Raw genomic sequence first — 142,719 nt, 5'->3', positions numbered from 1 at the left:
GCTGGAATAGCCTTGCCCTGTTTTACTTACAAAGCGCTACAGCGACTACAGCACTCTACAGGGTAAGGGAGAAACAGCTCATGGCCAGAAGAGCTCTGTTCCTCAGAGCAACTACCCCATCGGACAGCCCACAGAACTGAACAAGCACCTCCAGGACCACAGGCCAGTCTGTAGGCTGGTGGTTTGCTCAGCCTCTGCAGAAAGAGAACCCCCTTAAACAGAGGAGGGACTCGAACCCCAGCCTTCCCCAACTCAGGTTTGCAGGTTCACCACTCAGACACCAAATAAGAAGTGAACTACTGCCACTCCTGCTCCGCGAGGGTGTCTTCTCCAGCATTTTGTGCGGCATCCAATCTCTTGCTAAGCTGGATCTGACCGCTTTCTTGGTGAAGCTTCAAAATGACTAGGATGGGTGGGGGTTGGTCTATTCTCCCACGTGCCTGGTGACAGGACGAGGGGGAATGGGCTAAAGTTGCGCCAGGGGAGGTTTAGGTTGGATATTAGGAAGAACTTCTTTACTGAAAGGGTTGTGAGGCATTGGAATGGGCTGCCCAGGGAAGTGGTTGAGTCACCATCCCTGGAGGTCTTTAAAAGACGTTTAGATGTAGCCCTTAGTGATATGGTTTAGCGGAGGACTTGTTAGTGTTAGGTCAGAGCTTGGACTTGGTGATCTTGGAGGTCTCTTCCAACCTAGATGATTCTGTGATTCTGTGATAGAATTCACAGCCTTGAGCTGATACGCCGCAATGGCCTGTAACACAGTTTAATGTTCTGCTAGCCCTCCTGCAGTAGCTCAATGCCTTGAAAATCCTGACTAAAACAGTGAAACAAACAAAAAAGCCTAATTCCTGAGCTGTGGTTTAAGTTAGGCTGCTGGCAAAACGGCTGTTGGGACCGGCAGGTTTCAGAGCACGCCCCAGAGCAAACCTTGGGGCACGCTGGGACCACCGTCACGCGAGCCTGGGCCTCTTCAGGAGCCCCGGCGCGCTCTGGTCCCGCCGGGCGTGAGCCCGTGTTCCCCGGGCCGTGCCGGGACACCCTCCCTCACCGCCCCGCTTCCACCCGCAGCCCCTCACGGGGCGCCCGCCCCTTCTCGTCGCCTCAGCGCGGCCGCGGGCGGCCCCGCGCCAACCGCCGCCCAACCGCCGCCCTAGCGGCCGTCGCCCGCGGGCCGTGCCCGGCGGCGGGCTGAGCGGGGCCGGGCCGAGCGGGGCCGGGCTGAGGGGGCGGCGGAGCCCCCCGCGGGGCGCAGCTCCCCTCGGGGCGGGCTGGGGCGCCGGCGAGCGAGGGGCTGCGCCCTCTGACGAGCCCAGGCGATGGGAGGCAGCGCGGCGGGGCGGGGTGACGGCCGCCGCCGCTCTAATAAGGCCGGGGCTGGCGGCGGCCGCCGGCCGTTCGCAGCGGTGCCCCGCGCCCCCCTCCCCGAGCATGCACTGCCTGCCCGGGCTGGTGCCGGCGCTCAGCTCGCTGCTGGGCGCCCTGGCGCTGCTGCAGCTCTCGCTGTACCTGCGGGTGCCGTCCCGCTACGGGAAGCACGAGGAGCGGCTGTGCCGGCCGCGGGGCCGGCTGCCGGCTCGCTGCGCCTGGTTCGTGCAGGAGCTGCCCTCCTTCCTGGTGCCCGCGCTGCTGCTGGCGCTGCGCAGCCCGCCCCGCCTCGAGCCGCTCGGCTGCCGCCTCCTCTGCTGCCTCTTCTGCTGGCACTACTTCTACAGGTACCCCCCGGGGAGCGGGGCGGCCGGGGGACGGCCGCGGGGACGGCCACGGGGCGGCCGGGGGAAGGAGCAGGTGGAAGGAAGGGCTCGCTGCCGCGCCGCGCCGGGGCAGAGCTGCGGGGGCCCGCCCGTCCCAGCCCCGAGGGCCGCCCGTCCCAGCCCCGAGGGCCGCCCGTCCCAGCCCCGCCGCGCTCGCTGCGATGAATTCGGTGTTTTCTCACCGGGAGCAAAAAGCGAGGGCAGAGCTCGCATCCTCTGCGGGCGAGCGCTTCTCGAGGCGGTTGAAGCGGCGCAGCCCTGCAGCCGTCACCCGGCTCTGCAGTCGGTGGGACGTGGTGCTGGAGGGCATCGCAGGAGTTTATCTCCTTGGATGCCGAGCCGAGTGTGTTTTGCCTGCTGCTGCCCTTCCATTTCCTGCGGGGTCTCATGAGGAGTTTGAACGCTGATTTTCTGCTCATGAAAGAGCTGACTTTTCGCAAATGGAGAGGGCAGGCGAAAACATTATGTCATTCTCTAGTAAAGAGAGATGTGACTTCTGAAGCAACAGCTTTCTGCTTCTTTTATCCCAAATCCTATTTCTGTTTCTTGCGTTTTCCTTCCCAGATATATAAAACATGCATGTGACAATTGAGCAAAATTGATTATTTGCAACTCAGCCACAATCAATATGTTGAAAATCCAGCAACAGTCTCTCAACAGACAGTTTAGGGATGCAGACCCTAAGATGTTGAAAATAAAACGGAAACCGGTTTTAAGGGCTAAAACACTTATTTTACAGATGTATTCATTATCACTAAGGTGGTCTTTGCTATACTAGCTGCTATATCAGCTGGAGGATGCTACCGGTGACACGTTAAGCTCCCGGAAAGCTAGATGTATTAATTGTGTGTAGTCATACTAAATTTAATTTAATGCATTCTGCTCTTCTCATGGATTTCTGATCGTTTCGGAAAAGGAAATCAATGAGCACCACTAGACAACTGAACGAGACATTACCCTACCGGAGTGCGTGTATCTGAGCCAGTGCCTTCTTTCCCAACATTTCTGCTAGACTTAGGCAGAAGCCCTGTGTTTTCATACTTCTTTTTCCTCAAACAGTTTGGAGATTCTTCTCATCTGTGGCCAGATTGTACTTTTTCCCTTGTAAAAATACAAGCTCTCATTTAGCCAAGTCTACATAACCACCTATTTTGTTTCTAGCATTGCACGTTACTCCAGTATTATTCTTACAGCGTGCAGCCTCTTCTCATGCAAGCCACTCGGAGATTCTTTTAAACCAATTAATATTCAAAATATCGCATTACATGCTAGTGCTCTGTTGTTACATAGAAGAGCAACAAAAAAAGAAAACGAAGAGTTTTTCTGGTTACAGATGTTTCACTGGTTTATGGTATTTGAGAAGAGGTTCAGCACTTTGATATAATATCCAGAGTTTATCTAATTTTTTTAAAATTATCTTCACTAGAATTGAACTAACAACAGTTTTAAATAATTTAATGTTTAAACTCGACTGCAAATATAATAAGTTAAATATAAAATTGATCATTAATAAAATTACATTTACTTAGTGGATGTAGCCTACTGCAGTTTTTCTGACTTTAAAATTTTGATGTGAATAAAGATGTTCTGGTTTTAGTTCTAAAATTATCTTACTAACTAATTTGTTCCTACTTTTGCTACTGATCATCTGATATCTGTATTTGAGCATTACTTTATGTTTGTATGAAAATATCCTCTAAAGAGAAAGTAAAGAGAAGTTTCTTCATATATTGTTGCATATTTTAGTGACAACTTTGTCTCCACAGGAAAGCTTTTATTGTTCCTAGTTTTGTCAGATCTCTTACACCAAACATGCATGTGGAAGAGAAGTTTTAAACAGGGGTATGCCTAGAAGGACAATGTGGATTATTAGAGAAACAGATTTTTAAAGACCACTATAATAGCTGTTCTGCCTTCCTCTATGCTGTGACCAACCGTGCTGCCCCAGCAGGTTATGTTTGACTGAAGCACCTAGTTCAGAATGTCTTCAAGTTTTGATCCGAAGACCATGGAAGATGGAGAATCCATCATTTTCTATGGAGAATCTGCTGTTTTCTTTGGTAGTTTAGTCTTGTGAATTCTTTCACTACCACTTAACGTGTTTAAAATGTTGTGCTTGAATAGGACTACTCTTGATTTCTTCCCAGTGTTGCTTGTTGCTTCTTGCTCTATGCTAATTTAAAGCACTCTGTAGTATCCTTTAGTATTTTCTGACCATGGTATCACTTATACGGTAATCAGATCATCTTTCAACCTGCTTGTTACAGAGCTGTCAGGTCCTCTGTCTGCACTGGTGTGATCCAGATAGTACAGGAGCACATGATCGTATTTCTGATGAATTGGCTAATGCACATGATACGGTGCTTATAAAAGATTTATGTTTTTATGGTGGCTTTCTGCCAGCTACAGGGGAATGGACATTACCCGATCTGACACAGAGCGGTGCAGACACATGGTACCTCATCCAGCATGAAGTTTGTCAGGATAAAGTTACCTTTTCATAAATTTAGGAACAGGTTTAAATGAGCATAATGATTTTGTCCTGCTTTTGCATGTGGTGTCACATAGCTGCAACATTTTTGATTTGATCTGAGATATCATCCCCAAACCAGATTTATCACAGCACTGAACCACGGCTGAAGGCCATCAATGCAAGGCAGTTTTTCCCTCCCTGGAAACTTTTTTTTCCTCTCCTCCTTTCCTACATCCATTTTAAAATGAAGACCTCAGTGTTGGCTGTAGCACGTAATATCCAAGTTGTAGTACCGTATCTAGAGACACCAGCACCTTCCCGTTCCCATGCTTACAGATCAGAGAACGCCTTCTGCTTCGGAGTGACACCGGGAAGCCCTGTGTTTCCAGGCTCCTTTGAGCACCCCGGAGCTGGTGCTCGCTAAGGTTACAGTCCCCGTTGGGGACGGTTAGTGTGTGCGCTCTTCGCTTTGGAAGTAATTTTCTGAATGGGCTCAGCGCTCGGTGCAGCTGGCCGACCCGCACTGATGCTCACCACTCGCCTAGAATTTGTGCCATCTGCCAGCTTTTTCGGCGCTGCTTTTGTATCTGCTGCCAGGTCGTTGAGGAATAGGGTGGAGCGTGGCAGGGACCCCATAACCCTTTCCTAGAAAGTCCCGGGGTTGATGCCGCTGGCTCCTGGGGCGGGCTTCGCCGGAGCGCCCTGCCCGCCTGGCGGAGGTGCTCCCGCACCCAGCCCGCCGCCGGGAGGGGACGAGGCGGGGTCCGAGGAGCCTGTCCGCGGCCCCACACCGAGCCCCGCTGCCGGAGGAGGATGCCAGGAGACCTCCCCCGCCTTCCCTCCTCGCCCGGCAGCCGCCGTGGGGAAGCAGGGCGCTCTCCAGCCTTCTCGGCCACCGCTAGGCAGCAGCCTCTCTCTTCGTGGCAAGCACAAGACGGTGCGTTCCCTGTGGCCGCCGGGGAGAGCTAAAAGGCACTCTGTGCCTGCTGCTTTGGGGGTGGGGGGAGCAAACGGGGGAATCCCAAATGTTCCCCCCCACCTTTGCTATCTGTAGCTGGCCAACTCTTCGACTCTCCGTGTGCGCTGTATTACCGCAGCATGGTGTAAATTTAATCAAATCCAGAGGCCCTACGGTGCTAAAGAAAACATCCCATAAAAATTTGAACTTATCACATCTGTTTTAGGTAAGCTCACAGCTTCTTCACTTTCATATGGAAGGGTCTGTGATAGCAGGGCCTCCAAAACTGATGGGCTGGGAAGGCAGAGAAGAGAAGGAAGAAAGTGAGAGAAGCACTGAACGCCAAGTCTGCCATCTGTATCTGCAGTCTCTAGGAAAAGCTGTCTGTAAGCAGAAAATGATGAGTGGAATGAGATTTATGTACAGGAATAGTTCTTGTCATAAATTACTTATAAAGGATTGTGGTTTGAAATGTAGTTTGTAATACAGCCTTTCCTGTGAGAGGGGCTGTGTTGGTTCAGGAATGCAGTGAGGATGCCAGCTGAAGTCCTCAGGTGGAGTGGGGGGGGGGGGAGCCTGTTCACTGCATTTCCATTTTGCATCCCATTCAAGAACCAAAGGGAAACAGGATATAAGAGGATGAGAGGGAGCGATCACAATCAAATTCCATATAAACCTTAAAGCTGCATTTCTCTTAGAACTCAGACCAGGCAAGAAAAGAGAAAGACAGAGTGGTGGGGGAGCAGAGGAGATGCCAACTTCAACAGTCACGGAGAAAGTCTTGTCTTACTGAGCTACAAACACAACCTTTTACTCTGTTAGTATAAAATAAATAAATAAATAATAAATTTACTGTTTTCATTTTGAAGTGTGCTCTAGCAGTCTGACAGGCATTAGGCAGGCTGGTCTTTCAGAGACAACTGAATCCTCAGCCCCCTTTGGTTACAGGTGACCCATTTGGTGCGCCTGTACTTAGTTTTCTACAAGTAGAGATCATTCTAAAAAAATCAGGGAAAACCAACTTTCATGGCTAAAGAATGGGAAACCAGGAACATTTGAACCCTGCACAAGTCTTTTATGCATCTCTTGGCCTGTACTCCTCCCTCCAAAAACAAATTGGGGTTAGAAAGAAAAAGCTGCTCCCTCTCCCCATGCTCTGCAGAACGGGCTCATCCAGTCTTCTTAAGCCTGCCTGTACCGCCCAGTTGGTCAGGCATGTGCAGCATTCACCTGGACACACTTTTCTTTTTGTCTTGTAGGTGTGCCTACTCATGAACAGTGAGAGAATTAGCTCATAATTTTTAGTGGTATTTTGTACTGGTTTATAATGGGGTTTTATTATGTTTTTTTTTTTTTTTTTTTTTTTGAAACACCGAGTAGACAAGCAGAGATTAGATTAAGTTTAAACTGTATGTTTCTAAGTAGGAGTCTCCTGGCTAATAGTAGATATAATCAGACCATATAATAGCCACAAGCTTCAATCCAGAAATTATTTTTCCCCAAAGAAATACCTATTTTATCTTTTGTTCTTAGAAAGTCATCATCATTAATTGTCAAGAACTAAAGATATTTCAACAGTGGCCTCTTGAAACCTCTACCATTCATCTCCCAGCACACAACATGCAGGTATTTGACAAGTAACAAATACAATTCTCTGTTTTGCTTCACCTCGATTCTTTGCATTAGACCCTAACCACATACCTTTTGGCTTTTACCAGCCACCCAGTAACACATTTGCATTCCCTCTTCTGTTTGGACTTAACTCTAGATCTGGTAATGATATCCCTAGAGGAGGCTGGCCATTCACTCTGCCTCCTTCATGCATTCTTTGCTGTTCAGTCAATGATTTTAACTTTTTGCAATTCATCCCAGCGAGTTTCAGTAATGACAACCGTATCCAGTTTCATCTCATCAGTGAAAATATTATATTCATTGCTGTTTCTACCCAGGTTCCTCAAATTAGTGTGTAAATAGTCAACCAAAACATCTCAGCATGCTTTGCCACGGAAGTGTAAAATGTTCACATACCCAGTGCTGGTATTGAGTTTGCTTCCTTGCAGTCTCCTCTAGTGTTATTAAATACCCTCATAATTATTCCCTTATAATTCAATAGTAGCTGATTACCTTCATCACTGTTAGTACAAATAGTCTCATCTATATGTTCCTTTTCCATTGGAAAAAGGCCTAACATTACAGACACCTGCAGTTGTTGCCCAGCCTAAAGTGTACCCACATAATTTTTCCTTTTGTCCCTTGACTGGAAAAATTTCTTCAGAGGTATTGTAGAATCATAGAATATCTTGAGTTGGAAAGGACCCACAAGGATCATCGAGTCCAACTCCTGGGTTCCCAAAGGACTACCCAAAAATCAGACCTTATGTCTGAGAGCGTTGTCCAAACACGTCTTGAACTCTGGCAGCTCTGTGCTGTGACCACTGCCTGGGGAAGCCAGTGCCCGACCCCCCTCTGGGTGCAGAACCTTTCCCTAACACCCAGCCTGACCCTCCCCTGTCCCAGCTCCATGCCGTTTCCTCGGGTCCTGTCACTGTCCCCAGAGAGCAGAGCTCAGCGCCTGCCCCTCCGCTCCCCTCGTGAGGGAGCTGCAGGCCGCCATGAGGCCTCCCCTCAGCCTGCTCTGCTCTGGGCTGAACAAACCAAGGGACCTCAGCTGCTTCCCATACCTTTTGCCCTGTAGACCCTTCACCATCTTTGTAGCCCTCCTTTGGACACTCTTTAATAGTTTTATGTCTTTTTAATACTGTGGTGCCCCAAACCGCTCACAGTACTTGAGGTGAGGCTGTACCAGCGCAGAGCAGAGAAGGACAATCCCTTCCCTCAACCAGCTTGCAATGCCATGCCTGATGCACCCCAGAGTACGGTTGGACCTCCTGGCCCCCAAGGCACACTGCTGACTCACGTTCAGCTTGCTGTCAACCAAAACCCCCAGATCCCTTAGGTGACTTACACTCTTATCTTTCTTCACATCTTTTCAAGACAGAGTGCCTGTTATCAGTATATTTCTACATGATGCCAATTAATCTGTGATATTTTGTATTACCAGGCAGCTTTAGAAAACCTTTCTTTTTTTTTTAGTTTATAACTGAGGTTTTCTTCCCAGATAGGCATTACTGTGTGCCGTTCTCTTGTTCTCCATTCCCCATCATGCCCACTCCTCCTGCTGTGCCACCTAAGGCAGTAATTCCCAAATTTGGTTGTTCAAGAAGGTTTTTTTTTTTTTCTTTTTTTTTTTTGTATGTGTGTGTGTGTGCTGCCCATCATTACAATTTAGCACTCCAGACTATACCTGTTGTCTCGCAGTCAGTCAACTGGCTTCATATACCAAGTGTCTATTCTGTCCTCTGGAAGGAAAGGAAGGTATGGTACATGCAGAGCAGATCACAGAAGTTTTTTCTCCTTGTTCCATCTCTGCTACCTGGAGCAGGGCCATAGCTAAAGCAGTGTTTGTGCTTCCTCTGAAGCACCTCAGTCAGTCACTCCCGTTTGCCTGTCACTGATAAATAAAGGCTCGGTGGGTGCTCAGTCCCAGCCACTCTGGAGAGAGCCGTTCAAATTGCAGAGACCTGAAGTCCCAGCCATGAGGCAGTCACCAAGGCACAAGTAGGTCCCTCTGATCTCACTCAGGTGGGCTTCCTCACCTCAGTGAGGAAGTTACAATGCTCTGTACCCTGGGAGTTTAAAGCCTTGTGGAAAGATACATGCTGAGCACTGAACTCCGCTGAGCTTCAGTTAGACTGATGAGAATGTAAAGATTTGTATCTGCATTACCAGATTCCTGCTGATGATATTTGAAAAGCAGAATTGTAAAGGAGTAAACTAAGAGAAAAAAGACTACATTATATGCAGGAGTCTTAGTAAATGTTTTTACTTTAAAATAATATTCCTTCTACCAAACAAGGAAATTACTTATTTTGATCATGGGAAGTCTACAGTATTCCTTTATTAGGGCTGCTCTTTTAAGTATAAAATAAAAAGCGTGGGAGAAGAGCTAAGGTTTATTCCATACACGTGGCAGAAATTTTCACAAGCCCCTTTGTGTATTGAAAAGTTTATACACTTAGGTCATTTCCTAGTTCTGGGGATCTCAGGTAAGAATAAAAACCTGTGAAACAATCTTGTACTATTCCGATTATAAATATGTACACATTCCAGACACTGCATCTGTTGGACTACCTGTGGTGATATTCTTGCTATCTCCTTCAAAATTAAAGTCATCTTGGTCAAGTAGAATTATACTAAAGAACTATTTTCAAACTGTTAATCAAATAACCATTCTTACGTTACACACCTTGAAGTGCCGTTCTCTTCTTCTAGATGTTGATTTAAATGTGGCAGGTGAATTGATCAGTAGTCACTCACAGTTGACATTTGTCATATATATGACCATTTTGCTTACAACTGTGCTAAATTTCACCAACCTAATCCAACACTTCTCATGCTAGGAGGCTGCCACCTGGAAAAGTCTTTGGAAAACGTCCCTGTATAAAGGTTGTCTGCAAAGAGATATGTTGTCTACCAGAGGAAGTGAGTGGGTTTGCCTATCTGTGACGTTAAGGAGCACATCACTTCCCTGGCAGGACTACACTGGAACAGATGCCAGGGCCGAGCGAGGACTTACGTCACTTTGACATACTGGTGAAGATGGCTTGGATTGCCTTGCTAAAAAGCCAAATCCCTTTAAACTAGGCCTTCATGCCACCATCTGAGTAAGCTGGCTGGGCTACTCAAAGCAGTCTAATCACATAAGTGTGTTCTCCTGGTAGAGATGCACATTAAAGCAGTGTGGCCAGCAGAACTAGGGCAGTGACCGTCCCTCTGTACTCAGCACTGGTGAGGCCGCACCTTGAGTGCTGTGTCCAGTGTCGGGCCCCTCACTACCAGGTGGACATTGAGGTGCTGGAGCATGGGCAGAGCAGAATGACCACGCTGGTGAAGGGACTGGCAAACCAGGCTTGTGAAGGGCAGCGGAGGGAACCAGGGCTGTTCAGTCTGGAGAGGAGGAGACTGAGGGGGGGCCTTGTTGTGCTCTACAGCTGCCTGAAAGGAGCTTGCAGCGAGAAGGGGGTTGGTCCCTTTTATCTCAAGTGACAAGGAAGGGGTCTCAAGTTGTGCCGGGGAGGTTTAGGTTGGATATCAGGAAGAATTTCTTCACCAAAAAGGTGGTCAAGCATTGGAAGAAGCTGCCCAGGGAGGTGGTGGAGTGGCCATCCCTAGAGGTGTTTAAGAGACGAGTGGATGCGGTGCTTAGGGACGTGGTTTGGCGACGGAACTTGGTAGTGTTGGGTGGGGGCTGGTCTTGATGATCTTGGAGGTCTTCCCCAGCCTGAATGATTCTGTGATTTTAAGTGCCCTACTAAGTGATGCAGAATACCTCTGGAGAGTGTTGTCCTAAGCAGACCTTTCAGTGACTCCTGTCACACACCTGGGGCAGGAAAATGCATGTGCATCTATAAAACTTTTGCTGCTCCTGAGAACAATGAAGGGGAGAAACAAAAGTTGTGTTTACGTTATGCTATTGAGTTCTTTGTCTGTGTTTTCTTCTCCTTATAACCTTAAAAAAAGAAAAGAATCATCAAAGCGTTTGTGTTTTCAAACTTGGCCTGGGTTAAGGTTACTAATGTGTAGAGATGTATCTCTGGCTGTTCCCAGCAAAAGCAATTTAAACTTGGCGGAGTTGTTTCTGGGAAATGCATTTGTATTTGTTCAGGGACATAAAGTTTGTCAACTAACATCTTTAGAGTCTACTTGTGCTGAGCAGTTCTGGTTCATCTGAGGCAATAAGCAGGACCAAAGTGTGTGAGCCTACAATCTAGCCAAGTATTGTCCAGGCCAGCACTGCAAGGGCAGAGCAGCACTTCTCATGCATTTCAGGCTGGTAGGGTACTCAACAGGGGGGAAAGGGTCCCCTGTCTGGAGTCCTGTCAGCGAGCAATAGGAAAATACAACTTGTCTTGAATGCAGTTAAATGAAAAATACTGTGAGGCTTATGGTCAGGGATAAATGGCAAGAGATAAAAAGGTCAGGTGAAAGAGCAGAACAGGAAAGGGCTAGTAGGAGAAATGTTAGAAACAGCAAGGACTGAGAAGAAATGGAAGGGAAAAATTGCTAGAGGACAGTATTGGGGTAAATCTGGGGAACAAAAGACACTAATACTGATGTTTTCTATGAATTGAGTGTTTCACTTAGCAATTTTATGAGTTAGGAAATCTTTTGATGTAGTATGTAGTTTGGAAGGGAGCAAAGCTGGCTGTGACTCAGTGTCAGCCGATGATAGCTCTTCTCATCACCAAAAAAAGAAAAAAAGAAAAAAAAAAAAAGATTGTATTAAGATTCTGACCATTTTAGTGTGAACACAAACTCAGGACCTCATCTGGACATCTCAGATTCTGTTCCTCTCTGTGTCTGTACTGCCATGGATGCCATGAGGTCATACAGGTTCAGAAGTAATTTGGATTACTACCTGTTCAAATGAAAGACATTCAACCAATGTTCTTCAAAATGTGAACCTAAGGATTTAGAAATGATAATTTCCAACTTTAACATTTTTTACTGTTTTAGAAGTAGAACAACTTTTTAGCTATCGGCTGTAGACATTGATCAGATTAACTGCTGATAGAAGGCTATGTCTGAGATTCTGACTTATAATGGCAGGATGCTACCAATTACAGGAGCGGAGGTGTGGGAGGTATTGAAAACTAATCAAATTGAACATACTCAGTACTCCTCAAGACCTAGGACACATGTCTATGCAAATGTGAGTCTCCAGGACATTTTAGCATGGACCTGACTTCCTCTAATTTTTAGACATGCAAGCTGGAGTTCCATATTTTTTGTTTGTGCTTTCCATTTCTAGTTTCTATAGTCTACTGGTTAAAATGATTATACTAATCAACAGCCCTTCAAATGCAGCATGGGCTCCAAGAGTTTAAGTGTTGCAATAAGCAGTTTTTCTGCTTTGTCATCATAATGGTATATTTTGGCCTTTGAATTTCTGTCTTCCTTCAAAAATCAAGCTCATCCTTATTGCTTTTGAATTAGTTTGAAATATAGACTCAGCTGAGGACAGAGCTTGGTCTGACACATGGAATTTAATGACGCACCATGTTTTTAATCAGACTAATGCAAGACATTTGTTTTAACTAAGCTGACTGCGCAAAGCTGTCAGAGATGAAAAATAATTTGAAATCTTGTAATTGTTCAGTTAAATGTGTTTTTGAATGTGTGCAGGGAACAAGTCTGTTAAAAGGCCTGAAGTTTTCTTATGAAAGAATTAGGCTCCAAACTTGGAAAAAAATGTATGTAGTGTTTCTGGTCGTTACGGTTATGAAGAAGACTTTCCGAACATGAGACAAGCCCAAACTGCTGCAGAAGTTTATTGCTGAGTCTTTCAGTTTCTTAGAGCATGTCATCGCATATTAAGAAACAAGGAAGAAGATGACCCAGTGATGCACTTCTGAACCCTGTGGGCTGTGGTGAAACAGTCAGAAATCTTTCTACCATTAGCCTGCTGCATGGTGAAAGGCAGAAGCACTCTCAGCAGAGGTAGGGCCTTAAACTGCTTTAATTTATGACCTCAGTTTTCTCACAGGTCTTTTATTTATTTATATTTTTTTTTTCCAGCAACACACAGCTCACAATCTCAAACTGCTTAATGTAGCTGAATAAACAACACAGATGTGTCAAGTCTGCAGACTTGGGGTGAGACTGCCAGGTAGCTGCTGGCTGTCACCACATGCACTCGTGACCTTAGGTCTGTTTCTCAGTCTTCCGTAGTCCCCAAATGTCCCTCCTGCTCTGTGAGCCCCTGTCACAGACACAGCTGCTCAGGCTGATCAGCAAGGCAGCTGGGAGCCTGCTTGCCTTGTGTGGGAGCAGTGAGCACGCTGCCTCTGAACACATGCTCACAGGTCCCCAAGTGTGGACGTGCTCCCCAGCTAGAGACTGGCACTGGAAAGCCTCCTCCACCAGGTTCCTGGCCCGTTCCTCCTTCACACAAGCCAATTGCATGGGCACTTAAGACAGCGGGAGAAGAAACCCAGGAGGACCTGGTCCTCACCTCCACAAGTGCCCAACATTGCTACTGGAACTAACAGCCAGTCTCTGCTGCTCTCTACCATAGCAGCTGTGTAGATCAATGCTGTTATATGTCCAAATTATGCAAGAGTTTATAGTTTATCAAAAACTGACCCTGTGGAGGCAGTGCAAAGCCGAATGGAATTCAGAATTAAATAATTTAGGAAGCACGACACATTTTCATGGACAAGTCAATGTAAACTGTACTAATACTGTGTCATGGTTGAGTCATTTCCAGCTACAGGATCCGGAAAATCTGTTGTAGAGGGAACAAAGAGCTGTTTGGGAGCCCAAGAGAAGCAATCCTGTTGCTAAAGGTATTCAGCTATAATTGCAAAGGGAGAGGGACAAAGGTGAAAGAACTACAAGAAAGAGAGGCAGAGTGCAGTTGTTGGGTAGCAAGAGAGACAAATCTTGACTAGAGAAAAAAAAAACAAACAAAAAAAAAGCAAACATGAGGAACCATAAAGGAGGCAAGAATCTGAAGAAGGAAGGACAAGAAAAGACAAAGTCAGGAAGGCTGGAAGAGCAAAATGGAGAAAGAGCAGAAGTTTAGGCTTAAAAGAGGACAAAAAGGTCCTTACTGGACAGGAAAAAGCCAGTTAAGAATGTTTTAAATACTACTAGCATGTGTCTTGCAACTCTCCAAGGGCTTTCTGAACAGATATAAAGGTTGGTGTATGTTGGTAGGATACAGTCTGACCAAGATGTAACTTTGCAGAGGGTTAGCTTACCAACTGTCTGGTTTTCTTTGGTCATTTCTCAGCCCCATGTGAGCCACTTGTGGGAAATAATTACACTTTCTCTGATAAGTGCAGTTGTAAGAGCACAGATTTGTGCATCCTTGGATTGTGTACCATTTTTCATGTAGATGTGTCCTTTTGTTCTGCTCACACTCTGAGCCTCTGTGAACTCTTTCAGCTCTCCGCTCCAGTGGAGCAGCGAGTTTTTTGAAGTGCATAGCACAGTGTCTGGTTAAGTTACTCTGGCACATGTTTCATGCCTTTGGCAGGCACCCATAGTTTAGCAATAGGAACAAAGTGATCTGTCTTCATAAATATCAAGTGGTTATTTCTGGAGAAGAAAAGAGTGAGATACCTTGCTGAAATATATGCTTTATCTGGCTGAGCCTTTGACACACCATTGCTTAGATAAAACAAACTCTCTCTTAATCGTTATGTACCGCTGTCCTTTAGATACCAGCAATTAGTAGAGGCAAGCATGAAGCACTGTGGTTGGTATCTGCACGTTTGTCTTCACCGCAGTCCATCTTTTCATATTGACCCTAGTCCTGTCCTCTACCACTCATACAATTTTAAATCTGGACCAAGTTTAGTTAGGGTTTCAACTGAGATAGCTGGCCTGGCGTTGGGTTCAGTCTGCAGCCTGAGTAAGAGGTTTTGCTCTTGCTAGTTTGTTGTTGTTGTTGTTGTTGTTCAGCTAATTCCAGATCTCATCCCTCCTCCCCAGCTTCCTCTCACCAAGATAGCTCCAAGTTCCCACTCTCGGACAGTTCTTCCTGGCCACATATAGTCCTGGAATTTTCTTCTCAGTGCTTTGGCCTGTAAGGACAAAATTAGCACAGGAGAGGCCTCCACGAGCTCCAGTGTCCTGTAATGACCAAGCCTGCAACAGCCCAGAATTGTAATTGCAGGGTAAATTACAGAGAATAAGGAACGACGATCGGTCTAAACATCATTCCTGATGGGCATTTCTCTGACTTGACCTTAAAAACCACCAGTGATGGACGTTCTTCCAACCCTTCAGCTAATACTTCTTTTTTGCAGCAACTTTTTTTGGAGTTGTAAGTTGTTACAATGTCGTCCACAGGTTTTCTGTCAGGTGAAACAACCCAGAGTGCTTCAGTCTTTCCACATAGCTCACATTTCCTAAACCACAGCTGTTTTTCTCTGGACTGCTTCTGCTTTGTCCCTGCATGTTATAAGGTGCAGAGTTCAGCTGGACACAGTATACTCTAAGTTCCTACTAACACCATGCAAAGGGGAAAGATTGCTCTGAGCGTCTCCATCAGCACTCCTGTTTCCACATTGTATTTTAACATTTGGCTTCTGTAACACAGCCCGACATTCTCAGCTCATGCTGTTTGTGACCTACCAGCACTCCCTCTACTATCCAGACAGTTTTCCAGCTTGTCTTTTACATTTGGTTAGACTTACCCAAGTGTTTTATTTTATCATTGTCTTTACTGAATCAAACTTACTGTTTTAAAAATATGAAACCAATATTTCAAGATTGTTGTTAACTCTATTCCTCACTCTTGGTGTGCTCAGCATCTCCCAGAGTTGTGCTAGCCATAAACATATTAAGAATATTCACTTTTTCCCAGAGGCATATCATTCATTAAAACAACTGAATAATACCAGAAAAGTCTTTTACAGAACCTCTCTCAAAATACCCTTTTACTTTGATAGTGAACGACTGTTAATGATCCCTTGACACAATTTAACAATCAATTTCACTGCCACTTAAAATAACATCTTCTATATCAGGAAACTCCAAGAAACTTCTAAGATTGACATGTAAGATAGTATAAAAAGTCTTGCTAAGATCAAGACATGGAACAACTGCTGCTGCTACCCTCCCTTTCCCATAATACATGCAATTTATGTTAATTCCTTCACTAAATAAACCTATTTTAAGAAAATAAGATTACCTAAATTAAATATAGAAATAAATCCTGCCTCCTGCTGTTGTAGGTATATAGCACTCCTGGAGGTGGAGGCTGTTGCAAATACTAGAGTTTGGCTTTTTAGGCAAAAGGTCCATCATGCTGTACATTGTGGACTCCAGTACTTTGCTGTGCGGTCTTTGTGGGCAAACTGTGGGTCTGTGTGGGATGGTCTTGATTCCAGCAGGGATCTGTACACAGGAAATCATTCCTTTGCTTATTAGCTTCACTTTACCTTCTTTGGCTATTAAAGAGCAAAATATTTTGAAAACAAATGCCAGTCTTTCCAGTGAATTTGTCCAGTTTGGCAGAAGAGATAGATAGAGACAGCTGGTTCTAGGATCTTGCTCCAGTTACTTTTGGTTATGGACATTCAATCCATTTTTCCCAATTTTTAGTCCAGCTTTCTTTCAGATCTCCTTTCTGCAAAAAGGAAGACATCATAAAAATTTGCTTAGCTAAGAGCAAATATAAATAAAATAATATTTCGTAATTAAGGGTATTTAAAACCAATTTGGAATTTCTACTCCAAAATGGAAACCTGTGAGAAACAAATATATCAATATAAATGTATACTGATTGTAGCTTGCTGATGGACTGTGACTTGCTGGCACAGCTTGCTAATGCACCAAGCCCAAGAATTTTGTTCTTGGTTTCCCTCTAGAAAATGCATAATAATTGAAGTGTGGCACTTGTTACCTGCTAAAGCCAGTAGAAAAGATCACAATGATTCAATGCTTTTCACGATTCAATGCCTTTTCTAAACAGTGAAAAGGAAGAATTCTCCTTTGTTGGTTCTGACTGGGTGCTGGTAATCACTGGGAGATACCAGATTTTTCCAGTGACAGCTTCAGAAATAATGGCAGAATAACAAGAGGAGCGAGGAAGTAATTCATACACAGACTTGCAAAATGCTTTTGAAACCTGGCTGCTGTTGTAATGAATTTAGAAAAGCAGAAATGTGTTCCTTGGAGTCAAGCCTACACAGTCCTTCCTTACTGATTAAAAACAAATACCCATTATTAGGTCCTGTTCTTTTCCTTCTTCTTTTTCTTTTCTTTTTTTTTTTTTTCCAGCCACATGTACTTTATTAAGTGTTGCACATCTAATCATTCCTGCATGCAATAATGTGAAGAGGACTCAGTTTCATCCCTACACTGTATATGTCCTTCTTACTTTTCTAACCATATAGCATGCCTAAAATTTGTAACAATTAATCAGGTGCTCCCAACTAGTACTAGATTGTCATGACTGACTAACTTTAGGTGTTTACAGTGTTGAAATTGAACATTACATAGCTCACATTCCTCAGATTTATCTGAGGAAAAAATCTCAATGCATCATTTTTTTAGCAATGATTGATAGTAGTGTAGAAGCAGCATTTTATTCTTAGCCATTCACATCGGATATACGTGCTTCTGCAAATTATCGTAGATCTTTTCCTAAAATCCCACTTTATTCAAATGCAGTTGTAAGCAGCTGAGCTTTTCTGATTCAGCACCAAGAATTCAACCTGAAGTCTGTATTAAACTGTAGGCAAGAAGTCAAGCACAGTTGCTGATTCCCTTTGACTGTCAACCTTTTACGGAGTTGGCTTCTGCAAGTGCTGCCATCCATGGTGTCAGCCTTCTTGGGATAGTGAGTATCACTCCGGAGCTTTGCTCGTAAATGCCAGTGTAAAGCTATTGCTTTTCTATTCTAGGGAGTTAACTCTATTGTTTTTAACTCCCTCAGTTAGTGTGTGATTTTCTCAGATGAGATGTGAGACACTATGAAACCCTCAAGTTACCACACTGGCTTAGAGCAGAGGTCTGTCCCACTCAGTGCCCTGTCTTGGTAAAAGTCTTTCAGAAGAAAGTGCATTAAATGGTGGTGTGGTCGGTCACCCAGGGAAGATGCTACCCTCTGTCTCTCTGAATTGGAATATGATTTATCCACTGACATAGAAAAATGAATATGCATTCCAAAGCCTTAGGCTTTTTCTCCTCTTTATTAAAGGACCTGCCTGTGTCTGTAACCTGTGGTTATCCCCCTTCTTCTTCCAGTCCTACTGAGCTCTTTACTTCATTTTTTTTTTGTGTGTACAATGTTAGTATGTATATATTGATTGCATTTGAACTTGCTTGCTTTCAGTATCATGAGAACTTCTGCACACACATATTCAGCTCCACCAAATAGATTATTTTCTATTATTTCTGATATTTTTTATCTCCAATATATCTTCTTGTTTTAATCTTCAGTCCAAATTCAGCAGATCCAATGGTCCGGTATAGGAATCTCTTCCAGGCCTCTTCTTATTTTGCCACTCTGAATCCTTCTTCATTTCTGCTGTCTTTCACTCAGTCAGTCTTGCCCAGACTTTCCATGTTCCATTGCCCTTTTTCTCAAGAACTCCTGAAACCTAAGCATGGTGCCATCTCTGTCTCAGGGTTTCCTCAGTCCTTCTCCCATCCCTCGATCAGATGTGTGCCTGTGCCTTTTCCCCAGGAAAGATGAGTGCCCCTGCCAGATGCCTTCATACAGTCCTGAACCTGCTCCTAAGAGACTGCAAAGAAAGAGTGTCCCTACGAACAGGCTTCAGGTTGGATGAATTTTCTAAGTGGGCCACAAATAACCCAACAACTGTAGATTGAGCAAATTTTTTTTAGACAGAATACTCAGCAACAAACCCAAGATGACAGGTCTACTATTGTTTTTTTTTGCAGCTGGACTGTAAGCTTGTCAGTATTGCATATATCTTTCTTATTCCTTAAGTTATAGCGACCAAAACTTTGTCCAAAGATCTTTGGAGGAACATGGAAGTAGGATGTTTTGCATGTGGTTTTGAAAGGAGAGCTAATTCTAGCTTTGTGCTAGTCATAGCTATCTGTTAATCTGCATGACTGAAGTAAAAAGGGAGCTCTAGCTCCCATCACAATCGCTGGACAATAATTTGTCCAGCCTGGAGAAAAGAAGACTGAGAGGGGATCTCATCAATGTGTATAAATACCTGAGGTGTGGGAGACAGAGGGATTTGGCCAACCTCTTTTCAGTGGTTTGTTGGGACAGGACAAGGGGCAATGGCCACAAGATAGAGCACAGGAAGTTCCGCACCAACATGCGAAAGAACTTCTTCACAGTGAGGGTGACGGAGCACTGGAACAGGCTGCCCAGGGAGGTTGTGGAGTCTCCTTCTCTGGAGATATTCAAGGCCCGTCTGGACGCCTACCTGGGCAGCCTGCTCTAGGGAACCTGCTTTGGCAGGGGGGTTGGACCCTATGATCTTTCAAGGTCCCTTCCAACCCCTTCAATTCTGTGATTCTGTGTGATTTAAGATGAGTCTGCAGAACTGGGCCTTGGACCAGCAAGTGATTACAGCTCTCTGATGGTCCCAAACACTTGCAGCAATGCAGGAAGGGTCAAGGAAGAAGAGGTGCCCTGCAGCTGGCGGTCACCCAGGGCCACGCACAGCCTCCGCAGGCAGCTGCAGCTAGAACTCAGCTCCTGATTTTACAGCCTTCCGAACATCAGGAGATGATGTGCAACTGCAGTACTGCAGTCAGGAGATCTGACGTCTGTCCTGGACCTACAGCAGGTATTGTCAGAGGCTCAGCAGCCCAGCAGGCATTCCTGCGTGCCAGCACTGTTGGTGTGCATGTCACCTGGGTCACAGCCAGAATTGATTCTCGAGGCTGCGCCAGAGCATGTCTCACTGCACACACCTCCTTGACAAAAGGGACGTGGTCCACCCTGTGCCGTACAACTGGCTCCTAATAACCTGCATGCTTTCATTGCTTAAATATTCCTGTCTTATTGACCTTTTGGGGCTATTGCAAAGTCCATGGGAATGAGGAGGAAGTGCAAAGCAGCTTAGAGTGGGATGTATGAGGAGAGAAACAGAGAGGTGAGGAAGCTCTACTGTTGTTTGTGATGCCAAGGTATCTGTAGACAGCACAATGAGGGAGGGTTAAAATCCTTCTGTTTCACTTTTGAAAGTATTTGTCCTTTTGAACTGATAGCAAGATTGCCTACTGCTTGAAACTGACATTTTAACTGTTACATTTGTTTAAATCCTATTTGGAATAACTGAAAAAAATAGAATTGGCACATGAAAATGAGCTACCAGATTGTGTCCTGGTGTTGACCGTACATGCAGAATAGACTCAGCAGTCTTCTGCAAGTATTCAGTGAGAATCAGTATAATACAACTCAAAAATAGTAAAAGTTAAAAATTGACTCAGAGAGCAATCCACAAATAATTTATGGGATTGGTCTCAAAAAGAGAAAGTATGTGCATATTTTTAGCACAGACCCTTCAGCAGCAGATGTTTTTGCAACGTGTCCTTTGACATCCAGGAGTCTCCAGAATAATTAGAGGCTTTGTGCAGGGCATCACAGATAGCCCAGGTAGAAGACATCCATCTTCGTGGATGTCTTCAGCCTTCACCCAAGTGGTCAGATATGCCAAGGGCATCAGCAGCTCCCCACCAACATGGTCAAGTGACAACCTATAGCAAAAACTCCTATGTTGTTAGTTGTCCATGCAAATAAAATAGCGTTGAGGTCACAGAATCACAGGGGTTGGAAGGAACCTCTGGAGATCATTGTGTCCACCCCCCCTGCTAAAAGCAGGTTTCCTACAGTAGGTTGAGCAGGAAAGCGTCCAGACAGGTATTGAATATCTCCAGAGAAAGAGACTCCACAACCTCTCTGGGCAGCCTGTTCCAGTGCCCCGTCACCCTCAGTGTAAAGAAGTTCTTACACGTGTTTGTGTGGAACTTCTTGTGTTCCTGCTTTTGGCCATTGCCTCTTGTCCTATCAGTGCACACCCCTGAAAAGAGCCTGGCCCCGTCCATTTGCATCCTGCACTTTACGAATGTATAAACATTGGTCAGATCACCTCTCAGTCTTCTCTTCTCCAGGCTGAACAGTGTATCTTGGGGCTTAACGCAGTTGCCCCAGGTATAAAATAGCTCATGCGCACTGGAAACACCTCTGGTTTCTAGACTGAAAAGCACGAGCTGCTGCTGCCTGAACTACTGCACCTGGGCCCTGGAGAAGAAAAGACAGCAGCAGCATAAATGCCTCCAGTTAACACGCTGTTGGAGGAGGTCTGAGAACTCACTCTTACTGGATTATGGTAATATTGGTGAAAAGATTTCCACCTTCCAAGGAAAGAAGAAGAAACCTCTGGTTTCCCCCAGTTTGAGTGGGAACCTCCATAGTTTTCAAGGGAGCTGGACTAATACCTGTGAGATGAAATTTGATGCAATGTCAAGTCATTTTCTCTTTGAAACCTGTTCTTCTGGAAAATAAATGATGGAAAAGGAGATGAATAATTTATTATTCATTCATTTAAAAGGAAGCTGTTGGCAATGGTTTAGTCAGATGCAGTGCCTTCGGCCAGTAAAGATAATAAAGGACTAAAGGATTAGTCATGAATATTGCACTGAAAGATAAAGGTCAAATTTGTCATTGGTCTAAATCCAAAAGGCCATTTTTTGATCTGTTGTTCTAAAATGGTGGCTTCTGATCCTCTTTTGATTTGCACACTGCAAAATAATTTCAGCAGAGATGCAGACTCTTCCATGTACTATTTAATCCTATTAACTATCCTCATTTTATCTCAGTTGCCTTTTCAAAACCCATCAGGAATAGTTTGTGCACCCTCAGGTAGCTGTGTGGCACAAGCTGACAAGCCCTGTGTTAAAACAAAGGCTTCTGGCATTGTTCAGATACAGGGAACTGAGTCTGGCCTCTGGATTAACTGAAGCAGATTTCCTCAGAGAAGTTGCTCCACAACACAGATTATTGGATGAAATCCTGAGTTGAATTTTCAGAAATCACTATGAGTCAGGATTTCACCGATGCCAGGATTTTATCCCCTCAACAACAACAACAAAAACTGGCACCTCCTGGCTCCCCTGAGGTTGTGCTTACACTGTGCACGGAGCTTCCTTCTGTCCTGCATCCACGGCACCCATGGTAGGTAGCTCCACGTCTGATTTTTGCCCTCCCGTTAGTGCTGGATGAACCATCTTGTGAGCACCTGTAGCCTTCGTACTGCCACAGCACGTTCAGGCAGTGCCATGGCAAGCATCAGCTTCACCAGGAGCTGAGACGAGGAACAGGAGCTAGGGTGGGAACTTCTGTCCGTATCAGCTAGAGAAATTAGGAGAGTCTCGAGCATACCTGTTTTTGACAAAGGGTCTCACTCCAATCTGCTGTGTAAATTCCCCTCCTAAACTCATGTTTCTGTACAATTTGCTTTCTCCAAGTCTCCACTTATGAGTGTCCCACTTCTCATAGCTGCTCGGGTCCAGTTTGCCAGTATTATTTCAACAGGCAGGTCTGATTGCTAAAGCTGGCCTCGCCTACTCCAGCACCTCATTCCTGAAGGACGAAAGCAATAGCTGGTAGCAGTACTCCAAAGAGCATTCCTTTCCATGCTTTAGTAAGTGTGACTTGTGATACCACTGCCTGAAAAATATTTTCTGTACCTCTTAGCTTTCACTGTATTTAGAAATATTTAGTACTTCGGCATCATAGCTGTCTTAATTGCCAGCAATTTGGCTTATCTTGCTCTGGAAAGCAGTGAATACATTAACATGTTGTTGCTTGTACTCAGCTTACTCACTTTTAGACATGCTTAATAAGATTCAAGCTAGATTTATAGTGTTATGACATTTTATGCCTCAGCTTGCTGAAGTTGATACTGGCAACCCGGGCTGTGGATTGCCTACCACTAGAGCTTATATACTGCGATGATAAGCACCATCCAAAGCCTGAGAGGCCAAAAGAAAGACGTAAAGAGTGTAGATTTTATCATGTACAGAACTTAATTGGACAGGTAAGAAAATACTTAACAGTCCTGAATATAACATCTCCACTTCACTCTCCCAAAAATGATATGGATTGCGTACAGGTCAAGAGGGGTATGCCCTCCTCAAGTGGAGAATGTGTGACAACTAAAACCACACAATCACAAATTATTTGCTCCTGCAAATGTTTATGCTAGCGTTAGCACAGCTTTTGTCTAAGGAAGCTTTGGTTGCTGGAACTGCATGAAAATCTTGGCATTTAGCGTATTAAACTGAAGTTTTTAGCTCTTCTTATTTTAGAGAAGAGTATGAAAGCATGGAGGAGAGGCAGAGACCGGGGCAAAGTGGCTCTCCCATGCAGCCAACAACATCACTCCGCCTCTAGGTCGAAGTGTCCGAGCAGAGCAGGACAGAGCTGCAGTGTGTCAGAGATGAGCGGAGATCTGAGAGTGGAGCAAGAGAAGCTGGGAAAGGCGATTACACCTCAGGTTACATACCACAGGGGGTGGGAGAACCAGAGGGGTCTTGACGTTGCCTTCAACTCCACAGCCCCCCCATGAGCTAAATCCCTCAGGGATCATTCCTGGTGGTGGGATCAGGAATGTCTTCTCCACAAGGAAGCTCCTCCAGAGTGCTTGTGGCTCATCTGGGAGACTTTGAACATCAGTGTGCCCGTGTGCTTCCACCACTTCCTTTGCTCAGCCCTCTGCAGTATGGCAGCAAAGGGCAGCCAAGGTGTTAGTATGAAAGTGCTGTTCGTGGTTTGAGTTCCTCGTGTTACCAACAAGGGAGAATGAAGGCAGAGGGATATTCTTGAAGCCACAGTGACTCTGGATGAGATTTCTAGCTTCCCACCCTGTGCTCAGTCCCGAGGGACCAGAAAAATATGGGTATCGGCAGTATTTCTTGTTCCCATTTGTTGTTGGTCTTATTTTGTCACAGTTGTTTCCCAACATTTAATCTTTACTGACTTTTTTATATTTTGTGTTTTGTTAAGGTTTTTCTTCCTACAGCAAAGAAATTGCAAATACAATGTTATCGTGTAATGTGCTGACTTTGTTTTCTTATCTACCTTAGGACATTTATTTACCCCTTCTTCACTAGAGGCAGACCTTTCCCACTGCAATTGCTTTTCTTTGGCACGTTATTCTGTATCTATAATGGCTTCCTCCAGGGGTACTACCTGATTTACTGCGCTGAATATCCAAACGATTGGTGCACTGACATCAGATTTACATCAGGTAATTACAGCTGCAGGATTCCCAAGATGTAATCTCCAAGCAATTTGTCAGCATTTTGAATTACGTCCTAATCTTCACAGAACATGTGAGTCAAATCAGTTGTGATGGAAATCAGCATAAAACCTGCCTGCTGGCCCAGACAAAACAACTTGATGTGCAATGACATTTTTTTGCTAGGCAGCCACCTCTGAAGGCATGATGAAGATGGAGGGTCTTAGAGCACAGCCTCAAATCTCCAGCCTTGTTTTACTGACGCCACCCAAGAGCCTCCTGCTGCTGCGGGCTGCGGATATGCTGCCTCAGACCTCAGCTGAGCAGGGATGTGCCCCTGTTTGGCCAGAAATGTCCACCAGGCAGTGGCGAGAGTGTGCAAAGGCAAGCTGTGGCTTTCTCTCCCTGCCAGGGTGGTTTGCACTTGATGCAACCATTCTGACTGACAGAGGGCAAAGCCCCAGCATAAACGAGGCTTTAGAGACAAAGGGCTCTTTTTTCTCCTGTAGGGCACATGGGAAGATTAGAGATCATGCACAGTCTGTTTGTATGTTAATAAGGTTCCTTTCTGTTCGGTAACTTAAGAGCCTAGCTGAATTTCGCCCTGTTAAAACCCTGAGAGAATAACTGAGCAAGAGCAGCTAGGTGGCATTACACATTTGGTGCTGCACTGAAGATGATTTTCAAATGCACACTTTGAAATGAAAATCTACATGGAGATCAGAGGAAATGTTTTGGATATGACAAGTACAAAGTAACCAAGGTACTTTCCGTACACTGTTTCAGGCAGTGGATGAAAGTTCAGTCTTGTGTCACAGCATCACATGCTAAAAATCATGGATGTTGTTTAGCAACAGCTTCCATATCTATCAAAGTAAATGCCACACTGCCTAATTTGCATAATAAATTAAAAATATATTTAATGAGGGGAAAAAAAGTGAAAACATTATTAGCAGTACTTAAAATCTCAAATGAAAACCAATGTATTCTTCCTGTGCAGATTCTTCCCAACTTTCTGCTGCTCCTGGAAGTGTTGAGGTTTTACCAGTACTTACTCTTTTTGCTATGCTTCTTAGCACCCACCACCTCCATTTCATTCCTGTCAGACACGGTTTTCTCAGTGTCTAATGTGGCATGAAATGTAGGGCATGTCACCTGCAGAGTTCCTCAATCAGATGCCTCTAGTTTTTCAGCTAAATGGAGTCTGATCGATGAATCACGCCGTCCAGAAGCTGTCAGCAGCCTTCAGTGAGTGAGCGACTGCTCCGTGTACATGCCCACAGCTCTGTCCAAATGGCCTCGCTGCCGGTGGACTGAGCTGCCCTGGGATGTAGGTTCCCGTCCCTGCTCCGGTGGCACGCTGGATAAATTTGTGTTCCCTGGGATCCTCTTTCCCCAGCTGTAAAATGAGAATAATGAAACTTGCCTGCAGCTCTGCAGTAACGTGCACAGCTGTGGCAGGCTGCCATCAGCGTGGATGTGGTATAGAGCCTGCTAGCAGGCTATCTGCTCTTCTTTTTCACTTTTCACTGCTAAAAGAGTTGCCTCAGAAAGAAAAAGAGCAAGCAGCAGCTGACAAGTCAGGAGAAAGTACAAGAGGGGTCTTTTAGACTGGCAGGCAGAGGACCCTTTTTTGCCTCACGCTAACCTTTCTGGCTACCTCAGCCACCTGTCCCTCAGCAACCCAAAATAAGCCTGTTCCTCAGGTCCTTTGCCTACTTCCTTAACTTTCTGTTCAGTTGCTGCCAGTATCCTGTCAGTTATCACGGTTTCTCTCCAGCACTTGCTTCTCTCTGATCCTTTCTATCCCTGGCCTCCTCCTTCTCCCAGCCCCCCCAGTCCATCCCAGTACTTGGCCACTTGATGTCCCTGGGGACTGTCAATACGTAGGTGCTGCTCAGCCAGGGGGAGACTGAGCTTCCAGATCATTAATGTCTGTACTTGTGGGACCCGATAAGGTCAACCGTACAGCAGCTGAAAATTGGCAGCAGGCTATCCTCACATCTGCTGCTCCAGCTGGTAGCACGTGGTAGCACCAAGCTCTGCTCTCTGCCTGAGGATGGGACATATAGATACACCACAGCACGACTGCAAAAAGCCTGAGGAGCAATCGCAGTGCCCACAAACCCGTGCGCAGGGATGATTCTTGACTTTTTAGCCTTTCTTCTTCTAATAGCTTCTTGAAAGCTGTCTTCTTCATGTCCTTCTTGAAAATGGAGCCTTGACCTGCCCTCTGGTTTTGGAACATGCACACATCTCCGATGCACACACCATTTGCCCTTCCCCTCAATGTTCACTGACTATGCTGCTCAGTGACTGTGTCCACCTGGGAAGTTCAGCTTTTTCTCACAGCACCTGAAAGTGCCCTGGTCGGACTGACAGAACAGTCTGCTCAGGATGGTCATTTTTCTGTGCATAATTGCTCTCCACACTGAAGTTATCCAGTGTAGGGGATCCCACAGCTGACACGGAGATACACGGTTATTTTGTCATCCATCATTCATACTTCCCCAGTTCAGTAGCTTTCTCAGTAGCAGCACATTTTTGACTTGAAAAAGAATCCACCCACGTCATGTTAGGGCTCACGTCTGTGTGCTCCAAAGATAAACCTCACAAATGTGCTTGAATTCCTTGGGTAGGGATAATGGGACAGACCAGAAGCTGCCTTTCTAACCCATTTCTCATTTCTCTTTCTTAGGCCTTCTCTTATTTCTGCTGGGGATGGGAATCAACATTCACAGTGATCTCCTGCTGCGCCAGCTGAGGAAACCTGGGGAAGTTACTTACAAGATTCCTCAAGGTATGTTTTTGTCATTAGGGAAAGTAGTGCAGCAGGACAGATGATGTTTTCAGGTTGAATCTGTGGCAAAACCAAATAAAAGCATAAATGCCAGTATCGCTCAGGTACTTGCTGCAGATGCTTCCTCAGCAGCAGGGACGAGCATGAGCTGGCTGCAGACAGTCGGCAGGAAGCAACAAAAGTGTCTGCAAACACGGCCTGTGAGGAGAGGTTGTAGGAAATAGGCTGGATAATTTAAAGAAGATTGAAGTGGGACATAATAAGAGTTTTTAGCCTTGTAAAAGGCAGCTGCAAAGAAGGAAATCTTCTGGTCCAGGAAGAAGAAGCAGTGGACTTCTTACATTGCAAAAGGAAGATTAAAAATGTAAACTTCAGGGAAAAAAAGTCAGAGCTATGAACCAGGAAATGCCTGGCTCTGTAGAGAAACATGGACAGCGATCCAGGAGGTCCTGCTTTTGGAGTTGACTCCTGCTGGCTTGCTGTGGATGCTGGTATCTCTCCCCCCTGCTCCATTTCTTGCCTCCAATACTGACCTGCCCCTTGTAAATATTTTGATTAGCAAGACTGAGATCCAGATTTTGCATTCCCTAAAGGTAGTGGAGTTGCAAAATATTTTTAGGGCCAGAAAAGAATTCAATAAACATTAATAATTATAATTTAGATAATTCTAATAATGGGCTTTCTTAAGCCCTTCTCCAAATGGAAATAAATGATTGTGAAATGCTGGAAACCTCTGGTTTAGAATTGCCTCTGACTCTTGTACTTGTACAAGACCTTCCTTGTACTTTGACATGGCTCCACTGGCTTCAGGGAAGTCATTTTAGGTTTCTGTTATGGGTTCTGAATAAGGAAGGTAGAGTATTGGTTGCTGACTTCATGGGAAGGAACTTCCCAGGAGGGTAAAAATCACATATTTTGTCTTTTGATGCAGGGGGCCTGTTTACCTATGTTTCTGGAGCCAACTACTTTGGAGAAATTGTGGAGTGGTTTGGTTTTGCCATCGCAACCTGGTCCCTACCAGCCTTCGCCTTTGCCTTTTTTACTCTTTGCTGCATTGGGCCACGTGCTTATCACCATCACAGGTATCAAACCCCATACTGCTTCCTGCAGTGTGCTGCACCTTGCTCTTGGAATGCACTTTGCAAAATGCCAGGGAGGGGCAAAGGAGCAGGGCCAGAATTCAAGATAAAATCCAAATTTAATGCGATGTAGAAGAAGCGTATTGGCCTGTTCACGGCCAGGTGAAAGTACAGCAGTGTGCTAGAAAACCTGTGGAGTCAAATGGGCCTGACAGTCATTTAATGTAGCACGAACTGCATCACTGCTTCCCCTGCATTAAGGCATCTTGTCACCAGGCCTGGTAACATCAACCTTTCCTGAAGGTTCCTTGCACTCTCTGCAATATTTTGGAGTAGACATGCTCCTGTGCTCTGAATTCTTAAGGTTTCTACTTTAGGTCTGCTACAACCTTAGCATTATTATCAGCTTTCACTTAAATAACCAAATATAAATATGGGAATATTCTTTTGCAGAGTAACACAGAGAGATTGCAAAGCAGTTTGGAGGTGTTATAAGGTTCCTCAGCTGAGCTGTATTGAAACTGTCCACTTTTCTTGCATGTATGCAGTTTCACTCTCTTGCTTGTTTTCTTTCAGGTACTATCTCAAGACATTTACGGACTATCCAAAATCAAGGAAAGCCTTGATTCCTTTTGTTTTTTAATAATTGAAATATGGACACTGTGTTCTGTTTTTATAGGGCTTTTTTTTTTTTTTCCTAGTATTAAAGTTAGGTCTGATTATAAATAATTGTACAAATGGTAACCTGCGGTTGTAAGAAGCAAGCAGGTCATTTGGAACTGAAGTTCTTGTTTTAATTATGGGAGAAACTGCAGGTAGCTGTGGGCATAGGGACTTCCCAAGCAACGCACTTGCTTTTCTGTGGAGTTCTACTTGTGGAAAACGGGTATGACTCCACTGAAATCAGAGAGAAAGCACTGGCCAAAAGCTGATGAAGAAAAGTAGAAACTAAGCCCATGACTTCAGGTGAAAGTCCTCAGCAGCCACCCCAATCTGCAGCCCTTCCAGAGCTGCTTCTTCCTGCCCCCATGCCATAGCGCATGCACCCTCGTGCTGCCAGCACTGCCCTCGGTGTTCCCACAATTTACACTGCAGCAGGGGTCTCCTTTGTCAAGAAAATAACTCAGCCCATTACTTTGCATCTAAAAGTGAGGTTAGCTCCCAGAGCCACAACGCAAAAAGAGGACACGTGTGCCAGCACAAGGCTGGAGCAGGGTGCCGTGGCACAGAGGCACCGTGAAATATGTGGAGGTGCAAGCACCTTAAGCTGGCACTCACAAGCATGTCTGTGTTACTTCCTTAAGCAATGCCCTCCTCACCGCCAGATGATTAATCTTTAGCCACTGGGAGTTTTTTTTTTTAAATGTACTTTGTTAAAGCTGTTGCAGCTACATTAGGACTTTTGTTTCCCCTTTGGCAAATCCAGAGGCCTTTTCAGAATAAAAACTTTGTCCACTCAAAACCACTCAATTTTTAGTCATAAAAATAACTTGAGATGGTGATGTGTGACAAAAAAATACAACAAATAAAAAGCTCTGGGTTGAAGAAAATGTTCTCTGACACTGGCAGTACATTTTGTCTAAGAGGAACATTTTCAGATACTCCTATTAGGAAATGATACAGAGATATTGAATTTCCACAAAGACACAGTATGTCTTTTCATAATTTCAGAATATAGTTAGGAATTTTCCAAAAAATGTCAATAGGAACAGATGTCCCAGAGGATGCTGATAGTTTAGTTACTCTTTAAAGCATAAAATCCTGCTGAGAATTATGCTGAGTAGCTGGAAAGAAAAAGACCAGACCACACATACTAAACGTATTACATACTGCTGGAGTAACCTGATTGACTGTATGCAATTTTCTCCAAAACACAATAAAATTTATGTAAAACACAGAGCTGTGCTAGTCTGTGATTTATTGTTTACAGAAACAAGTCTCTGACATTGCTTATACAGTCTGCTCACGTTGGGTTCCTTCTTCTGGGCAAACCCTCCCTGCTTTGCTAATATTGTCCTCATTGCCCCATCCCTGGAGGTGTTCAAGGCCAGGCTGGATGGGGCTTTGGGCAACCTGGTCTGGTGGGAGGTGTCCCTGCCCATGGCAGGGGGGTGGAACCAGGTGATCTTTACGGTCCCTTCCAACCCAAACCGTTCTGTGGTTCTGTGATTACTGTGGATCAGTGGCCAGCAGAGGCTGGGCCCCACTGCACTGATCCCTGTACAGCACACAGCATAGACAGATCCTCTGCCAAGGAGCTGTGCAGGCAAAGGTGGGGGCAGGATGAAATAACACACAAGCAGATCTGTTGTGGCTATGAATTTCACATCAGCACCACAAACATATTTTCCTTTTGTTTCCTTGTTTAAACCTGCTGTGTGGAAACGCATGGGGAAGGGGACTGTAGCCCTGAGGCTCTTGTGCCAGCTTTGGTATCTGGTTGACTCCTCCTTGCACTTTTTCTTTCCCCTAAACCTCAAAGTGGTGAGAAAGCAAAAGGGCTGTGGGTGCCAGTTCCCTAACTGCTGTCTCCTTCATCTATTTTTGAGTTTGGAGATTGAGTAGTGATCAAGCTTTGCCTCACTTTTGGAACCAGAACAGTGTTTCATGCGGACTCCTTCATCCCTCTTACCTACCCCTCCTCTTAGAACACGATTATTCCCTGAATTTATTTGCTCTCGCTGTGCTCCATCACTCTAAAATGTCTTCACCCACACCCTGCTGGGTTCCTGTCACCCTGGTCCAACATTCAGCCTACGTTTAACTTCACCCTGCTACTCTACCTACACGAGCTTGTCCCATCCATACCTAAGGAAGGCCGATAAAAGGGCCATTTTCTCAACAGGATTTAAATATTTCCACCAGTTGGATCGTTACTACTGGCACTGCTGGCCCCAGGCCCAGACACCCACTGGGGTGGGAGGGCTGGCAATGGTTCACAATGGGAGCTGGCCCACCAGTGGCCATCTGCAGGCTGGGGGCCCCATGAGCCTGGCACCCCGTGGCATTTTTGGAGAGTGGGAGTGATGCGTGTGTGCTTTAAACCACTCACAAGCAATGGTTGATGTTAGTAGTGATAGAGAGGAGGGACGGGCTGCCCCCACATGGAGCTCCCCAGTGGGGCTGGTGGGGGGCACAGTGCTCCCCATACATTTCTTTCATTCCATATTTTTTATAAGGAAAAATACATTCGGCTCGTCTCCAGGAGAAAAACACCATGGACATTTTCATATTCCCCTGCTCAAGCCTCTGGAGGTTATGTGCACATATTACGATTACAGAATTGACTGTAAAGTGTTTTGAAAACCAGCACTTTTCTGACTTTCTTTGCAATGCCCTTTTGTTCTGCCAAAAGCTAACACAAGTGTCCTCCGCTGGTAAGCATTTACAATAATAGCTCATTCCTTTCCTCCCCCTTTTGCAATAATATTTTTCTGTTTGGTTTCCTCCCATCATTCATATGTAGGTTTTCATTTCTCTTTGAGGAACAACTCTGTTTCAGTGCAGCTCCCCTGGAGAGGGCCTTCCCGAGGACAGCTCTCGAGTGTTGCAGAGCAGACCTGTCGTATGCGGAGCCGATCGCCCAGCCTTTGTCCGTGCTGGCAGACTGCTGGGAAAACTAATCCTTTGTCCCTAGGACTCTTGTTAATTTAATTATTTTAGTATTGTTCAAATGCTGTCTTCAGAATCTGACTTTCTGTAAACATGCACGATACCGCTCTGGTAATACACAAGTGGCTTCCCCACATATCTGACAGTTTCTTCTGTGAAACACATTTCATGCACCCAAGTGATCAGACAGACCACTTATTGATACCGTAATTTAGATATCTAATCTCTTCTGACAACTGAAAACAGAGTGAAACGTTGTTCACAGGGAGGCAAAGAGGAGAACAATGGCACTTGCCATTTCTTATTCCCATCTCCCTGTGCCACACACACTCCAGCCTTTGCCTGGCTTCCGTCCACGCTTCAGATGAGAGGTCACCAAAGACAATAGAAAACTGGCTCCAGGCAACACAGAGCTTTTGTTGCTATTGTTTTAAAGTGCATATTTTACATAACACATTTACTCAAAAGGCAAAGCTCCCAGTTTTGGCCCTTGAACGATTGTGCTTTAAGAAAAGCACTTATCTGGGAGCTGCAGTTCTGCTCCCATTACTCTCCTGGAACACGAAGCCTCTTAGGCTTGGCCAGAAGTTCTGCATGTTTCTGCAGAAATATCAAGCCGTGGTGTGTCCTGGAATCACAAATACCAAGGGATCCGCACAGATAGGTAGAGTGCTCTAATGGCTTGGACTCAAGATATCTGTTTGTACTTGACGGTGTCACTGATCCACTGAGGAACTTCAGCAAGTTATTCACCACTTTTTGGTTTGTTTTATTGCTTGTCCCTGGAAATGGTCTTGAGGGCCAGGATTAATTCCTATTTTATGCGTTTTATAGTACTTGGCAAAATAGGCCCAAACTCAGTTGAGGCCATTAGATACCAATGTAGCACAAATAAGATACAGCCTGCTGCATATTCTTGGGACACAGAGTTAGTACAGTATTGCAAAATATTCTGAAGATATATAAGATGTCCAACTGGTGCACTGAGATCTATCTTGAGATATTCTAACAAGGAAAAAGGCTAACACGTCACCCATTGAACCTCAGGATCATCTGCTGACAGCAGAGAGATTGCCTGCTTGCATTTGAATCAGTTGTCTAATTAAAAAAATATTTTTTAATGCAAATCACCATAGGGTCTCATTTAAATCTGAGCGTAGTCCTGGAAGCCTCGTATCCTCTCATCTGCCACCTCTGGGGTCCTCCTGAATAGGCCTCATGTCTCAGAGCTGGCTTTCTAGGGACTTCTCCTCTCAAACCCAAATGCTGCTGTCCCTGCAGGAGTAATGTGATCTAGGTAACACAAACATCTGATATTAATTCAGTGCCAGAGCCTGCCAGATATGTTCCTCATGAGCTGTACCATACTCTGTGAATAAAGGCATTGATGGCCACTGAGCTGCTCATGTGGTTATTTTCTACAGAGGTGGCAGGTTTGGGCTCTGTGGTACCAAAGTCAGGCAGCAAGAAATGCCTAACGGTAACACCTGAAAGAGTAAAGGAAGACAGGCCTGGTTCTGGTTTATGCTACCACAAGTTACAAGTGCCTGTTCAATGCCGGAGTGCTGTGAAGGCCTGAAGTATAGATACAACCCTGTCTTTCAGAGCTGTACGTTTGAAAAGTAAAAGAAAAGGACACAGATTTCAAAGGCACATTAGATGAGTTCCTTTGCATATTCAGAAGAGAACAGACTCAGAGCTTAACTGATGCAGTGTTTGGAACAATTCCACCACCAGGCCTTTCCGCTGGGTGCCAGCGGCCTCCCGCAGAGGCAGTGCAGACTTCAGCTCCTTCAGACTGTGAGTCACAGCGCCCTAGCGGGAAGCCTGCAATCCCACTAAGGAGGTAGGGATGCTAGAAGTACCCACAGTGAGCCTGCATCCATTCATTAATGACATGTTCCTCGTTTATGGCCAAATGGGAGACAGCTGCGTTTTGGCAGCGTGACCTGCAGTGTCATTCCCAGAACCAGGGTTATCCCATCTGAACACTTCTCACATCCCCTCCAGTACCACAGGCACCTGCCAGGCTGCTTTCCAGTTTACTTGCCTAATTTTCCCAAATTTTCCATGTGAGGTCACACACACACGAAGCGAATGGAGAGACAGGTATTGCGTTGTACCTTCCATAATTCATATGCAGCATAGAAAAAACAATGCTGTGATGATTTACTAAGGTTTCAATATCTTACTGTTTTCAAGCACTTGCTACACTCTGGTTGCCTGGGGCTGGGAGACGACCAGCGGTAGGCACAACATGGCACGTAGCATTCCAGAGTATGAGACTGCACCTGCCTTAGATGTGGATAAATGAGGTATGTGTGATGGAGACCATACTGAACTTGTGACCTATTTCTCCCACAGAGCTCATTTCATCAGCTTCCACCACCAAGACAGCCAAACTCTCTGCCTTGCAGGTAACTCTCCTTTCCCAACTATGTTTATAATACTGTCACAGCCACATTTCCTTGCCATACCAAACATACCATGTCTGTTTGGGCTGAATTTTTCTTTTTGTTCTGCAGTGTTGCAGCCATGAGGAAAGGCCCATCATGATATGGGGACACGTTACATGGTGCATGGTAAAAGATGGACATCTTGCAGAGGGGTTAATTTTAGCGGGTTCACAGCAACCTCAATCAGGACTGAGCCTAATCTGGGAGGAGGGGCCTTGCCCTACCTCAGGTGTTGAGAGAAGGAACAGCTCCACGAGCCCCCTGCATCCCCATGCCAAGCCCACCAGCCTTCGGGAGCGAGACTCCCCCTGCCCAGGGAGCGCTTGGTTTCTCACCTGTGAAGGGGAATTCACCTCTCTGGTGTCCCCTGTGGAGTCTTCATCCTCAACCTCCCTAGTCACATCCCAGCCACAGCTCTGGATGCTACACCAGAGAAAAGCCCCCTCTTCTTCCTCTCACCTAGCGTGGCTGGGTACCTGTGAGCAGCCCCAAGAACATTTGTTTCCTCTGATGGAAATTCCAGAAACAAGGCCAGTCCCCTCAGCGAGAGAGCAGCTTGCAGATAATTTGGGAACCTGCCTGGGCCAAAACAGCATCACTGCTATTTGACCAGAAAAAACGTGTTTCAGACCTCTGCAGGAACAGAAAGCCTGTCCTTTCAGCAGTCACAGACTTGGAAAGTGTTTATGTAGATGAAACGAAGAAAGCGTTCACAGTAGATTTCTAGAGATGTGGGAAGCTGGCTCTGTCAGCCCTATGGAACAGACAATTTTAAAATACCAGCAACCACCACTCATGATAAAAAGCTGCTTTAAAACGCATTTGCATCAATGGAGCCTCCTAATCTAAACCCTCTGCTTCCTCGGCTGGGAATTCAGAGCTAGCCCTTTGGTAGGAGGTAGGAAGCGCGCATTTCAGCACTGAACGTACTAATCCTGCCTTCTGTGCAGCGGGGTGAAACTTTATCGTCACGCGTCCTGGCAGCCTCACACAGTAAGAAATGTTTCTGAGGGTGTTAACTGAGCTATGTCAGTCAGACAGCCCTCTTACGTGTGATACAACTTTGGCTTCACAGCCAGCAAGCTACAAGCCAGAGCCCCAGTGGTTATTAGCATATCACAGACAAAGCCATAAACAGCAAAATGTGGTGACTATCCCACAACTGAAATAGATGCCCTGGAGCTGTGGTAATGGCATTGGACTGAAGTCAGGCTTGGCAACTGGTGCTTCACAATACATCAAATGGCAAAATCCTCCCTGATTTCAGCAAGGCTTTGGTTTCAGCCGCATTTTCTCTCTTCAAATATATTAGTGGCCTGTATCCAGTGATTTTCAACACTGTTCCTATCCAGCATCCAGCCATGTGTTAGCCACAGCAACTCAGGAAAGCTTTCTTTTCATAAAGTAGTATTTCTGTTTTCCATTGCTTCTGACTGAGATGCCATTTCACAGGTATTTTCAGAATTTCTTCTCTCCCTGTGTCTTAGTATCTCCACATATCTCTCCACCAGCAGGTCATGGAGGAGGCGAACACAAGGACGGGACAACTTCCTTGAACCCCTTGTTGTGGGGCAAAAGGGTCATCTCCCTGAAAGATTGTTCTTGCAATCTAAGCATATTCTGGTTATACATATCTAATCAGTCATTAATTTGTAACTGATATCAAGTGAATCCAATCCACACCTTCTGGCCAAGCCCTGGCTTCACAGTGCAGCTGGTACTGTAGCACCATGTTTTCTTGGATCTTCTTGCTCTGAGCCCATCTTATCTGAGGTCTACTGACACTGCGTCACTGCTGTTGCTCAGAGAACATGATGAGCCTTCTCTAGCCATTCCCACTCCCCTGGGCAAAGCAGGGATTGGGAACTAAGTAAATGGGAATTTGAGTAAAACAAAAGAACGGTTTTGATTATGCCAGATGCCCTGGGTAATTAGTGTGTTATATAGGGAGACGGATGTTAAGAGCAGCAGCGGGTCTGCCAGGGCTGACTAACACAGGATGGCAGTTTTTACATGGATGTTTCTGACAAGGGCAGCACACTTCCCTACCCAACACACTTTTGTTTGGGGTTTTCTGCCATGCTGAAACTCTGAGAGGAAAAACAGCCAAGGAGGGATGACTCACGGCCGTGCTGGAGGCCTGGCGACAACTCAGAGGTGGAGCTGGCTCACAGGCCCCGCATGGCCGACTCAGGCAGCGCTGGAGCTGAAGAGTTTCCCAGGAAGCCCTCCTCACTCGCAACTGCAAAAAAAGATTTAGTGACTTCTTCTTGGCATCTTTCAGCACTTTCCCTGCCAAACAAGCCCTAAATGTTCACCTTTTTCAATCAGACTTAATCATCCCTTAGTGTGAGTGTTCAGGCTTCTTCACAGGATCGCAGAAGAGGGCTTGACCTCTGCCTTTATGCGATGGCACCAGAGCCTGCTGAAAATGCCCAGCCTGACATATCCTACAACTATTTATATCTTGTTTCATGTCTATATTGCACTGGGGACTCATCATAGTGCTGTGATTGATTAATGCGCCCACGTTTTTCCTGAAAAAATCAAATTTCAGCCCCAGCTGTGGAGATCTGGTGGTGCAGGGGTGAGCGGGATGGTGAGTTAGAGGCCAGGAGAAGGGGTGTGAACTGGTAGGCACAGCTAGCGATGCACAGCCCCCAGCTACACGCCAGGGGAGATATATAATGAGCAAGGACGCAGCAGTGGCCACCCATGACACCTGCTCAAGGTGGGACTGAGGAGTTGTGGAGGTTTCACACAGCCTGGAGAACTGCTCAGCTTTAGCAATTTATCCTCACAAGAAGTAGGTCTCAATACCATCCTCCAGCCAGAGCTGTTGTAGGGCAGCTGTTGTGAGAAGCAGGTGCACCCTTCCTCTCCTGAGGCAAGCAAAATGTCCTCCTCGCCCTTCTGGAGATAGTCCTTCTGTATGAAAACATGCCACCCAGCTGCTACCAGAGGAAATGCAGAAAGTCCTCAGAAACATATCCAGAAGAGCTCAAAGACTTCTTCCTGCACCCAGTATATGCACCTGAGATAGGACACAGATGTTTTCGCCATCTTCCTTGAGTTGAGGGTGGTAACAGAAAACATGATACTATATCCTGAGTGGAAAAGGGAAAAGGAAAGTTGTTTGGGGCCTGTTCCTCTCTGAGGAGCAGACTAAGGCAGCCAGCCTGAGGAACATCTCATCAAGAGCACGTTTTCTGAATGGGACAGCCAAGCTGGGTAAAGGGATACACGTTACCAGTTCTTGATGCCGGGTTTGAATCCCTTCGGTATTTTCTTCTATTTTCCTTCACTGGGAGGATTTCTCAATCACAGCAAAGTGTGTTTGGTGATGTTTTTGTCCCTCAGCCTGAGGAGATGTTGACAGTCTCATTTCCTTACAACTGCAATTCTGAAATTGCTTAACATAAAGTGTTGTCATGAGTTTCTCATATTGAGCATTACAAGCTTCTAACCTCTCACTCAAATGATCTGTTGAAAATATCATGATTGTTTTATTGCTATAACCACAAACATTAAATGCTGTACATGTTTTAGGCCAAAAAAAAAAAAAAACCACCAACATTTTCTTCCTTGAAGTTACCATGAATAAATTGTGTCTTTCAATTTGAGAATGTGTTCACACATGTAGGGAATTAACTATTTCCAGATAAATTTACTTATTTTCAGTAAATGACTGTTGTTTTGACTTGCACCAACAGTTGCTAATAAGGCAAGATGAGGGAGAGAGAGAGAGAGAGACAGAGAGAGAGAGAGGAACACGTGTCTCTACCAGCTGTTGTTTCACTCTTTCCAAAAAGCATGAAGAAGTTGTTGGCAGTCATTACAAAAAGATTTTCTTTCCTCCTTTTCAAGCACAAGTATAACAGCTGTTGCCTCTGGCAAGTGTAATTTTTGCCTTATTAATGCTCATTCCATACAGAATTTTTATAAAAGACCAAACAAGAAAATAAAAAATGGTGAAAACTGCAATGAATCAAACTTAGTTCACAAGCTTGGAATACCCAAATAAGAAAAAGAGCAATCTAGCCACTTGAAGACATCTCACAAATTTAGAAGGAAGGGCAAAAACAAACGAAATGAACCCTGCAGGATGCTGCTTCAGATTTCCTACAAGATTGTTTCCGTTGCTGTATCAACAACTGCACTTCTTTTCCCCTTTGGCTGCAAGTCACTTTCTTGATAGAAACTTTACTTATTTGTTCTACATTTAGATTTGAGAAAATGCCCATCCTGTGGCAGCTAAACAGCATGGTAGGGTTGTCCTGCATGTGGCTGGTGGTGGCAGACACTTGCAACCTCAGCCTGTTTCAGAATTACAGCATCTCCTCAACTGAGCTGAAGAAGTAGATGAAAACACATGATTTTGGTAGTTAGCACAGCTTTTTCTTATAATTGTTCAATGTCATGGCCACAAGCGCAGTCTTCTCACTGGAAGCTCTGTCAAGGCAGCCTGGATAGGACAGCACCCAGCAGCACCTACAGTGCTAGCCCCACAGGGCAGCCAAACCTTTGCTGAGCAAACTCCCCATCCCTGTCACTATCTATCACAGGAAAAAGTTACCTTCTCAGTAGAGGGAACCCCCCGGCTCCAATTTTTCTTCATTTTTTGCAGCCAAGCTGCTCAGTTGCCTTCTTCAGCACTATCTCCAACCTCCCTCAGTTGACCATGAGATTTTAACAATGTATGTAAACCCCGCTGTTTGGTTCCTTCCTTCCTTCTCTCCTTTTCCTTCTGAGGATCTCACCTTTGTCCCTGGGTTTGTCTCACTGGTACTTTGCATTGTATCTTGGCCCTGCCCTAAAATGCTGCAGGCTGTGGTGAAACAATTTGGATCAGCTCATTGCAAAATAGTCTTAAAAGAGATTGACTATGATAAAAGGCTTTGAATTCCCTTATTAATAATGCAGAAGGTTAACCACAACAGAAATCCTAAGCAGATACTCCTAAGTACATTCAGAGGGATCAGGTTTATCAATCTCCAGGGTTATGTTTCTTGATTACAGTAGTATTTTTTTCTGGCAGACAAAACAGACAAGACAGTCAAAAGCAAATTCTAGACCTAATCCTCCTTCATGGGGATCTGATTTCATTTCATAAAGGGGAAGCTGCAAAGCAGCTAGGATCTATCACATACACAAAGAAATAAAACTCTTTGTGCTACTTTGGGACAGATCACATTCACTCAGAAAGGCAGGGGGGCTTGGGAGGAGGACTCCCACTCCTATGATTTAATTCCAGCTGAAGTGAGAGGAGCTCTACTAGCATGCATACTGTAGCAGTGTAATCTGTCATTCCACCAAAAGTCATGATCTTGATGTGGATATGACTAGGTAAAATCCAGAGTTTTGTTCTCATGCAGGAAGGGGGATTAGAATACTGAATTTGTCTCTTAGAGTTTGAAAATCTATGCAACTTTATTTTTCAAAGCCAAGACCAAGTCACAGTGCTTATTTTTAGGTATAATTCTCCACTGCAATCAATGGCAAATTTGGACTGGAAGTCAATGGTGCCATCTGGCCCTTAGATAGATCCTTGTACATTGTTAGCTTTGCAAAATTAAAGGAAGGTGATGTTGATCATCCAGAAAGAGCAGCTGCTGTTGGAGCTGTTCCTTGGATAGAGTGCTACTCAGCTGCAGGCTAGCAATTCCTCCAACATATATTTAATCTAGCAGACTATTTTTCTGAGCACATTTCTTAAGAAGCAGCAGCCACTGCAATGAACAAACACACAGACCCACCTGCCACCTACTTTTGCACAAGTCTACTCGAACCAGTGATGGCAGGGACTGGGGTACCTGGCCAATTCTTCTGGCTCAGCGCTTGATCTGCTGGGTGAATTTTAGCACCATGTTTCTTATTACAGCTGTTTCCCTTCCAGTTTGTCAAGTTGCAAGCACTCTGTGAGACAGGCTAAGTATAATCCTATCATTGTGTGAAGCCTCACAAAACAGAACTCTGTTCTCAGCCAGCACATCTAGGCCAAACTTGTTGACCCTGAATTTTTTTTATGTGGGTACATCCAAAAGGAAGAGGAGCTTAGCAGTCTGTCCCGCAGAGGCAGGGGCATGCTGAAGGGACAGGGAGACTGCACAGAAACCTGGGGGCAGGTTTTTTTTTCACGGACCAGGTGCTACACACAAGTCCTCTCCTCAGGCAGCCCCCGGGACCCCTAGACAAAGAAGCAACACCCAGCACAGCGCTGCCGCCCCTGCCAGCGCGGGGAGCTGCCCCGGCCATGCCAGGGGCGTGGTCACAGCACAAAGCACCCCGCACATGTGAGCAGGAGGGCAAAACATGGGGGCTGGCCTCCACAGCCTCCCTTGGAGCCCGGCTGGGCATTGCCCCATGTCTGAGGGCTACCTGGGGAGACTCCCGACCTGGTGGCACCCAGATAATTTCCATGACGCCACTTCCAGAAACACACTTTCTATCTTTGAAATGGTGGAGCGAGAGAAGCTGAAAGGACTATTTATTCACAGTGAATCTTTGTTCCAGCAGCTAATGAGCAGATTCAGCACACTGAGTGATGTCTCCTCCTCCAAATTGCTCACACCAGAGGTCACAGTGGCTCTCTCAAGGGCACTGGCTTTGTGTTCACTGTCTGTGTTTGCAAGAGGATGGATAACCTTAATTTTTCATGTTATATCCAACAAGGTGCCGATCACTTTCTGCAAGGCGCCAAGCACCCATTGACAAATGAGGTGTCTGAGCACCTCTTGGGAGGTGATCAGCATCTGGCAGAATAAAAGGCTGCAGGGCTGAGCTGCCCAGACAGCCCACACAGCAATAAATTAGACACTGTAGTTGCTGTGCTGGCAAATGTATTCATCACTCACACTCAGCAGTGCTGCTCACACAGCTGAGCACATTGACATTAAAGCTCACCTGTACAGGGAAATCACTTGTACTCTCAGACATTTTCAGGAAGCAGTCTGTTGCAGATGGTTTGAGGAAACACGGATATCCTGTGCTCCCCTGCGTGCTGCTATGAGGAACTTCTATTATTTGCTTTGTCTGCTGAGGGAGGAACTGCTGGATATTGCATGGTTTTCAAAAAAATCTCTACTTGAGAGTCATTTCAACATATGTCCGTGTTCCCTATGAAAAGCAGCCAGTATGATTTATTTTCCTTTTTCAGCTTGTATTTTCCAGCATTCATATTTTTGCTACAAAAGTTTGGATTTGATTGCTTGCAAGTTTTCTAATTTACACCTTTTGGTATTTTGGCCTAAAGCTGCACATGTAGATGGTAACCACCAAAGAAAATGCCTAATATCAACCATCTCAAATTGATTTCTTCCCAGCTCAAGTTGTGGTAAATCAGGGCATTCCAAATTTGAACACTGTATAAACAACCTTACACATACCGTATTTGCACTGTGATAATGAACTGTAGACAGCAGAGTGACTTTGGTGCCAACGAGAGAACAAAACCCCCTCTTAATTACTGCAGTGTTTTTATTTTAGATCTCTGAAAACATCTGCAGGCTAGTTTGCAGCACCTCAGCACAGAAGCCCCCTTCTCAGTTTCAGTGCACTGCCTGTTGCTATTGTGCTGCATAAACTGAATTAAAAAATCCCTCTGCACCAGAAATCACAGGGAAACTGTATTTCACAATTAGATTTTCAGGATTTTTTTTCTTTTTCCGCACAAGCCCATTCTTGCTTTGTTTCAATGTGAACGATGATGAGGGTTTGACAGAGCTGCAAGACAGACCAGAAATGTAATCTCAAACCTGAACAAATTCTCTTGTCGGGAAGAACTTGATTTAGGAACTAATGACCATTGGGATTTCCCAGCAAAACCATGGGCATAAAACCCGTTACACTTGAACAGTACGATTAATTCAGCCACACTGCACATGTGCTATGCAGGATCTTCTATTCCTTTCCTGTGCATAAGAGCATCTATTGTTTACATCGCAAAGTACAAACCCTACTTTTTTCAAGCTGTCAAGCTGTGCAATGCAGATGAAGTGCTGCTGCCGGAATGTGAATACTTTGCAGAGAGGTGGGTCCTTCCATCGTGTGACTTTCGCGCCACATAAAAAGGGACATCATTTAGCAAAAGGGGTGGGCAAGTGAAAGGCTGGTGGAGAACTTGGGAACTTCTTGTGCAGTCAACCGACTGCAAGCTGCAAAGAAAGAAACACGTGCTGGGAATTATCTGGGGTAAGGTGCAGCCACGTTGGCACATCTTACCCATAGCTTGTTTTGATCTGTTGGTCATTTTAGACACAGTTTAAGCAACCGCCTGCCTCCCAGCCTCTGGTGGCTGTCTACAAGCGAAGCCCCTTCCCTGCACTTTGCCTAGGTTCCCTCTAATGCCGAAGGAGAGACCCAGGCACCCCAGAGAGCCATTCCTGCTGACCCACACGGGTGCTGTGGGATCCACGAAGCCTCCCAAAGTATGTGCTCCAGCCTTCGGCTACTGGAAGCTCAGGTGACTTCTGGCATTTCTTGGAGCTGGCGTGGCATAAGGCCCAGGACTGTAAGGAAGGGGAATCTGCCTTATGGATCAGTCAGCACAGCTGGAGAAAAACAAGCTTTTGGGCACGCTTAAGCTAGTTCCTCATCCTTCACACGGCTAAAGGTGGATGAGATAAATCCTGTCATAATGACCAGGTTGCTTCTAGGGGTAATCATCTCCCTCACAGGTAGATTTGCATTCCTTCTTGGCCTTACTATTGACAGAGCTATATGCATTTTGGCTTAACATGAAGGTTATTTATTGCCCTGTGCAGAAATACATGTACTTGAGGTGAAAAAACTGTTTGTGTGGGCAATGTAAAATATCTGAAATCCCTCATTCTTACTTCCAAGTGACTCCTTTTCGTAAGTTTTAAATAAGTGACATGGTGCCCAGATGTTATGCAAAGAAAACTAGTCAAGCTACTGGCATTGCTCAGAGGCTGGAGCCAGAGCTCATAGCACTGGTCCCTCGCTGCTGCTCAGCCATGGCATGTGAGGCACACCAAGCTGCAGAGTGAAGATGGGTCTGCTCAGCACCACCGCTCGCATATGACTGGCTCACCGCGGTCCTTTCCCCATGACCACACACACAGAGAGAGACAGGATCAGGCCCAGACAGCACCTTGCTCTCCTGGCTGGACTTAAGGGCAGAAAACCCATATTTAAAGCAGCAAGAGGAAGACATCTGTGCTTCAAACAATTGTATCACTTGAATTCTACTTGAACTCAAATGCAGACACTTCTCTCACTCTCTCTTTTTTACTGGCTACACAGTGCTTTACAACTGCAGTTCCAGCCCTGTTTAATTTTCCCTTTCCCTTGGAAATTCTGGAGTGCCTCTCATTATATTAAATTACTGCCGCTCCAGTGGAGAACAGAAGAGATGCTGTTATACTATTTTTGGTTCATTAAGTTTCTAATCACTTTGGGTTTGATATTCAAAAGCACTAATTAATGCTTTTAATGTGTAATGGTAGCAATGCACTACAATTGAATTAATACCGTTTTCAAGGAAAAATATAAAATATTTATTCCCAATGAAACATACAGTAGAATTAAAGGTTGAGAAGCTCTATAAATTATATAAGAGTAAAAATTGTACAGAACTAATTGCTATTATCTCACAACCAGTCAATCTGAATCCAGGAAGTTAAATGCAGATTAGTCTTTTAAAAACCCTAAAGCAGACTAAATCAAGACAGTCTCAGTTGAAACAATGAAATTCTCAGTTCACAATGAAACTCCTCAAAAAAAAAAAAAAAAAAAATCCTGCCTGCTGTGTCAACACAGTATCACTGAGGTATTTTAATATTTGGCCTTAAAGACAGGATATGTTTTACAAATAGTATCCTCCTATGTAATTACTGAAGGGCAGATTTAAACTGTATTTAATTCTTGTTTTTAAACTAGTATCCTTGTAATTACATGCTTGGATAAGTATAACCACCTCTCTGAGCATCCTGTGTTTACAAATAATCCTGGGTTTGGAAATAATTGCTACATCTCCAGAGCATTTTCTTTTTTGTTTCACCTTTAAGTCCCTGATGTATGCTTACAGTCCAAAGAGGGTTTTAACACAGAGAACGAGGGGCATGAGGCAGCAGAGCGTGGGCGCCTGCCTCACCCGCGGTCGGTGTGGAGGGAAGGCCATGCGGCCCCCATTGCTTTTGGGGAGCCCGAGCCCCATGGCTGGCTCTTGCCATTTGCCTGCCTGCTCCTCCCCAGCTCTGCTGGCCTCAGTGCACTGTGGGGCCCCATTCCATGTGTTGGGGCCCCATCCTGGGTGTTGGGGCCCCATCCTGGGTGTTGGGGCCCCATTCCATGTGTTGGGGCCCTGTTCAGGAGCTGCTGTGCTGATGTTGGAGTGGCCTGCTTGTTCCCTACACAACCCTGGCAATTATATTTGGCCTGGCTAAATTGACCTAGCTAAATAAGATTACATTTGAAATATAGCTTGTCCAATAGGCTTTAAACAATTTTAACTGCATGCAACCTGATGACACCTTGCTGGCCATGAAGCCTGCGTTTTCCAGCTTGGCCGAACAATGTCAGTCTGCATACAGTTCCAACTGCTGCTTCTCCCCCTCTTCCCTACATCCTCCTTCTTCATTTGCACAGGATCCTGCTGCTTTCTTCCAGTGTTTTGATTTTGGACCCCCGCCCCCCCGCCACCATCTCACATCCACTCCCATTTTTCCCCTGCAATTCTTTGCTCCTGCCACAGATGCTGAGCTCTCTTGGCTGTTTTTGTCCTTACCTCCCCTGCTTGCTCCTGGTTCCACCCTCTCTCACCTCCTGAATTGCCTCCCTCTCATTTTCTTTCTTTAATCTCTCACCCCTCTCCGGCTCCTCAGCGTTTCAATGAATGTATGTGTTAATCCTCTTTATTGCTTACAAACGCCTCCCCCCCAACCCCGACCACAAATCTTCACACATCTTCTTTCAACCACCATGCATCTCTCTTCTCCTCACGCTGCAGGCTGACAGAAAGCCTGTTTGCCAGAGGATCCCGGAGTCCTCATGAGGCTTGCTCCCTCTTACCTGGCCTCTGCCCCACACTCAGTTAATGTTGCTGGTGCTGGACCTTGAGTGACCTCTCCACCAGCTCCAGCTCTGCCCTGAGCCTCCCTTCTCTTGCCAGGTGCTCCCCACATGGTGACCATGCTTCCCTCCCCGATACGTAATTCTGTCAGTCTGTCTGTCGTGGCTCTGCCCTCCCTTCCCCTTCGGTCTCCTCTCCATCAGCACATCCCATCAGCTAGGCCATAGCGTGGGTTGTATACAGCTCTGGACTTGTCATCTTCTTCTACGCTTTATCTCCAGGTAACCTCAACCACAAACATAAATTGACTGCTGAACAACTTAAAGATCCAGAGCTCTGTTCAGGCCAGTCTCTCAAGGTGAGATTAATCTCACCAAAAACAAAAGGGCAGAGTGCTGGTGTCTGCAAAAGCAATGCAGACTCCTTTCACAGCTAAGTGATCACCACCTTACCCTGTCAGAGGCACGTAAAGCAGGTCAGATGCATGGCACACAGGAAAATCCTGTTTCCTCCCCTACCTAAAAAGGCAGTAGCTCTGATGCTGATGGGCAAGAAGACTCCCAGGCCTTCTTTAACACAGCCTCTCTGGTGCCGGTCCAGGTGAGCCCTGCCATCAGCTGAAACCCAAGCTCGGCTACAACAGACCACTTCATCACGGTGCTCCTCAGCCATGCAGGCCAACAGCTTTACGTGCCTATAGCTGGGGGCATCTTTGGTCCAGACCTCTCCCTGTGACCTTATTCAGGCCCATATCTAGGCCTTGCAAGGTTGTTCTCTGCAAAGACTTCTGACAGGAAGCCTTTCTGTCTCCATCCATAGAGCTAAGAATCTCATCCAAGCTGTTACCACTTCGAACTGTGCTTAGTGCAAAAGTGCTTTTCCTTCCCTGAACAAATACAGTTTTGTCCTGCACATCATCATGCTTCTACAAAGAACACTTGTCTGGCTGGTCTTCTGGGTGCTGCCAGACCTTTCTTTGCGTTTCTCCCTAATGAAGTGAGAGCTGCTGCTTCTCACTTCCAAGGCCTTTCATAGTCCATCCCAGCTCTGCCCGTCTCACGCATAGCCTCTCATGCACAACAAAGAGCAAGTCCCGACATCACCCATCAGCCTGTGATACAACCACCTTGGTATGCTCTCATACACTGCTGTACAGCCTTCACGATGTCCAGCATGTTTGGGACAAGCTATCTGCATGCATCTGCAAAAACACCACATCTACAAATTCTCCTTCTCCTCACTGCCCACAAAAACACTTGTCAAGGGTCACGCTTTGGTGCTGGCACACACCATCCTGCAGGTTCCTCATATTGTCCATCACACAAGCTCCTGTGCTGCATCAGGAGCTGGACTCTCCCATGCTACTTCAGTGACTGGCACAGGGAGGTCCTTGTCCATGATCCATGCTCTTACGTGTCACAAATTAATATACCTAAAATGGCATCAGCAGCCACTGAGTCATGATTATCATTTGCATGACAATATAAAAAACTGAGTCTCAACCTTAAGAGGCATGGCTGTAATTTAGGGATAATGGATGCTGTTAATAGTGTGGGAAGCTGGGAGAACCTGAGTGTATTTGACACTCCTTTGGTGATCCTGCCATTTCTTGGTAGCACTGCAGATTTGGTTATTAATACCTGAAAATATCTGTTTTAAAAGAAAAGTGTTTTGACCATGATAGAATACCTACACTCCAAAGGATAGCATTAGACTTGCTCTTTTTCCTTCTTACTTGCTTTCCATCCTTTCAGTGAATAAGTGTAACCTTAATTTTATGTTGACCATCTTGTTTTTTAGCATATGTTTTCATTTTAAAAATAAGAGGAAAAGTGCAGCTAAATAGCCTACTTCTTTAAAGCCCAGACGGACTGAGGGCGAGGAGGCTGTAAACAGACCAATTTAGGAAACTGGCAGGTGCTTCCTCTCCTGGAAGAGAGGAGGTGAAGAAAGAGGTGGGTGTCTGCAAGTCTTCTTTGAATCACACGCCTGGGGTGGTTGCAAAGACATCTTTGAGAGTGTTTGGTGGAAGCATTTTATAGGGAGGGTTTTTTCTGCTGAATTTGGTGTTGTCCTTAAAGAAACTCTAGCGGGGAGTCCTTGCTGTGATGGGAAACAGATTAGTCCTTACAGGAAGCTATTCTTCTGAAAAAAGACATTGCAATCTCAGGTAGGATTATTCAGTGTTAGTTACCTGGTTGTTTTTTGTCAGTTAACCTTTCTGAGTGTGTATTGTTCTGTTTAAACATTGATCTCAAAGTTCTGCTGCTTTGCTTCAAAATCCGTTGTGGATGTGCTAAAGAGGTCTGGAATGCAAGAACTTACTCGTATCCTGATTTTTCACTCTAATTGTTTTTAGGGTATTTTAGGACGTGCACGTAGGAGTATGAGAGAAAAGGTGGGTATTAAACTGCCAGAGTGACACTTAATAGCTCTGGTATTTTCTGGACAATTTGTAGAATGTAATGGAAATGATCTTGAATGCAATGTGCAATGAATCTCTTTGTGAAGGTTACTATGTGGGCTGGAGCAAAAATAGCTTGAAAGTGAAAAATCCGTTAAAATGCCAAAGATCAAAATTCCATCTTTCTGTTTTTATAGTTGAAAACAGAAGACTTAGTCCAGTAGTTTAAACTGAGTGATGAAATTATGCTACAGGCACTCCTGTGAGTTCAGTAAGCTTCACTTAAATTCTCAGAACAGCAAAACACTTGAATAAAAGAAATTAGCTGGTTGTTATTTAAGTGTGTTAGTGACTGCATTAGGCTCTGTTGAAGCTGGGAGGGCTAATGGATTTCTTTTATTTAGCATGAATATAGGATAAATTGACCTCTTTTAGTAGCTGAAATAAAAGTAGTACCATATATTTGTTGAACGGGCATGCACAGATTGATTAAAAACCGTCTTCTACATGTTGACAGAGATTTGAATACACATGGAAAAGAGAACAAAACATATTGTGCTAGGCTACTTTGAAAAAAAAAGGGGGGAGTGTGGAGCAATTACTAGGTGGGAAGGGGGTTGAAAATATCTTCAGTCATCTAATTCTTACTCAGTACAAGAAAGTGGGAGCTTGCTCATTCTTTGTACAGGAAGTGTTGCACAAGAGATACCTCAATTTATTATCACCTTCTCATCCTAAGTGAAACAACATCCAGAACATCAGGAGCTATGAACTAGGATTCACTGAACAGTAATTTATAAGTACAGATACTTTTCTCTTCTCATGTTGCTGATGTTCTACCTCCAAAAGGCAAAACCTGAAAGAGTAAGTGCCAAGGTGATGGTGACATATAGCTTGCGTTGTGAAGTAGATGGGAAAAAGGTCATAAATCAGTTTGACAAGTCAACGCAAAGAACTATCATTGTCGTGGTTGTAAAGAATAGTTTTATGTAAGTACCTCCAGTTGCCCTCACTCCAGTGGTGAATGTGTGGGACAGTCATGTTCTATCTGTAGAGAAATGTTAATTTGTATTGCCACTTGGGTATTTTTTTAGACTAAAATTTTAATGTAATGTCTAGAACGAATACATGTTAAAATACTTTTAATCACCAGTATTATTTCATTAAAGTCTAGCTATGCTTCTGCTTCCTTGCTGTGTAGACCTCCGCAGTCAAGTAGAAACAATTTATGTAATAAACTAGAAACCAAGAATCAAGTATGCCTGGAAAGCTCTTTATTTATAAAATATACAAAGTCATCTCCTCATTAACACTTAGTGTATATTAGAGACAACTGCTCCCGGCGAAATCCCATTCAGATTGCTAGCTTGGATTTTAACATAAAGCGAGCAGCGTTACAGACACCTCGCACACTGCTACCAAGCTGGTACAGCTGTATGGCAGAAGCCCACACTGAGGTGCCAAAACCAACCCCACAAACTCGTAGTGAGGAGTCTGGTTTTGGGGCTAAGCTTGCCGCGAGCGTGGGCTGGCGGCTGCGGAGGGCCCAGCTCCCCTGCAGCCCGCTTCAGGCAGGAGGACAGGAGGCCGTGGGCGGCCATTTGGGCACGCACGGGGCGGGCAGGCCCCAGCTGCCCGGCTCCATCTTGCCGCCATGGCGCGTTGGGTGGGTGGTGGGACAGGTCTTGCCCCTCAGGGTGAGCTGCTGCCGGCCCATAGCGGGCTCAGCGGGGCGTGCGGTGCTGCGGGGCTCAGCGGGGCGGGTGGTGCCGCCGGGGTGGGCGCTGGCATCGCCCCTCCTGCCGACCCCGGGCCGTAGGGGTGGCCGCCAGGCCCCGAGGCAAGATGGTGCCTCTCCCCGCGCCATTCGAGGCCGGGCGCCGCTCCTCCAGAAACTACGCCTCCCAGCGTGCCCCGCGGCGGAAGGGCAGAGAGGCGCGGAGCGGAAGCGGCGTGCCGCGCGGCACGCTGGGACACGTAGTCCGCCCGAGGCGCAATCCCGCGAATTTGAAAATTCCCGCGGCGGCAGCGGCGGCAGCAGCGGCTAGCGGCGGCAGCGGCAACTCTCGCGAGACCTTCGCCCCCCGCCCCCGGCGCGGCGGGTGAGCGAGCGAGGTGGGTGCCGCGCGCGGGAGGGGGGGGGGGGGGGGGCGGCGGGGACGGGAGGGGCGGAGCCGGGGCGCGCGCGGCTGCGCAGGCCCCGATCGCGGCGCGGCGCGGCGCGGCCGGGCCCGGTGCGGGCGGGCGGGCGGGCGGAGGCGGCTGTAACCGCTGCGGGAGATGCCGCCGGCCTCACCGGCACGTACCGGGGCGGGGGAGGGAAGCAGAGGGGAGGGAGCGGGGAGCGGGGGGGGTGGGCGGCGGCCGGCCGCGCACCGGGCGCTCCCCCGGCGCCTGCAGGCCGGCGGCGGGCCCGGCCCCTCGACCCTTACGTAAGGGCCCGCGGGCGGCGGCGCCGCGTCCCGGCCCGGCCCGTTCCGAGCCGCCGCACGTGGCCCGGGGTGAGGCCTGGGCAGCGCCACCGGGGGCGGACACGGGCCGGGGGAGGGGGGCGGCTGCTGCCGGGGGGCGGCTTCCCCGCAGCCCCCGAGCCCGCCCCGCCGCTCCCTGCCCCCACCTTGCGTTCCTTCCTTCTCTTTTTTTCCCTTTTTTCCCTTTTTTTTCCTCTTTTTTTTTTTTTTTTTCCTTTTTTTCCATCCCCGCTGATCCCTCGCGGCGCGGTTCTCCGGGGTGTTGGCCGTCCGACGGGGTCGGGCCGCGTTCTGCCCCGCCGGGGGTGCGGGGACCGCCGGGGACCCCCTGGGGTTGCAGGGACCTGCCGGGGGTACGGGGATCTGCCGGGGTGCCGGGACCTGCCCGCCTTCCTTCTCTCCACCCCAGCGCCACTTTCCCCGGCGTGCTGCCGAGCGTGTTCCTGCTGCTCTTAATTTCAGCGCGAAGCGTGCATCACCCGTGCAAGTTGCTGACTTAACCGTAAATACTTGCTTTCTTCAATAAGCCCGGTCCGGAGGTGCTGCCGGTAGGGAGAAGCGTGGCGGCTGGCTTTTGGCTTTCAACTTCCTCACGGTGGCTTGTAAAATATTTTGAAATCTAGGGGCTTGGTGAGGAATCCCGAGCCCTGTCTATAGTGCAACGTGGTCGTTCAGGTGCCCTATTCACCCCGTCGCTGTGGGTGTTTGTGGCGGTCCCGGCGGGCGGCTGTCACGTGTTGGGGCACACGGCGCTGTGTCCTGCTCTGCTGAGGACAGCTCCTCGTGCGCCTACTGCATCGACTCGTTTTGCTGCATTCATTTGCTCGGGGATTGCTTTTTTAACGCAGTGCAATGAACTTAATCAGGCTCCTATTAATTTTGTGCCTTCTACCTAGTAAGCTGTCAGATGCAGTTTTAGAAAAATAATGGTGACAAGCAGTTGCTGGTGTGGTGCTGTTCTGCTTGTGCAGAGAACAGAATGCTCAAACGGGGTGGACAGTCACCGAAAGCCTGGGTCTGTCCGTCTGTGTTTTACGTGTTTTTGCCGTTCAGCTTGTCATGTTGCTCCCTGTGAAGGTGCTGGGAAGGACACGTTTTGTGGTGGCATGCCAGGATGCTGGAAATGCCTAGTTAACTACCGGCCGTCTGTTAGGAGGCTTGTGTGTGTTCTGTGCTGTGGCTGCTAACACCTGCCTGTGCCCGCCCAAATCCAAAATCCAAAAACGTGCCATCATTCAGGGTTCATGTCTTTGGGAATAATTCACGATATGTGAAGTTTTAAGCACCTAGGGTGAAAGAGGAATTGGCAGTGTGTACACGGACTGCTTTGGTGTAGGATGCAGCTGAAAGGTCAGATGCTGATTTTACTCCTGAACATGGAGTAAGCCTGTGGCATTTTACACTAATCTGGTTTCCAGCAGACAGGAGGAATACAAAGGTGATCGCAGTCATTGTCTTCAGAGAGAGCTGAAATACAGTCAGTTTTGGATGTATTTCTGAACAGGAGAGGCTTCGTGCCTTTAGCCTATCTCTATCTGACCTAGTCACAGGATTCTTGTGAGCAAATATTTTTCCACTGCTCTGATTCCCAGCAGTCCTTGGTTTAACTTAGCAGAATGATGCAAGTAAACCATGCTAATAACCCGATCACTATACGTATTGTTCATAATTTATCATGGAGTTTATCTTCCCAGTTCCATATTGCCTGCCCAGATGTCTAGGAAAGAAACAAAAGTCATAAATTCTTGTTGGCTTGCTAGAGGAAACATGGGCATGCCTGGTGCTGTAGCGTTTTTTCATGCTTCTATATGCATTTAAAGTAGCTGCAGCATGATTAAATGTAAGGTTACAAGAATGATGCAGGTGTTGGAGTGTTGCCTGTTTGGTGTTTCTGAGGGATAGCACTGGACAGATGGACGTGAGGGGACTGCAGGCAGGACGGTGCTGTGTCAAGCCGGGAGCTTCCCACCGGAGAAGAGGAGTCCATTTGGCTTTGGTTCAGGGTGGCGGCTGTGGGGCTTGTTTGTTCTTTGAAATCAAATCTCCCCACTGGATTATCTTAAAATATGATTTCCAGTTTGGCCGCACAAAGCTCAGGCCTTTCCGCTGTGCTGTTGGCCTCTCCAGGTGGGCAGTGGCAAAGGCAGGAGGACTGAGGGCGTGCGGTTGGGAACGCCACCTATCCTATTGGGATGTGTGTTGGGTCTTTTCCACAGAACTATCGCGCGACTATTGTGAAATACCATCTTAGTAATCATGAAGCGCTTGTCACACAAACTCGTTTTTCTGAAGCGTTAGTGCTTATTTATAGAAAAGATTATGGTTTTATTCACTACGATCGTGTTCTTTTCTGAATTGCATGCTGTTTTCTACACTTCCTTCATACGTGCTGTCAAAATCAGTGTTCTCCCTTAGAGGAGCATCAACTGGGTGAACGTTTTAAAGTAGGCTACTTCAGGGTTTTTGAAGTAGTATTTAAAAAAAAATGCAGTGCTTTTATTAATGATCTGGATGACGAGTGTACCTTCAGCAAACAACTCTTTCCTCAAGCCAGCAGCTTACTTTTAACAAAACAGTAAATTAGACTGTGAAGCAATTGCCATGTGCAAAATACCAAAGAAGTTATTTCTGGTGGTGGTGGGTCTTTTTTGGCCTAGTCAGAATGCAGAATCTTGCCTGATTCCTAGTAGAACAGCATCTCTGATAGAAGTCGCTGGGACCCTGGACAGAGACTACATGTTTCAGATCCTTTTTCTTCCCTCTATCTCCTTGTCTTACGTGTCTTCTGAAACGGATAACAATTGCTGACAGGAAAAAGAACCCAAGTAATAAGAACACATTATATCCTATTATATGAGAAGCATTTTGGGTGGGTTTTCTTATTTTTTTTAAAGTTAATGACGTAGTCTACTTTTGGTATCTGTTTTATCTCCTGCTTCCATCTGTTCTGTTTATCTCCTTCTGCATGTGCTCTGCTGAGTAGTCTTTCTTTGTTCATTACACAGTATATCCCCATTACTTTATCCTGTATTTGTCTTGAATATGATTTTTCTGCTTGGTTGCCTTCTTTTTCTGCTCTTTCAGATGTATCAGCTGGCTGTCCTGTTGTTCCTCTCTTGAAATTTCTTCTCCTGATTATATTCTCTGGTCATTCCTCCTTGTTCAGCATCACAGAGTTGCAAAGGAACCTATGAAAGCAGTTGGACATTGATGGAAAGTAAAAAGATGCTATTCACAAGCCCAGAATATCTCTATTAGTATTTGGCATTATGGGTTACTCATACAACATGTTCAATCACTCATCATGAGTAAACTAAGGCAGACTGCTGGTTGACATACAGAGCATTGTACTGTCTGGAGCGCCTGTATGCAGTGCAAAAGTTCATCCTGTTGGCATTGCTAAATGATGATAATTATGTAAAGGGGGCCCACAGGAAAGATGGGGAGAGACTTCTTATCAGTGGTTGCAGTGACAGGAGAAGGGGTTTTAAACTAAAAGAGGGTAGGTTTAGATTAGATACAAGGAAGAAATTCTTTACTCTGGTGGTGGTGAGGCCCTGGTACAGGCTGCCCAGAGAAGCTGTGGATGCCCCATCCCTGGAGGTGTTCAAGGCCAGGCTGGATGGGGCTTTGGGCAACCTGGTCTGGTGGGAGGTGTCCCTGCCCATGGCAGGGGGGTGGAACCAGGTGATCTTTAAGGTCCCTTCCAACCCAAACCATCTGTGATTATGTAATTACTAAAAAGCAAATCCAGCTAACCTACTGTGAATAAGTTGTCCCACTTCGAATTTATCTGTGCTAGATGTGAATGCTGGCAGAGTGGTTAAGCTGGCTGGCTGCAGCAGTGTCCTGCAATACTGGCTTTGCCAGAAACTGTTTTTTTCAAGATGTTACTTTATTCTTCATGTGGAGGCTCTGAATACCGACAGAAGATACAGCAACACATTCTCAAATGCATGAGGCTCGTGACTTTAGGTAGAGTCTATTCCAATGCCCAGGTCTTGGAGGATAATCCTCCACAGAAGGACAATTCATACAAATTATGTTTGTTTATATAGTCATTTCCCTTTTAATAAGTGTGTGTTATTCCCAGAGCCTAGTCTTCAAAACTAGCTGTGACTTATGCTGTAAGAGAAACAAGTTATTTTTCTAAAATCCTATCTTACTATCCAGTATGTGAGTAGACTTGAGCTGAGTGTATTGTTTTGCTGCTATTTATCTGTCAATACCTGTGCATTGCTTTTCTATTGAAATGTCTCATAGGCATTAGAAAAGCAAATGATTGTCACTTTGCTCTGTTGTAAGGTCAAAAATTCAATGCTTTTTTTTCTGAATGCCTTTTTTTCCCCCCTCCTTACTTACGAGAAGAGCCACACGTGATGTAAAAGAGATTATTTGCTGTATATTGATGAAAATTCTGTGAATCCCAGAAATTTATGTCTGACACGAGTCTATTTTTGCATTTATTTCTTTCTTTACAGTGAAGAATGCAAGACCTAACGGCTCAGGTAACAAGCAGTCTGCTGCAGTTTCCTGAGGTGACTATTCAAGCACTTGGGGAAGATGAGATAACCCTAGATTCTGTGCTGCGTGGGAAGTTTTCTGGAGGTGAGCCTTATCCTTTAAAATGTTATTGTTGTATAAAGTCATTATTTTCTGGAGGTTACCTGAAACATAGGGTCATAGGATCAACTGCTTTAGATTGGTTCTATTGAGATGCATCAGGCTTAGAGAAGATAAAAGGAATATCATGATTATTTAAAATGCTAATATTAGAATGAACTTTGAAATCGTAACAATCTGCATTGAAGGTTGAAATAATCTTGTGCTATTAAAGTCATTTACTTAAACATGCTGAATCAGTGAGCTTTCCTCAATTTTTAATTAACTAAAGAACAGTTTTTCAAGTAATAGTGTTGTCTTGGGCTATATTTATTTGCACCAGCACAAGCTATATGACCATCGTGATACCACGTGGAAATAGTTTTACAATGTTAGAGACAAAAAAAGGAGAAAAAAAATATTTTCCAAACTGAGTAAAACAGAAAGAAGAGGCTAAGAATGTTAGGCACTGCAGCCATTATTTCCAAACTCTTGAATAGGATGCAGATGAATATCCAGTGAGAGTTTCTGAAGTGGCTAAGCAGATTAGATAGTTTTTCTTTCTGTGTGATCAGAAAGTAGAGCTGGGTGCCTATCTGGATTTCTAGGCTTCTGTTAAGACCAGGTGGAATCCACCTACCTGACCGTAAATGCAGTAATTGAGTTAATACTTCTTTGAGTTTGAGGTAGTTCTGTGACACAAAAACTCTAAATCCTTTGGTAATCAGCACAGGTAAAATTTGTAATTTACTAATGCGTTTACGGTCACTTTATGATAATTTCTTCTCAAATTCCAAATCCATACCCAAAGCAGGGTTATGTCAAGTAAAATTAATAAACTAGAATGAATGTTACAGTTGAAATGTGCTTGAAGACTTGAATATCCTTATGTATTCAGATGACTTTTAGCAAAACCAAGCCAAATATGGCGTAAGGACTGGATCAGTATATTGTAATCCTTACCCCCAACAATTAAAATCATTCGGTGCAGGGATGACAAGTGTAAATGCCAAGTAATAAGGTTGTAAATTTTAAGGTGTGCTGCTTGAGGATTTCAATGGGTGATTTTAAAGAGTTGACCAAAATTACATAAGTTAGTCTTCCTCTGTTAGCTACTTTTATTGAGGGAAGGGGACGATGACTTTTAAGTTGTTTTTAGTCCTCTGCTGGAAATTTTTTTGAGTCAGCTTTCTCTTCTCTTACAGGGAGAAATGGCCAGGCATGGTTGGCATGTGGTCCTCAACTTGAGGTAGTGAACTCTGTGACAGGAGAGAGGCTTTCTGCATATCGTTTCAGTGGAGTGAATGAACAGCCTCCCACTGTTCGTGTGGTAAAGGAGTTCTCCTGGCAGAAGAGAGCTGGGCTATTGGTGGGATTGGAAGAAGCAGAGGGAAGTGTTCTCTGTCTGTACGACCTTGGAATATCAAGAGTGGTTAAAGCAGTTGTTCTTCCAGGAAGGGTATGTACTTGTTAATCAGAGAAGCAAAGCTTTTATCTTACTATGTGCTGTTTTGGGAAAAGCTTTGGAGCATCTCTTTGTAGGAGGTATTTTTTTCTATGCTGTATTAACATACTGTAACTTCAGAGCATCCAGGCAAGAGAGTCTTGATGTAAAAGGAGGGGCCTAACAATACCATTGTCTTTAGAGTTACACTGATAGTAAAACAGGTTTTCTCAGTTTATCTAATTCTCCAAGTTCAAAAAAGGTATTGATTTTTTTTTTTTCTGGTCAGATCGAAAAAGAAAAAAGTGCTTTGAAGTGTCTGTAGTACGTGTTTCCTAAGTGGTTAATTTCTGTCAGAAGTACTGTCTTTAAAGTATCTCAAACTTCCATAGCTGTTGTGCAGTGAATGACTTAGGCACAGTCGCATGCATTTCAAGTTGAAGTTTTATATCTTAAATCTAAATAGAATGAGCTGGGAATAGGAAAATGAAAGTGGGTTAAGAAGGATCGTTGTCACATATTTAATCTGTGTGTATGGAAGTCATTTGAATATAGTTACAGCTATCAGTTGTATGAGGGAGTTTTGCTGTGGCGCAGCAAACTGTTCAGGAGAAAATGTGAGGAATCTTGCAGGGGGAAGTTGGCTGTTTTGTGATAAGGGTTATGAATTTTGAGATAAAGCCAAAGCTTATCTGAATTTTTGCTGTTCTGCCCTAAATGTTTTTGATTACAAGCATGCTTGGTCTGTTGCTTTCGTTTTGGTTCCTATCTTTTTGCTATTAGATTAATTACATCAACATAGACAGGGCACAGGTATTACTAATTGGACCATAAAATTCTTAAGTTGTGTGTAGGAGCAAAGGTAAGCAAAAACAAGTAGATAAAACTTGCACTTGACTACTGTCCGTTTGTTTTGAATTTCATTATTCTGTAATTCATACCAGCACATATATAATGTATAACCTGATTTAATCTGCCTAAATGTTTCTGATTCTTCCACACTGATTATTTTTAAAAGTAAAATGCAAGTCTATTCTTAGTATCACTTTCTGCAGTTTGAGTTGTTGCTTTTTTAAGGTTTTAATGAGCACCTTAATTTATGGACTGTTTTTACTGTGGGTATATCTTCTGTAGCCAGGTGTAGAGGTTAACTAGCTTATAGTAACTCTGGTCCGAGATGTTGAACCATTAATGTATCCATACAGTGTAGTTATAGTGACTGTATAACTGACTTTTAGCGCAAGAGTAGATTGGTCATTCAGAAAGGAAAGGATTCAAAAAACTTGCAAACTTAGAAAAAAAATGGCTTTTTGTTTTGTGGGAGCATCTCTAATTGCCTCTGGACATCTATGCAAAATGCAGCAGAAAATTAAAAATGTTACTGCAATCCTATTTGAATTAGGTTCCAGTAAAAGCAAATTTGAACTAAAACATTAATTAAATTTTACAGTGCTTGTATGTTTCAGAACTATTGAACAGTATTTTCACAAATTTTCCCGGTTTGTGTGAGGCAGAAGGGTAGCATTCAGATTCAGTGAGCTGAGAAGAGTTGTCTTTGTTCATTCCCAGAATGAGCTGGCAGTGGTCTAGGAGGATATGAAAAGCCAGTGCAGAGAACAGTGGAAAAATGTGCTGTTTCAGGAGCTTTTACATAGAAAATTGAAGTGTTAGAACCCAGAAACATTTTTGCAAAAACTTAAAAGATTCATTTGGAGCCAGTAGTACAATGAAAAAAATGGTAAAAGAAAAATCAGAAGTAACACTTGAATGATGGGTAGTGCTGCAGTGAGGTGTGTACTGTACTTGTGCTCTCCTCGTAACGGTCATCAAGATGTGCAGCAAAAAATTTGAATACTCAAAATGCTTTTCGTACTGCTTTGAGTAGCAGAGAAGATTGGAGATTTAATTTGATTCATAGGAAAAATGAAACAAAATGCAGGTATCTAAATAACTGCAGATACTTCCATGGTTAGAAGTGTTGTGACAGCTGAAAGGTAAATTCTGTAGTGGATTGTTGGGCAGTGTAGTCATAACAAAGAGGGAGACTTTGGGGGCTTCAGGGTTTAGTTATTTTTTCCAACACTGGAAAAAAAATATATAGGAAGAGACTACCTTGTGATGGACACTTACTTCTTTCAGTTCGATGTAAAGTTGTTGTTGACGTAAAGCTTCCTGTTTTCATTCTGTTGTATTTTGCAAGAAGACTAAATGACAGCCTGTGTTCTTTCCTCATACAGCTTTGCTGCAGGAGTGTTCAGGTGTTTGTATTTCTGGCATAGCAGTGAGTGTTGTCCCAGAAGGTGTTGCAGGTGCTAAAGGGTCTTCAGTTTAAAATAAAGCAGCGTGCAGACTGCTTTACAGCAGCCAGATGGCTTTTGAAGATCTCCAAGGAAGGAGACTACGACCTCTCTGGGCAGCCTGTGCCAGCGCTCTGTCACCTGAGCAGCGAAAAAAATTCCTGATGTTCAGGCAGAGCCTCCTATGTTCCAGTTGCCTCTTGTCCTGTCCCTGGGCACCACAGAAAAGAGCCCGGCTCCGACCTCTTTGCACCCTCCCTTCAGGGATGTGTGTTAACTGATGAGATCCCTCCCGAGCCTCCTCTTCTCCAGGCTGAAGAGGCCCGGCTTTCTGGTTTCCCCCAAAGGAGGGATGCTCCAGTCCCCTCACCATGTTTGTGGCCTTTCACTGGCCTCCCTCCAGCACATCCGTGTCCCTCTTGTACTGGGCAGCCCAGACGCGGACACAGTAGCCCCGGTGTGGCCCCACCAGTGCAGACTAGAGAGGAAGGGTCCCCTCCCTCAGCCTGCTGGCAGCTCTCCTCCTCATGTAGCCCAGGACACCATCGCTCTTCTCTGTGACAAGGGCCTGTTGCTGGCTTATGGCCAACCTGCTGTCCATCGAGGACCCCCAAGGCCTTTTCTGCAAGGCTGCTTTCCAGCTGGCTGGTCCCCGGCATGTTCTGGTGCCTGGGGTTGTTCCTGATCAGGTGCAGGACTTTTTTGCAGGTCAACAATGAGAAGTGCAAGAAGTTCCTGTCAGCCCATTTCTTTGACGTGCTGAGGTCCCTCTGGATGGCAGCACAACCCTCTAGTGTATCAGCCTCTCCTCCCAGTTTTTAGCGTGTCCAAACTTGCAGAGGGTACACTCTGCCCTATCATTCAGATCACTGAAGATGTTTAACAGGGCTGGGCCCACTATTGACCTCTGAGGTACACCACTTGGTACTGGCCTCCAACTTGATGTTGTGCCACTGATCACCACCCTCTGGGCTCTGCCCTTCAGCTGGTTTTTGATCTGCATCACTGTCTGCTCACCCAGCCCATATATCAACAGTTTGTCTGTGAGGATCTGACAGCAAACAGTGTCAAAGACCTTACTGAAGTCCTGGCGGACAATATCCACTGCTCTCCCCTTGTTAACCAGTCTAGTCATTTCATCGCAGAACTTTATCATGTTGATTCTCTTTGGCCAGTCCATGTTGACTTCTGATGGTTTTCTTGTCATTAATGTGCCTGGAAAATGATTTCCAGGATTAGCTACTTCATAAAGAAGGCATAGACTATGTCACAGTGCTGATAGGCTGGGAGCACTGGGAGAACTAGATTTTATTTTGTCTTACGTAAGGCTGTTAAATGCAGTAAAGTTTCTCTTGTAATTAATTTTAAAATTTTTCTTAGTTATTTCTAAGTACGAAAGGGAAGTTGGTAAGCTGTAGTAACAGAGTGTACCGTTTAAATTGGAGTTAATTCAATTAAATAGCTGTAGGAAATACAGTGAATGGGAGGCAGTAGCAGATTTTTGTGCAGGACTGTTTTTTTATTGAAATAATTGAAAACAATGCTTTGCTTTCAAGTATTATGATTGTGCATGTACATCATAGTGCATGTTTCTTATGCGTTAATTTTGGCTTCCCTGTTGAATGATTTCTATTTAGCTCGTCAAACAGGTTAAACATTAACTTACAGTTTTCCTGTAGGTAACTGCTATAGAACCCATAATTAATCATGGAGGAGCCAGTGTGAGCACTCAGCACCTACACCAGAGTCTGCGATGGCTCTTCGGAGTAGCAGCAGTGGTTACAGATGTCGGACATATACTTCTGGTTGACCTTTGTTTGGATGATTTATCTTGTAGTCAGAATGAAATAGAAGCATCCGGTAAGCTTGCATTTTTTTCAACTTGAAACACTCATTTTAAACGTAAGAAGGCTTATGTCTTTTAAGTAAACAATATAGATCCAATTTTGAATATACTAGCATACAGACTACTGATTGCAGATGGCGGTTTGGTATCTTGAAGTCCTGAACTGGTTAAAGATGGGAGTGGCTTAATGCTCTTTCTAAAGTTGAAAATGCCCACCGTCTTCCACCAAGATCACTATGTCACCAATTCTTGCCAGTGAGGTATAGGAATTTTACTATCTGAGCCACTGCAGCTGTCTGATGGGAAGTTGTCAGAGGTGCTCTTTTTATTGGGAATAGTATTTTCGTTCTATTAACTAAATCCAACTTATCAAAAGTCATGCATTTGGATGAATGAAATACCTGATTTACCTATTCAGTTTTCATATGCTGTTCTGCTATTACAACAGTAGCTTCAGGAGTTGATACCACTTCAAATAGCTTCATCATGAGACCACGCTCCTGATGTACAGAGTTCAAGAAAAAATTCTTTCTGTTTACACTTCTACCTGGTTTTGAAATACAAGTGAGAATTTCAGTCGAGTCAGAGAGTTCTTTGAATACATATGAAATGACAATAGCAAATTACTGTTACATACATGGATATTTGGCCTGGGATAGTAAAATTAGATTATCAGTGTTGTCATGTCAGTGTTTAACATGCATACTAAGTGGAATAACGCATTCTTTTATCATGTGATTTTTTTTTTTTGTGTGTGTGTGTAGACCTAGAAGTTGTCACTGGAATTCCTGCTGAAGTTCCACAAAGAAGAGAAGCTGTGACCAGAGAGGGGCGACATCTCTGTTTTCAAGTACAAAATCCGTCAGGAACAGCAATATCAACCCTGTGCTACATAAGCAGAAGCAATCTGCTTGCTGTGGGTTTTTCAGATGGCTACCTGTCACTATGGAATATGAAAACTTTGAAGAGGGAGTAAGTAGGCTTGTATGCTTGCAGGGAGGTGCAGAGAACTCAATTCTTAACTTAAGGAAATATGTTAAATTAAAGAAAATTTTTTCAGGGACTGAAATTCTTTAGAATAATCCTGGAATGCTTAGAAAATCTCTTCGGAACTAACTATGAATTCATACATGGATTAAGTTGACCACCTTCTCCCCAGTGGCCTATGTTTGTTTTCCTTATTGTGCCTCTGGATTGAAGAATTGTGGAAAGCATTCGTGTTTGGGTTATGTTAGGCAATTAAGATGTGACAGAGCTGATTTTTGTAAGACAGTGCATTTTTCAGAACTAGTTACTGCGAGTAGGGCATAAATTGCAAGGCTGAAATATGTTAATAATACATTTTTTTGTTACAATATTCTCTAAAGTCTCCAGGGTGAAACTATTGAGACATGAAAAATCGGTAGCTGACCTGTGCCTGAAATTTTTTTTTTCCTATGTTTCAGCCTTCTCTGATACAGGAGATAGGTCTGTACCAAGGAAAGGATGCATGCGAATGAAAGTTTGCTTAGAATGCTTGGAGACTAGAAAAAGGGACCCATAAATTTACGGGTGATAGAAAAGTTAAGGGATAATTTCAAAGAAGAATCTCTCTTGAAACACTTGACCAGATTTAGAAAGGGATTCACTTAAGCAAATCTGCAGTGACTAAACAGAAATTATTGGATACATAAATAGACAGTGGTGAAATAACTAGTTGGCAAGAATAGATTGTGAAGCTACAAATAAAATTCAGAAGTCTGGAAGAAGAATGTTTTTCTGCATAGCCCAAGTAAAGAAACAAGAAGCTACTTCTGTTTGGCACTGTTTTAAATTTGTTAAGAAGAACTTTAAGTTCTATATTTAAGTAAGATACAAAAGTAGGAATTGTCTCTTGCCCAGCAATTGAAGTAATTGTTTAGGAGAAGCTAGTTTGAATTATCTTATGCAAAGGTAGTAAACACAGGTTATTGCATTTGATAGACAATAATCTTTTCACCTCTTGACTAGTCCTTGAAAAGCGGTCGCTTCCTTGAATCACGTGTTCAAGATGCAAGTATGAGAGTAAGCATGTAGGTACTCTTCTGAGAAGATGCTTATACTCTTCTGCAAACTTGGCTGATAGACTTACCTCTGTTATTTTTCTTATTTAAACCTGTAGGTACCACTCTCAACTTGAAGGAGGAAGGATTCCTGTATATGCTGTTACTTTCCAAGAACCTGAAAATGATCCTCGCAATTGTTGCTACTTGTGGGCTGTTCAATCTACGCAAGAAAGGTAAATTAAAGTATATGTTCTATATTTCATTGAATTAAGTTAAAATATGTATGTTTACTTTGTTTAAATATCCAGGGTGTTTTCTCAAGTACAGAAGGTTTTAAGCTTACAACGCCATTTTTACAGTTTTTAACAAATGTGAAGAAGGAACTACTAGTTAAAATAACGATGACCTCGGAAATCCATTTATTATAGAATAAATTTCTTCTTTCATTTGTAGTTTGAAACTTCCAAGAAGTCAGTCCATGAGAATGAATAAACATTGACTATCATGTTGTAGTCTTTTTCTCGAGTTTGGGATTTAACTAGGTGTGTAATGCCACTATATTTGAGCACTAGTAAATCTGTCATTTTCTTTACATACTTTCTCTTAGTTTTGACTGTTGATGTTTCCTGCATTTATTGAAATTGCTGTTGTAGAACTGTGTGTCTGTATTTTTAGAGAGTTCTCTGGAAGCCTTGGGTTCATGCAGTTCCTACTTTGCTCAGAGTTTCAGAAAGAAGGTGAAACAGTAGTGGCTATATTTTTGTGCTTGCATGCATAATTATTTCCTTTGTTCCTTGATGACTGCTTCATGATATGTTTGATACTCACAGTGTGGTATTAAAAGCAGTTTAGGCTGCAAATCTAGAACACTAAATGTGCCGATACAACAGCCTGCTGTCCTAAAGGAGGAGAGTCACAGTATTGCTGATGACCGTCTGCCAGTTTTAGCAGTCTTTGGAACCTCCATGAGTTTAGTTCAGCTCATCTGGCAGAATGCCATCCCTGTTCAGCAGAAAAGTAAATGGTTTCCTGCTGGGCTAATGAAGCAAACCACTATGTGGAAGGGTGCAGTATATGCAAGAGAGGGACTGAAATTTTGTGATAGGGGAAAGGAGAGATATCAGTCTTTCACCATTAGCAAGCTATTTTGTCAACTCAGCTGTTCACAGAGTTGCAATCTTTTAAAGTTTAAATTGAAAGCAGTTTGGATTGAGAACTCTTCACTGTGAAGAACTATTTCCAACATTTTTTAGTATATACAGCATATTGAAGCTTTCAGATTATATGGTTAGCATTTGCTGCTGTGGAGCTATTAGTGCCAAAATTTCCTCCTTTATGTTTTAGCAGCTAAATGTGACCTATTGTCATGTTTAGGGAAGTGATGTTTTTCTTTTCTGCCAGAGCACCCTATTAAGAAAACTTTGGTCTAGGTCTGATAAAAATGATAACGAGGACTATAAAGCAGCTTTCTAATCAAATTTCATAATTTGTACCTTTTTCAGTGAAGGTGATGTTTTGAGTTTACATCTGCTGCAGTTAGCATTTGGTGACAGAAAACGCTTGGCATCAGGACAAGTCATGTATGAGGTAAGATATGTGTGTATGTGAAAATATGACAACAGGAATTTTCTCTAAGGGAGTATCAATTAAGTTGGCAGGGTAATGCTATCAAAATTCAGAGCTGACTAAAACAACCATCTTTAGCTGATTCCTCTTGGTCATGACCTTTGTCCAGGCATTTTGAAAACAATTCATATGATTTTAAACTCAGATGTCGTGTGTTCAAACTAGATTCATTTGCTAAGAGCTCCTATAAACTCAATTTCCAAAGAGGAAACAGGTTTTACAAATAAAATTATCCTTAACCAAAACATTAAATGAATGGCGTGTAGTGAGAGAAGAAGGGCTTTGAGTAGCTTTGTTTGTTTAGCCAAACTGCAGACTTGAATAAGCTTCTCTGTCTGTAACCCTTTTTAAAAACACGCAATTGTATCTTTTTTTCTTTCCTGATCTTTTGTTTTGTATTGTTGTTTTTCTTTTGTGTTTCATCAGCCGGACTGTAAAGGGAATGTACCTATAGTGTCTTAAGTGTTGATCCTGAAGCATAGTAGCTATAAAGATCCTTCTTTATACATCTTGATTGGATTTCCTGTTAAATCTAATCTTAAAGCCAGCAGAATATGTGAATACAGTAAGCAGTAGTATGATTTGGTCAAAAGAGTCTATATAAATTGTTAAAACTGGCTCCAAAAATAATGTGTTTAAAATATAGGTGAGGTATTGGATACCGATGCTGGTTAAATCTAACAGATATAAATAAGATTAATCTGTTTAATGACTGTCTCTAGCAAAACATAATTCTGTATGCTTGAATCTCTTCCAAAATCCCTTTAAGTCAAGTCATCTTACTTGGAGCAATTCTTTCCTCCTATTTCGATAGTTAGTTTTTTTTTAATTGACTATCCTCAATAGTTATAATTCTTGTGTCATGGTACTCTGTTTTTATAGGGGCTGTGCCCTTTGATTGTTTAGAACAAAGGCAAAAATTGAGTATAAATTCTGACCTTTTCCCTTATATACAGCAAAGCTCCTTCCTCATTTGTAAATTTTGCTTTTGAATAGGTTAAGTATAGGTGATTGGGAAGGGTGGTGTTTCTTTAAAAAGCATTACCTATCACGCTGGTAAGATATAAATATCTCCAAGTGATTCAATAGGTTCTAAATACGGATGCCATCTCTTATTTTTTTGTGTGATTTTTGTTGTTATGATATTAATATACCTTGCTTTAGAGGAACAGAGCACACCCTTACTGGGTTTTTAGTTTTTAAAAGGGCTTTCGCTACAGTTCACTTCTGTATTTCTTGCAGTGCTCTAAGCAGTGTGGCAGGTTGATAGGAGAAAACTTCTTTAATCTTTCTCTGTTTCCATTTTTTGTACTTCTTTGTTTTTTATGCTCTTTTAAATGTTATTTTTAGCTTCAGTCTTGGCAGTGGCAGAGGCGGTACCATGTTATGTGTGCTTCTTTGGAAAAAATTTGTCTACGTCCATTCCTCTTGTGGCTACTTTGTTCTACCTCAACGCTTTAATGTTAGAATATGGGTCCTTTAACTATTCAGCCGTTTTTTGTCTTGGTCACCTTAGTTGTCTGAACAAGACATGACAAGTGTCAGTTTTTAGCTCAGAGGATCAAAGTGGTTCAGCAGATTTTAAAAATGGTTTCAGTAGCAATTCCAGTTGACGCTCTTTAAAAAAAATAAAAATAAGCAGAGCGATAAAATAACGTGCTTGTGACCGGAGAGAACTGTGGTGTAGTTAATTTAAGACACTTAACCTTCTACAGACCCTGCAACAAGTAATTCATTCATATTCTTTTAAGAGGTATCAGGTACCATTCTCTGGATTTGCGATATTCTACCCCTATGCTGTTTCTGCTTCCCAGTAAGTGTTGTGGAAATGTGAAACTGGGACAAATCTTACAAGGTGGTTGAAGAGAGAATTAATAAACAGCTGGGCGTGCTGGGGAGAAAAGATAGCTGACTTCTTCAGCTAGCTTCCATGTGAACCACGTAAACATACAGCTTCATACCAAGATGTGATAACACCTACTGTCAACAAATCAAAAAAGACTGAGACATGTCAGGACACATGTCAGAGGTGTGCTCTGCAGTTGTCACGAGGGACCCATGTAGTGTCACTTTAGCCAGTACTACAGCTCTCAGTGAGTTTCTGAAGGTCTTAATACTTAGATATGCCTACACAGCTGTCCGAGTCAAGTTTCCTGTTCGTCTTCAGGGGCAGAAGGTATGAAAATTGTTCCCATTTGCCAGGTGAAGTTTGAGTAAACAGAAAAATACTATTGGTCTTTGTCATTGAGTTGAGTTTATAGGAGCATGAAAGATTTCTTTCCTGTATCAGTTTCCTATATTCCTTAACATAGATTTGCTTTCCTCAATGGAAAAATTAGCATGGGCTGTTATGCTGCAGAAGTTTTCTTGGGCAGGAATTGTTTGACTTCCAACCCCCCCCCCAAGTTTGTGAGGAACTAGCCTTTAACTAGCCTTTATGAAGTTACTCAAAATGTCAAGTAGTAGAGGTATCCACATATTCAGCGATATTTCTCTGTGCTGAGTTAAAATAATTATCATTTCATAAACTAAAAGATCCCTTGACCTTTCAATCCTTTTTCTTACGCTTCAAGATCTGGAATCTCAAGTCAAAGGGAATAGTACCCTTTAACCTGGCTGCATAGATGTTTGATTCTGAAATAATGTAGAAAAGTTATATTCGAGAAGTCCCAATGATTTTGATTAGCAGTTTCCTTTAAAACATCCAGATGCATGCACAGAAAGGTACGAAAAGGACTTGGGCCTAAGCGCAATGATAATTGCTGTTATGAGCATATTTTAGATTTTCTGAAAATCAGTTGGATTCATTTAGCAGCTCTTTCTGGTAACTACTCACAGTTCTGTCCTCCAGTCACCTCCAGATGGCCCTGCTTGATCAGGGATTGGGACCAGATGACCTCCAGAGGGCCCTTCCAACCTCAGCCATGCTGTGATTCTGTGATCTAACAGCAGAATTGTCCAGCAGTTAAAATTCATCTCTAGCAGGCTTATGTAGTTTTAGTAGTTTATTTGATAAAACAAACTTCAGGAATGGTGGACTTTTTTTTCAGGGAAACGTTTTATTAAAAATGGTTTGGATAGTTTCCCTCCATAATAGAAGTGAGATTTAATTAGGCTTTGTGCTAGTTTTTCAGGGAGACCTTTTATATTTTTCTCATTTGTCTGTGTGTCTATTATTTCTGAAGTTACTTGATAGAATGGACTGTGCATACTTCAAGGTAAATTTTAGCATTTTTCTTTTTAGTAATTAAAGACTTTTTTTTTAAAGACAGTTTTGATATTTATTTGTAGTATTTCTTCAAAGAGAAAGTTGGCCTCTTCTGAGGCGAGATGAATTAGATGTGCCATGTGAGACTGTATTGTTTTGTTCCAGCTCATTTCAGAGTTCTAAAAGCTTAGGAAACTTGGGTAGAATCTGGTAGAATTGATTTTGGGATTGGTTTGTTTGTTTGGGTTTTAGGGTTGTTTCTGTGTTTTGGCATTCCTTATTTATGGTGTTTTCTTGTTTGTTTTGAAGTTGTGGAGCTGTTGCTTGTCCACAATACACACATTGATGTGTTTCACGGCAGACAGTTTGAACCAATGCTGCATTTGGAAAGACAGTATTTCAGTTAATGCTTACTTTAGAAAATGGTGCTATCAGAAACTGCAGCAGGACTGTGTTGAACCTCTGAATACGTCTAAGTAGTTTGCCCATTCTGAAGTAATTTGTGATCCTAGATGTGTTGTTCATTTGTACCCCATTTCGTCTGTTTTCCTTTGCTGCTGTTGGCTGTGCTTGGTGAAGGAACCAAGGGATATTTCATCCATTAGTCTGACAAGATTAGAGGAGGGGCTAGTAGGAGCTTATATGGCTTGATAAAAGATTGTTAATCAGTACGAAATTTCTCATAGCTACTCCAGGGGGATGTGTGTTCACTCTAGTGGTGTGCTTATAATTAATATCTCTATTATCTCTGTATCTCTGGTGTGCTTATAGTTAATAATAAATAAAGAACTTTAGCTGCTGTGATGCCGTAACTTCTCTAATTTCATGGGTTCTGTAATCAAGGCATGGAGCAAAGAACTTTGTTTGCATCTGTATTGCATTATTTCAGGTATCTATTTGTAGATATGTATTTAGATCTGTAACAAACCCTTGAGTTTGGAAGAAATTCTGCAAAACATTTTTAGAACTGAATAATGTTAGAGAAATGCTGTGCTTTGAAAATGGGGAAAGTCTTTATAACCAATTTTACCCACTATGATTTTACTTTTTTTAAAATTTGCTTGCAGATCAGATGTAATTTCTATTTACTATTGGAAATAATCTAGTGGGAAATACACAACATCACATCTGTATTATATTTAGATATGTACAGTTGATTTAGGTGTAATGTATATTTTCATTTCAAAATGACCTTATTTCTCTCTTCTCTTATTTTTCCCCAGGGCTTTGAATATTGTGATGAAAGGTACAGTTTAGATCTCACAGGTGGAGCCTTTCCCTTGAGAGGACAGAGCAGCAATACTAAATTACTCAGCTGTCAGACTGTAGAGAAATTTCGCAACCACGTTGACAGAGAGGATAGTGTTAACGAAGGTTTGTTGTGATGTCCATGTTTGGTTATTCCAAAAGGAATGGTTTTGGAGTCTGAACAATGAATGTTCTGTACCCACGGTCTGAAAGTTAAATATCTGTATAGAATAACCTGTTCGGCTTATCTAAAAAGAAAAATGGGGTGCTTAAGTTACATTTAAAGATGGAAATGGACAGTGCATCAATCTGGTATTGAGTGAATTTCGTAAAGTCAGAAATTGTGCATTTCTTTTTTTAAAAAAATATTTGACACTTAGCCATTTTTAAAACTTGCAGGTAAAAAGTACTTTGGACATTGTTTATTAAAGCACAGTGCTGGTCTTTAATAAGTTTGACCTGCTGACAGTGTTCAAGGAAGACTCAAATGTGTAAGATAAATTTTAAATTCAGTGGAAGGAAAAGATTACTTGTTCTTAAAAGTAGTAGATGTCATAGCTGTTAGCAAAATAAAAACAAAAAAAAAGTTCAATAATCCCTTTCTTTCTGCATTTCTTCAGCCAGTTTTCAATTTAAATTGTTACAGTACTGTTCAGCTGTCAAATTCATGATTCATCTTTGTTATCTAAGTATCAATACCTGAAAGTAGCCAAGCTGCTTGTTGTATTAAATCGGAAAGGAATAATGCTTTTAAGGGGAGCTTCAGTGTGCCATGAGAATTAATGCCATTGATTTGTTTAAATAAAAAGCAGAATTGTTCACGAAAAAAAATACTTATTGTTCTAACAACATAAAAGGTATTTGCCTGCAGAAGGCAGTCTTTTTGAGGGAGTAAGATGCGCTTTAGACAAACAAATCAGGTAAAAATTATTTGGCATTGAATGCTACAGCTCACTTTCATTCTTTGAAGAAGTAAAGACATGTTTAAAAAATATTTTCTTTTAATAATGGGAACATTAAAGTTTTATGAAAAAGTGAATTTGCTTTTCCTAAGTTTGTTAAAATACTTAAAATTGGTTGATGCAGGCTTGCAGGAATTAATTATTATTTGTGACATGCTAGTCAGTAATGATTTTTTTCTGGCTACTTTAAAAGTGCTTTTTAGTGTCTTTGGTCTGTTTTAGGCCCAAAGATGAATACGTTGGTACTGGCAGCTGCAAGATTATAGAATGAAACTTCTTTAGGAAAAAAAATAGGTTTGCTTTATGCTTGCTGACATGCTATGGCAATGTAGAGCGTGGTGATTTGTGTAATACTACTCAGTCTTTTATCCCTCCAGATACTGTTTCTGCTCGCTGCTTTGAACAATAAGATCATTTTCTTTATTTCTTAGGACTGTTATTTGGATATTTTTCTTTCTGTTCAGACCTATATCTGCATAGAATCATAGAATATCCTGAGTTGGAAGGGACCCATAAGGATCATCAAGTCCAACTCCTGGCACCGCACAGGTCTGCCCAAAAGTTTAGACCATGTGACTAAGTGCACAGTCCAATCGCTTCTTAAATTCAGACAGGCTGGGTGCAGTGACTACTTCACTGGGGAGCCTGTTCCAGTGTGCGACCACCCTCTCGGTGAAGAACCTCTTCCTGATGTCCAGCCTAAACTTCCCCTGCCTCAGCTTCACACCTTTCCCACGGGTCCCGTCACTGGTGATAACAGAGAAGAGGTCACCTGCCCCTCCACTCCCTCTCGCGAGGAAGTTGTAGACTGCGATGAGGTCCCCCCTCAGCCTCCTCTTCTCCAGGATGAACAGGCCCAGTGCCCTCAGCCGCTCCTCATACGTCTTCCCCTCTAGGCCCTTCGCCATCTTCGTCGCCCTCCTCTGGACACTCTCCAACAGTTTAATGTCCTTTTTGTACTGTGGTGCCCAGAACTGCACACAGTACTCGAGGTGAGGCCGCACCAGTGCAGAGTAGAGCGGGACAATCACTTCCCCCGACCGACTAGCAATGCCGTGCTTGATGCATCCCAGGATACGGTTGGCCCTCCTGGCTGCCAGGGCACACTGCTGGCTCATATTCAACTTGCTGTCAACCACAACCCCCAGATCCCTCTCTGCGGGGCTGCTCTCCAGCGTCTCATCGCCCAGTCTGTGCGTATAGCCAGGGTTGCCCCATCCCAGGTGCAGGACCCGGCACTTGCTTTTGTTAAACTTCATGTGGTTGGTGATCGCCCAGCTCTCCAAACTGTCCAGATCTCTCTGCAAGGCCTTTCCACCCTCATCCGAGTCCACAACTCCACCAAGTTTGGTGTCGTCGGCGAATTTGCTCAGAACACCTTCTAGTCCTACATCCAAATCATTTATAAAAACATTGAAGAGGACTGGCCCTAAAATGGAGCCTTGAGGGACCCCACTAGTGACCACCCGCCAGCCAGATGTGGCCCCATTTACCAAAACCCTTTGAGCCCTGCCCGTCAGCCAATTGCTCACCCATCGTACGATGTTTTTGTTTAGCTGTATGCTGGACATTTTGTCCAGTAGGATCCTATGGGAAACCGTGTCAAAAGCTTTGCTGAAGTCCAAAAAGATCACAACAGCTGGTTTCCCTTGATCGACTAGATGGGTGATCTTATCATAAAAAGAAATCAAATTTGTTAGGCAGGACCTACCCCTCATGAACCCATGTTGGCTGGGACCAATGACTGCATTGTCCCCCAGGTGCGCTTCAATAACTCCAAGGATCATCCTCTCCATAATTTTACCAGGCACTGACGTGAGACTGACAGGCCTGTAATTGCTAGGGTCTTCTTTCTTACCCTTCTTGAAAATTGGCACAACATTTGCCAGCTTCCAGTCCAATGGGACCTCTCCAGATTCCCAAGATCGTTGAAAAATAACTGAGAGAGGTCCCGCGATGACGTCAGCCAGCTCTTTAAGCACCCAGGGATGAATCCCATCCAGACCCATGGACTTGTATGGATCCAGGTGGAGCAGCAAATCCCGCACACGTTCAGGGTCGGTTGGGAGTTTGTCATTCCCACCTTCATGGTCCTCCAGCTCAGGGTACCCTGGGTCCCGAAGCCCATCATCAGTGTTGAAGACAGAGGTGAAGAAGGCGTTAAACATCCTGCTTTGCCTATGTCATTGTCTGTGCGGAGACCCTCCCCATCTAGTAGCGGACCTACGTTTTCTTTGGTTCTCCTTTTTCAGTTCACATATCTAAAAAAAACTTTTTTATTGTCTCCCACAGACATGGCCAGCTTCAACTCTAGTTGGGCTTTGGCCACGCGAATTTTCTCCCTACAAACACGAACAGCATCCCTATATTCCTTCATCGTCGCCTGACCCTCCTTCCAGCAGCCATACACTTTCTTTTTTCGCCTTAGCTCCAGTAGAAGATCCCTGGTCAGCCAGGCCGGCCTTCTGCCCCGCTTGCCTGACTTCTGGTATTTTGGAATCGCCTGATCTTGAGCTTTTAGGAGGCAGTGCTTAAAGATGGACCAGCACTGATGGACGCCAGTGTCTTCGAAAGCAGTTTCCCAGGGGACCTTGCTGACTAGTTCCCTGAGCAGCCTGAAGTCTGCTTTCCCCACATCCAGGGCTGAAGTTTTGGTGGCAGTTTTCCTTCTGTCACCATAGATTCTGAACTCAACCACTTCATGGTCACTATGACCGAGACGGCCGCCAATTGCCACGTCTCCCACAAGACCCTCTCTGTCTCTCTGCACCTCTCTGCATCTGCCTGTCCATTTTTTCCTCTAGAGCTAATGGATTCCTACACCTATAAGCTCTTTACTAATAGCTTTCTGTGTCCACATGTGCAGTTAAAAAAAACAAAAAACAACACCCTCTTGGCACTTCTTCCATTATCTTATAGAAATTAAAGATACATATCTGGGCTTACAAAATCAGTTATGCGCTGTCCATATCTTTGAGACTGTTGCGGTGATAATTTTCAAAGCTTTTTGTTTTGATTGTGTTACTCTCTTGTCCTCTTCTTCTCTCCCCGCTCTTTTTTTTTTTTACTGGACTTACGTCCGATGTTACAGAGAAAACATTTGCATGATCTTGCAAGGCTATTTCTGTTTATTATCTTTGATTTATTCCTGAAATGGTAACTTGCATTTCTAATTGTGATGCCATCCTCTATAAACAGTATGTTGAAATCTAATAAACATTTGGGATTTTCTCCACTTGTCATGTGTTTCTGAGAAGGGTTCATTCTAAAAACTTGTCTTTAAAAAAAAAAAAAAAAGTTTCTAAAAGTAGCAATATGTATGTTCCTAGCATATTTTTAGTAAAGTATTTATCAAGTCAAATATCTCAATTAGTAACATACGGAAAACTTAATTACCTAACAATTATATATTTGATTTTGATTAGAACTGATACAGTCTTAACAAGAAAAAGGGGCAGTATGACTAATCTATCACAGAGAAATATGCTGTCCTAGCAATTTTTTTATTTTTAGTAGGTGTTGTCTTTCATGAGTGATACAAAAGAATTAAAATGGAAAGAGATGCTTTAAAAATACCAAAAATATAATATTTTCTTCTACTGAGACACAATTTCTTGTCTTTTACAGTAATATCTCCTGACACCAGTGTATCAATCTTCAGCTGGCAAGTGAATACATATGGTCAGGGAAAGCCATCTACTTATTTGGGTGTATTTGACATTAATCGCTGGTATCATGCTCAAATGCCCGATTCACTAAGGTAGATTTTTATTACGTTGTTTTCAGTGTCCTTACAAATAACTTAATTTGAATGTTCGTATTGAAATTATATATTTGCTTCCTTAAAGGCCAGAAGAATTCCTTCATAATTGCCCATATTTTGCCTTATGGTCATTGGATACTGTAATAAGTATGACTTCTCCAAACCTCATTTTGGATATTCTGGTACACGAGCGGAGTTTAAGTCGTGGAGTTCCTCCTTCTTATCCACCGCCTGAGCAGTTTTTTAATCCAAGTACCTATAACTTTGGTAGGTATTTCACTGTGTTTAATAGGGATAAGTTTAAGAATTGAGGTCAAATGTCATTTACTGGTTCTCTTTTTCAATGTTTGTCACTTTAAAAATCAACAAAAAACCATAAACCCAACCTATGATTATGCTGTACCAACAAGGTACTTAATATTGTGTAACACGCCAGAGACATTTTGGGGTTTCCGTGCTTATGTAACATAGCCTGTGAATTCGTGATGGTTATAAAATCAAATTACTTTAAGCTGAAGGTCTTCCAACAACAATAACACTAGAGATGAAATTTATATGTGCAGTAATAATATTTTTTAAATGTTTGTAAGTGACCTGGCAAAAAAAAAAAAGAAGAAAAAAAAGGGGGGGGGGTACTCACATATTTCCAGATATATTGCTGTGTTAAAAATGTAAACTGGCCGTAATGAAATGGTGAGAGTATAGAATTTTAACAAACATTCTTTGTTTCTGCAGATGGTACGTGCTTGCTGAACTCTGGAGTTGTTCACATGACTTGCACTGGCTTCCAGAAGGAGGTGATCTTTTATCGTATCTTCATGGCCAATGTCAAGAAGCGTGCATTTTCTGTTTTTCTATTGCACTGTTTTCAGCATCAGGCTATTTTGTGTTTATCCTGCCCACCCGCTCACAGAATTGCAACTGCATCCTGCCAGTTTTAAGCAAATGGTTATGTTTTAGATCTACTTTGGGGACTGAAAACTGCCATTGACTACTTGTGAGCATGATGAAGGATTTGATGTCCAGAAAAGAAAGTTGTTCTTAGGAACAAGAACAACAATCTTGTAGAAGTCAGGGAAGCCTGTTGCTTCTTGATTGATACATCAGTCAGGGTGGTTTTCATCTGTTATTAACTTGAAACAGGAAGATGGAGAGTAGAGACAGTAAAAAAAAAAAAAAAAAAAGTTAAGATTTAATGTCTTTTTTTTTCTTCCAAACTTGGACAAGTAATAACTTCTGAGCCACCACACAAATTGTAACAAGTCATTTTTTTTCAGCTCGCTAAATATTTACAACATAAGTAGTTACATATCTTATTGCACACAGGTAAATACTTAAGCATTAAAGAACACCATCCCACAGAACTCCTTGATCAGCTTCAGCACAAACAACCATGGAAAGGATCTTCCAAAATGTGATTTAAAAATGTGTTAGTTTTCATTTATATAGGATGTATTTTGCTTCAGTGATTAAGGAAAAGGAAAGGTCAGCATAAAGAAGCTAGAAAATATCTAGATAAAATATTGTAAGGGCTGATTTGTGTTGAACAGGATTTTTATAAACTGTAACTGTTAGTTTGGCTTCCATCTTTAAGACTACATAGTAATACTTACTCAGATCATTAACCTAAAGCGTATTACTGATGCAACCTTGCTGGTAGTTTGTCAAAACTTATTTTTTTTTCAATGATTATTTAGAACCTTAATGGTTAAATAACAATGATGTCTTAATCTGTAATTTTTGATTGATGTTTCAGACCTTGAATTTTTTAAAGAAATCTGGTCCTTCAATAAGTGAAGCCATTTGTGATAGCTACAATAGGTGTCTTATAGCTGGCTTGTTGTCTCCAAGACTAGTTGACGTCCAGCCATCCAGTCTGAGTCAGGTGAGTGCTTATCAGGAATCAGGAGTGGGAGGAAGTACATCCATGTTGTCTGACAGGGCTGTGGAAACTCTAAGACCTGATAACTTGACACCCACTGCTTTTTATCTGCTTTATCCCACTACAGTGTTTGCAGCCCCCTCTTTCATAGGTGTTCCATTTGCAGTACACCAACCTTTCTGTCATCTGAAGTGTTTCATGAGAAAGGGAACTGTTGTGATAAACAGGCAGGGGAGGGCAGTCCTCCTACTGCCGTCATCTTCTAGTCTCTTGCATTCTTCACCAGGTTCGGGGAGGTATGTTGGGGCAAAAAACAATTTTAAACAGTCTGGCAGCTGAAGAAAATTTCTCGTCAAGTTGACCTGGCCTTTAGACTGTTTATTTTGCAAGCATGATGTATAGTCTTAAATTCAAAATTGATGTTTTGATGTCAACTACAGGTTGGAAATAATTAGGGGATTTTTTTTTTTTTTTAATAATCATTGTTGAATTGTGAAAATATCACTCAGACTTGTAATTTGAGCAGGGGTTTCTTTTGGATGTTGGTTAAGACAAATTTCAGGATTATGGTCAAGAAGCTTGGTTTAGAGTTTTGTTTGCCACTGTAAGTATTCTTTGTTGTGTTTCCTTGTCTGAAATAATTCCAAAAAAAAGATGGAAATGTCCCATGTTTATTCTAATGTGCAGAGATTGCTTTAATCATAATGATTTTACCTAGAAGGGAAGCATAGTTTTGAATGTGTTCTAAAAAAAAAAAAAAAAAAAAAAAAAAAAAAAAAAAACAAAACCAAACACAAACTAAGAGTAAACTCAGTAAAATGATATGAAGGATCGTTTCACTTGAAGTATCAGAGGACCAGCTGCAATAAACTACCCCTTAATATTTTATTTCTGTGCATAGCTGTTATCCTTCTAAATGATTACCGCTACATTATAATGCAATTTTTTGAACAGCTTAAAATAAAATCTAAATCTATTAAAATTTACATTTCACTTTTTTCTATCATTTTAGAAAATTATGGCTTTATGTTCTGATGTTGAAACTGCCTCATGTCTGCATAGTCTAGAAAGCAGCTTGACCTTAGCTTCACTGCTTCTAGTGCAAACATTGCATATTAATGCATTCCTGATGGAAAACTTACACGCACAAAATGTGTAATGGATATTAGCAGAGGATGTTACCAAAAATAGTTAATTGGAGCTCAGTAAATTAAGACTATAATGCAGAGGCATGCAAGTAAAGGTTAGAATTAGTAAGTTGAAATATCAGAGGAAAAGCTAATGTGTTCCTCAAACCAACAAGCCTGTGATTAGAATTAAGAAAAGGGATGTGGAATTAGTTGAGTATGCACTAAAAGACTTTTTGGTGTCTATATGAGTTTACACTTAGAAACAGTTATTATTGATGGTTCAGACATCACAAGTATGTAAGACAATCATTTTATTTTGCCTGTTATATTTAGGAGGAGCAATTAGAAGCTGTATTGTCAGCTGCTGTCCAGACAAGTTCTTTAGAACTTCTGACTGGGTGCATTAAACATTGGACATCTGAAGGTAATACATCTTATGTTGATTTTGTTTTTATATTTTTGAGTTTTAAGTTGTTCGGTCATTCATTCCTTTTTGTTCTTTTTGTTTTTTAAAGAGCAGCCAAGTTCTGCTGCTAGTTTACGGTTTGTTCTTGAGTGGACGTGGAACAAAGTGATTTATACAAAAGATGAATTTGACCAAATCTGTGAGTATTACTGTAGTCATTTTGCAATCATAAAATTACCCTTTTGAATTGAGCATATTAAATAATCTGACTCTATATGATATTGTACAAAGTTCTTTAAATGTACTTTGAAATTCTTGTTTGGAATCACTCTATAGGCTAATAATTTAATATTTATTCTTGAAAAGGTGTTCCACTGTTCGATGGCTCCTGCAACTTCATTGACCCACAAACAATACAGTCTCTTCAGCACTGCCAGTTGGTTTTGAGCAACCTTAGCACAGTTTTAAACTGTTTCCTAGCAGAAGCACAAGAGCTTACTGAAAAAGGTTTGTAACAGTATTACTAAATCTTTCATATGTTCTATTGTTAAGTTCAGATTCTCATTCGGAATGACACTTGGGTTGTAGTTGTGGAAACATGAGTTTTTGTTGGTTTTGATGCTCAGAAGACAGTCAAGTCTAGGTAGGAGAAGAGCTCTGAGTGAGAAATTGTGACTACCGCTTAATATGCATCTGTTCAGGGAAACGCTTTGTTCTGGAGTTTTGTGCAAGTGAGTAAGGGAGGTTACATTCAGCAAGAAGCTATGTAAGCAACTAGATTGAAACTACAACAATTATATATATGGTAATGCTTAAAATTATTCTCTTCAGTTCTTAGCTAGCAACTCACAGTTGTATACAAATACTGCATTACAAATTATAAAGGAAGCATAGATGAGTAACTTGTTAAAAGAAAAGTTGCTGAAGTTTCTGCAGGTTTTTATATTATAAATTGTGGCATATTGAAAAAAATAGAGCTCCTTTCCTTTGCCATATTAAAAATCACTGTTGTATGGAAAAAAAAAGTCTTATGAGTGTATTCAGTAGTTCAGACTCGATTTTAAATTTATTTTTTTAAATTCTAACCTTTTAGTAAATCTCGTGCTTTGCAGAGCGTTATTTTTTGTTGTTGTGATGATTGTGGTTTTTTCCTCAAATAAGAAAGTGATACAGAAATTTCTACCATATTGTTTTAATGCTTTCTACTTAGTATTCTGGAGTTTGTTTAAAAAAAATTTTTGTTTTTTTTTTTTTAAGGTGTTACAGACTTGACAAATAAGCAGATGGTAACTAGCCTCATTTCTTTGTATGCACAAGTAGTCATCTGGTTCTGTCGATCCAGTCTCCTACCAGAGGGTTTAGGTAAGCTTCAACTGTAATACATTTGTAACAAGGAAACTGTCCAGTGATTCCTGCAAACATGTTTTTAGCCACAGTCTTGTAAATGTTTCATCAATAACAAATAGTGTTGTTTCAGTGATAGTGTATGCTGAAGTTCTGTTGGTGAAATAGAGATTTCACTGTTTTTTCAAATGCATAGTGTAGAATAATGCAACCAGTTTCTTTCCTGCATGTTCTCTAAAAATAGCAATAGGCCTTTGACTTCAGGGAGGTAATTTGGGTCAAAAACATGAAATATCTAGTATTTTAAACAAATTACTATTAAACAACTAATACTGGAATTCTTTTTTTTTTTTTTTTTAAAACAATAAAAGCATTACCTGCAAGTTTTGAACCTTTTTATTGCTTGGGGGGGGAGGGGAAGCATTGGCAATAATTCTTTATTCATATGGAATATAAATTTAATTGTCAGTCTGAATAGTCTTAAAATGCTCACACTATATATTTTAAAAAGCCGCTCCCTTTGAGATTTTTTTAATACGTGACTTTACTGTTATTAGCTTACAGTATATGTTCTGAATTTTATATCAACTGCAAACTTCAAGTGACAGTGGAGACCAGAAGGAATTGTCTTGTGCCTTCTGTTCTAGTAAAGGCAGAAACAAAGTTTCTTTCAAAGCCGAAGGCTTGCTTATGCTTCTTGATGTTTAGCTTTTATGACCTTCTGTTTAAATTTAATACAATACTACTTTAACTTGTTCTTGCTTTACTGCCTGCAGATGATGATATGCACTTGTCTAGACCTTTCTACAATTATCCTCTGATTCAGAGCTACTATGCTGGTCATCGACAGAAACTTGAGCGTTTATCAAGGTAAAGTTTACCAGAGAATTCTGGAACACTTCCACTGAAAATTCAGAAGTGAAAGTGAATAGCTTTGATATCAACAGTTGTATTTGCTGTGCTTAATGTCAGCAGTAGTCAATTCCGTGATGCACGTGTTCTGTTGAATACAGAGGTTACTTTCCTGTGCTAAAATGTGTGTGTATACTTCTGCTTGCTACCAGTCCTTGTTTTTTTATAGTTTAAGGGAAAATGATGAGGAAATAGTTATGTTTATTGTTCTTGTCATTTTCTTTTTTAAATAAATTTCAACTGCAAAACACAATACTCACAAAACAACTATTTTGGACATAGAATAAAGCGTGTTTTTGAAAATAAATGAAAAAACATTTCTGTTATTGACTAGTAATAGATGGTAATAATTGTATTGGCCTAAGTCTCCTACTCACAAGTACATTTGTGTGCTTTAATAAGATAATCAGAATTACTTGTAGTTGACATACCTAGCATAGTACTAGCTATTGGATAAAAATCACTTTTTTTTTTTTTTTTGCTTTTGATCATTGGGGAAATTAAAGGGCAGAAACAGTCAGTAGAAGACTGGTCTATGGAATAATGTAATTTTAAAAAGTTCAGACATACATAATTGTAATGGTATGTCTGTAGAAACATATATGCTGCATATGATGGTACTAAAATTTACCTGTATGTCCAGCTTTCTGAAAATAACAGTATTTCATAGAATGGCTTGGGTTGGAAGGGACCTTAAACATCATCTAACTCCAACCCTCATTTTTCAGTAACAAAAGAGAGATACTGAAAACAAAATGTGAAATTTTCATTAAGTTGTGTATCGGTTGCTATATTGCAACACTCAATTTGAGGTTTTGTATAGATGTTAAGAAGTTGTGGTATTTTGATACTGTTAAATTTCTTCTTTTAGATAGTATGAGGAGGATTTATTTTTGGCACTTTGTTTACGGTTCCTTTAGTATGGCAAGTAACAGAGCCTGAAACAGCCTCAAAACTAAAGGGTCATTGCAGCTTTTAGCTTAATAAAACTTCTTTTAAGATTCTTGTTTTCAGCTCCTATTATAATTGAATAGAACTTACTGAACATTTCTCAACCAACTCACATATTTGCATGTATATTTCAAGTGATATTCACAGCTTTGTATGTTTGTTTGCTTTCTTTGCTTTAGAAGAGTTGGTGGTTTATTTTTTTTCTTAAATTGAAACATCAGAATTAGTGTTTTACTCTGTCCAAATCCTTGTTACTTTTTGTTCCAGAGGAAAATGGGATTCTGACTGCTTGATGATTGATGGAATGGTTTCCCAGTTAGGAGAACAAGTTGAGAAACTGTGGCGGAGAGATGAAGGAGGAACTGGGAAATACCCACCTGTTAGTTTACATGTGAGTGTTATACTCCTTTAAAAAACAAATCAACAACAACAAAAAGCACACAAAAGCAAATGACTTATGGAGGATTGGAGTTTTTTTTTTCTTTAAAAACTTTAAATTTCTCGTTTCAGGCACTGCTGGATCTCTATTTGTTAGAAAACATTGAAGAAAACCACAAACATGCAATTGTATCCTTTTTATTTATTTCTATTTTGCTTTCAGTATGTGCACATAAATGTTCTTAAATGTTACTTGGGTGCCTAATAGCACTTTTTAATTTACACTTCAAACACAATGCAAGTGTGAAAAAATTTAGTTCAGAATTAAGTGGTAATCAGAAGCATTGTTTTACTTCTCTGTACTGTGGATTTTTTTATGCTTTGTTGCAAGGTCGTTTCTGGTATGAGCAAACAGGTGTACTAAAGAATTTGAAGATAATGAGAAGAAAAACATAGCTTTTCTTAAAATTTAAATGCATTTTTTTAAAGCAGCCATATTTGTAGCAAATGACAACTTCCTAGTATGATGCGCAAAAAGTGCTTCTTCAGAGCAAAAGGAATTGTAACAGAAGCTTATCAGTACCTTTTTTCTTTTTTTTTCTCACCAGCACAGCTAACAGTGATTGCTTTTGTTCTGTTCTAAGTGCAAGCACGCAGAGTAATAAACAGAGAGAAGGGAAAAGTCACTGTGCAGAAACTTAATGTTTAAGCTGCTGAAATATAGAGTTGCTTTCTTGCCTAACCAAACAGAGAGGGGAGCCTAGAGAGTTCAAGTGTTTTAAAAGCTGTTGTACGTCAGAGCTGACTTGGAGTATGTTCCTAAAAACATGTTAGAAAGAGAAAAGGGCATTACCAAAAAATCATGCTGTTTTAAAGTCAGATTTTTTCACTGAGAACTAATACGTTTCGTAAGGATTTACCTTGTTTTGCATACTCTGGAAATGAGGAAATAAACCAACACCAGGGAATTTGTAAGCCTTGGGTGTTTCAGTGTTTTGAATGTCCAGCTGGTAGCTCTTCTGACTAAACAGTGATCTGAGTTTAAAGCTGAGGTATTTAAATATCTAAAGTTAACGTTTTTTGAATACCTTACAGAAATCAGAGTATTTCTTCCTGGTTATGTACTCAGAATGCAATTTTGTGGTTTAGTATTTGGCTTTCTTTGGATTATAATAGCTTAAAATGGCAAGACTAATCCATTACTATTTTTCTGCTTTCTAACACGTTCTCAGCGCATTACATTTTTTTTAAATGTAACGCGATAAATTTTTAATCTTACAAATATATTTGCCTTAATCAGATACTTGATATCAGACAATTTACTTGCTGCTAGATATCATGCATTCCGTTCCAAATAAAACAGAAACTTCAATTGACTCCTTCCCAACTGTTTTTGCTATCCCCTGGGGTCTCGTTAGGCTTATTCAAGGTTTTTGGCTTCTGGATCACAACGATTATGAAGTAAGTATGTTACAGTTTAATTAGGCATACATTACAGTACAAAGCTATAAATTAAAAAGATTTTTTAATTGGTGCTGAGCTAGTAACAGATAATAAAAGACCAGAAGCTTTATTGTAATACTGTTACAATGCTTTCAGCAATAAATTATGCTTTGAAATTTGGTTTTTATGACTTTGATGGGAAATTGATTACAGAAGAAATCAACATTAATAATGCTTGTTTAAATTTTCAAAGCCATTTGTTTAAGTCATTTTTAGCTGTTGAACAGTTTCTCAAAAACAATGTTTTGGGTATTTGAAATACTAAAACTGATCATAACAGTAAGATTTGAGGCAGAAGATTGCAAAGGTGACTTTTGAACCTTATTCAAGTTCTTTCTGATACTGAAGTTTGTCCTTTGCCTTTCATTATGTTAATATAATCTGGGATAATAACATTTCAATAATGTAGTTACCAAATTTCTGTACACAAATAGTACTTTTTATCAACCTAGAAATGTGCAAGTTAAAGTCCTTTTAAAACACTTAGTTCTGTATGGCTAACATTTTTTTGTGTGCAAATGCTTAAACATTTTTATTTACATTTCCTGTATCAAGTATTTCATTAGTACTAGTCATTTAAAATTATCTAATACACATTCACCATTACTTTGGAAGCTTTTGAGTGCTTTTATTGCATGAGTGATTATTATCTATTTTAATAAACATAATTTCTAACTTCTACAGAATTCATTGGCCCTTCTGTTTCATCCAGCTACAATCAAAACTGTGTCATGGCAACATATGAGAATTATTCAATCCCTCATGTGCCAAGGAGAGCATAGGCGAGCCCTCAGATACATGCAGATGATGAAGCCATCAGTCTCAAGCAGTAGTGAAGTGCAGCTTTTCCTCACTGTGTTGTTGTCCAACAGGTAAAGAAATATACCCCACCATGTTAATATTCAAGTGTGGTGAAAGGTGGAGAACTAGTAATGTAAATCGCTGTCACTTCAGTTTTCTTTAAGTGTTCAATATACAAATAGTTTTCAGACATCTTTTTGATTATATGATTAATATTCTTTACATCTTATAAATTAATAACAGGTGCATGGTGGAGGCTTGGAGTCTGTTGCAGCAACATAGCACTAAGTTAAATGTAGAAGAGCTGTTAAAACACATGTATGAAATCTGTCAGGAGATGGGACTAATGCAAGATTTATTGAAGCTCCCTTTCACAGACACTGAACAAGTAAGTGTGGACAAGAAAGAAATCTTAATTATATCTTGGAAAAGATAAGAGGCAGAATCATAATAGTTTTTTGAAATGTGTTATTTCTCATAGGAGTGTTTGGAGAAGTTTTTGCAGACCAACGGTGGTGTTCAGAATCATGAATTTCTTTTAGTTCACCATCTGCAACGTTCCAACTATATCCCAGCGCTACAGTTGAATCAGTCAATGAAAGTTAATCTTATGGTAAGCATAAATGTTCTGTCCAGGGGTGCAAGTTTCTGTTAGGCATTACTATTTTGATAGTACTCCATAAAAATCTTGTTTTTTATATTGTTCAAATATGGTATAAGTGTTTCTTATACCATTCTTTTGAAATACTAGGAATAAGTTTCTACACTTTAAGTTGCAGCTGAACCTAAAGGTTAAACAGAATCTTTCACTTAGCCAGAGCTATTTTGTGAACTTATAAATTAAGTGTTACAGACCAGTTGACTCCTCTTAAAAGCTTGAATCTGAGGAAATCTACCTTTTCTAACATACAGCTATAAATTCAAAATTTCACTGTAGTCCTGCATTACAAAAATAAATTTTTACCTAATTCCTAACAGTCTAAAGCAAATTATTTTTGCTAAAGAAAAGTGTCTTTCACTGTAAATGGTCTGAATAAGGCTAGAATATAGAAAACACTTAAGCTTAAATAGTGTGTACACAGTCTATATGTAAGCTTAAATACTGTTTATGCAATGTCAAGGGATTTTAACCCCTTGAAGAACTCCAGCTCCAGAAACTAATGAATGAATTCTGTATGATTGCAAGAATGTTAATTCAGTGTAAAGTATTCAAGGATAGGAGCAAATTACTGTGAGGTACTATAGGGCATCGTCTTTGTCTGGTTTGAACTGTTTTTTCTGTACGCATGTTGCTACTACAGTAAATATCAGCCAGTCTTGCCACTTAGTTGTTCAGATATGTATGTTATGTACATATTAACCTAATAACGTAGGTTATTAGAAGTTGCATTGATCCTTTCTGTGGAATGAAGAGTATGTTGTATGTCATCTCTTGCATTTTCCATGCAACGTTATTTTTCTGAGAGCAGCCTGGATGCAAATGCAGATGTAAAATTTTACTTTTTTTTTTTTTTTTAACTTAGTAAGTTACAGTATGAGCTCTGTGATTCCACAATTTCCATTTTACCTCCAGTATGAGAAAAAATTCCAATTTTTATCTACCTTCTGTTTCTTAAAATAGACGGGTGAAATGTTGATTTATGTGAACTTCTTTTATAAATCTGTGATGCATTTTATGTTTTCCAGAACCTTAGTTTTGCAATGAATCAAATTTATTAGATGGTATTGGAAGTTTTAGGTCCTGCATTTGAAAACTTACCTGTCTGGAAGATGTGTATAGGTAGCTTTTCCTTACCTGTTCTAATATTCAAATTATTTTGTCCAACATAACTTGCAGTTGCCTTGTATATAAGGACATCTCAACCCTTGGTTTTTCAGAAAATTTTTGTTATTGTTACTCTTTGGTAAGCTATTTGTGAGTGGGAATTGCAGGTGACAACACGTGTAGCAGACTAAGTTTGTACTGAGTGCCAGAACTGCTTTAACTTAAGGTTGTAGGCTCATTGTTTCGGAAGTCTTCCATCCACTTGCTAAAAATACTAGGCAGAATTGGTGTTTGCTGTTGGGTAGAACTTGCTGTTGTTACATGCAGTGAATGCATTTTAATGCATCTTTAGAGGAAATGTATTCACTAATCAGAATAGCACAGATTGCAATGAACTTTTTGTAATTTTTAAAAACTTTTTCCTTTGTTCTTTTAATTTATCAGAATGATCGTGATCCTCGCTTGAGAGAGAGAGCAGTTACCAGAAATTCTATATTAGACCAATATGGCAAGATCCTTCCTAGAATTCAAAGGAAACTGGCTTTAGAGAGAGCCAAGCCTTACCGTTTGCCTTTTTCAGTCTTAAGAGAAGGTAAATTTTGGGGGGAAAAGTGTAATGGACAACCGACCACCACTTGGATTACTTGGATAAGGCTAATATTTTTTCCCCTCTTACTTTACAGTATCAAGACCAAAGCCATTATCAACAGTAGCAAAAAAAGCTAATGCAGAAAGTGTGCATACAAGAGCAACTTTCATCAGTAATGTATTGTCCAAAATTGGAGAAGTATGGGTAGGAAATGAGCAGAAAAACAGTTTAGCACAATACGATAGGTAAGAAGCATTTTAACAAAGTTAAGTCTTCAGATAGGTGTTTGGATAGAGATTTAAAAAATATTATTTTAGTTTGTTCGTGTTTTGTTTTCTTAGTGTTTCAGAAAGTGGACCTTGAATAAAGCTTTGTTTGGCTTCTTTGCATATGCAAAGTACAGTATATATTATTAAGTGCAAGATAAATAATATTTTGAGAGAGAGTTTTTCTGTTAATAATCTTATTTATGCAAATATGTATTTTTACAGTGTTATATGTGTTTATAGAATTTAAGATAACTGAAACTAAAACTTTGCCATCAGTCTGTTGTGTACAAATTTTGATAGAAGCTATTGTGTGATCAAATACCACTCTTACCACTTTGTGTCTGGTTTCTGTTTTGTTTCAGCTTTTTAACTTAGAAATAGGTAGAATTGCAAACAACAAAAAGGGTCTAATAGTAATACTAATAATAATGATTTTCTTGTAGGTGATATCAGAATTCAAGTTTATTTGACCATATGTTTGGACTGCAGGTGAATGAAAGTCAATTACGTTTTCCTTTTAATTCCAGTCCTAGAGTTACAGAACCACCAGTCATAACACATCAACCTCTCCCTGATGCAGAGTTGCCTGAGGCGTTTATTGGGACACCAATTACAAAATTTTCACAAAAATGTTCCAGGTAAAGTAGATCCACAGAGAGAATATTCCAAAGATGGTGGGGAGGGAATATTATTTTATGTGGGTTTTGTCTTAATACAATAGGAAGTAAGGAATACTAATTTTCATCCTACAGAATTACTAGTTGGTACTAAATGTAGTTAGTAATACTACATTTAAATTATCTTGAGAAACAAGGTGCTTCTCATGTATTCTTGTGTTTTCAGAGTGTTCTGTTTTCACATTGTTCAGCAGACAGAAAACTGAAAATCAACTTAAGGGCAGAACTAAGTGGAGAATTTGAATTGGTCCCAGCATTGAAATGCCGATTAATTCTTTTGACATGAGAATTATGCTACTTATGTAACGTAAAATTGGATTACTCTTGCCTCAGAGGCAACAATTTAGGAAATAAAATACAAAATGTAAACAAATAGTTAAAAAAAAGAAAATGCCTGTAACTTGGAACTGGGCTTGATACATTACCCCAGCAGCAAGTGTATACCCATATTTTTTGTCCATTGTATGTTTTGGTTATGTATCATCTCAGCTGTTTTGAATGCAGCGTAATTTCGTTTCCATTTATTTACTTACTTTCTTATTTTAAATTGTGTATTTTAACAGATTGCTGGATTTGGTGGTTCGCCCTGTTCCTTCATGTTCTCCAGCACAGGATGATAGCTGGCAGTCACCATGCCTAGCTTCTACTTCATACATGGCATCCAGCCCATTGAAATCAAGCATACATGGTTCCATCTCACAAAAAAGAATTGCAAGAGCATCAGAACTGGGTTTACTAGAGACTCCTCTTGTGGTTAAGGTGTGTATTTTAAGAAAACAGTAAGAACCAGTGAACTAAACCAAAAGCCTCTAAGCTTTAAAATGAAACCGCAGTATTTAACACAAGCAACATGGGTTTCAAATTTTAATTTGCATGTGGTTATTATATATACGGTGCTTTTGGAAGCAGTACATTGGTAAGTCCTGAAAAGGAGATTTAAAATTGGACATTTAATTCTGATTTAATTGTAGCATGCATGTTGTCCAATAACTCATGAAATGCGCTTGTTTTTATTGCAGTGGAACAAAGTTAAAATTGGACTTCTCAAAGTACTTAAACATGCAGTTTGCAGCATAATCATCTCATTATTTAAGAGCTTAATAGCTCTGTCTGACTTCTATATATAGAAGCAAGAATGTATACACTTCAGTTTATTAAGTGTTAAGTGAATAACAGGTGTGGATATCTGCAGATGTCCAGGTCAAATTCAGTGATAGCTTGTTGCAATAACTAATTATAATTTCTACAGTAATACACTGTATTTTCATTCAGTGCCATCAAACTGTACATTATGTAAGGAAATAACATTTGACATATCTTTTTGGGACGTTTCTTTTTTCCTTTGCCTACCTGAACAAAATAGTTGTCACTCTGAATTATAAACTTTTTACTAAGTTTTGTTCATATTGTTAAGCTATTTTCATTATCATTAACGTATAAACCTTTTAATTTCTGAAAAATCTTTTTTATGAGCTGGAATAAGAAGACCTGAATGCTCTAGATAAATTGGTATTTTTACAGCTGACACAGTTGCTTAATTTCATGAAATTAATTTGAAAAATAACATTTTGTTTACATTTTTAAAACAAAAAGAAAAAAAGGGGGGAAAAAAGGCAGCCATAAGAGGCATAGAAAGTATTGTTTATCATCATGGTTTTCATACCTTTGGAAAAAGAGAACATTATAAAGGCTAAATTTTGTCCTCTATGCTGTTACAAATCGCGTTTGTAGTTGAAACTAATGTTTTTGGCAAGTAAAGTCTTCTCTTTTAAAGATATAACTAGTTTTAAATTAAATATTTTATATCTTTTCATAGAGAGCTAAAGTTTTGGTGACATCTGCTGCTGCTCCTGGTTTTCCTGGGTTTACTCCTCAGTCTATTTTGAGATCCAGCCTTCGCACCACACCCCTAGCAACTCCCTCTGCATCTCCAGGGCGATCAGTTACTCCTCCTTTACGAGCAAAGGAACTTAGAATATCTTTCAGAGAAGAGAACTCGAATGTAAAATGGACTGTTGGGGTAAGCTGGGCTACAGTTAATGATTTTTACAGTTAAAGGCTTTATAGACTGATTTGATTTTCATATTTATTTATTAAATATTTTTAAATTATTAAAATAAATTTATTATTTCATATTTATTAAAAGGTTTGCCAAAACTTATTATAATGAGAATTGGAATTGCAAATCATAATGGCATATTTGCATTTGTTCAAAAAAGGTTGTGTTAGACTTTCTGCGGGCATGTGATGTTTCAGGAACATATTTTGTAATAAATACCAGTGGCCTTGATGGTTCTTATTTAGGTGTTGTTAGGAGCTGTGGTTGTTCCAAATTGCTAATTCAACTTCCTGCTGTATCTCACTGAGTAATGATGTGGCAGAAAAGTAGCGAATATAGATTCGGCTGGTTGTTCTTAAGTGACAAGTATTTTTTATGCTTTGTGAATTAAACATCTTTGACAGCAGCAGAGGCCATGCACTGCATTTACTTCCCGTCTGCCTTTTTGAGAAGCTGTGTTTACTGAAGATAAAAAATTGACTCTTGATGAAAAGAGCTGTATTGTTGTCTGTTGTTCAGGCCTAAAGTTCTTAGTTTTGTTTCTTGGTTTGCACCAGGGATAGCATTCATGTAGCTGACGAATGGAACTTCTTCATCTGAGAAGTTGCCCTGTTCTACTCCTCCCACAGTCTTATTCCGTTGGTTTGATTCCCTGATCCAGCTCATCATGCTGTTTCAGAAGTAACGTATCAAAGTCAGGAACGTGTGATAGTATCGATGAACTTTCCATACATGTATTAGTACAACTTGTCATTGTAATCAGTACTTTATTACCTTTTATTATACCTTTTATTGACTGTTATGAAGAGATGCTCAGCTGTAACAAGTTCTCTTCCCTATATAAAGTTTTACTAATAGCAGACAGTGGCCAGTTTAATTTACTTGTTCCATGCTATAGGCATACTGCACTCTGAAATACGTTAATACTGCATACAAGTTGAAACAGCAAGCAGTAAAAAGAAATCTTGAGATTTTGAGTTACGCAAAGTTCCCTCTTTTTGAGAAAAGAGTAGTGAAACAGTGAGCAGACTTGAGATGACACTAGAAGCAAGCACTAACAAGACATAGTTTTAATTCTCTAAGGTCATGGAAACTGAATAAGCAGTCAAAAGCATGGTAAATTCGTTCACTTGGCTTTAAAAGCTATGGTAGGTAGTGCTAGAATGAGAAGTAATTTTGCAGTACCTTGCTTAAGGTGACAGTTGTAAAACTTAACCAGACACTGACTGGTACTTTTTTTTTTTTTTAAGGTAACAGAAGATGATAAAGCACAGCCTGGAGCTTCATCTGAGCATCATCGTGGATTGGTGGAGGATGCTTGGTCTGAATGTAGAGATAAAACAACTCTGTTTACTCTGAGGAATCCTGAGGATGGTCATGCTGAAATGGAAGAGTCTTTAGAAAGCACACCTGAAGGTGGTTTGGAGAAAATGGATGTCAGTAAAGAAAATAGTAATGTCTCTGCCAGGTCAGACCAAACTACGTTGGAATATCATGATGCAAAATCACCTGGCGATTTTGAAGATGATGTCATTTTTATAGCTGCTAAACCAGCTAATTCTTTCACTGAAGAAACTGCTGATTTTCAAGAACCAGAGAGAGAGGACCGTGGAATGGTTGAAGATAAACCTTTCCAGATAGAAAAAACAGATTCATCAGAACTAAGAAAAGAAGCTGGTGTGTTCCATCGTATGCTAACTTAAGTTTTTGAATTAATTTTTCAAATGTCTTCAAAAGGTTAAATTACTGATGAGTGCAAGAGTTGGTACTGATGAGGGTTCACAAGTGTCCTAGGTACTTCCTTGTCCTAGGCTTTTAGAGTTACTGCTTTATTTTGAGTCATTTTCCAGATATCCTGGACTTAAGAATGCATTATTGATTTGACTAGCATTTCTTCTGTGCAGTTGCAGCTAAGAGGCAGTAGTGATTTGTGGGAGTTTTTAGAGGGGTATAAGTTGAAAATTTAGGCTTCTGGCTGTGTTGTAGAGGTATTTCTTAGGGTTTTTTGTTTTTGTTTTACAGAAAGCCTAGTGTAAAATGTTCGTTGACTAGATATTTACCACCTCATTAGTCCTCAGTTTCCTTTTGGAAATGAATCTGCTTGTGTCTGCTTTTCATTACAGTTGTGCTTACTCATTTTACTGGCACAACAGCTTATATAGCCTTTTCCAGACCTGTTTCAGTTGGTCTTCTGTAATTCATCTCAGTTCAACTCATTCAAGCCAGTCCAAGTTGCTTAGGATGCGTTTATATGAAGCAGGCCTGCTGGTAGGTGAGAAGGAGTGTAACACACGAGCTGGCAAGCAGGGATGAAGAGCTGAGGGTGGTAGCATTTTTCAGTTTTGTGGGAACAGGAAGATGATGTGCAAACACAGCTAAAGTCAATATTTGACAATCAGGGCTCAGTCCATTCAACTCTGAAAAGGTTGCTATTTGAGTGTCAGACTATTGTGTCTGAGCTCTTGAAACGGCTCATAGCAGTGAGCGCGTATACTCAAGTATCGGTGCATGGTATGTAGCCCGATTGAGTTCTAAATTTGACATGGTCCTGGAGAGAGATTGCTGCTATCAGAGTTTCTGAGTTCCTTTTCTTTGTGAATAAAAGGACTCCGTGTACATAGGTAGAAGGGATTTTTCTGAGTATTTCTAGTAAGATAGGTCAAAATGTCCTCTCGTATTTTGTCTTGTATATGGACAAGAAACCACAGGTGCTTTTCATTAAAAATATTAATAAGGTACTAATCATTAAAGAATAACCCTGTAAAGAGACTTTATAATTGCTGGACTGTGGTAGAAACAGTTCTGTACAATTTCAATCCTCTGGACGCATTAGAGGGCAGTTTGCATAGCTCTCTTTTGGCCAGAGCTGGCAGAATTATCCCAGTCTCGCATACAGTCTGCAAAGGTGTTTGCTGGATCTGGAGGAAGCAGGCAATAGAAATAAGAAAAGGAGGATGTCTGAAATTGAGCCTGTCAAGGTAAAAACATGAGCAAGCATTTGGGTTTAAACAACACCAGTCATTTATTAGAAGAAAAACTCAGGAAATTGCCTTAGATGCATTATTGTAAAAGAGAGGAAGTAGAGTCAAGAAATGAGCAAGCGTTGCTGAAATGAGATGAATATCCAAAGAGAAATAAGAAAATTGACTTCCTAATTCTAAGAACAAAAGATGTTTTCTCAAGTGTGTATGTCATTTGGCCAGTAATGTATCAAGTTCAGTTTGTAATCAAAATACCCATTTGCCTTTTTGTTTTCTTGACTGAGATTATGGAGCAGACTATTCCTGTTTTACTGTAACAAATTCAGGCCTATGTATCTGAAGACTTGGTAGCATTATTTTGTTACATCACTATCCTAGGTAAAATGCATAAAAGGCTCCCTTTAATTCATACAAACATTTTAAAAGTAATTAAGTGAAATAGGAAAGTCATCCATCTGTCTGTTTTTCTAGGATTTTTGGAAGTATCAACTACTGAATGTCCTACCTTTCCCGAGGACGGTAAATTTGTGTTTAAAGCTGCTGAGGCTGCTGCTTCTTGGACTGCAAATGAAGGGTAAGTTTATAAAATGCGTCTTTGGGTTTGTGCAGTATGTAACTGCTGACCTTCCTGTGCTTTAAAACTATGATGTTGGTATTGGCTATTCCCTATGTTCTTATGCATAATGGTTTTCCTATTCCTTTCTTTCTATGAATATAAATAGTTTGGCATGAATATAACTCAAATTGACTAGCTGTCATTCTTTCTTCTCAAATGGTTGCAGACCCCAAAGTATTGTGGTAAAGACTTCGTTCAATGGGCCACACAAATCTTTTTACACTTTAAGGGTTTAAATAGATAGTGTGAACATGTTGTCCTGCTTTTGTCTGAAAACTGTGTAGCTAAAAAATTACACCTAAGATTCCTGTACCTTTTGCAGGTTTATTTTGGGGTTTGAATTCTTTCTGGCAGTATTTTGTACACTTCAGAGTACAAAGAAAGAGAACTTAATTAGCATCTACTTGTTTATAGAAAAGGAAGCAGTTTTCTCACCTGCAACTGTCTTTTAAAGAGATGAAACAGGAATGTTAGTAATGAAAGAGCCCTTAATTTCATGTGGTAACTTATACTGGTACAAACTTGTTCAGGTTGTTCTAAGCTTCCAATATAGCAGTTGCATTCTTTCTACAGAAGGCAAATTATATGTCATTATTTAGTACAACTTTATTCTTATGGAACTAGTGTTATGTAGCTGGGAAGAATGTTAAGTGTATCATTCATTGCCTAAAATGACTCACAAACTGGGTGTAGATAAGTTGGGTAAGGAATTTTTAGTTTTACTCAATTCGTTCAGTTTTTAGACTTGAAGATTTTACAGTGAGGGAATGTTTTTGTAAACCTCTTAAAGGTCTCCTTTGAAGCTTTACAGTGAATTTCTCTTTTTCTCTGTCTATGAAGTGAAACAAACCACCAAGAGCCTAAAATGTCCTCTTCATCAGAAGAAAGAGACGTACCTTCTGTAGTAAATCCACAGCTTTCTGAATCCCCGGAGGCAGACAACGAATGTATGTATAGTATGTTGGAGATTTTATATGAGTTAAGGTGGCTAAACTCCTGAGGTTAAATGAGCATTTTGTCATACCACTACGTGTCTCTAACTGAAATGTTATTAGGATATTACTGCTAATTTTTGTTAACCCATAGAGACAATACATTCCTCAAAGGAAGTCCATGTAGAGAATGTGTGGTGAATGTTCCTGTTCTTGATCTTCAGAAAATTGGTAAAATTTAAAATATTAGAAGGAAAGCTTCATATTTCTTTTAATGTTGTACCCCATTTTTTATTTTGTGTGCTATGGGATCTGCTACTCAAATTACTATTTTAAACAATGATGCATCCTCAATATTAAGGCCATGAAGAACAGCTAGCTGTCAAAGTGCCTTTTCAGCCAACCTTTCTTCTGTTGTTCTTTTTCTCTATGGACTTGGCAGCAGACTTCCCCTTCCTACTTTTTTTAATTTTTTTTTTATTGTGAGACTACCTCCTAGTTTTTGGAGAAAGCCCAATACACATGGTAGGATGGTGAACTGTATTGTTTGTTCCTGCTCCCTTTGTTACTTCCTGTTGCTTAAACTTGTGCCATTTATTCAATGGTTAAGTTTAAATGATGTAAATCTCTTTCAGCTGTGATAAGTATCCTTGACAGTGAGGATGTGGTCAGTTCCCATTCAGAAAATCGCCCTGAAGGAAAGCATGTGGATTTACCTGAAGAACGGAACCTAGACGAAGCTGAAGTTGAAGATCTTCTCTTTGTGCAGGAAGAAATGCATGTTTCTAATAATCTTCCTAAAACTGAAGAAATTCATGTAAGTGAATTACTCTCCCATTTTCTACAAAATACAAAACACAGCAAATTTCAGGACAGTCTTGTCTTACAGTTAGAAGGTACACAAAAACATCTCAGCTTCTTGAGCCTGTTAACACAAGTTAACCTCACTATGTAAGGGTAGACACCTTTTTTTCTCTTGTATTTTCTGTATGTATAACACAGAAGAGAACCTGTCAAGATTTGGGTCATTGAGATCTGCAGCAATTAAAAAAAAAAAAAAAAAAAAAAGCCCCTAAACCATGCATTCATTTGATTTACTACAACTTAAATGTTTTTAGTTGACTTCTAATATTTTTTTTTTTAAAGAAAATATGAAAAGTTGGGGAAGCTGGGGAGGGCAGTTTTTCAATACAGCATAACATTTAGCAAATGACAAAATTATTAGGTTAGGGTAACCTAACTCATTTTCAGAATGATTTAGGTGCTTATATCCTGTAGTATTTTTTTTCTTGCTAACATAGTTCATTACTGTGAATTCTGTTATAATTTCATTTTCAAGATATTTCCAGCTACTTCAAAGATGTTTTCTGTTAAAGCACATTTTTTTTAACATCTTAAAATGTTGTTAAATATGAATTTTAAAAGGTTGCTCACATGGACTGAAAACTAGAACTAGGCTTTCTACAGTTGTCCCTGATTTTTCCTGTTTTCCTCACCTTACTGGAGCTGATTTGTTATTTGGATACATGTGCATGTCTTCTAAGTGCCGTACAGAATACACTGTCAATTTCCTTTAGGATATTCTCTTATGTTTTGTGCTCAACATAAAAGATTGAGTATCTCATGTGGATCTAGAAGGAAAGAATAACCATCCAGTACAGGGAACTACAAAAAATGAGAGAGAGTTAATTTACATCACATGTGTTATTTTCACAGGATCCAAGTGATTCCTTAAAGTGCAGTATTGAGTTTGCCTGCTGTGATACCTAACCAGTTTGACTAAGTGTTGAATTGTCGCAGGCACAAATGTCATGACAAATTTTAAAGTTTGGGGGTGTAATTATATCTGACCGTGTTGGATGCAGTCAGTCACTGTGGATCTGTAGTCAGCCCAAAAAGTACTATAGTGTGATGGTTACTGCCAGTTGTGTGTACAGCTTGTATTGTAAAACTGCTCCCCTTGTTCTTGGGTGGTGGCAAATCATTAGTCATAAACCAAAATGTCAGAAATGGAGCATGTCATTGCATACACTGAATATTCTGTTCTCTGTTCCTCAAATGTATGAACCTCATCTGTAGTAGAGAGTACATTATCTGTTTTTAACTTTACATTCAGTGGTGATCTAAAAGGAAAAGCAGCATTTTACTGTCCTTAGTTTCATCTATCTCAGTTTGAAGCTAGTCTGGTAATCATTAATGTATTAACATACACTTTTTAACTTTAGGTTCTTGAAGATGATGCAGTTAAGGCACAAGCCTCAGAGGAACCACCTGAAACATCTCCATGTAGTGAACTACATCCATCAGGCAATCTTCAGTACAGCTATGACACTATAGAGCAGCAGTTCACATGTGATTTTCCTGATAATAAGGATGATGAATGTGATGCAGCTGAAGGAGATGGAGAGCTTTTTATATCTCAGAGTAATTTTACTTTAGTGTTGGAAGGAGAAGAAGGTGAAGGAGAGATGGGAGAACCTGAATTAGTAGATGCTTCTAAACCAGCTGTTTACACAACTGATGAAAAACCTGTGAACAGTTTTGGAAATACTGAAAATGAAGAACATGTTACAAACTCAGTGTCTACTGTAACTAGTGACCAGGAATCTCAAAATATTGCCGAGTCACTCCCATATGTGCCTGAACCCATTAAGGTAGCTATTGCTGAGAACTTACTGGATGTAATCAAAGACACAAGAAGTAAAGAATATACATCCGAAGTTGTAGAACAATCTATTCATGAAAGCATAGGTAAAAAGGTAACTAGAATGCAAAGGTCAAAATCTTCCTTAACAACTGTGCCAGAAGGAGTGGAAGATGAAACCAACATACGTCAAGTAGAGTATGTTGTCACTCCAAGAACACGCCCAAGGCGACAACTGAATAGAAGTCTAATTATTCCATCATCAGATGATCAACAGCTACTGAAAACAGACAAACCAGTTCTGTTTGGACTCTCTCCTAGGAGAAGTACCAGGCGAACAAAAGGAGCACCTGAGACTACTAGTCTTCTAACAGTAGAAAATACTCAAGATGAGCAAATACCTCTAACCCCTGTTACCCCGAGGAGAGGTAGGAAGCCCAAACAGACTAATTTAGAAAAAGTAGAGAGCAGCCAATCTGATGGACAAACATTGTCCAGCAGTACACAGTCCATAGCCACTACTCCAAGAAGAGGATTAAGGAGAGCAAAGGAAGCTGCATCTGAACTCTTGGAAGAGGCTAAAGAGGAAACTTCTCTTGCCGAAGGTAGCATTATTTCTACTACTTCTAGAAGGACTAGAGGAGGAAAAAGTTCAGCAGGAGATCAAGAAACTGGTCAGACTGGCACTGATCATAGGATAAAAATGGCAGTCAGTCCCAGTAGAAGTATAAGAAAATTAAAAAGCAGTAATTCACAGCCTACTGAAAACACTGTCATGGAGCAAGAGATGCAGCCTAGTGACCAACTTCTTTTACCTGTGCCAACTAAAAGAGGCAGAAGAAGAAAACAGAGTTCATCAGATCTTTCAGAAAATTCTGACCTCGATCTGTCTAAATCATCACTTCCTCAAACAGAACTCAAACTTCCTGTGACTCCTAGAAGAAGTGTTAGGAAGCAGGCACGGAATCTCTCAGCAGACATTGAATCTGCCTCTACTCAGGAAGACATACCTTCAGGTGAGAAAGTGGAAATCGTTGATACTCCTAGGAGAAAAATAAGAAGAGTTACACATGCTAAACCAGAAAAAACAGATGCTTTTGAGAGAACACCTGAGCAGCCAAACGAACAATCAACCACACCCAGGACTGCAGTAAGGACAGGGGGTCGGGGCAGAAAGAGGCAATTGCCATCGATATTGGAGGAGAGCACAGGGGAACAACAAGCCTTCCCCCAAGGACCCGATGGCAGTCCTTTGCTGCTCACAGACATAAACACATCAGGATATGATGAAACATCAAGAACTTTAACAGATCGTATTACAAGATCCCGTAAAACTAGCGTGCATCAGAAACTGTCTGTTGAGGAAAACGAATCCTTCCTTTTCTCTCCTCCCCTCACAAAGCTGGCAAAGAAAGTTAAAGGTAGGTGCAGCATGTTCATATGCAAAACAGGGTATATTGCTGTCTTGTAAATGACATAAAACAGACTGTTTTATGACCAAAACTATGGCTTTTAGTATTGTAAATAATTTAACTGTACATAAGTAAAAATTTGGGAAGAGGAAATTCATCTTTTTGTCTGAACTCCACATGCTTGGCTGGCCAGTTGTGGGGGAAGCAAATGACAACAAGGCTGACACGTTCCAGATAGACTGAAATAAAATTTTACCTGAATTTTTTTGTCATGAGCTTAATTTCTATCAATTTAGAAGTCTAGGGGGACATCTTTTCAGACAATTGCCATCCGTTCCCCCACATTGGAGAAATAAAGGAGACATCCGAATTTTGTTCAGTTTTTAAAGTAAAATGCGCTGCATCTTGCAACACACTAGACAGCTGTTTAGTTATGTGATTGTTTCTTGTTGGCATATGCTTTGCTAGTGAAGTTATTGCATACAAAGTTCTTTGTATTAGACAACATGATTGAATTTTTTTTGGAGATGTGTGAGGACACTTGATGCCTCTTGAGCAAAACATCTTTGACTGTGTAGGAACAAGTAAAATCACTGCTCTGGTTTATTGTTTCACAATTCACTATAAAATGATGGATCCTAAGAGGCAGTTACGAAGGAGAAGTACCTCCACACTGTTTATAAATTTGATTGGACCCTTTATTTTAGGAAGCTATTGTACTCTTTATTATCGGCTCTAATTTAACATCACTGTCCTTTATAATGTACATGCATGTTAAAAATTCATTATCATTTTAGCTGGAAAAGGAGACCATCCTGTGCAGCTTAAGGATTTAGACCCGGACTTGTCTTCTCAATTTGTCTTTTCACCCCCTCTTTTGAGGTCAAGGAGAAAAAATGTCTCTAGTATTTCCCGAATTGTGAAAGAACCGGTAAGCAAAAACTGTAGTTGTCATATTTTTGACTTATACTCTGTATCTCTTTTTGAAGTCATACTTCTCAATGCCTTGTCTTCTTCCTTGGAAGTATATCTAGAAAGAGAGTTTTAAATCAATCAGCTAGTTAAAGAAGTTTGTTGCTTTAAGAAATTTAGCTACAAAAGTCAATTTTGAATATATGTAAGTTAAGAACTAGTAAGTGTTGCCTTGCCTTTAACAAAAGGCCAAGTGTCTTTCTTTACCTTTAAACTTAGGTGGTGTGTTATTTGTTAATTTCCAAATTTGAACTTTTAGGATGATACAGTAATTTGAGATGGAAGGTTGATTTTTTTTTAGAGGTGCCTATGGAAATCATAGTTTTTATCATGACAACTTCTTGAAAGAAACATTCATTTGTATTTTGTAGAAGTGTATGAATGCGTGCAGGTGACTAACATTTTTTTGCCATAACATAGGAGCTTCCAACTAAAGAAGAGGAGGATACCAAATCCGTAGAGTCTGTGGGAAAACAAAAATTGAAGAGGGGTAGAACTGCAAAATCAAAAGCGAACAAAACAAGCAAGTATGAAATTCTTTTTGAATACTTACATTCATTTCTTGTGGTATTCATTCAGTTAATAGCCACCTGACTTGAAATATCCCACTTGGCTATGTAGTTCTGGCAGAGCAGTCCAGCTCGCTGGTCTGCTAGACACATTTTTCCCCATGTAGTGATTTAGTTTTCTATTGCTAGCAGAAGAAGGGGATAGAAAATAGTGAAAGGGTTACTCCTGTGTTTACTCGATAGTGATGTGCTCTTATATCATCTTATTCCATCTTAAGAAACCACAGCCTTAAGGTCTTTAGTTCCTTATGCAAGGCAGGAGGGGGCCAGACAACGAGTAAAGAGAAGGTCTTGTTTCTGGACATGTTTTCTGGTTCTTTCTGGAAAATGGTTAATTTGAGGACATTTGCCTCTTAGTGCTTACAGGGGCCTTAAAATCTCGTCTGAATAATGACTGGGAGTGCATTCTGGTAAGAAATGAAAGCAAAAAGAAGTTTGTTTATGTATGTTCTCTGCCTTGATTCTGTCTAGAAAGAAGCCCATAAATTAATTTGTTGGCATTGATTTTGTAATTCCACTTTCTTTCCCCTCTACTGACTATTGTTGATAATCAATTTGACACTTCCTGCTTTCACAGAACCACAAGAAAGGAAGCTTCTTGGTCACCTCCACCAGTAGAAATACAGTTAATTTCTCCTTTTACAAGTCCAATGGATGGAAAGAAAAGCAAACAGAAAGAAACCGCAGATGCAACAGAGAAGAATCTACGAAAGAACAAAAAAAGACTGTCTAATTTTCCAAAGCCAGTTGTGCGCCGGAAGATGCTGTAACTGTTTTTTAAGTTTGTAATGTACACCACTGTTTGTAAAGTCATCAAAATTGTGTGGATTAGTAAAAATAAAAAGTAATCATCTAATTTGGAAGAGATAATTTATATAAATTATTGTAAAATTTCATAAACAAATGGTCTTCAATAAGTAACTCCATATGGAGTAGGATTTCCTCAGTCAATGCAGTTTTCTATTTTATATTAAGACTTCATACATTTATATAATATGTAAATACAGCTTATTTTAGGAATGTTAAATAAAAATGTATACTTCACAATATGCTTACTGTCTGATAGCTTTTTAAGGGAATAGTGGGTTGAATGGCCTGTATCTCTCAAATTTTAATGTTGGTTTGCAAGAGTTGTTGATACTGAAAAATGAGGCCAAAAGTTTTTAAAAGTTTGCTTAGAACTACTATGACAAACATTTAAAATGTACTAGTTTAAATTTTATAGATGATGTTTGACCTTCTGGCAGAAATAATTGGGCTCATGAATACAAACTGGTAATTACTTACATTCACGGTTAAGTTGTACTGTATTGAAGTCAGAATGTAAACAATTGTATTTTAAGCTGTGCAATATTTTTTTTTGTATTTGTCTTAAACTTGGGGAAAGCTGCTTTTCAGTTTATAAAACTAGATCACATCTCAGATGTTTCACTATTTTTTACAATTTGTTGTCAGCAAAAAACTATAGAGTTTGATGCTTGCAATAGCATATCAAATTTAGAGGGATATTGCCCACATAATTTTGGCTCAAATTTCAAAGTATTTTCATAAGATTGATACAAATACAACTATAATTGAAATAATTACTGTCTGTAAACATTTTGCAATATTTGAAGTCTGCATATCACAGCACTGAAAGCTTGATGGTAAAGCTAACTTAAAAAGTCTGAAGGTACCAAAATGTACAGAAATCTTAGTTACAAACCATATTTTTGAATAATGATCTCACTAATAATCTTGGCCTATGGAGTAAATGTCCCTATAAAATTTCAATTTGTAAGAATAGATGAAAAAGACTATTCTTTTAAAAGCAAACATGGAAGTACTATTTTGATGTGCGGTCTTTTAGACAATGGATTATTTTTATGTATGTTAATTTATATATGGATGCAACTTTGAAGACTACCAAATGGTGGAACCTGACATTAAACTTTTTGATTAGTAAAAACTACTACAATTACTTTAAGAAATAATTTATTGGTTAACTAACACCTTGTACATAATGAATGAATGTATTAATAATAGACTAAGCTTGTAAAAAGTGTCTTTTGGGGCCATGATTTTTCTATCTCAGAACAGGACGTTCTAGAAGAGTAGCTGCATGCACTTTAATCTTTTTCCTCTTGAGAGTATTCATGACTGAATGAAAGCTTAAAAAAATGCCAAATGTTGACAGCGTGAAAGTGGCAGTTCGAGTGAGACCTTTCAGTCAGGTTAGTAGTTACTTACTCTGAATACTTTTTGAGTTCCAATATAGATAACCTTAAAGAGGAAAGGGAGAGTTGGGAGCAGGAGGGTTCTAGCAATATTTTTTAATGCACATTGTATGGACATGCATTGAGCAGCTAAGAAAAGGGGGCAGAAGATCAAACTTCAATAATGGGGGGTGGGGGTGGGGGTGGGGAACACAACTTCAAACCTGAATATGTTCTGTGTTCCTTGTGCACAAAAGTGTAATGTGTTTGGATTCTTGATCAAACAATTAGCTGTCATGCTAGTGAAGATTGTTTAGTAGGATTTTAATATGGGTCTGTCCTTTATACTTACAAAGTATTTTTGTATAGAAATAGAAGAAAACATATTAGCTAATTTTATTGATTGTAGTAATTTTTAGCCTCTCATTTTATAACCTCAGCTGAATTACCCTCATTTGGCAGTGCTCTGGCATAAAAAAAGAAAGCAATACTAATACAAGGAAATTGGCATGGGATTTAATAACTTCAAGTTTTGTAATATCCCAGTAATCTTTGTTTTAAAGGAGTTTTAATCCTATTAAATGTTAAAATGTTTTTCTCCATTTTTATTCAGTTGTTTACATTCAGTGCACATTTCTTGAATGCTGACCTGTTTCCCCAAGGAGTTTAAAAAGAAGAGTAACCATAATGCATTAACAAGGAATGGGATTTCAGAAAGGTGAAGGACATAGAAGGAAAGGGAAGCAGAAACAGGCATTGTGAATGTTTTTGTTAGAGCCTGAGAAAATGAACAGAAGCAAGTCTAACAGAAAGAAAAAAGATGGCAATGCAAGGAAGGATGAGTTTATAATGAAGTGGAGAAAATAGATTGTACTTGGTTTATTTGGTGCAGGCTTGCTACCAGTATGGGGGGGGGGGGGGGGGGGGGGGGAAGGTGAAAAACATTTCTGTAAGGGTGAGAAAGATCCAGTCCGTGAGCAATGCTTTTCAACAAGGATGATGAATTGGGGAGGAGACTGACATATTAGAAGTTAAAATGGCTTGGGAGCGAGTGGCTGAACAGGCTAGGGGTCCTCTTGAACAACTGCAGGCCTCTGCAAGTACATATCTGAGAGGAAGGTGTAACAGCCATGGTTCCAGAGAAGGACATGAGGGGCCTGTGAAGGAAAGAGCCGAGATGCAGCACCATGGTGGATGTATGCAGAAGGCCATAGTGGCATAGAGAAGCAGCTCTATTTGAGAAACGGCACAGGAGACCTTTTTGTGAGCAAGATCAAAATTTCTTAGGGACTCTTCTGTGTGAAGTTTATCACTGAATAGAGCAATTATGAAGTCTTTCCATGGGAAATTGAATTGCTTGAGGGTTGTTCTCTTTGTTTTTCTCCCCCCTAAAGAATTACTGGGATTTCCGGTACAGACTGCTAAAAGCTGAAGCCAAATCCCATGTCTGTACCTTTGGGGCCTTAACCTTAAGGAAAGTTCTAGTGGAACACTGACTGCCTTAGGATGGTAGGCTCTCACCTTGCAGAAAATAGAATAAATATATATATATAAGGGCAGATTTTATTTCCAGGAAACATAGTAGGAGGTGTTCATGAAGGGAAAATGAATACTAATAAGCCTACGACCTATTGTCAAAAGGGCATTTGACAAGATGTTTCAATACAGATGTTTCCTTGAGTTCTCAGATAACTGACAAAAATATACGACTTTTGTCTTTAAGTATTTAGAAGCCAAAGGTGATGAAAGTATTAATTCCAGGTTATAACATAAAGGAGAAATAAAGCAAATCTATTTCACTTTTGATAGCCACTTAGCATTTAAACATTAACTGATTCACTTTGACTTAGTTTATTTGATTTAGTGTTCCTACATGCCTAGTGTGCAAATAAGGCCACAGATAGCTATATAGTTTAATCTCTCATCAGAAATTTCTCTCATGGAAGGCCACTCAGGGTTGGTCAGTGCAATACATTTGTTTGCTGTGATTTCATCAGTTCACATATAACCAATCATAAATAGCTTAAGTTGCTGATTTACAGTCTTGGCTCCCTCTTCTGGTGGGCAGAAAAGCTGCAGGCAGAAGCAAACCCATAGTTTTTCATGAGTTGTTAGACTAGTACATTACAAATACTGCCTAGGTCAGTCTGAAAATACTGTGAAATAATGGAATTTCGAGTAATAAGATAGCATTTGTTCCTCATTTTATTTGTACTCCTGTGCAGTTTCAGAACCAAATGCTTATTTATGGAAGTAATCAAGATAATGAGTCTCTGATACGCTTGGAGAGAAATGTACTGTAGTTACTTTTGAATTAAAGCTGTTCCTAAAATAAAATGCATTTTCCAATGTACTGCGCTATGTGGATGATCGGTAGGTGAGGTAGAAGGAAAAATGCAAGCTAGGGTTACTGATCTGTCAGCTCATTCAGGTCTCACTCGTCAGCTGCCTGTCATGTTGCATGGCTCAAGAGCAGACTTACTCCACCAGAACTACTGGTACATTGTACATTGCTGTTGAACTTATTTTAAATCCAGACTAAAACATGATTTTTTTTTAGTGGATGACTGCTTGTAATTTGATACTACAATTATAATTTCAATACAGAGAGAGAAAGATGCAGGAAGTAGGTGTGTGATTTCAATGAACTCAAACAGCACGAGCATATATGATCCTAGGAATCCAGGACACATGAAAACCTTTACTTTCGATCTGGCATACTGGTCTCACAGTGGCTTTCTAAAGGATGAGAATGGCACGTTCATCTCAGCAGGATCCAACAGTTACGCTGGCCAGGTAAGTAACAGCAGTTGTAACTAATGCACAGTTGTAGACTAGTCAGTTCATTTATCTTTGTTATTAACACTCAAGTCAGTGGAATGCAACTCACTGGTGGCATCTTGTTCACTGGTTTGAAGCATCATTTATATTTTGTCTGTTTCTTTCGTCCTGGAACTTAGTATTTCTAAGTGAGTTTGCAAATCCTGATTCTTCATTTAAACTGCTACTGAGGGTGCTCCAACGTGGCAGTAGTGCTTCTGTATGTATTTGCCTGTTCATCTTTCAAGATGATTTATTTCATCACTTTTTAGAGAGAGGTATTTCGTGATCTCGGTCAAGGAGTGCTGGAGAGCGCATGGCAAGGTTATAACGCTACTCTCCTAGCGTATGGTCAGACTGGCTCGGGGAAGAGCTATTCCATGATCGGGTACGGTGCAAACAGAGGACTGGTTCCCAGTGTGTGTGAAGAGCTCTTCAAAGCAATCCAGAGTCAGGAAAAGAACAAGCAGTACCAGGTGGGATTAGCACCAACTGTCATTTATTCCCAAGATCTTTCCAGATTGTACTCTGAAGACTTTATTTAATTCAAATTAGCAAAATTAGAAACTGTGAATATATGGAGCAAATTACTGTACAAACCATAGTAGGTCTTGTAAGTGTTGAATAAAAAGTTGATGTAATACAGCTAGATTTACAGATGATCCCTAAAAATAAGGATTTCTGTCACAGGTGTAACTAAAAGTAAGCTGATTTTAATTTTAGTTATGCTTCCTAACCTTGTGGGTGCTTGTGACAAAATCTTTCCAACACCTTAGTAAAGAAAATCAGTGTTTTCTTCTGTATACCTGTTAAAGAATTTTATAGTGTTGTATCTCTTCTTTACAATAGGAAAGATGTTTTTAGCCTTGTGCTATAGCCTCTGTAGCTGCTGGGTGCTCCCACTTCATCTGCATCCTTTTCCACTTGTAGTCCAAGTAACTTTCATGCAGCAATGCTTCGCAAATTCCAGCACTGCTGTAGGCACTAAGCTTCCCTTGCATGCAGTGGTGCCTTCTGTCTACAAAAATGCCAGCCTGATGACCAAGGGCTGCTTGTGACTCAGTCCTGTGTTACTTCCTTTAAGAAATAAGCACTTTCTATTCCCTAGCCAGTCTCCCTAACTCCATGCTATAGGGCTGCTTTTTGTAAGCGTCCTGTGAAGTCATCATCCATTGTGTACCTCTGTGATAAGAAAAAAAAAAAGTGAAAACGCCATCCTTCTCATCTCACTAGATCAACGTGGAAATGCAAATCCTATTTGGAGTTGTTACTACTATTAGTGACAGCAAAGCTGCTGCTGCTGGCAGCTCCCAGGAGTCTGAGCTCCTGGAGCCCAGCCCAGCACTCCCGAGACCTGGGGGTCTCTGTCCCAGACCCAAGGACATGGCTTTCCCATTTGCAGGTTCAGCCTCTAAGAAGGCTGAGTGTTCATCACACCCGCTCATGACAGAAATACAGGGTGCCAGAGCCAGGGCTGTGCCTTTAACATTCCCCACCTAACACCACGGCAACTCACAGAAAATATAAGTGCAGAGTCCTCTTCTTTCTCCTACACTAATCACAACTGATGCTCACTGGTGGCAACACACACATGCTGTCGTAGACTCACATGCACACCCACATTTGCAGCTCCCCCAGAGATCAGCACAGCCCCAAGTCAAGCTAACAGGTTGTGCCTGGAGCTGGGGCTCCTGCACTCTGTGTCTTTCTGGAGAGTTTTCCTCCACCTCCCTGGTTAGCCCACCATGGAGCTGGCTCGCAAATTACACGTGCACGCCCACACACGTATGGTTAGGGCACACAAGCACCCTGTTCCCTCTGGTTGCTGTCCGCCCCCGCCCCCCCCACCCCTTGGCCCTGGGCCCATGCTCCCTGGTCTAGCTGCAGGCACGTAGGCCCTCACCGCTCTGCCTGCTGCCGCCACAGGCACGTGGGCCTCTGTCACCCGTGCCCAATTTTGGTTGCTGAAGCTCAGCTTGCTCAGTTGCCAGCCCCAAGGGCACCCGGGCCCACTGAGCCATAGTCCCACCAGGTCCCCATACTGGAGCAATTTCTCGCTCCAGTTGCTGGTGCCTCAGGTACAGGGGTCACTGTCACCCGAGGTCTGACTCCAGTCGCTGGCACTTAGACCTTGCAGCACTCAGTGCGTGGGGCAGCAAGGGAATTTGCACAGCTAGGTGGTTAAGGAAGGGTTCAATACGATAGGACAGGCTGCAGTGATCAGACACAGGGCTCAGACAGACAAACAGGCTAACAAGCAGCTCTTTGTACAGAACCAGCCCCTTTCATCCTTCCCTCTGACTGTTCCTCCCTCATCCACTCATCCCCTTGTTTCCCCCCACTTGATCTCTTCCTTAAAAGTTCCTTAGGTCCCCTAGCCTCCCTCAAGGATGCAAAATACTCACGTGCACCTTGCTTCCCTCTTCTTACCAACTGCAAAATCCAGGCTGGCCCTCCTCAGAGCTATGCTTGCAGTTTCTTAATGGCCCCTCAATCAGTCTCTGAAGAGTTTGGGTCTTTGCTGTTGTCTCTGTTACTGCTTATTGGGGCTTGGCAGCCTTGTGCCTCTGCCTGCTCTGCTTACTGCTTCCCTGGTGCTTGCTGCTGCCTGTAAGACCAAGGAAAAGGTCCTTGATCTGATCACCGTGATGTAGCGGGTGCTCTCATGCTACGCATGCCCTTACACAGGTAATTTATATATGGTCACTGCTGTTCACTCAGAAATCAGCAATAGAAAAATAGGCTTTTTCTTTGTTAAAATAGTCTTGAAAAGAAATACTGGTTGAATTGTCCTGCTAGCTAGTAGTGCTGTTAAAAATTAATATTTGTTCTTCTTGACTTTTCTACAATGCTGTCTAGTTGCTTAATAATATATAAGTAAAATGTTTTCTCGAAACACACCTTAAGACGTAGCCTCTATAGACAGCAATGAAGACTGTGCATACAAAGGTAGGTTAAGGAAATGCTGGAGAGGAAACAGAGTCGTGATAAAGCAGTATGGATCTGATAAATAATTGCTTCAATTGAACTTACGTAATGGGTTGTGATGGAGTGAAGATTTGATCTGTGTAACCTCTGTTATTTTTACAATGGGATGACTCTCTATTGCAAGGTTTTTTTTTCCAAATGCATTTTTTCTTCTCGTTACTTCTTATTTTTACAGATTACTTTCAGTATGCTGGAAATCTATAATGAACAGGTAATGATCTCGTTTTGTTTCAGTATTAACAAATCTTAGTTCTCTATGTACATTTCTTGATTTTCTGCATGCTGTAATTTGAAAATAAGCCTTTTTGTTCTCCCAGCATGATTCTCCTGGGTATGTTGGCTGACAAGCACAGGCAATATCTGGGCCCAACAGCATCTTTTTGCTTCTTGAACTAAATGAGAGTCTGGTAGCAGAAGTCTGCTCAGGTTCATAAACTGCATTGTTATGCAGCTACCAGAATGGGACAGGGAGAGTTATACTGGGAAAATCTCAGACTAAAACTAAGCTCTTGAAACAGTGCTGTCTTTGGCAAGAGCTGTCATACTTAGGGCTCATGTCTCCCTTTGCAGTGGCAGGTCAAGAGGGACCTGTGCCCCAAGCCCCAGGAGTGGTTTGGGCAGGAGGACTCCTCAGCTGGCCACTGCAGCCACCTGCCATCAGCACAGCCAGCTGCTCTGCACGCCGGTGGCTGAGCTGTTTTATTCTCCGTAGTGCTTTTCTGCTTTAAGTGGCTTTTTGGAGAAAAGAGTGATTAAGAAGATAAGATTTTTACGTTGTTTTCCTTTCACTGTTGATGTTACCTCCATGTCCTGGCAGACATAGGAGGCATTACTAATTGCAAATGGCTAAGCTGTTTCTCTTAAACTGGGAGGGACTTCTGAAGATGGTATAAATCTCAGTGAATTATTTCCCTTCCTCTTCATTAGTTTTGAGCCACGTGGCCAATTTCAGTCAAATTTGATGTAGTGGACAGGAAGGAGAGTGGAAAAATGAATGCACAAGAAAACAAACATTATTAGCTTTAGCGGCTCAATAAGCCTTTTAAAACTAATAATGACGTTATTTTGCCAGCATCTTAAGTCTACAGATACGAACTTTCAATGTAGATTAAATTTAACTGGAAAGTGGAACTCTCTGGGAATGAGTTTCTAAACACAGTAAAGTCAGAATAGCTACCACATGATCAGCTGTAGTCTGTCTTTTTAATTATTCTGTCCTTGTTAAGAATAGTGTTTTTTTCTTATTTTAGTAACATATTTTAACTACAAATCTATCTCCACAGGTAATAGACTTACTGTCTAAGACCAGGAAGCCCAGTGGGCTCAAGATTAGAGAAGATCAGCACCAAGGTTTTTATGTGGATGGTTTGAAGTTGGTGCCTTGTGATAATTATGCACAGATTGAGAGGTTAATGGATCAAGGGAATAAGATGAGAACGACAGCTACAACCACCATGAATGCCAGCAGCAGCCGATCCCACATGGTCGTCACAATCCAATTCAAACAGGTGCAGTGTGCAGACACTGTTTCCACTGTGTTTCTTACCACCTCAGGGTCAGAGCGAGCAGGTGGGAACACACCCAGTTTCCTTACCCCCAGACTGCAGGGCCAGCCTCGCCAGGTTTTGGCACTCACACTGTCACACCGCTGCTCTTGGGGCAGAGGTCACTGAAGGCAGAGATATCCTAAACCATGGCCTGTTTGCAGATAGGCTCACTATTTAAGGTTCTCTACATCCTAAATGCGTTTCCCAAATACTACAAGCAGTCTTTGAAAGCATCCAGCTGATGTCCAGAAATAACCTGGGGTTTCCACCCCACTTTTCCGTGGATACAAGGGATGAGTGGTATTGCCTGCTGCTTAATTCTGGGAGACAGCAGGTCTTTTTGTTTCAGGCACACCTTTGCAGCTCTCACATGTCAAGTAATTTTTAATATATAAAAAGTTCCACTATTGGTAAATATCACAAAATATTTACTCTGAGTTTCTGCACAGGGTTCCATTTTCTGTATCTTAATAGTACCTGAACCATTGATTTGGTAACCTTTCCTTAAATTGAAACCATATGTTCACAGATTTTTCTAGATGAAGCAATCACTAAACAATCAGTTATAAATCTGGTGGACTTGGCAGGAAGTGAAAGGCAAAAATCATCAGGATCTGAAAAAGATAGATTGAAGGAAGGAACACGTGTAAATCTAAGCCTAACCACGCTAGGAAATGTCATCAGGTAATTATTACTTTTTTTTTTTTTTTTTAATACCTGTGAAGTAGAAAACAAATTTCTACCTATGAAAAACAACCTCTTAATTCAAGTCTTCCTTCCTTGCAGTGTGGTTTAGTAAAAGTACTAATTGAATGAAGTCTCACTGTGTTCCTGAGATATACGTAAGCACATGGAAACAAAAAATATTAATTAATTTTTCCTGGCTCCATATGCTGTGAGTGCTTGGACTGCCTGCTCATCTTTCGAAGCAGTGGCAGGCTGTGCAGCAGGGGTGAGGCAGCTTCACAGGGCTGTTGCTCAGTGCATCAGACATCCAGGCCTTTCTGAAGCTCTTGAACTGAGCCATTCAAAACTTTCCTTTCAGTTTGAAAATCTTGACAGCAAATTGTTTAGGTGGTGCATGAAGGAGGACATTTTGTGTTCCCATAATGAATATATTGAAGTATCTAATCTTTTTTTTTTTTTTTCCTCCCCTAAGCTTGCTTTTCATATTTGTACTTATGTTGTTCGCCCCTTTTCACTAAACCCTTTGTTTTCCCACAGTGCTCTGGCTGAGGCAGCTACAGGGAAGAGAGTGCTGCATATCCCATACAGGGACTCCGTGCTGACTAAACTCCTGCAATCTGCTCTGGGGGGGAACAGCAAGACAATCATGGTAAATTGATTCTTGAGTTTATAACTCCTCAGTTTACCCATTGAGACAGAATTGGGTGGCTCTAACATTGGTGAAAATGGGTGTAATTTTGTGTTGAGATTGCTTTCTACCTACCATAAAGGTGAAAGCACTTCTGCTACTACTACCAGAACATATGTATTATTCAAATGGACAGCACTAGTGGGTTATCAAATACAAATGTGGCTGACACAAAATGTATAAAACCTAATGCAGACACATGCAAAAAAACATTTTTTTTAAAATATAAAAAATACATAGATAAATGTAGCTGTAAAACTCATAGGCACCTGTTTAATATAAAAGCTGCGTTCTTTACATAAAAATAGGCTGTATAATGATTTTTTTTCCTGATTTCTGAGATCATTGTGCTGTGGATCAGATATTGCCTTCCAAAGTAGGAAGAATCTCCCATAGGCTCTTTTCTTTGTCTCAGGTGAATTGTGTGTTCCAGCATCTTTGATGATTTTTTTTTTTTAAAGTACCGTTAAATTAAAGATGGGAAAATATGAATAGCAAATGTGCAATTGTGAAAATGGCTTTAAATGCTTATAGTCTTAAAACAGTTTACCTGAGTTTCTTCAAATACTAACTTTCTTAATTCATCCATGATGATGTGAAAAAAGTTCAGGACATATTTTACAACTGTTACTTGTTGAAGAACCATCAATTTATTTTTTTTTTGATTGATGCTAGGGTAAGCATTAGTATTACTAATACTACCTGTATCTGCTCATCTTTCTTTCTCATTTCTTATAGTAGTGTTAAAAAGTGTACGTTCGCAGACAGATTTCTAGGACACTAGGATTCTTCTTTTGTGTTTAAAGACTCAATGGTATATTTTCCCATGTTAATCTTTTTCTGATCTGGGGAAGTGTTTAAGACTACTTTAAAAAAAATCTTATTCAAAATCTAATATCAGTAAATATTTTTTGTGTGTTTGCAGATTGCAGCTGTCAGTCCAGCAGACATCTGTTATGAAGAAACTTTGTCAACATTACGGTATGCTGAAAGGTATACTTCTATAATTTTTTTCTTTCTGGTCTAGGTACAAATTGCAGGCAGATGCTGGGTAAAATGAGAAAAAATACCAATTCTAAGTGATCAGCAGCTCAGGATGAAGGAAAAGTTAATCTGTGAATAAGCAAGAGCAGCATAGTAAGAGTTTATTCTTTATTCTTATTCGTGAATGGCTTATATTTTTTAAAAACTGAATTGTTTGACAAAGTAACTATTTTTCCCTGGGTCTCTTTTCTGGAGCTGAAGGCTCCTGCTCTCCCTCTTCCCTTTCTCAGACTCAGGAGAGAGAATCTCTCACTTTGTAGTCCTTTCACCGGGGAAGTCCTTTCACTGTTAATCCCAGTTTCAATTCCTTCGTACTCCAGCTCCCACAAGAAAATGTCAGGCAGTTACACGTCCCTTATCCCGAAGCAGACCGTGGCTCAGGGACATTGCATCTGCAGCACCCTGGCTGCCGGCAGGTGTCAGGAGCAAGAGATTTAGTGTTCTCAGCACCGGTTCAGTTCTGCAAGTAGCTGAATTGCTTTCATGTGCCGATGAGTGCCGTGCACCTGGGCCAGCTTCTTGCGGGAACAGCTGGAGTCCACCTGTATATTTGCCAGCAGACCTGTGGTACCCGTGTTTACTGGGAAAGAAGTCCCTCTTTGGGGTACCCTGTCCCTCATTGCCCCACATGCCGGAGGCACTGCAGCTGTGGCAGTGGGTGCAGGTTAGGGTAAGACGGACAAGAGTTGTCAGGCAGGGAGGGGATGGCAGGGCAAAATCAAACTGGGCTGTGATTGCTGTAGCAGTACAAGAGAGGACATCAAACGCTTTCAGCCTGGGGGCAAAGTTTCTGCAGGATTTTTTTTTAACTTCTGAAGTTTCAGAGCTGCGTGGGATATTTCTGAACAGGGAAAAGAACAAAAGAGGGAAAAAAATGTAGTCATGTTTGACAGAAAGTCTCGTCCTTTGCTGAGATGGTGTTACAGCTTTTTTTTGCTTTTATGTGTTTTCATATTTAAAAGGACAAAAAAGATCAGGAACAAAGCAGTGGTAAATGCAAGTCCTGCTGAGAAGCTTATAAGAGAAATGAAAGCTGAAAATAACAAGCTATTGTCCAGACTGGCTGGGCTCGGGAGCACAGGGAGATCAATAGCTGATGAAACACGTATGTATTTCAGCATAAATGAATAACAAGTAGATTTTGAGTTTCCAAAACATTATCAGGAGGCCTTTTTGGTAGTCTGTGACATTGAAGCAGTATGATGGGAATGCAGCTTGATGTATGTCCACAGGTGAATTTCTTACAAAGTGGATGGCAGGGGTAATCAAGGCATTGTATAGAATATTGACCCTGGTACGGCAGTCCCAAGTATTTCAAAATCACAAGCTCTTGTGGGAGGAAGAGAGGACATGGAGTGTTGGAGACCTGCATTAACCCTGCCCAGCCCTGACAGGAGCACGTGCGTGGCGGTGCCACCCGCCCCTGTCTGGATTAGGACTCCATCTGCCCCTGAGATGAGGAATGCAAGAACTGAGACTACTGGGTACCTTGTCCCAGACGGGCAGCCCCGCAAGGTGGATGTTCTTCCCTCGTTGCCAGCTCACCTTCTGCTTTATTTAGGCACTTAACAGTGTTGCTGTGTTTCTGCCTGTTGATGTGTGTGTAGTAGTTGATAGTTGTGAATTGGGATTTTTTTCAATTTTTTTTTCCCCCCAGATATTATCAAAACAGATGCTGCTTTTAAAAACTTAAAAAAAAAAAAAAAAAAAAAAAGGAAAAAAAGGCTCTTTGAGAAACAGTTTTCATTTCATTCATTCATTTGCAACACTGGTGTGGGCACATCTGCTTGCTCAAAGTCAGACCCCTTATCAAGTGTTGACGGTTTGCTCAAGGTAAAAGACCAAAACAAGTTTAAGGACACAGTGGGCAGGAGTGAAAAAATATTTACACTTTAAGGAATATTATAACAAGATGAGTGTGGACAAACATCAGAGCTGAAGGCAGAGGTAGAAACGTGCAATTGGCTAGTATATTTGCATATTCCTTTGAAGAGGATTCACCTGAGTCAATTCTTGTGCACTTTCTGGGCACAGAGTATTTTAGTGATCACCTGTTGGTTAGAAGAGGAGAAGGAAAACTACAGCTTCATTTCCAGTTCAGGATGGGGATAGCAAACCCCGTGCTACCTTACAAGGTTTAGGGAGTAAGGGCTTGCTCTGCAAGAGGCCAGGCCACCTCCCAGTGTGCTGCCACCGTGCTGCCAGTCCTCGTCTCTCTGGGGCTTGCTGTTTCACAGGTGTATACCCTGGTTAAAGCTGTCTCTTCAGCAGAGCTGCGACTGCTGGCCGAGAGCGAGGGGCAGATGCGGAGCACGCAGGCGGCGTGGGAGGCTCGCCTGGAGGAAGCCCGGCAGGAGTGGGAGAAGCAGTACGCTGCCGTCACCCAGGCCAGTCTCCCAGCAGTGGGCATCGTGGCTGAATCCAGATGCCTTAATCTCTGCTCTTTGAGTCTGATGTTTTCCCTTTCTTGCTATCTTTAAGATTTGTTGCTCGCACACATCTCTGACAGCGGTTCCCCGACACAACACTCGCGGGGCTTTTAAGTCTGGGTAAACTGGTGATAATGTAGTCCTTTGTTAAGGGTCCACAATATCATACTGATTCTCGCTTGAGTTTAGATAACAGAATATTCTGTCTGCTTCCACCATCAATGTATATTATAGTTTCTTGGATTTACTTTGTGGCTATAAGAAATTATTACTGAAATAAAACGTGCCAGTGAATGCACCAAGGATTGTCAAGGCAGCTCAGACTTGTGTCATTTCAAAGCCCTTGGCAAAGAGAACCAAAGATTTTCCCTATAAAACCAGTCATGAGATAAACACCCTAAAACCTGGGGCAAATGTGTTCTTTGATTTCTTTTTTTTTCCTTTTCTGTTTTGGGCATGTTTCTGAAAGCAACCCACGCTGACATGAATTCTGTAGCCAGACAGAAGCCTTTCAGTAGGAGGCCGTGACGTGTAAGAGCCAGGGAGTCAGAGTGGGGCTGCTGCGGGAGAGAAGGGCCTGGTCGTGCCGTGATTAATAACTTGTTCAGCACGTACCTTTGCAGAAAGGCTGTAGGCAGCTCTCCTCCCAGCTGCTCTTCACGAGCCATTCCTGCACTCCTTGCAGGTAGCTGCCACCCGATAACAGCAAGGGGGTGCCCAAATTACAGCTATCATGCTTGTTTTATGCTATCAGTGCACGTACGTATTCAAAAGCATTCACCTGTGTGTGTAGATAGCACACATAAGTAAAGGCATTTGGGGAGTTGTTTCCCATTTTCTCCAGTCAATCCCACCCCGTTCCCTACTGTTGGTTCCCAGTCTGCTTTGTCACAGACTGCTTCTAGCCGCGTGGAGTAAAGTCTCGGAGTGCTCAGACCATGCCTTGGTCTTTGGGACCCCAGTGCTGACAAGGTTGATGATTTTTTGCTGTAACAAATAATACCTATAATAGCATAAGCTGGTCATTTTGCAGAAAGCAGCTCTGGGGATAATTCCAAACTAATAGTTCTTTCTTAGTATTTTGTTGCACGGAATAGAACTGAGTTTTACTAAGACATGAGTTATGAGCTTCATGCACAAAATTGAATGCAGTTCCTTGTATTAATCTTGCTGAAGGTGATGTGGAGGTTAACATCATCCTGAGATGCGTGATTTGAAATTGTAACTGAAACATTAAACCAAACCTTTTTTCATCACTTTTTTTTTTTCAAATCATCTGCAGAGTTCCCATGCATTTCTGATAAACCAGAATGCGTTTCAGGAATTGGAGACTGTGAATGTGTTTCAGAATGCAGTCTCCTGTTGAGCATTTGGCATTTATATATTTTTTTTTTAGGATGTTCTTATGCAAACTGCTGTATGGTCATGATCTTTCTTGTACATACACTCACACACACACAAAAAAAAACCCAACACCCTCTATGTATAATATTAGCTGTTATTTCAGGCATCCCACTGAAATGACATATTTCTAAATTCTTGCTCAGGAGAGGCGGATGATGGAAACGTTCCCTTATCTCCTGAATATCAATGAAGATCCACAGCTCTCATGGGTTCTCAAGCATTTCATTCAGGATGGTAAATATATTTTAAAGTCCCGAAGACAACATATAAATAGTGCTTTCTGTGATTTAACACTGACATAACAGAACTGCTGTTGCAGTAGGTTGCTCAGCCATGTGAGTCACGATTATCTTCTCTTTTTCCTTAAGCACTTACCTACTTTTACCACTTTGAAACGTGCTCCTCTTGTTTGAGATCAGAGCGGGCTGAAGAATTATACTGTGAGAATTGTTTCTATTGCAAAAAATGCTAAGATACGATAGAATAATAAGTCGCATGCAATAGAAAAAGAAGTCATAAGAAATACCCAGGTCTTCTGTCAGCCACTTCTTCCCTGAAAATCGTTGGTTTGAAAATGTGAACTCTCATTTTGCAAGCTGATGATCTCACACTATCCACATTCCTCCTTACTGCCTGAGCATCTCACCCCTCCTCTGTAGGTTGTGCTTTGCTGGTTTTCCACCACTGACTGACTTAGTGCTGCAATTAACAGAAATGGGAATAGAGTTGTAGATCTGGTACCCTGCTGCACACAGGTTATTTACTCTGGATGTTTTTCTCTGCCATCTACTTGCTGGTAATGGATCCCAGGACTTTCTGGGGTCTCCCAGATACAGTTCTAATTATTAATGTGTGCAATCCCAGAGGCCACATGGAGTAAATCCTTTTTGTTTCTCAAGATCCAGAGTCTTGACTTTCTAAAGAGAAAGTAACTGACCATATTGTCATTTTCAAGTAGCAGCACTAGTATGAAAGGCTTGTGCTGAGCAGAGCTCTTCATAGTGATGCAAAGGAGAAAAGGTAAAAAGTAATGCAAAAACTTCAGCACTGTATACCTGTTGGTGTGTAAAGTACATATAATTTATACTGGAAAATGCCTTTTTATTTATTTTTTTAAGGTACTTGTGATGTTGGTCAATCAACCTCAAATGCTATAATCCTAAGAGGTCTGGGGTAAGTACATTAATTTATAGAAAACAAGATGTCTGCTTTTTTGATCTTAATGTTGTTCGGAGCTGTTTAACTAGTTTTTAACTAAAGGAATTGCATAAACTGCATAAACATGGGTTATGATTATTTTGAACTTTTTATGGTGGCTGCTAAGGGAAAGGTTAAAAAGTATAACTGACAAGCTTTTATGTTTCTAGAAACTGCCATTCTTGTAGTGGCAAAAACGTGAGGTCAAACTGTGTCAAATACCTCTTGAATGTCAGCCTAAACTTAATGAATGGCAGCTTAAACTTGTCTTTGAAATTATGATTTAATGTTCTATGATGGTTCTCAAATTAAAAACAAAAAGTGAATCACAAGAAAATTGAACATCTTTCAGCATTTTGGACAAACACGCTACGTTTACGAATGCTGATGGCAAAGTTACCCTAGCACCACAAGATATGTGCAAGGTCATTGTGAATGGTGTGCCCATCACAGGGAAAACAAAGCTGCAGCACTTGGTGAGTATCTTCTTGGAGCATAAAACAAAACCCTGAAAGAAAAAAAACGTGAGTGCAAACTGAGGATTCAGAATGAGTCCTGCTCGCTATGTCCTCAGGCAGAATCTTATGTCTAAGGGAAGGCAAATTTGATATAAAAATCATGTAATTAATAGTAATAAAAAAATCCATCCATCTAAAGGAGCGAGCTCCTGCCCCAGATTTTGACCCCACAGCTGGCCTCCAAATCTTTGTTCAGCCTCAGAATGGTTTTTAGTATAGATGTGGATAACCTGTGTGCCTTTCTTACTGAAATGTTAAGCAATTGGTTCTGGTTTTATCCAGTTAGCCCAAAATAATGTGTGTGAGTCTATACTGGGAATATAAGGGGCCAGAATTAAAGGACACCAAATGAATCTTAGCAAGGTCCATGTTCATCCCAAACAAAGGTGTAGTTAATCAGTCCTTCTTGCCAGAAGACATTGGGGAAATAACTGCATTACTGTGCTTCAGAGAGGATGTAGACTTTTCTTCTTTCACGAAGGAGAAATCCACTAAGGGACACAATGTAGAGGGATCACTTCCCAGAAAAGCAGCAGCTCTGCAGTTTGCCTGAAATGAGTACTTCTCCTTGGAAATCTGTGCCTGAGGGACAGCACTGCAGATGGGATGCTGGGATGGATGGGTCTTTTTTCTGAGCCAGCGTGTCTGCTTTTATATTCCGGTATTGAGCAGGTTTCTCTTCCTGATAGGTGAGGCAAAACTGATCTGGTGATCAGCTTCTCTTCACGCTGGCTGCTGTGCCGATGGCAGCTGTGATTTTCAGGTCTCTCAGCTGCAGCTGCTGTGATGGGTTTGGATCACCTTTTGTCAACCCCCTCCTTGCCCATGGGAGCACACAGGTCCTCTCCTCTCAAGCACTTCTCTTTACAGTCTTGCCAGCTTGCGTAGAGTTTGCAAACACTTCACCCTTCAGTGACACTTGCCATGCTGTACCCATGACTTCAGCAGCATCCTGTGTCTAACCTTTCAGGATCGTGTTATTTTGGGATCAAACAGTGCTTACCTGTATGTCGGGCCACCTGCAGAACGAACAGAGGAGGACCTGAGCAGATACGACTACGACTTCTTTCAGTCTGAGTTGGCAGCAGCAGAAGGTTTCAGTGTGGATAAACTTGGTAAGCACCACTGCTTGGGCACTGGGTGATGCTCTTCTGTGTGGACTGATGTTTTGTCACACCCTGGATCATGTGCACACACCTTCAAAATCTGCCTTATCCTTTTGCAGTTCGCATGTTGTTCTTGCTGGGGGCTGGAGGCTGTGCAGTTCCTTATGAGGAAGTAGCCATGAGTCAGAAAAATTGCTTCATATCTATCTAATACTATAGAAAGAGAAGTGCTTTTTAATTTTTTGAAATTACTTTATGAGTTCATGTGCTATTTCAAGAAACCAAAGGCATGTCTATTTGCCGTTACGTATGTGAGCTTACTTATACTGTCATGTTGATAAACAGTAAAATGTGCAGTTGCTCTGTGTCTCAGAATGAGCAGACTGACAGCTGAGGATCTGGATAATTATTTTGGCTTTTATTACACACAGATACAATTCTTACCATAGTTTCTCTTTTTTTTTTTTTCTTTAGTGCTAGAACTGCTTCTTATATTACCAAAAAAAAAAAAGCGAACAGTACTGATGAGATTACATGAGATCAGATTACTTTTAATAATGCAGGAGCACTCCAGATGAGAAGGTCGCTCAGGACTGCGCGCTGCACAGCACATGCAGTCAGTGCAGCCTTCCACAGCCCGTTTTATTGTCTGAGTAGCTTCTCCCAGGGAAGACTCTTGCAGGCAGGATCACCAGATGTACACTGAAATAGTCTTTCCCTTTGTTTTTAACATTCCTCCATAAACTCTCTATGCTGGATTTTTTGTTGGGTGTGTGATCACATTAAGTAATAGTGGTACAAAATATAATGTTACATATTCTTTTGCTGTCGTCCAAAACACTCCCTTTGCTCCTCTAAAATTTGCTCCTTTTTTTTTTCTCCCATTTTTTCATCTACTTATATTTTTCTCTTTGTACATTGGGGAAATGCTACCCTCCAGTACTTTTCTTAAAATTATTTTTTTTGTAGTTCACTTTCCTGACAGCCCTTTTAACGTGTTCAATCCAGTGAGCAAAATGTTTAGTTGGTAAATATAAAATAGACAATCCCAAGGTCCTGGGAATATGTCATGTAGATCTTTTGCTTTCAGACATTTATTATTCTTAAAGAACTCGGGGGGGGGTTGTGCATTGTTTTTGAATTGTGTGCTAATCTGCCAGGCCATTTTGAGCTCCTAAATGGCCCTGACATTTCATCTTTTGAATTACTCCATCCCTCTAGAAGTGTTCAGTAATTTACAGAACGGGAGAGCTGTTACTGTAATCACACCGCTGCCTTCAGGCATTTGGCTGAGGTCCAGCTGATCACCTGTGATGAGCATCTCTGGGAGTGCTGAGGGCACCCAGAGGACTAGGCCTAGAGGCCTGAAACTCGTAGCATTGCCTCACTCCTGTGGGGAGGGATGCAGCGAATATGCACCTCAGCACTTGTGTATAATGAGCTGTTCTGGTACCCAAGCACACATTCTCTGTCTTTAAAAAAAATAATAATAAATAAATAAAATTATTCAGCTGACATTCAGTTGCATCACCAAAATCTGTAGGTGTTCAGAACAGGCTGAGCCAGTTATCCAAATATGCCTACTTTTGTCTGCTTCAAATCCAGATGTTATATCCACATTTTTCATCCTGGATTGGTCTGCAAAACCTAAATTCCTACGAAAAAGCAGTCCCTGCCCCCAGACAGCACGGAATTAATAACTGAACAGTGAAACTCTGTTCTCAGGAGTGCCAAAATGGACTCTGACATCAGAGTTGTCATTCCCCCAACAGCTTGGGGGAAATACTTCACACATCAGGCAGGACAGAAGCTCCCTGCTTGACATCCACTTTCTAATCTGATCAATTTGTCAGTTCGATTTGGAAAGAAAGGCGAAGTAGGCTGCTGTGAGCAAAGCATGCGTTTCTGCTGCTGTTCTTCCTGTGCTGCCCTCTCTCTGCTCAGAGCAGGAGAGTGGCATGGGCCAGAAGCATTAAATCGTATTTTGGCAGTCGATGAGCAGCCCCCTAAAGCTGCCCACGGGCTGGGTGGCAGCCTGTTTACTCCTTCTGTTTGCCCCCTGACGCACCGCTTTGGGAAGGCGCTGCGGGCAGCGGGGAGGGCAGAGCAGACCCCAGCGTCCTGGCGGCGTTCCATGATTACATCAAGCTGATGCCGCTGGTGGCGGAGGCGAATCAGATGAGCCAGGAGCTGAAGAAGGTGAGTAAGGCTTCTCCCAGCTTCTGCAGGTTAGACTCGTTTGGTACGTTTCTGAGTGTGAATAGAAATAACTGTAAGAGCATTTGCCATTGCTCTTGCTCTTTCTATTGCCCCACTCCTTTTGCTTTCCCCAGTCTCCCTCACCCACCTGGCAGGTAGAGAGAATAGGAGATGGGGGGAATGTGAATTTGGGAGTGCAGGCCGCAAACGGAGTATCAGGGTAGTTGTACTGTATAAATACACGAACAGTGGCTGCCATGGTGTTTTCAAGGGGATGAAAAGTCCAAGAATGGAGAATTCCTCCTCAGTCTTTATTAGGAATAATGAGATTGATCCAAAGGGAAATCTAGATGGACTGTAACAATTTCCCAGCATTTTAACTAACTAACTTCTGGAGAAGTTTCCTGAAGGAAAAATGGAAATAAACTGGTTAGGATAAGGATTCTCCTTTCTCTGTGCACCCTGATGGCAGAGTATAATGCTAGTGTGGTGACAGTGAGGTACGTAAAGGAAGCCTCATTCTAGGTAGATTTCCAAAATTTGAAATATTGGGATTGTCAAGTCCTAGACACAGCAGAAAGATTGTTATGATAATTTCTTCTATCAGAAAATAGATAATTTCTTATATATATATATATATATATATAAAATTTTTCCTCTTAGATGAAAATATTGCCAAATTACGTAGCAAAAGGTGTCTTGGATTTGAATGTGCTCAAGAAACTTTATTAATTAATAGGAGCTCACATTTGAACTGAAGGTGAAAAACCTAGCCTTATCGGACTCCAGAGGCCATGACCTACAAAAGGAAATAACAGTAAAAGTGACACATGCAACGACAAATCAGGTAAGAAGGCCTCATGCGTTAAGAGCAGGCATTAAGAGAAGGTAAGAAAGATGCAGGCTGCGTGCTCATTCTCAAGCGAAACATGTTGAATCCTTGCAATGGCTGTCTCTGCTGTGTCCTAACAGACCCACGCTCTTCTTTTACTCTTCCACTCTTTGATGCCCTTTTTGTGTACCTCCATACATGAAATGCACTCCTCCTAGCCCATGGATCTGTTCACTTTTCAAAAGGAACCCATGTACTGCTTTTTCACAGGGTAGCCATGCTCCTGGGTAGCTTCTGGCACCTGCAGGAGGTCCTCGAGGTATATTATTTCTACCCTCCCGAGGACTGTGTCTGCCTTAGCATTTGGGTGCAGTTAGCTACCTTCAGACATTTTCTGTCACTGAACATCACTGCAGGGATGCTCCTGGTGAGGTAAAGCAGGCGTGTTTGATGTCAGTAAGTGCAGGGGGAGGCTGCCAGAGAACCTCCCGCTGAGGGCCCTCGCTGCCGAGACCTCACTGAGGCGTCCCCGCAGGCCCTGCAGCACCAGGTCAGCTTCAGCAGCGTGTGGTGGCTCTGTCACTGACACCTCCTTCGGTGCTGCTGCTCCCTTGCAGCTGATCTCTGGCTGCTTAGCAACAAAGCTTCACCGTTTAAATAATGGAGGAGAGATCTTTAGCTCTCCTTTCAGAAACAAGAGATTTTTTTACAACTGCTTGTTACCATTTTATTTGAAATATTTGAGAGTGCTACTGTTGGACAAAGAAAAACAATTTTACATTTTCACTTCATATATTTAATAGTCCCGTTTAGACACACTCTAATTTGTAAATTGTTGGTTTACAGGAGGACTTTATGATGTAATTTATCCTCATTTTGGCCTGTCCTCATTTTGCCATCATTGATGTCCATTAGTCTTTGAAACCATTACAGCTGCAATGTACGATGCTATTGTATTTTTTTGTTAAAGCAGTTCAATTTGTTCTTGTATAAATCTGGCATGTGCAAAGCTTAGGCCATAGATATGAGGCCCTTATGTGCTCTTTAAAAACAGTGATGGAACCAGGAGAAGGAACCTCAGGAACCAAACAGAGTGATTTCTTTAGATTTAGTGGTATTTTCTCGGCCGCTGGTTGTAATAACAAATTATATTAAAGCTGGAAACAACGGAAAAACAGATCAACGGAAAAACAGATCAAAAATAAGATCAAAGGAAGACTATCTTAATGCAGAAGAAGCAAATTAACAAGCAATATTGGGCTGGGATGAATGAAGGTGAAAGGTAGTTGTGTTCTAATAAATCCCTTGAATTCCCATTCTGCCTGATAAATGATCTTTCCGTGGAGCAGAGTCTTAAGCCTCATGCTTCTTTGTTACAGGTGAATGCTCCAAACACCAGTCTGTAACACAAATCTTCTCTTTCTATTTGAGAATATATTAGAATATTATATATATTATATTATATTATTATATAATTATAATTATATAATTTATATATTATATATTATATATAATTATATTATATAAGATATGTATATATATTATTAGAATATTATATTATAGAATATTTCTATTTCTATTTAAACTTTGAGATAGCTTAGTCAGAACAGTTTATCATATATTTTAAATATGAAATTCTAAGAGCTGCAAATTACTTTAGTCAACATGAAAGGCTGAAAGAACTGAATTTCATTTGTTCTAGAGAAGAGGTGACCACATCAGCCTGCACATACAGGACTGTTGTAAAGAGGATGATGATCAGTGATCCTCCATAGCCCCTTAAGAAATAAGTTAACAGTCTTTATCGAAAAGGAAGTTAAAATTAAAGTATATGTCTTCAGCAGGTTGTGCAGCACAGGCTAATTTTTTCAGGAGCAGCTTGAACACACAGATCTCAGAGGCGACTCCAAGTTTATCTGATCTCAAGGTGGAGAGGTGCTTTACTGTTCTCCTTGTCCATGACTGCCCAAGTTCATCACTTCTCCTGTGCCTCCTCCATAGGTGTGGGTATGGTCAAAGGCCAAGTTCATTAATAGGAAGTTCCTAATGGAGGAACTTTACCAGCGTTTTCTGGAAGGGGAGAACACGGACGTGAACCAGGACAGCGATCCATTCTGGGACCCAGTGGAGGTTGTCCATGTGGGATCCGCTCATGTTTGGCTGCAGGCACTGGCGTACCGCATGAAGCTGGAGGAGCAGACTGAGCTGCTGAACTCCGAAGGGCTGGAGGAAGCTGTCGTGCTGATCAACCTGTCTCCGTGCTCCAGCGATGGGAGGTAAATATCCGCTGCCTCCGTACTGGAGAGCTGTCGGTCATTCCTTGTTAAAGGAACTGGGGAGCTTCACCTGTTGAAGTGTGTGACTGGGAATGAAGGCTGGCAGTGCTGAGCAAAATGTGAAAGAGGGAGACATTCAGAGATTTTACTGCTGTAACTGGGAGCGGGGATCAGCTCCAGACCCATTAGACAACACCAAGGGGCAGTCAGTCCCCATTTCTGACTGTGCTGAAGTCCTCTGGAGGGAGGGCCCCAGGAACTGTGTCTTTCACACTCTCAGCCCTGCTGACTGACAGCTCTGTCCCTGTCCCCAGCTGGAGCTGGCAACTCACAGGGGAGGGACAGCCAGAGCTGAGCAGTCTTCCTCCTGCAGTTTCTGCAACGGGGTCGATATATCAGCAGTTTCCGCTCCTGTTCCTCAGGCCCTTTCTTTATACCTGGAGTTCTTTGTAGGCTGGAAATATCACAGTTAAGTTTCTTTTAGCTGAGTAATGTTGCCTTGAACATAGAAGCTTCTTCATCTGATGGAGTAAATAATTATGCTGCAAAATAGATTCAGGTTAGTCCGTCTCTGTTTTGAATGCTTCTGTGTCCATATTGTCTTTCTGGACTCTTTTTTTTTTTTTTCCCCAGCATAGCTGTTTTCTGTATAGCAATGTATGATAATGAAGTTCACGTAGCCTCTGTCCTAACTTGGGGATGTGCAGAGGAAGAAAAAAAAAGAAAACCAGCACACTAGCTGTCACATAAAACTGACATTTCATTTGCCACTAATTATTAGTTATCAAAACGTTCATGTCACATAAACAGCAGCTCTCCTCTCTGATCCCAGTGTCCTCCTCATTTCTGTTACCACCCTGTGTTGATGTTGATTGAGGACCAGGGTCAAATTTGCAGTGCTGTTCTTTCTCTTTGCAGACTCTTTGGGGAGGACGATATGGTCATTGATCCGCTGGAGCTGCTGGGGCGAAGGGTTGATTTCCAGATTCACGTTGCAGAGTGCCTTGGAGTCAAATGGTTGCGGGATGCTGTGGGAAGAGGCATTCAGATAGGGTATTGTGTTGCAACAACTCCCTGCTTCCTCAGAACAAGCCTGTTTTGTGCTTCTGGTGAAACTGATAGCAGGTTTAGCCTTGCTCACGTGGAAGTCATGAGCCTGCAGAAACCATTATCTCTTTTGCTTGGGTCTTTAAGCTGCAGCAAGAATTTAACCTTGAATCTCTGAAACTGCAGAGAGATATGCAGTGTTGGCCTAAAAATATCCGTCCCATTTTTAAAAGGTCTGTGTTGAGCAAGGATTTACATGACTTCATTTGTTATCCTCAAAGATATGGGTGGAGCTGGAGAAATGCCCCATGGATTACTGAATAGGCAGAAAGCTAGAAGTCTCAGAATAAAAAATGGAGTTATGAATATTTTAAAGCTTTCTGTGCATTTTTGACAGCATGCCACGCTGCTGCTGTCAACAGAATAAGTACTAAAAATTAATAAAGTACAGTAATATTTTTACATGTCCTGCGGGTGCTGAATGACTGCATAAGGCACTTTATTGAGCAGGAAAGAACAGCTGACCTTGAAATGCTGCAGTATTTGTTTCTGCCCAACTTTTGTGTCTGTTTAAATAGTGACATTTTCAGAGACTGAATTGGTTTTTAATTATTTTTTTATGCTTGCATTTTTTGTCTTTAGGTATAGAGTTTATGATCTTCCACGCTCTTTATACACAAAACCGGTCTGGAAAAACGTGAATCCGAAGATAGAAGAAACAGTCCATTTCTCAGCTCTAAATGCGTCCTATGAATTTTTGAATTATTTACAGAAAAATGCTTTAATTGTTGATTTGTGGGGACTTCAAGGTATTTCTTCCTGAAATTTTCGCTTTTGAAAGTCTTATATTACATATTTTATGTTCTCCTTCAGTGATGGTTGGTAGATAGAATCAAACTGTATTGTCCATCATTACGGATACAAAAATATTCAGAATGGGAAAAACAGTTAGTGGTTTCCTGGTATAATTTTAAAATGATCATGTTGGCTCACAGCTTGGATGAAGTGCTAAGGAAAAGGCTATTTCTGCCTTGAATTCAGAGTTTGAAAAGAGGCTGTACACTGTGTATACCGTAAGTATTGCACACAGCATACAATAAGGGCACCAGTAGCAAAGAGCAAGTGATGGCCAAGTCCCGACCATGCTTTGTCTTTCCTTTGCTGCAGAAGGTTGCGTGGAGATGGACTACTCCCTGGATGGTCTTTTGCTCACAAGTGAGGGCACTGTTGTGGTTGATAATCCCAAAGCTTTGACTGCAAGCAGTGCTGGTCTGGTAAGTGTACGTGGATTACTGATACTACGTTCCGACAAACCCACTTGATTTTCATGGGAATATGAAATGAGCGAAGGCTGCAGGGAAACATCTAATTAAGCACAGTGCTGTGTCTGAGCCTGAAGCACTCCCTGTGTACGGCTCTGAAGCACTGTAATGGATGACAGAGCCTGGCAGGGGTGTAACGCAGCTGCAGGATGCAAGTGCTGAGCAGCTCTGTACGCATTTGCTGGAGCACCGCAGTGAGGTGCTTCCATTGTAAATGTTTCTTGACCTTGCCAGCTTATTTAATTACATTAGAGAGTAAAAGACTGTAAAAGAAATGAAAGCAGTTAAGCGATTTCTACAGGTGCATGTGTGCTCACACATATGTTTCAATACAATTGTTTTAGATCTATATATATGTATATATTTCTCTGTGTATAAATACAGCTATAGGTATACATGCATATACACACATACAGAAAGAGATAGTAAAGCTAAAGCACTGCCCCTGATACTTGCAGAAATTCTCTTACCACTTTTGCTAATGAAATACCATGACAACAGGCCGGTGAACATTGGCTTGGCAGCTGGGGAAATAATAAATGAATGTTTGTTTAAAGGGCTAATAAAACTGTAAGGAAGGGAAAAATATCCATCTGAAGCCACAGAAAAGTTTGTTTTCAAAATTCAGTATCATGAAGAATGTAACAGTTCCATTAGCCCATTGGGAATATCCATTATCTGTTTAGAAGTGCTTTTCATAGACGGGAATCAGTAAGGATTTGGTGATAATTATCTGAACTGCAGTTTTCTAAAAAATCCAGGATACAGGTAACGAGGTGCCTGAACTGTACCGGAAGCTGCTGCAGATGGAACAAGAGACAGAGCTGCTGAGAGAGGTCAACAGAGCTTTAAGAGAAGAAAATGTCCTTCTTCAAGACAAACTAAAGAAATGGGACACAGGACACCACGAAAGTCAGTGCCCATCACAAACTGTCTCAGTAACTCATGCTTCTGCTACAGTTCTCCCTTACCCGTACTGCCCTAGGACACAGGCTCTACAGAAAGTTAATTTATATCCCCCTGACTTTTTCTCCTCTGACAAAGGGAATCAGCCTGCCATTTCCGATGACAATAAATTCAAGATTGATATATATTTTTAAAATTATTTTAGTTTATTAATAAAAAAAATGTCTCTTGCATTTTAGAGAAGAAATCTGAGTCACCTACCAAGGCAATTAAGATGATGAAACAGCCTTTGGGAGAAACTGAAGAGATGTGCAGCCATCGGACCAGCTGTGATGCAGAATTTGCCAAGGCCCTTAAGATCTTCTATCAAAACATGAATGTAGTCAGACAGCAATTCCTTCAGTTGAAGCACTCTAGGCCACCGGTAGGTACAGTTTTTACATTTTTTACAAAGTTTTTACAATTTTAAGCGTCAGAGGCCACTTTTCTAAGGAATTTTGTCCTAGCTTTAGGAATCTGAAACTGGAGGTTTCAGAACTGGAGGTTCACAGAATCACAGGATGGGTACGGTTGGGCTACAATTGGTTTCTTATCCTGGAGTTTTCCAGGTGTTTTGCACAGGACCAGAGGTACTGCCAAGACCTGCAGACTGTGTGCAGTCAGATATGCAGGTTTGAACACTAGAGAGTTGAACAGCCTCACACTGAAGTGGGCATGTTGCTACAGAAGTGCCTGCTTATCAGAGAAGCCATACGTTAACCAGGTCTGTTAGGTATTTAGCTGTATGTCTACGTAGTGCTTCATGGGAGTTAGCTTGTCATCATCTTCTTTATATGGTTTCTTCAGGATGGTTCTTTTTGTCTTTTTTTAATTTACATAAGCTTTTACTTCAGGCTCTGACAACTTTAAGTAAGCAATAACTCTTCAGCACAAAACTACCCTCTAGAACACAGGTCAGATTTGTCAGGGGTGTGATGCAAATGGGCTTTTAGACTTGGTTGGCTTGGTATTCCGGAAGTCTTCTAGATTGCTTGGCAACGAAGCCATTTTTTACTGAAGCTGGCAAGGAGACTTTATGGCATATGTAGGCTTTCATGGTGTGACCTTTTCATGAGGGCTCTAGCTCTTCCCGTTACTGCTCAATAGCCCAGTTTCTTGCCAGCAACACTGAACTGCTTTGATTTTTTCTGACTCTATATAACCTTTAGTTATACAGAGTAAGAAAGTCTCCTCAACTGGTTTATCATTTTCCTGTTTACACTGTTTACGGTTTTTCTGCAGGGAACAAGTTAGAAACATGTAAACAGCAGCTTGTTTTGGCTTCTTACGTATTTGGCCTAAAACGCAGCTCAGAGTTGGAGTGCCTTCCCCAACCTCCAGCAGTCATTTGAAACAGCCTTTATTGAGTACTGTAAATCTGTATACGTAAAAGCAGGCTTTTTTTTTTGTTTCTTAGGAAGCATTTTGTTTCTTTAGGAAGCATTTATAAAGACCTTCTAGGCCTTAAGACTGTTGTGAACTGTTACTACCTAGGCCAGGGAGAAATCGGGGAGGAAGGCATCAATAACCTAATGTAATTCCTTTCCACTATCTCAGCTGAAGAAAAGGCTGCTCTTTGTGTGGTTGGGAGCAGTGAAAAACAAACTCTAACACCATCCTGTATTTAATGTTGTAAGTGTAGCAGTTCTAGCATCTGGGTTAAGAGTAGCATGATCTGAATTTTAGTCCAACAAATACTTCAGGCCCAACTGTATTAAAGAACTGTGTATTATGTTTCCTGTGCAGATGGAAGTTGTTAGCTGTTCACTGTTTCCTCTTACACTGGCCTAATCCTTAGCCTAGAGAACCATAGTGCATTTTTTTAGTATAACCATTGTGGGGATGCAAATTCAAGTTTTTCTTCTCAGAATAAGAGACATTGATTATAAAGCAAATGTGTGTTTCTCCTGATCTTGGTATTTGTTTTCTGCAATTGAAGAACTAAACTGTGTATCAACAAGGTATTAGATGCTTACGGGCTATACATTTCTAAAACCCACTGCTTAATTTCTGGTTATCTAGTAGCAGGATGATTGGTGGTTATCTCAAGGACAAAAGATACTCTCAAGTCACCAGCTCTCTTTTGTGCATACATGAAAAATTCATTGCCACTTAGTTAAAGTTAGCTCTGAAGTAAGCTCTGGCTTGTGCCCAGTCTTACTCCCTCAGATGTTGCTGCAAAAGAGCGAGTGGTGCAATTCATCTGGCCTGGAGAAAGAGCAGAGCTACCTTCCTAAGCACATCCTTCCTGTTGTGATGCATGCTATTCTCCTTGGCAAAAGAACATGCAATTATGATCCTAATTTTAGTTTTTGAGGCTGTGGTTTATTCTAGCAGTTGCCTCCCTTTTATTCAGTTACTGCCTTAGTTAAACCCCTGAGACCTTCAGGTATTCTTTGCTGTTTAAGTAAAAAAATGACATGGTTGTTCAGCCCAACTCATTTATTTTATTATGTTTTAGCAGGAAGATAATTTGCAGGCACTGCGTCTTTTTACAGAGAGACAATCACAGATGATAAGTGATTTTGGGAAACAACTTGAGTCAACCATTTACAAGCTGAAAAGTGATGTTGCTCTTATAGTTAAGAAGAAGCGGGAATACACAGCACATAGCAAATCTTGAGGATGATTCCCTCCAAGGAAGGCATCGAAGTGCAAAGTGAGTTTTCAGTTTGTCTTTAAGTTCTATCACGAGCATTTTTATACACCATAGTTTAAAGGCAAATGTTATACCCACTCCCTCAGCTTTTTTTTGTTTATGGTATCAGCCTCTAAAAATCACTTGTTATGAATCTGTTTCACGCTAAGACAAGAAATGAAGTTTTTCAGAAATATTAAGTTCATCTGTAGCAATGCTCTGATCTCAGCAAGCTGTAAGTGGGAAAAAAGCTGTTATATTACTAAATGCAGATGTATTAGAAAAAAATAGTTTGCTAGATGTGTTATCATTCAACCACAGAGACTCCTGAAAGGTAACTTAATATTTACAAACAAATATGGAATTTGTTTCAACAGTTTAGAAGTAGTGTAACTTCCTACAGTTACTATACTGACAAGGCTGCTACTTAGTCACTTTGTAAATGCATGGTTTTTGACACTGCTTTGCATACTGCACTTATTATACTAGAATGACTTGTTCTCAGTTGAAAGGATGAAATGGCAGCTGGTCTTCAGCTAGCTCTATATTACAACATGGGTTTTCTCTTTTTTAGTATGCCTTGCTACAGGCAAGCTGGTAGGACTGAAAGTCAACACTACTTGTCTACTTAAGACAAGTACAGTCAGCTGATCCTCATAATAACCCACCAAAAAGACAAAACTACTCCTTAAACCTTAAGAAAAAACAACTACTCTGTGACTTGACTATGGGTACTAAGCCTTTAAAAATAAGAACACCAAAAGGTAACCGTGCCTATCCCAAACAGGCATGAGGAATAACTAGTAGTTTCATCTGCTAAGGCACTTGGTATCCAGGGCCTGCCTGCTTCAAACAGTTGCGGTGAGAAGGTTGTGGTTAATTGCAGACTGAATTATGTAGTAACTTAAAACTTAGGCTGCTGTTCCGCAACTTAAGGTGAAAGAGATTAAACAACGTTCTAGAACTAGTACCCAATAAATCACTGATTTAATATGTTCATGAATTAAAACTCAGTATCTTTTAAGGTTTTGTTTCCATTATAGCATACGTTATTATACTTTTTAGCTTATTTTTTCTGCTGTAAACAACAGCACAATGAAACTATTTTATGATTACGCTTCTACAGTCAAATGAACTTTATTGGAATTAGACACAGGGAAGATGTTAGTTCATACAGTTATGTCTTGATGTCAGACTTCAGGCTGGCTAATAACAGAGAACTCAACACCACGGCTGTTGAGGCGATCAATCAGTTTTGTTTTAGAGAAGGCAGCTCCTGGAGAATACACTCCACCTCTGTTAACAAAAATCAAAAGAGAAAAACATCAGTGGTACAGTGACCAAATGCTACCTTTATCTGAAGTCAAAAACATGTTCCCCTGTCTAGGAAAGAAAAAGCCACTTTGTGCCAGACGGAGCATGTGAGCAAGCTGGTTACATTTAGAGGCTCATTTCTGCATCTAGCAAACTCAATAGAAATTTTTCCATAGCTGAAAATATAGACACTGGTGCAGTGGATGCTGCAAAAACATAACTAAAAACTGTAATTACATCCTTTCAAGTTGAAAGGCAGATGAAGAGTAAGTGACTTCATCATGGTGAATTATCTCCCTTGCATAGCAAGGATCATGTTTAATAGCACTGCCATTTGAGTGAGGTAAGAAAGCAATCCCTAGGGTTATAGAGAATCTGTATTTTCAAAGAGAAACGTGCACACAGTAGCTGTAATGGAAATCAATGTGTTCTACATAGAAAAGTACTCACTGTTTAGGCAGACAAGTTGCATCTTCCAGAAGAGCTAAGGCTGCTTGAACCATTGCAATTGGAGTTGCAACATAGCCTGGTTCTGATGAAAACCAAACATACAATGTGTTTAAACACAAAATTCACATTTCAAATTTTAATCTTTTTTTTTTATGGCATGCTATCTCCATTTAAGATTAGCTTGCTTTTTTTTTAACCTGGTTATCATCCTAAATAGCTAAAGAAGTCCTTAAGAACTAATGTGAACAGAGATTTGCCTCAAATATAAGCCTATAACCACACAACAACCGTGAGTTATCACTGCAAAGTGACAGCAAGCTCTTTACTACAGCAAGAGCCTTGCACATCTGTGCTTAAAAGACTTTTTGATGTGACACTGCTTACATCTGGCTACATATATTGTTATTTAAAGTAGCAATGGTTCATTAACTCCCTTCTGAATGTACATTCTTGTTGTCTCCACAACTGTTCAAAAAGCAGGTTACAGTGCATGCTAGGATAAAGACAATACTCTCTAAAGGCTGCTGACTTAGTAGATGGTAGTGGAACCATAACCGCGTATCAGGGTAGGAAATGTGATGCAGTTAGCTGCTAACATACATACCCGGTCCTTTCACTTGAGTGCAAATCTTTACATTTGGTTTGCCGTTCTGTGGATTCTGCCCCTCACTGTAACCCTCGCCAAAAAAGGTCATTGTGAAGGAGGTTTCATCCATCTGTAGTGGACAAGACATGAAGCGTGGTCACCAAAACAGTAACTCACTTCTATCAGGCAAACAGGAGTAGTAAATGTAAGTATTATGCCAAATGCCGTGATACATCTAAACATGAAAGCAGTTATTTTGAGTCATTGCTTAAAAGGTACAATCACAGTTACATAATCACTTTCACTTTACTGGAAGTTACAGCCCTAAAGTCCATTTATTCTCTCACTGCTTTCAGGCTTGAGTTTTTGCTACTCAATCTGTCATCACCTTTGACAGTTTGTATGTTGTGAGCCATTCATGTGAATACATCAGACCTAGAAATATGATCCACTTTTTCTTGTATCAGTTCCACATACCTAATAACAGAAGGCATGACGACTTAAATATTCATAGGCATACACAGTGTGCATTTAAAAAGAATTTATTTCTTGGAGACTAAGTGGTAGACCACAGCTTACTATTCTACCATTACCATAACGAACTTCTTCAATAACTAGGATGGAAAGCAGTCGGTTACCTGTTTCTGGGTTGGTCCTTTCTTTGTGAAACGTCCAGCAGAGAAAAATTCTGGATACTATATAATGAGAGGGAAAAGGAAAACAACAAAAAAACCTCATGTTAACCTAACGAAAAAAAGCCTCCAAGCACTTAATTCTTTTGTGCTTTGTACACTTACTTTTGTCAGAAGTTTTCTTCCAAAGCTAAATTTCACAAGAAGAAGAAATAAAATGCCAGCAATCATCAGCTTCACAACAGAGCCAAGACCACCTATATTCACATAAGCACCATACTGTACCTAAGGCAAAAACATATTTTCAGTGATAGAATTTACATCAAAATTTTTTCACAGATTCATTTTTAAAAATGCAGGATGCAAGTTTTTAATACAACATAGAGCTATTTGCAGAAGACTTTTAAACAGCTGAGTTCTAAACAACTCCTTGAATAACACTTGACTTTATAATTCATTATGAGAAAGCAATGTAACTACGGAATGGAGATGGAGAGAGTATGGTAAACAACAGTGGAAAACTTAAGAGTTGTCTTCTGTATCTGATTTCAGGCTTCTTTCCCAAGATACTCCTTTCCTTCTCTCTGTGTTTTGATTTAAGAGAAACCAAGGCCTTGCATTACAATTCTGGAATAGCAACAACAAAACTTTCTCATTAATATTTCCAAGTATATTTTTAGAGCACTGACACCTTCAACCCGAACTGATGCCAGCGATTCTGCACAGCTGTTACATGAACTGTCAGTGCTGGTCTCCTCTCAGGGAACCATGGAAAACAACTATGTATCCTTCTCACCACCAACACACTTCATGTTGCCTTCACTCTGCACACCAGAGACTCAAGCATAAAAGAAGTTTCCAAATACAAATGAGCAGCATATAATTTATCTATGACAAAGTTTAGTACATGATACCAACCTGTCTATTGTTACATAGACTACACTTACGATGCCTTTAAAATCTTCACTGATATAACAAAAAAGCCTCTGCACGGGTACAAAACTAAATACCTTTACAGTTTCCTAAAAGCATGAAGCCCACTTTTCAAACACTTCTGTAACCCAAAGCTTCCATTTCTTACAAATACATACGCAGAAATCAGACAGCATAAAAACCCTACAAAAGACTCTTAGAATTATTTTTCTAGCAGCAGAAAGCAAGCTCATCAGGCAGGATATCACACCGTATGAAACAGGCCCAGGCATACAGAAGAACCTGGACCACATCAGGTCAAGCAGCTTCCAAAAGATGATCAACAGAACAAGCCTTTTTCTCTACACAAGCAAAAGCTCATTATTACTTATTTAACTGCAGAAACCCTGGTACACTGATCTACACAAAGAACTATTATTACATATAGGACGGATTTGCTGAAAATTAAAATAAAAGACATACTACACTAGTAGCAGTAACTTACTGGTGTTTCCTGCAACTGTGTGTGCAAATAGCGCTGAGACCGTTTCACGACAGAAACATCAGATCCCATGAATGGAATAGCGTACTGTTTGAATTCCTGACTGTAGAACACAAGTCCTCTGCAAATGGAAAAAAAACATTCACAAAAAACATTCAAAACTTCATGCAAACAAAGAAATTGATCACAGCAGTGCTATCAACACTGGCTTTCTCTCAAGCATTTTTATGACATTATCTCTTTTCACTGAAAGTAAAACGATTCAATGATTCAAATTTATCCTTGGCTCAACTCGAGATTCCATGAACTATAGCTAGGATAAATATGATAATCAAAATAATATTCTCATATTTGTTTTTTCCATTCTACATTCATCGCTTCTGAAATAAAAGTTTGCCATGCCATTAAGTCTTTTAGAACACGCTAACTGTGAGACATGGTAAATGCTAACATGTTATTTTTCAGTGAAATATGAACATATCTTCAATTCTACCAGACAAGCGTGTGTATGTGTAGATTTTCCTAAAGTCTTAAATGCATATTTTTAGCATTTAATAATATGCTAACATTCTATATAATAAATCCTGGAACTGTTAGAAAACAGCTTGTTTCACATTTTAAGCTTTTTATACCTTCTTTTAAGTTTCGCACCAACTACTGGAACAGGGGCGTATCCTGTCTTTTTTCGAAGCTGCTTCAGGTTGTCTTGATCTGCGAGGCCATAAACAGCTGACTTCCAAGTCCCATCATGTATACAAGCACCCTGGTAAAATACCATGAAACAATAATTAATGCAGTTAAGGCTTTAAATATTATTTTAATGATGACTTTGGAATTATTACATAGCATTACAAAATTATAACACAAATGTATTCTGATTACATGCACTATCAAGTATATCAAAACAACCCCAACAAATAGCAACAAAAAAACCAGCCAAAGCATTAGGATTACTGGCAACACACTTACGTATCCCCTACGGTTTGTGTATGAGTCCTTACCAGTCTCTGTGCAAATCAACTGCAAAACCTAAATATTTCTTGAAACTGCTTAATACAACAAATTTTATGTCAGCCCATGCAAACAAACCTTACAAAAGGGCACTTCCTTGGGATACTTTTTTATTAGCTTCTAAAGAATAAAGTATTATATAGTAGATATATAATATATATTAGCTTCTAAAGAATAAAGACTCATCATGAAGGAACTGGCACAGCTTCTTCCTTGGTCTGCATTAACCTAACAACAGTTATTCAAATAGGCTATGCTGATGTCATCACAAGTTCCCATGATGGTATAAACCAACTAACCTCAGGTCCAGATTTCACTGTCAGGAAACTTTCGACAGAAGTTAAGGTACCTTAAAAAGAGGAGAAAACGTGAAGGGTAATTACTTGGGATATACACTCAGGTTAGTTCACACAGCCAGAGGGCACTCTGGCAGCCTCAAATGGCAGACTACTGACATTGCTAGTGGACAGGACAGAGACACACCTTTATCTCAAAGGAAAGTAAACTAAGATTAAGATCTGGAGCTCTTTTTGTTAGCAAATAATAATTTCATACGTACAGTACTTCAGTAACGGTCATTAAACTTATCTTGAGTCATTAAATGCTACAGTTGTTTTTTCTAGTTAATAAGATCATGTAAATAATAAATCAAAAGAGGAAAAGAATATTAAAAGCCATATTTAGATTTCCCCAAAGTTTTGCGATAAAGGACAACATCGGCTGTGAAACATAGATGAATTAGGAGAGCTCAGTAGCTCTTATTACAAAAAAATAAAAAAAAAAAAGCAAAAAACACTCAACATATCCTAAAACAAAGGTTGCTTAGTTGTAGCGAACAGCAAAACAAAACAGCTCCAAATTCTGCTTTGTTTCACTTTGCTCAGTTCCTTCTGAGCTTATAAACTGTTCCTGTAAGGGCAGATCTAAACATAACAAGCAACTGGATAGACAGGTGATAATACCAGAAAGCCAAAATAGGAAGAGATAAAAGACATCTTTATTCAAAACAAGTATCAGACATCAAATTATAAGCTCATGAACAACCAGATACTCGTTTTCATGCCTCTCCTTCTCTCCCTCTAATCAGATCCTTTTATAGATTTAGTTTTATTAAACTGAAAGTTGATGACGTGCTCCAATATCAAGCATGTAATAGCAATTTTAATAGAATACTAGAGGCAAAACATTTGGATTCTCTTACTGGCCCTTCCAGTTACAAAGTCAGAATTGATGAACAAAGTATCCTTGTTTGGGATTAGGATAAAGAACTCTTTGCAGAGAATTAAATCATCTTACATCTTTTCTCAAATATATTTATTCTCTGAGTTACTGTCCAGCTGCTCTTGACATAAAAGACACTGTAAGGCACTACCTACTTAGGTCTCTACAACAGCTGCTCAGTACTGGAGGCAGAGAAACAAAACCTATGAAACCTGATCATCCACTGATTTGCAATCCCTTCCCTACAGCCATCCTGTCCCCACTGTCTCTTCCTTACAGTATTCTCACTGCACAAGAAGAAGTATGCTGTGGCTTGCCCACAGATGCCCACACACTGGCTGGGCAGTCCACTTCCAACAAACGAACCTTCTGTTCTCTCAGTGAGCAGTATCACCTTGAATCCCATTTCTACCTAACCACCAATTTGCTTGAATCTAATGGGAACGTGATTTAGATTTTCTTTTATATCTGTCTACCAGATTTGGCTGAAATTAGTTAGCTGGTAAAGGCAGGCAAAAAGACAAATTGAAGGAGGTTTGCTACAAGCATTTTTTTAGGAAACCAGATGAAAAGCATAACCTGTGTGTCTTTTTCAGCATAAAGTCATGTTAAGAAAGTCACCTTTCAACTTGTCTCTGGTGTACAGTACTCCCATATCAGCTGGTATAGAGTCAAAGCCACAGCTTCCAATGACATACACTCCCTTCTCAGCAGCTTTTTCATTGTATTTCAGGTACATTCCTTCCAGAAACTAAAACACAGTCAGAACAGATACTTTAAGCAGATCCCATATTTGACAATATCCAATATTAACCATCAGTGCTTTATTCTCAAATCATAGCAGCCTACATACTTCAAATTAGTTACATTTATATTATTATATGCATTATATTTATATTACTATATAAATTATTTATATACATCTTTAAGACAGATGCGTATCATTTGTCTTTTATGGTATGAAAATGTCACAGCAGTGGGAAAAAAAAAGTGATCTATCCAAAATTCCTACCTGGAATCACAACTGAGACTTAAAGATAATATAAAAATGTTGGACTTCCAGAAAGAACCTGAGGGGCTCTTGTCTAAGAGTGAGAAAACTATACAAATAGTACACATTCATACATCCTAAAGTTAACGCATCTTAAAACTGCGCATCAGGAGGCAGAACTTGTCTGCATGTTCAAAAACGCTAGCAGAAACATAAAACATACTAACCAAGTACTTTAAGAGAGCCCTAATGTAAGGTAGCATTTTTCAGATGTCACTTACCTGGGGTTCTCCACTGATGTCAATGCAGCTCGCACCGTTTTCAACACAAGCTTTCACGACAGGCTCTCCAAAAAATCTATACTGAAGAAGGAAAAAAACAGCACACGTAACAAAATAACCCCCCCCCACGACTCACCCAACCTGCTTCATCTAGCGTACACCTACCAGAGAAGGAAGCACTTAATAGCTATTGATTTTTCTAAGTGGGGCAAATGTAATAGTCTTGTCTTCTGGGGGGAGGTTAGGGCCGGAGCAGCAGAGCAAACTTCCTCACTGATAAAGGAGATTGCTGCACAAACCACTCCACCGTATCTCTCTCAAAAGATAAGATCACCAAAGCTGATTTAATATCTCTTATCTCAATTTATGCTTTTTGCATTTGCATTATCTGCATATTCTCTGCCTAACTAACTTCACAGACCTTGCCATTATCTAACTTCCAGCTCTCGTACTTTGATCTGCTCTGAACGAGCTGGAAGCGTCGTCGCTTCGAGCCCTGTAGTGTCCAAGGCCTCAAAACAGAGGTCCGCGGGTTTCTCTTCCAAACCTTATCTTTAAAACAAGGGCGAAGAGACGCGGCGGGGGAGCACTCACCGGGCCCACGCAGTTGAGCACCAGCCGGGTCTGCCTCGCCATGGCGGCCAGCGAGCCCGGGTCGCCCACATCGCACAGCAGCACGCCGACCTCCGGCCCCAGCGCCGCCTTCCCTGCGCACCGGAGACGGCCGTCACCGCCGGGATCACGGCCCCGGGGCCCTTCCCGAGCCCCTCGGCCCCCGCCCGGGAGCTGCTCCCAACGGAGCGGCCGGTGCCCCGCCCGCCCGCCCCCCGGCCGCGGTGCGTACCCAGCCTCTCGGCCGCCTGCTCCAGCACCTCCTGCAGCTTGGTGCGGCTCCGCCCGGCCACGGCCCAGCGCAGGGCGCCGCGCAGCTCCCCGCCGCTGGCCGCCCGCGCCACCTCCTCCACCACGAACTGCCCGGTGAAGCCGCTGGCCCCGAACACCACCAGCTCGTACGGCCGCTGCTCCCCCGCGCCGCCGCCTCCCGCCGCCATGTCGAGGGCAGAGCCCGAGCCCCAGCCGCCGCTCTGCGGGGCCCCTCCGCGCCTGGCAGCGGCCGGCACCGCCTGGCGCCGCCCCCGCCCCGCCCGCTGGGCGGCCGTTACGGCCGTTACCCAACCCGGGCGTTGTGAGGGGGCGAGGGGCGCTCGGTGCGCTTACCGCAGCTGCAGAACGGAGCGGGGCGGTGGTCGCCCCCTCGGGGGCTTGGGCGGATGACAGTGCAGCGGGGTACGGCTGAAGAGACTTGAGGACCAGGGGGTTGAAGCAGAGACGGTTGTGGAGAGGCCGTTGTTAGTGGTCTAGCAGCAGAGAGGCCCTTTTCAGAGGCCTAACAGCAGAGACTCTCCTTACCGACATGGCACTGCTATGAATGATCAATACATTTCAGTTCAAGTCGTGAGGATGAACTAAGGGCTGCTACTAACCGAAAAGAAAACCTTAACTCACCCCACCAGTAAAATAAAATGCTCAGTTTCCTCCCCAGCAAGGGTTTAGGTTCTGCTCAGCAACGAAAGCAGAACAACCCAAAATGGAACGTTACTGTTGTGGTAGTGGCAGCGGTGACCCTGCAAAAACGTGGTGACAGGCAACACTGGCGACAGCCCAGCACAATGAAGCACAGCCATATATTTGGTGCTTCCCACAGCCAGACTGCTCGCCTGGATCCCAGAGGCTCACAGGCACATCTGCCGTACCTGAGCCACCACTGATAGATGCCTGTCGAGCCTGTTTTTAAACCTCTAGTGACAGCAGCTTTCACAACTGTCCTCAGGAAATATCCTCCAGCACTGTCATCCTTACCGCTGGAGATGCAAGGCTAGATCTCCACATGATGCAGGTTCAGCCCTGTACTCTTTCTCCTCTTCCTAGAGTACATTGACAAAAGATTTGATTCCCAAGGAATACATAGGAAAACAACAACAACAAACCACCACCACCAACACTGCAAAGCTGGAAATTTTCTTGTACCTCTTCCGCCTTCCCAAACCTGTTCCTCACAGGTCATTTCACACATCCATCTTTCCTGTTGTTTTCTGAATCCCCCCTAGCTGGTTTACATTTTTCTTGAAATTTGGAAGTTGAAATGTTCTTGAAATTTCACTTTACCAGTGCTAAATTGATTGAAAAGGTTATGGGATGTGCCAGAATCGATCCCTGTCTCTACATGCCCAAACATCTGTCTTTTTTGTGGAAGTGTCCCACTGCTGATGCACATTCAGCTCATGATCTGTACTACCTCACAGGCTCTTTCAGATCACTGCTGCCTAGCCCATCTTTTCCCATCTCGGATGGGAAGACTGATGTCCTTCCTGAACACATTTCAAATGTACCATCTCCCGAGGCACATGAGATCCTCACCTCCTAGCTCAACTCCTTGAGTTGTGCTGATGCAGTTATTTGTAGGCCTACACTATCAGCTGTGTCAGTGAAACAACTCAGTAACAAAAAACAAAGAGTGGGGGAGGGAAGGACAAAGACAGGTTTTGTTCTTTTTTAATTCGGATCTTTTTGTTGATCTGATTTACAGAGCAACCCTGCAAAACCAGTTTCTTGTGTTTGAGGTCACTGAACATCTCATTAGGCAAGCTGGTCTCTTACTACCATCTCATCCTTCCTACGCACTGGGATAGTTTCCAGCTGTGCTCATAATACTGTCGAACTCTAAGGAGCGTGCACGCTGCAGGGGAGTTCTGACATAGTTTACAGGGCTGGCTGGGATCTTCCGTGTACTTTCTTCAGCCCTTTGCTCTGGAAGCTTGCCTTTACTGCTCTCTTGCCTTTTCTCCCTCATCCTTCTCCATCATCCCTTTTTCATATCTCATCCCCCATCACTTCCAGAAAGCAAAGCAATTTAAAAATTACTACTCGGACTTGACCATTTGTGAGGGATCAGGACAGCACAAGCTTCGCAGGCTGTATGTATTTGATAAGGCCTGCATTGCATTGTTAGCCAATGGCTTGGCAAGCACAGGCTTGTATGCAGTGCTGAGAATCCTCTCTCCTCTTAGGGACTGAAATTTTACACCAAATCGGGCAGACTTACCTTGTTTAGCAAGCTGCAACTCTCAAGATTTCATCTCTTATTTCATGTCAGCTATATTTCTTTAAAACACGTCTACTGGAGCAAAATAAATCATGTAAATTGCAGCTTACACAAGCAAGAAATCAGACTTTTAGAGCTGTAGAGGGACACCTGAAAACCAATGAGAGAGACAATAAAACACAAGGCTTTTTTTTTTTTTCTTACATAAAATATCATTATGACAGCTCGAACTCATTTTTTCTTGAGATGGATGTGCAGTTGGCAAGTGGAAGATTCCTCTGTTTGTAGTCATCTCCAATTTCGCTCCAGCTCGCATGGGTAAAAAAAATAAAATACCCAAAGTCTCTAATCCAGTTTACAATCCTGCCCTTGGAACCGAAAACTAGACAGGTAGGTTTCAAAACAGCAAACATCAAGGGAGGAATGTCAAGGTTCTGATTTTAGATGGAAGGCTTACAGCAGTCTTGACTAAAGGTTAAGGTTAACCTGTCTCCCTAGTTAGTGTCGCCAACGCAGGACTACAAAAATTATTCTGTGGGAAAGCCGTAGGATGACTTACAGTTTTCCCTTGTCCAATAAGACGACAAGAAATGCCAGATCTGCTGCCAGCTGCAGCTCTCCAAGGGAGGTTCCCACCTGGATCAGCTTTAGAAGCTCACAAAAAAGACATTCTATTTCTCTTAAAATCTTGTGTTTTCAGATTTGAAGGTGCTTCTTTCTTTAATAGATGTCTGCACACAGATATTTAAAGATTTCAGTACTTTATTTAAAGCCTCTTTTAACCAGACTGCCTCAGTGTAAAATAACTTTGATTGCTAAAGGGCCCTGCCAATTTCTTTGGGATCATGAAGCATACATGCACAACGCACACAAACCATATCTTTTCAGATTCTTTAAGTAAAAAGGGGCTTGTCCCTTCTCTTTTTCCACCTAGAACCTCCAGCAGGATCTGACGAATCTGCACGGTCATTTATGACAGCACTTGTCTGTCCCTTCGTTTGGTACTGCTGGCGTCCTGAGGAAGTCCTTCCTGTCAGTATTTATATACTCCCTGGACAACAATCTTTGAGTTAATTTTTGTTTTTTAAATACTGTTATAACTTTAGGGTACTCTTTGTTTATTAGAGTGAAAAACGAAGATGTTGTTCCATGACTACTTTTTAATTAAAATAATAATAAGGTAGCAGAAAGAATGCAATATACTATCTATTGCACAACGCTGTATAAAGATGATTTTTTAAAAAATACATCATGATAATTGTCTTGTACCCCAAAGAATAAACTGAGATCTCTGAGTTGCGTCATTGCAAGAGTTACTACAGGACACAAGAAAAATAGAGTGTAAGATTAGGCTGAGGAGTTGGGAAATAAGGCTAGCTAATAACGCATGGAAAATTCACTGCAGAGTTTGAAAACATTCCGTGGGTGAGTATAAAAGGAATAAAAAAAAAAAAAAGCAGGCATCTAGGTACCAGCTACAGTTACTCAGCACTGTAAGACTGTGAGAATAAATGTTCCTGGAACTAAGCCTGCAGTTCTCAGTGCTGCAGTACATCTTATCCTTAATTTATGCAGGACATGACTTTATAATCAAGATGCAATAGGCCCCAAAAAGCCACACCATACAGAACTTTAGAATTTAGACTGGGACAAACCATTTAGACTGGGACAAAAAAAGAAAAGCTTAAAATTAAAATCTGCATTTCCTAAATTCAGTTCAACAAGGAGTTGCTTTCTATGTGCAACAGTTTGATAATGTTTTATTTACAGAAAAGCACATTTTATAGAATTAACGAAAAAATAAAATGAAGAGCACAAAGTAGAATGGATGCAAATACTGAAATTCAAAAATACGAAGGAAAGCCAAGTACTGTAAAATGTTTCACACTTTGTAAAATTAGTGTATATAATACATGTATATAATATATATATATATTCAGCCGAACAATAATAACTGAACAAAGTTATTTCTGCCTACTTTGCTTATTTCTAATTCTGGAGACTAAAAAAGAGCAGATGGTAGCTTATGACACCTGTAAATCCGCTCCTCTTTTTCTTGTTTGTAAGCTGTATATACATTCCCATTCAAACACAACTCTAAGCAATCTTTTAAAAGAAGCAGTAAAGGCACTCTTGACCCACAGAGGTAGAGCAGAAGTCAAAGGTTTTGATTACCACTGGAGTTCAATACCTTTGTTCAGTACATCCTGCAGTTCTTAGTTCTCAGACTGAACTGGAAACATTTATAGGTGTGAAAAGATTGATAAACCCACAGTATTTCAGTGACACTCAAGCTTTCTTTGATGGAGACCAAACAAGAAAGTGTGGGAGAAGGACACTGTTCTCTCATGATGCTAAATAATAACCAATCTTGCATCAGAATACTCCGCCATAAAAATGGCCACGCAGTAAATTGGAGATAAAGAGTTAAAAGACAGAGTGCTCTTGATGGGTCGTGCAGGGCTGTGCACTATGTGACATCTCACCAGTCATTTTGATGACAACAATTGAACATTTGAAAAGTGGCCATAAGTTAAGCACTTAAAATTTCTCCTCCAGATGCACAGAAATAATTCACAGGCAGCTAAGAAATTAGAAAGTGAGAAGATTCAGAAAATGCAAACTAATCTATAGTGGAGAATCGAGCTGCGTTTCAGACATTCAGGGGAAGGTTAAAACCTGGAAGGCAGTTATGCTGAAAGAGACAGAGGGATGAAAGCTTTGCCAGATGAATGGCAAATGTGGGAGATATTAGCTATGTAGAAGCATGAGATCGCAGAGAAGGAAGTAGAAAGCTGTCATCATTTGAAAGTCTCATTTAAAACACTGAATCCGGTTCAGCCACTTCACTACAATGAAAAGACCGACAAATAGCAGACAGTTCCAAGAAACTAATTCAGAAAATAATGAATTATCCAGGAGTAAGACGGAGACACCTACTAGGAAAAATCAAAAGCACCGAATGTATACTATTAAACTAAAAATAGCTACAGAGGCAGGATAACACTTTGCAAATATCTGAGGATGTAAATTCTAGGGGCGGGGTGAAGGACTTGGAGTACAAAAGAGCTGTGCATCCGAGTAGACATGGCTTACAGAGTGACCAGCACAACTCATTCCTCACAGCAAGATTGTCCAGTTTTACAGCCTGACAGAAACACAGCCCCTCATTTTTACCACGTCTATAAATCACAGCTCAGCTAAACAGGTGTTACTGTTCTCAAGAGCTTTGTAGCTCTCTTTGAATTTATATCATATTCCTCCAGAATTTGACCTCCATAGACTTTGCTTTTTCCCAGTATTAGCTCGAACGGCTCCTGCAAGAGGCCACCTGTCTTCTGCACCCATTTCCTTTACACGAAGGGTTACAATAGTCAGCCCTCCACAAAACTCTCATCTTCATCCCAGAAGCTGCAGCTGCTCAGTAGAACGCACACAGGCTTTCTCACATTTTTCAAGCAGAGCACACAGCTATTCTTTTTAACCCTATAGCAGTTTTTATGCTTTTGCCCCATCATAGCTTCCCTTGAAGTCAGCCCCTCTCACTAATGCTACCTCCTCATCAGCCATCAAAGACTGAAGAGAAGGGAATTCCTGGCAAGGGGAGAAGAAGTATTGCAGTGGTGGAAGTTTTCTCCCTCTTGCTCCCGCAGAAGAGAGCACAGCATTTAGTTTCATGCAGCTACTACTCTTGCTCTGCTCTGATGTTCTGTGAAGGAGAATTGCTGCAGAGTTTTGGGGGTGAGAGCAGAATGCCAAGTGTCCTGTGGTCTTGGCCACCATACCCTGCAGAGATATTTCTGTGCTGAAACAGGGGTGGGAAGCAGCACTTCGAAGCTGAGTACCTTCTTCTGTGTCTTCCATGAAACTGCTTTAAAATAGCCCCTGACCAAACTTCTCACAGGAGAGCTCCAATGTCCTTTGGATGCCTGTAACGTGGACAAAGGCAAGATGTCTTTCATCTTCCTCATAGAAAAGATCCTAATGAGTTTCTGGTGCCTGTAATGTTAGAATGGGGCACGTTTTCCAAAATCTGCAGCTCAGAAGCACAAGGAGGTTTTCTAAGAGTTGCCACAAGAATAACCTATATCCTTTTGTTCATTCGGTAGAAAGCAGGTTAGCTTGCAGACCACTGTCTTGCCACAGGACTGAGTTCAGAGTTAGTAGTCGTCAC

At 41.5% G+C, this 142,719-nt stretch overlaps 4 protein-coding genes across 8 annotated transcripts; 3 read left to right on the top strand and 1 right to left on the bottom strand.

The window, feature by feature from the left end:
• Window positions 1-1,229: 1,229 nt before the first annotated feature.
• Window positions 1,230-29,767, top strand: SRD5A2 (steroid 5 alpha-reductase 2). Its single transcript, XM_040553022.1, has 5 exons — window positions 1,230-1,712; window positions 23,840-24,003; window positions 26,693-26,794; window positions 27,726-27,876; window positions 28,450-29,767. Exons 1-5 carry the CDS (start codon window positions 1,429-1,431, stop codon window positions 28,514-28,516), a joined length of 768 nt encoding a protein of 255 aa, XP_040408956.1. The 5' UTR covers window positions 1,230-1,428; the 3' UTR covers window positions 28,517-29,767.
• Window positions 29,768-49,377: 19,610 nt separating this feature from the next.
• AHCTF1 (AT-hook containing transcription factor 1) lies at window positions 49,378-99,608 on the top strand. Of its 5 annotated transcripts, none has more exons than XM_040551213.1 (36): window positions 49,378-49,492; window positions 54,330-54,456; window positions 55,656-55,909; window positions 59,871-60,051; window positions 60,802-61,009; window positions 62,178-62,294; window positions 63,564-63,648; window positions 68,119-68,269; window positions 72,733-72,865; window positions 72,954-73,135; window positions 73,604-73,665; window positions 74,625-74,753; window positions 76,214-76,304; window positions 76,396-76,485; window positions 76,653-76,793; window positions 77,544-77,648; window positions 78,407-78,500; window positions 79,761-79,884; window positions 80,004-80,060; window positions 81,186-81,332; window positions 82,059-82,246; window positions 82,419-82,563; window positions 82,657-82,788; window positions 84,385-84,532; window positions 84,624-84,774; window positions 85,326-85,436; window positions 86,039-86,234; window positions 87,292-87,495; window positions 88,785-89,211; window positions 90,987-91,089; window positions 91,972-92,078; window positions 92,699-92,880; window positions 94,289-96,128; window positions 96,917-97,050; window positions 97,512-97,618; window positions 98,238-99,608. In XM_040551213.1, exons 2-36 carry the CDS (start codon window positions 54,336-54,338, stop codon window positions 98,428-98,430), a joined length of 6,840 nt encoding a protein of 2,279 aa, XP_040407147.1. In that variant the 5' UTR covers window positions 49,378-49,492; window positions 54,330-54,335; the 3' UTR covers window positions 98,431-99,608. The 5 variants fall into 5 exon arrangements, with proteins under 5 accessions (XP_040407147.1, XP_040407149.1, XP_040407150.1 ...); XM_040551215.1 differs by lacking the exon at window positions 49,378-49,492 and adding an exon at window positions 49,538-49,675 and having other exon boundaries at window positions 88,785-89,206; window positions 90,985-91,089; XM_040551216.1 differs by lacking the exon at window positions 49,378-49,492 and adding an exon at window positions 49,538-49,675 and having other exon boundaries at window positions 97,512-97,614.
• Window positions 99,609-99,705: 97 nt separating this feature from the next.
• On the top strand, window positions 99,706-127,527 carry LOC121067750 (kinesin-like protein KIF28P). Its single transcript, XM_040552588.1, has 23 exons — window positions 99,706-99,873; window positions 102,463-102,651; window positions 102,948-103,151; window positions 105,839-105,874; window positions 106,947-107,171; window positions 107,740-107,894; window positions 108,435-108,546; window positions 109,511-109,578; window positions 110,592-110,734; window positions 111,901-112,016; window positions 113,606-113,696; window positions 114,581-114,635; window positions 115,012-115,135; window positions 116,148-116,292; window positions 118,364-118,482; window positions 119,222-119,329; window positions 121,316-121,590; window positions 122,509-122,643; window positions 123,280-123,446; window positions 123,805-123,911; window positions 124,721-124,871; window positions 125,105-125,289; window positions 127,369-127,527. The coding sequence occupies exons 1-23, from the start codon at window positions 99,820-99,822 to the stop codon at window positions 127,525-127,527; spliced, it is 3,123 nt and encodes a 1,040-aa protein (XP_040408522.1). The 5' UTR covers window positions 99,706-99,819.
• On the bottom strand, window positions 127,332-136,580 carry SCCPDH (saccharopine dehydrogenase (putative)). Its single transcript, XM_040551219.1, has 12 exons — window positions 136,287-136,580; window positions 136,037-136,149; window positions 135,443-135,523; window positions 134,792-134,921; window positions 133,249-133,298; window positions 132,571-132,701; window positions 131,942-132,059; window positions 130,690-130,809; window positions 130,531-130,587; window positions 129,911-130,022; window positions 129,307-129,388; window positions 127,332-128,838 (listed from the first exon to the last, which is right to left on the bottom strand). Exons 1-12 carry the CDS (start codon window positions 136,492-136,494, stop codon window positions 128,733-128,735), a joined length of 1,308 nt encoding a protein of 435 aa, XP_040407153.1. The 5' UTR covers window positions 136,495-136,580; the 3' UTR covers window positions 127,332-128,732.
• Window positions 136,581-142,719: the final 6,139 nt, after the last annotated feature.

The sequence above is a fragment of the Cygnus olor genome, chromosome 3 (assembly GCF_009769625.2).
Source record: "Cygnus olor isolate bCygOlo1 chromosome 3, bCygOlo1.pri.v2, whole genome shotgun sequence".
Lineage (NCBI taxonomy): Eukaryota > Metazoa > Chordata > Aves > Anseriformes > Anatidae > Cygnus > Cygnus olor.
The sequence above is the reverse complement of the archived record's forward strand: the minus strand, read 5'-3'. Positions and strand labels throughout refer to the sequence as shown.

What these genes read in the sequence shown, in the direction of transcription:
- LOC121067750 (XM_040552588.1), top strand. Translation starts at nt 99,820, where the DNA reads ATGCCAAATGTTGACAGCGTGAAAGTGGCAGTTCGAGTGAGACCTTTC. An exon ending in TGATTTGTGGGGACTTCAAG is followed by an intron (nt 123,447 to 123,804) that starts GTATTTCTTCCT and finishes CCTTTGCTGCAG; the next exon opens with AAGGTTGCGTGGAGATGGAC. An exon ending in CTGCAAGCAGTGCTGGTCTG is followed by an intron (nt 123,912 to 124,720) that starts GTAAGTGTACGT and finishes TAAAAAATCCAG; the next exon opens with GATACAGGTAACGAGGTGCC.
- AHCTF1 (XM_040551213.1), top strand. Translation starts at nt 54,336, where the DNA reads ATGCAAGACCTAACGGCTCAGGTAACAAGCAGTCTGCTGCAGTTTCCT. An exon ending in CTTTCACAGACACTGAACAA is followed by an intron (nt 82,564 to 82,656) that starts GTAAGTGTGGAC and finishes TATTTCTCATAG; the next exon opens with GAGTGTTTGGAGAAGTTTTT. An exon ending in CCCGGAGGCAGACAACGAAT is followed by an intron (nt 92,079 to 92,698) that starts GTATGTATAGTA and finishes AATCTCTTTCAG; the next exon opens with CTGTGATAAGTATCCTTGAC.
- SRD5A2 (XM_040553022.1), top strand. Translation starts at nt 1,429, where the DNA reads ATGCACTGCCTGCCCGGGCTGGTGCCGGCGCTCAGCTCGCTGCTGGGC. An exon ending in TGACATCAGATTTACATCAG is followed by an intron (nt 24,004 to 26,692) that starts GTAATTACAGCT and finishes TCTCTTTCTTAG; the next exon opens with GCCTTCTCTTATTTCTGCTG. An exon ending in TACTTACAAGATTCCTCAAG is followed by an intron (nt 26,795 to 27,725) that starts GTATGTTTTTGT and finishes CTTTTGATGCAG; the next exon opens with GGGGCCTGTTTACCTATGTT.
- SCCPDH (XM_040551219.1), bottom strand. Translation starts at nt 136,494, where the DNA reads ATGGCGGCGGGAGGCGGCGGCGCGGGGGAGCAGCGGCCGTACGAGCTG. An exon ending in CAGTGAAATCTGGACCTGAG is followed by an intron (nt 132,702 to 133,248) that starts GTTAGTTGGTTT and finishes GTATTTTACCAG; the next exon opens with GGTGCTTGTATACATGATGG. An exon ending in CACTCAAGTGAAAGGACCGG is followed by an intron (nt 129,389 to 129,910) that starts GTATGTATGTTA and finishes GGTTTTCATCAG; the next exon opens with AACCAGGCTATGTTGCAACT.